This window comes from Cibotium barometz, chromosome 33, assembly GCF_041138505.1.
Source record: "Cibotium barometz isolate CiBa-2024 chromosome 33, ASM4113850v1, whole genome shotgun sequence".
NCBI classification, from domain to species: domain Eukaryota; kingdom Viridiplantae; phylum Streptophyta; class Polypodiopsida; order Cyatheales; family Cibotiaceae; genus Cibotium; species Cibotium barometz.
This window is the reverse complement of record NC_141078.1, coordinates 7,563,465-7,707,643: the sequence shown is the minus strand read 5'-3', so window position 1 is coordinate 7,707,643 and position 144,179 is coordinate 7,563,465. Positions and strand designations below refer to the sequence as shown.

Genomic DNA, 144,179 nt, shown 5'->3' with positions numbered 1-144,179 from the left:
TTGAACCTGTCTCTATAGGCTATTGTTAACATAGCCAAGTTAGCCTTGCCACACCAGGACCACCATAAACATTAGCCCTAGTACTTGCCACAACAAATTAGGCCATTGTTGAGCATCCCACATAGCAACTTATATCCAAGAGCCTGAACAATGCATCCAACGTACGATTACGTGCACTAGTTTTAGGACCTTAGCCACACCACCAAGGATTACACCACTTAATCAAGTAAGCTTTGAAGAGCCTCTTGACAAAAGTATGAGGTTGAAATTGAACCCATCACACACTTCTTTGAGGACCCCACGGAATTTCATCTTGACTATTATGTAGTTGAGGGGGGGAGGAATTAAGCCCCCTCTTTAATGTTGCCAAGGTCCCATCAAGTCTTGGAGTGCCCTATAAGGTTTCCTCAACTTAACCAAGCTGCATGCTCAAAAATGCCACCTGCCACTTGTAATCATTGTGGCATGGATCATTAAATTAAATACTTTACCAACAAACCTATGGTAACAAATTTGCAAATGGGACCCATCATTACACCACTAAACATGATTGGAGTGACTGATCAAACGCAAAGGAAAATCCTCAAAAAACCTAATTGTACACCCTTGAATGCTATCACCCGGCTTCAAGCTCAGAACCAACATGTACTTGAAAAATGATCCATTTCCTTGATAGCAAGGTCTAAAAAGAAGGACCATATGAGAAAAAAGTCTATTAAGAATGGGAAAGTGAGAGAAAGAGAAAAGAAAAACTTGGGAACACCACAAGAACCATAGATGAGGATTCAAATTCCCTGGATACACAAGATGATTCTAAACACAACAATGACATACAAACCAAATCCAAGGAAATAAAAAACGAGACACTCAAGGAAACTAGAGATTTGGAAACTGAATTATGCAAAGTAAAATTAGGTTCTTATCCTAACCCTCAGAAGGAGATTAAGCAAGTCCAAAACCTTAGTGATTTAGTTATTAAGACATGAGAGGAATTAGAGCCAAAACCCAAACATGTGAGATTCTCAGACACTATGCACCCTAGCACATTAATACTTATCGAGACTCATAAACCCCTAAAAGTTCCAAGTGTCATCATAGAAGAGATTGAGGCATCCCCACTAATCATAGTTTAATTCTTGTTTAGTTCAAGAGGGAGTATAATAATCCTGAGCTTATCTTAGAGATGGATATTATGATTTCACCAACACCTTCCTATGGAAAGGGGGTGATGGGTTTGCCTCTAAACATCCCTAAACTGTTAAATTTTATAGTTACAGAGAGAAAAGCACAACTATAACCACCTGGTTGACTGGAGATTCTGAGTCGCAAATATTATTGTCAAGATGGCTGATGGAATACTCACGCCAAACCTATTGGGTTGTTGCAAGATCTTAAGATCCAGGTTCTTAAACATAAGAGCTAAACATACTTTCATTAATATGGACTTTTCCAACAAACAACTTGGATCTTATGAAATGATCTTAGGATGTTCTTTCATGAGAGAAGCGAAGATGGTGCATGATTGGTCTAAGAACCATGTCTAACTCCAATTTAATGATTTAATCATCAGGGTTGATCTTGTCACCTACTGCATACATCCTATGGGTAATGGAGGATTATTTGAAAATCATTTTGACACCCCCATCCATTCAACCCCATTGAAATACTATTATACTTCTAGCGAAGAGAGATTGATGTAGGGAAGGACCCATCCTATAACAAGGATGTTAAAAAACAAGCCATAGAACTTAAAGATGATTTGAATTAGATACGCATGATGGCCATAATTGATAGTTGGGAAAGAAGAGGGTCTATATGGGCTACACCTGATGGTGAAGAATTCCCAAAGGTTGTACCATTATGAATGATTCATGCCACACTCTAATATTAAAGGGATTAGCTTGAATCCACATGAGATGAATCTAACACAAGCAACGGTGGTGATGAGCCTAAAATGGAAACCAAAAATGACACCAACTCTACAAAAACTACAAACAAAACACAACTAACAATATCAAAAGAAACCTTGGGAAGTGAAACTGAAACGGAGATTAGCAGCTATAAAACTAACATTGAGTCCCAATCTTAAGAAAGGAATGAGCATTCTCAAAAAACAAGGGAATATCTCAAAAATGGCAAAGATGTAAGTGTTATGCGGCCAATCTCATCATAAAAGTCTTGCAAGAAAGGATGACTATAGCCCAATGGTTATAGTATGTAGTGCATTTGATGCACATCACAAGTTGATTAAAAATTGGGGAGAGAAATTATAAAAAGTTATGTATTGGCACACTCCTCCCCACTGAGTTAATAGCTAAAATGAAATATCATTGATGAACCAAAGCTTACTCATTCATCTAGGTGAAAGAAAAATTGAGTCTGCTAGCTCAAAAGGAGAAGGAAGTAGAAGCTATAGCTAAAGGTGCGAAAGAAGATCATGAGCCAACACCTGACTTATGCCCTACACCGGAGAACTATAAATATTTTACAATTAGGAACCGTAAGTTAGTGTTTAATAATGCCACATGAAAACCAACAAGTGAGGTAGGAGGAGTCTACAATGGCTTGGCTCTGAAGTAAAAGAAGTAGACTTGGTTGAACCCTAAGTTATTCTTTATAGCAAACAACCTCACTCAAAGTCAGGAAGATGAACTCATTACTCTCCTCAAGGAATATAAGGATTTCTTTTCATGGACTTACCATGACATGAAGGGAGTAACTGCTCTGCTGGTACCAAATGCTACATTGTCCAACAAAAACCCTATCCTATGAATCCCAAGTATGCTAAAATTTTTAAGGAAGAGATCAACAAGCTTACTGAATGTGGATTCATCTATGAGATTGAACACTTAGACTAGTTTGCACCAATTGTGGTTATACCCAAAAATAATGAAAAATTAAGAGTATGGGTTGATATCAAGAAGGTAAATGTTATGATAAGAGACCATTACCCCCTACATATTTAGAACATGTTCTTGAACGCATAGCTGGCAAGAAAGCTTACAACTTCTTAATGGATATCTGGGATATAATCAAATTTCCATTGCTCCTAAGGATCAATCTAAGACTACTTTGTTATAGAACATGGTGTATTTACTTATAGAGTTATGCCATTTGTTCTCAGAAATGGACCAGCTACATTCCAATGCCTAATAAATACTGGTTTTAAGGATTTTCTATTCTTGAAGCTTTCTTAGATGATTTGCACATTCATTTGTCATGGAAGGAGCATTTATCTTGTTTACATAATGTATTTGAATAATGCAAACTTTATCACATATCCTTACTAACCCTTTCAAGTGCCAAATTCGGGTAAAACATAGAATCATCTTAGGGCATATAGTGTCCAAATATGGGATCTTTATGGATGAGAGAGCAAGATAATAATTATCTTAGAATTACCCCTACCTATAAACTACAAGGGAGTCCAAAGGTTTATGGGGAATATTTTATGGATAAGAGCAAGATAAAAAGTATTATCTTAGGGTATATAGTGTCCAAATATGGGTTCTTTATGGATGAGAGCAAGATAATAATTATCTTAGAATAACCCCTACTTATAAACTACAAGGGAGTCCAAAGGTTTATGGGGCATATTTTATGTATGAGAGCAAGATAAAAATTATCTTAAAATTACCTCCACCTATAAACTACAAGGGAGTCCAAAGGTTTATAGGGCATATAGGTTACTGTAGACGATGTATACTCTCCTATGCTGAGATTGCCCATCTGTTGTGCAAACTTCTCATTGTATTTGAGTGAACAAAAGAGTGTCAACATGGCTATGATAGGTTGAAGCAAGCTATAGCTAGCTCTCTAATCTTAGAAGTGCTAAACTAGGATATTATATTCTATGTGCATATGGATACTTCTAACTTTGCTATTGGATGTGTCCTAGCTCAGCCAGGTGGAACACAAACTAGACTGCCCTATAAATTTTGCTAGCCGACAATTGTGTGAGGTTGAGAAGATAAACTTTACCACCACGGAATGTGAAGGATTGGTTATGGTGCATGCAGTGAAGAAATTTTGGCATTACCTATTAGCTAATAATTTTGTCTTCTATGTTGACCAATCAAGTTTGTCTTCTATGTTGATCATCAAGCCTTATTATACCTTGTTAATAAACTATGCCTCATAGGGCAAATCACCAGTAGGTGGTTGTTGATCCTTCTTGAATTTGATTTTATAGAGGTTGTGAGACCTAGCAAAAAAATTATCATTGTTGATCATCTATCTCGCGTACCTAACGGTGAAGCACCAATTGGAGAAGATGATAATATACCTGATGCTACACTAGTCAAGGTTGAAGAATACCAGAGTGGAGTGAGAAAATTGTTACATTCTAGGTAATGGTTTTCTAAAACTGAAGAAGTTAAGGTGAGATCTAGCAAGGAAATTGCTAAAAGAGGCAAAGCCTTACCAATTGATTGCTATAACCCTTTATAGAAGAGGTAAGGATGATGTAATAAGACATTTCCCTAGGGAGGAAAAATCCATATACATCTTGGAGCAAGTGCACCAAGGGGTAGCTGGTGTGGACACTTTGTAGAGCGGATATTACTGTAAAAAAGATTATTTACTCCGGGTATTGGTGGCCCATTCTTTTTAAGGATTGTCCATTATTTGTCAGAGGATGTGAGACGAGTGCCGACGATATGCCAAACCATTAAAAAAAAGACATGACACCTCTCGAGGGCTATATAGAGATCTAGACACTATGTGTTTGATGAATGAACACCTCTAGAGATCTAAACATCATGTGTTTGATGAATGAACACCTCTAGAGGTCTAGACATCATATGTTTGATGAATGAACACCTTTACAGGTCTAGACATTATATGAATGAACTAATTTTTATTGATTTAAAATTATTTCATTCTTTTTAAAGACTTCTTACCCTTTTGATGGAAATTGTTTTATTTTTGGGGAAATCTCAAAAGTTTGTAAAGACCCTCAAAGTACTCTCAAAGTTTGCAAAGAGTACTCAAAGTCTACAAGTTTGTAGAGACCCTCACACTACTAAATGATTAAAAAGTTCTTATATAGGACAATATTTTGAAAGAAAGAATTTTGATCAAATCCTTTTTTATCAAAAGAAATGGCTTTTTTTTAATGTAATGGCTAAAATGTAAAACCCATTAAATATGACATGCCCTTATACAATCCGCTCGTATACAGTTTATTAAAATGTATTATTTGGACATTATTCAGGGGAAGGTCACGGAGTAAGCTTCTTGAAGGGATATTTCCCCCCAATCATTCTCTCTCTAATTGTTGTGCTTGTAAGTAATTGGGTGTTGCCCAATGTCAAACTTGTAGTTCCACTTGAGAGCTTGGGTTTTTACTTCTTCCCCTAAGGTTTTCGGAGTCTCCATGGGTTGTAAAGTTGCTTCGACAACCTCAAAGACTCTGACAACTCTCCTCCTTGGACAATGAAGCACATAGAGTAAGTGTGCCTATCCTAGAGTGCCCAAAACAAAGATTCGAGCTCTACACTCTACTAACTCTCCTCCTTGGACAATGAAGCACATAATGTAGCCTTATAGATCCGACTCCACTTACAAGCAGTAAAATATGGAAAAAAATACAAATTAGTGCCCGCCTATTATTTGACGAAGGCAACCAATATATTGTATTGATGAGTGGAATTAGGGCTAAAATGAGTCAAAAGGTATTAAGCAAAGCCCTTAGTGTATATCTTAACCACCAAATGATTAACACGCCCCTTTTTAAATGTGATCTCGCCCTTGGGTAATCGGCATATGATCTGAAGTTGTTCATAAATCCTTGATAATTGCCAGTCCTTATCATGCCAAAATCCTATTTCTGCCATGTCCTCAAAGGTAACCAATATGTGACCATAAAAGTGTATGACTTTATTATATAAGCACAATTATTGATGAAATGTGGGGCCATTGTTGATTTCAAAGAAGACCCCTTCCTTGTTTGACCGAAATTGACATGGTACCATGTTGAGGGTGAGGATGAGTAAATCAAAGAATCGGTAAAACAATTGGCAAAAGCACTACAAGGTCTAGGACTTTGCCTTCAAACTTGTTGATAAAATCTTTCAAGATTTGTATCATCTCCTTGACAATTATTGGCCATGATCATGGAAAGTATGAAAAATTATATGTATCATCATCTTTCATTTGTAGGTACACTTTCTAAGGACGTCGTCAAATGATTGGATGATTGGCATGTAGAGGGGATCAATCCTCTTTAGCATTGGAGATTGGTAATAAATTTTCCAATACTCTAGATCCTTTAAAACGGGAACTCTCCAAGTTGGTTGAAGCCCCATATTGTGCTCAGTGACCTACAATGTAGAGTCAAGTAGCTAGGAGCCTAGTCTTATAGTATGAGGTAGGTGGTCAGCTTTCCAGGTTGGGAACATTTTCCTAACCTTCTTTTCTAAAGCTTCCAAGGGTACAATATCATCATTTGTGAGGCTCATTGAGAGATTAGTCCCTTGGAGTTTTAATTCTTGCTTAGAAGGCAATTTTATCTCTTTGATCTCTGACTCTATGAATGTTTTAAGCTCAACCACCATTGGTATATCCTAATCTTCCATGGTACCTACATCCATAAGTTCTAGCTCCATCATAGCCTATAGAGATGGTGACTAAACACAAGTAATTTGTAGATCATTACATCATATGGATTCTTCAACACCATTAGGTGGAGAAGAAAGTGGTGAAATAGACAAGTTAGCCAGAGGTGAAGTGTTCATGGGAGATTGGTTAGTAGATGTGGATGGATGTGAATGGTTTTTGAGTTGCCTAAATTCCTGAAGTGAAGTAGAGATATCGTGCATTGAGAGCTCAATAGGGTAGGAAACCTATTTATCCTCTATATTAGATTTACCATAAGGCCATGGCTATGTTGGCGTACTCTGTTTATAAAGTAAAATGATACCCATAGGGTGATATACAACGCTTTGCACACTAGTGAGATATGCACTAGTGTTAATTACTTTTTGCCACACTAATTCAATAAGCCATATAGTGGTGTTAGAGATAATGGCAAAATCTAACCCTTCAATTATACTCATTTCTACAAAGCCTTCTTCACATGATAAGTTTTGTGAATGCTGGAGTAGCCTACACCATCCCAAGTGGTTATTAGCAATGGGGTGCAAAGGCATGAAGTAGATTCTAGAGGACAACAAAATGAGATGGGTGAAGAGAAAAATAGGTTAATACAATTGTGAGTCAATGCATGCAAGCAATGAAGAGAAATGATATGAAGGTAGGTGAGTGAAGCATTGAAGCCTAGTGTAGAGAGTGTTAGTGTTTAGAGAAATGATGTGAAGGCAGTGTATCGGTTGAGTGAGACATTGAAGTCTAGTACAAAGTGTGTTAGTGTTTTAGATAAGAGGGTTAGTATAAGTGGTGGTGTACAAGCTCCCACAGGTAATGAATCAATTGTGAAGTGATATTAGCAAGTATCTCCATCTTGAACTCTGTTCTATCATCTTAAGGTGGTGTGGATTATGTTGTATCCTACTCTTGGAACATCTGAAAGATTTGCATGCTGATGCTCTGCAAGTATCCTTTGATATTCCTTTTCTCTATTTTCTTCACACTACATTGATTGTGTATAATCCATCTTTGCTTTCTCCATCTTTGCCTGTAGTGACATGTTTTCTATTTTCAATTCTAGCCTTTCCTTTTGAGCATGTAACTTCTCCATTTTTTATTGTAATGTTGTGAGTTTTGTTTGAAGAATCACCTTTCCTTGAAGTGTTTTAGGTAGAGAGCTCTTTGAAAGCTCTAATTTGGCTTGAAGGGCTACAATATGTTGATCGTTGTTGGAATAATCTTTCCATTGTTCTTGTAGAAGATCACAAGTTCTAGAGGCAACATGAGTGAGTAGTTTGATCTAATTCTCACGTGGTTCACAGGTTTTTGGTATGTTGGTGCCAAGGTTTTGGATAAGATTTATTCCTCCTTTGATCAATTTACAAAGCATGCTTAAGGGAATACAAGTTATTTGATTTGGGTACTTAAAATTGGACTATGACTAGTGGGAGGGCATGAACACGGAGCTCTAAGTCATTACATGTGATGGCTGACAGTTCACAAGACCTCTATTATCTCTCTTAGAATAATCATAAACATCCTTTAGCTTCTCCTTGAGATTCTTATAAACTGAGAATTTAGAGGTTATTATTGGAATATGTAGTGCTTCTCTAATTAAGGTGTCTGTTAGTGTTACCTCCTTTTTGTGATGTTCCTAAGAATGATGGTACCTTTGTGGGAAACCTTCTCATATGTGTGACATCTGGTGACCAAGGTGGTACTTTGTAAAACTCTTCTAATCCTAGTCGATCAAGATATGGAGTTGTTATGTCTCACCCGAACCCCCTTCAAAAAATATCCAACAAGAAGATTACCTGGTGAACCGCAACTCTCGTGAGGATGTTTCCATTGGCTAAGCTCGTAACCCTTAAGGTCTCCAAGATTTACAACTCCTTGAGAAGCAATTCCACTATGCCTTCCACGAGTGTTGTCACACCGCCACGTTGCACTATGTGTACTCATCCCTCCTCTTACCTCACTTCACTCACACACACTCATTAGCATGGATAAGAGAGAGGCTAGCAAGAGGATTAGCAAGAGCAAGACTCTATTGCACAATGGGAGAGTCCTTTGTATTATGAGAGATATTCACTTATATACATGGCCATAAGTGTTCACACTCACTTAAACTATGCCCGGTCGGGCACTTTAGGCTCATAAGAGGCCTAATGCTATTACAATGACGACTCTCATAATATATCCATTAAGTGCCTCACTTGGAACTTCATCCTAACTTACTACCACATGCTCTCGAAGCGAAAATCGCTATAAGTATTCCCTCGGACCATTACGGGCACCCATCTAAGTTGTAGATTTGGACACACTGCTTCATATCTTGAATGTATAACCTTTTGGTGTATCTACCTTGTTGACTCCTTGTTGTAAGATAATGGTAGTAGCTCTTGTAACCTTAGAAATAGGTTAGCATTCCCCCCTTCTTGATGCCAATCGCGTCCTTGTTGTGATCACGTTGAAGACCTTTGTGTGGGGAGAATTGATAAGCTTGTTGATGGCTCGCGTTCAATGGTCCTTGTTCCTCCAAAAGGAAGAAGAAAGACTAGTTAGTAAATAAAAAGGTTAGAGATTAGCAGGAATTCTTAATGGGGTGGGGGTTAGAGGGACTTCCGAGGAAGAGGCTTGTAACTTTTTGCGTTTAGCATCATAGAAATCCATCAGGGTTGGATCCTCTTCCTTACAATCTGGTATTGTCAACGATGTGTCGTTGACCATCATGATGACCTTATCGCTAGTAAAGCACAGTGGTGCTTGGGCAACAGTAGTCCAATTATTCCCCAAGATCTGCTTCCAACGCATACTCAACCACAAAAAACTTGCAAGTAAGAGGGTTAGATTCTATATACATTGTTTATTCAAAGTACCCCAAACATGGCATGTTCAAGTCTTGTGTGAATGGAATTCTTTCAGAATGAGCCGTGAGTGTTGGTTGGCCTAACAAATCCCATAACTCGAGGGTCATGAGATTGTGCTCTTGTCGTGGATAAATTTGTTCTTGGATTGTGATAATTTTATTGGAAAGTTCCAATCCAACCATAACTCTAGGGATATTTTGAGTAAGATATGTTGGAAGTTCCAGCTCCTCTAAGGTCTCTTCCTCCCATAATAGCAATTTTACAATGCCTGCAGGAGTGTTCAAGGTGATTGTTTGCATGGATTTGTCAATTGAATACCACGAGTTGTTTACCCAAGTGCCACCCAAGATGACATCATACTCAAGGGGATCTGGGATAATATGGAATCTAAATTTCACTTTTCCATCGATTGTTTGAGTAACATAGCTTAAGCAACTTGGAACTTTAATGTTTTGTCCATTGGCACCTCTTGCAAGACCATTGTCTTTAGGGATGATTTTAGGTTGTCCTAATGACACCCAAGTGTCTATTGTCAGGATGTTATGACTAGATCGAGAGAGCTGATCAATGCGTGTTTATGCTTAACATCATTGACCATAGGGAAATCTAACCATACCCTAATAGAATCTTCAAGTGGAACCATGGATGTTCCCGTTAGTTTCAATTTCCATTTCGGTTTCATTTTCCCATTCACTTTCATCCTCTTCTTGGCTCTCAGGTTTTTCAAGAGTGTCCAATGTATACAATGGCACACTTGGTCCTTTAACAACTTTAACTGAGGTTTTTCATCCTTATAGTCCTGTTCTATGTAGTTGTGGAGATCTTGGTACAACTCATGGGGTGAGCCTTTATATAGTTGTAGTTGTGGAGATCTTGGTTCAACTCATGGTGAGCCTTTAAAGGTTCAAGGATTGAAGCTATGCCAGCTTCACCGAGGCTTCACCACACAATAGAAGATCACTCCTCTCCAAAGGATGATTTGAGAGATTGCTTAAATTTCGTAAAGGATTCATCGAATTCCTCATGTGTTGTTTCAATTGCATCCTTCGTACTATCTTCCTTTGATGACCCTCCTTGGTTTGATGAGTTCATGTCTATAGAGAGCACGTCTTCCTCTTGAAAGAGGAAGTGATACTCCTCCGGTTTTTGTATTCTAATTGATTTTTTAGGTTTGGCATTATGAGGTTCAATCATAAATGGTGATCCTATATGACACTCAACAATGCTTAGCATGCTCTCGTAAACTTGCTTTTTGCATTCCGCATATGTCATGTGATCATAGTTTTCAATTTGGGGTGGTTGGTCAGGTTCTAGTTTCTTGATTGGTCTGTGAGGTACACTGAGTGGTGAGTTAGAAATTTTTTTGTCCTCACTTAGTGATGTTCTAATACTTGTTTCATCTTCCGACTTCCCTTGGATCATCGGGTTTTCATTATGTCTGCCCACGTGACGAGAACAAACTTGCTTTCGGGCTTTTTTTTCGTGTGTCGCACATGTTGGCTTTGTGGTTTGAGAGGTAGCCTTTGAGGCGGATGCATTCACGTCATGTGTAGCTTTTGGCTCTTTTGGGGTCAGGTTCTCCACAGACTCCTTTTTCATGTCTTTTATTTCTACCTTTGTTTTGACAGTTTGTTGGCCCTTGTTTTTCTTGGGATTAGAAGGTTTTGCATCCTCTTTTGCTTTTTGTTTTAAAACATGCTCCTCTACCCATTTCGAAGTGTGTTATTTTGCATTCTTTTTTACTGTTTCTCGTGCCTTGTTTTGCAAGCGTATAAGCACATTCTAGGGTACTGTGGACAATTGCCCATTTTGCACACTCAAGATGTTAAGAGTTGTATTCTACAAGATAGGTTGCATTGAAGCAACTCGCCTTGGGCAATCTTGGAATATGTGATCAATGCCACATCATTCGCATATGGGTTGTAAAGTGTTAATGACTGTGGGCATGAAAGTATTCTAAACTGTGAAGTCTACCACTTTGTGCAGTCCGCGATAATAGAAACACTGAAGAGTTTTCTTAACTTCTTCTTGAGCAGTTTCTACCCTTTGGACTGTTTCTGTTTGGGGCACGAGAGAGGTAATTGTAGGTTAATAGGGACATTGTGGTGTGTCGTGACCAAAGACTTTGCAATGTAGACAGTACAAAAAGATAGGCCTAGGGTACGCACATTGGGGATTAGGATGGACGTAGTGATGGCAATGAACACAAGGCATTTCACCCATCACTTTGAGAGGCATTAAGGATGTTTGGTTTTGAGGGAGCTCATCCTCTCTTGGAGATGCCAGTTCAAAGCTTTTAAAGCAAGGCTGCGTAGAATTCAGGAAATGACAATTCCGAGATCAGATTTTCTTTAGCTTTTTCTTAACTTGGTTTAGATGAGGAACATCGCGTATCATTATCATCCTCCATGTTATCATCTAAACGTATTGCTTCTTTACAACATTGATCGAATGTTTCCGGATGATCAAGTTGTGTAAGTTATTTTGCTTGAGTCCCATCATGAAACATCTCTTCAGTTGAGCATCATTTAGTTTTTCCCATGGCTCACATCATGAGTCCAAGTTTTTTATAAAATCTCTAATGATTTCATTTTTTTTTCACTCAATCAAAAAGAGTTTTCGTGCTGCACTTCACTGATCACCTTGTCTTGAAAAGCCGTGGATAACGGTTGTTTTCAAGGTCTTGAAGTTTGTCTTAATTATCGACGTCAATGTGATGAACCATTGACTAGCCTTTCCCACTAAGTAAAGGTTCAAAGCATGTACCTTGGTGGGGCAGTTTGGATTTTCAAAGGCTTCACATCTTTGTTCAAACATTTGCATGAATTGAACAGGATCAGTCGTTCCATTGTATTTGTCCATGATTTTGGAAATAACTACGGCCACATTCTTGGATAAGTCACTGAGGCCGTGTGTGGGTACTAATGTGGTTAGGACCTCATTTAGTCTTTGGGCAATCCCCCTTCCTAGATTAGTTAATATGTCCAAGGTGTAGTCATCTAGGGGTTACAAAGGGTTAGTACCTAGCCTTCCTAAAGGTTTAGGACTTGTGGTAGTAGTAGGCAAGGGACCAAATCTCAAAGGGATTGATGTGAACAGGGGGTGCAATACCCGATGACACGCTTGTTGTCGGCATGGCAAATGGTATTAGGAGGTGCGTTTGGGGCATGGATCTCAATGGCTTGAAGTGTTCAGCTATTGGGTTTAGTCTGGGTGTGGGCCCTCGTAATCCAGTGTTGCCATATCTTGATGTTGCTAATTGCTCATGAATGAGTAAGCACATGTGTCTGTGTTTTTTTTTCTTTTTAGGATTTCTTACAGCCTTAGGAGACCTGGTGCACCCTTTTTTGGGTCAAACGAGTGTCCATTTGCCTTGATTTGCTTAGGCGCTAAGCACACATGAACGGCCTCTTAGAGATATTTTTTCAAAAAAACTGTGTGCCACTAGTATCCCAAATAGAAGTCGACGTCTCAAAAACGCATGTGAATGCCCTTAGGATGAACTTTTTCGAAAAAAGTGCATGCTAGTAGTATCTCAGACGGAAGAGGCGGTCTCAAAGCCTATTTTCTCAAGATGAATTTTTTTTTCTGGAAAGATTTTTCCTGTTTTGTAGCCCGTTTTTGAATGTGTTCCAAAAGGAATTTGGAAAAACATTGTATGAGAGAGTTGTAGTATTTTTGGTATACCAGAACTTTGTCTCTGATTTTTTTTTGTGATTTTGTCGTTTAGACACTCAAAAGGTAGCCTGAATATGGTACACAATCTTTTTCAGGCTATTTTGGGTGATTTTGTCTCGATTTTTAAGTTGAATTTTGAGGTTGCTGGTCGGAGGCCAGAACAAGGAATTTTGTCCTCAGACGCTCATACCAATTTCAAAGAGTCGGATGCAAGCTTTCCAATGAGCACTAGCACATGTTCATCGGATTCACGGTTTAGGAAATATGACCCTGCAAACAAGGCTATTTTCTAGACTCTCTTTTTTTTTTCCCACGGATCTCTTTCACGACTTGAAATAGAGGGTTTCACGAACGTGAAATGGAGCTCATGAACTTAATTAAATTTTTTTTCCCCACGAGCCTATTTCACGCCATGAAATAGGTGTTTCACGAAAACGTGAAATAAGTGTTTCATGTTTTTTATTTTTATTTTTTTGCACGGGGTCTCATGACGTGAACCAGGTGTTTCACAAAATTGTGAAATGGGTGTTTCACGATTACTTGTTTTATGTGCGTGGGGGCCTATTTCATGAAAACGTGAAATGGGTGTCGCGAAAAAAAAATTTGGTGCACGAGGGCCTGTTTCACGGCATGAAATAGGTTTTTCATAAAACTGTGAACCAGGTGTTTCACGGGTTTTTTTTTGAAGTCTAGAGGGAAATTCAAATTTCCTTGTATGGAGGGAATATTTTTTTAATTTGAAATTGGAGAGATATGGGCATTTTCCCAAACAGGTAAGTGGGAATAAGAGAAGTCAACACTTTTATGACACCCCTTACACCCTTCATAAATGACTCCCAAAATGGACAAATGATAACTCATTTGCATCTTTTCATTCAATGCTCAGCCACTAATGATTTATGAAAAAATATGCTTAATAATTAATTAAAGATTTATCCTTCCACTAATCTTTTCCTCTTTTGGACTAATCAAGGGCTCTAATTAACCACTTCACTAATTCACACCATTGAGCACATCATTGGATAGGGCATGAAATTGCTAAGCTACGTGCATCAACTAATGTGTAAATTAGTCCATAATTAGAGCTTAATTAAACTCTTAATTGTAGTCTCTTCTCCTTATGCAAAATTAAGCATGCAAAATTAAGCAAAAGAGAGAAAAATTTCTCCAATTAATGAAGAAATTGATGTAATTAGGTGTTTTGATGCATCTAGATGCTCCCAAAATGCTCATGAACACGAATTTCGACCTCTTACTTGATCAATTTTAACTCTGAAAAACACATCTTCTAGTTTTTTTGCCTCTTGAACTGGATTAATCACCCCTTAATGACAAAAACCAGCCAATTAATAAAGATTAGTCGATATCAAGAGTTTTTTTAAGAGTTTTTGAGAAATTTAAGAATGGATTACGGTACCCCTAATACTTGCTAACACTTTAATGCATACAAATCAAACAAAAAACACACAAATCAAGCAAAAATTAATGATTCTATCTCTATGTTTAACTCTAAAGAGAGCTAAAAATCACAAAATTGCAATGCATTGCATTGTTTGATGCAATGGATGCAAACTGAACCCAACACACACTATGTGTACACTTAACAAATGCGTATGAGAAGAGGCCCAAAAAGTGGCTCTAAAGTTTTGGAAAATTCAAAACAAAGTAGTATTTACCCTATATGACATGGGTGCACCTCAAGTTTTACATTATTAGCTTGCATATGGAAGGAGAAAAATTCATGCTCCACCTGTATAAAAAACGTCATTTCAATATTAGAGAGTCAAAAATTTATCCAATAATTATCGTTTGATGATTCCAGGATTTAGTTTACATCATGGGCTTTCCATCAAGCCAAGTTTCATGATCAAACTATGTCCCTTCTAAAAGTTATGTCCAAATTACTACTATTTTGAAAACAGCAAAAATCATGCGTTTTATCAGCATGTGTCTAAGAAAATTAAAATATTACCTTGCAAAAGCTAAGAAAAGTGCAATTTAAAAAATCTCAAGGATTTTTTGGGTCTTGAGGAACATCTGTGGATGTTAAGCATTTCAAAACTCTTAATAGATTGCCCACAAAAACTCAAGAAAAATGCTAACTTTTCAGGACACTTTAGTGTCCAATTACAGAACTAGTGTTAATTAAGGGTTACAAGCTCAGCCAATGGAAAGATCCTTATGACAGTTGTGCTTCACCAAGTAATCTTCTTGTTGGATATGTGTTTCGAAGGGGTTTGGGTGAGCCATAACATTTTTGGCACCACTGCCGGAGAATCATCTCTTGGTTTTTTCCATTATTTTTCTCTAATCTATGCATTACCCATTGCCCATTGTCTTTATTAGTGGTTTCCCATGAAAAAGATGTGGTTTTGATGGAGACTGGTATGTGATTTTGTGAGAAATAGCTCTCTTTTTTGTCTTTTGAAAGAATGATGTTTTGGCTTAAAGGTCTTGTTGTGTTAGTTTTAATCTAGTTTCTTTTGCGCAACCTGTTTTTAATACATAAAATGTCTAATTATGAGCCTAATTTTGATTTTCATCAAAGGAAAAAGTTGTGTAAGTGCATTATTTGTTGTAACTATAGGTGTAGACTACTTGTGCAAGCATAGTTATGATTAGTTTTTGATAAAAGATGATCAAATTTTGTATTTTTATTTTTTACAGTTTTTTTAGAACTAGGCGATAAGAACCTACTTAAGTGGAGGCTAAGTTAGTGTCATACACATCAAATTATGGCTTATTTATCTCATCTCAAGCATGAAAACCAATAATCAACATTCTCATTGATAGGGCTACATTATTTTTTAATGGCGTGATTGAGTTTTGATAATACGCGTTACTTTTGCTGATTTTATGCAACTTTTTTGGAAAAAATTCTAGGAAAGTAAAATGATTTTTTTGGTGAACTTCTACCTCCTTGGACTGATGTATGCTATCAAAATATCTTGGGAAAAATGCTATTGATATCATTGGATTTTTTTTTTGAGAGAATGATGCTTGCATATTTGGAAAAATCCTGAAAAATGTTCATTTTCAAGACATATGCTACTTTGTTGCTTATGTACTTCCAAATAAAAAGGCATTTTATATGTTTAGCATTTTTTACATAAGCATAGGGTTATGTTCTACATGCCCGATGAAGCATTTTGGTTTTTAAAGCCTACATTAGGAGTTTGATTTTTTTACCGCAACCCCCAAAAAAGGACACTCAAGTGTCCTGTTTTGGTACCAAACTAGTCTTAAGGTCTCCAAGCTCCACAACTCCATGCGAAGCAATTCCACTGTGCCTCCCACGAGCATTGTCACACCATCGCGTTGCACTACGTGTACTCGTCCCTCCTCTCACCTCACTTCACTCACACACACTCACTAGTATGGATTAGAGAGAGGTAAGCAAGAGGATTAACAAGAGCAAAACTCTATTACATTATGGGAGAGTCCTTTGTATCATGAGAGATATTCACTTATATACATGGCCATAAGTGTTCACACTCACTTAAACTTTGGCTGACCGGGCACTTTAGGCTCATAAGAGACCTAATGCTATTACAATGACTACTCTCATAATATATGGCCATAAGTGTTCACACTCACTTAAACTTTGGCTGACCGGGCACTTTAGGCTCATAAGAGGCCTAATGCTATTACAATGACTACTCTCATAATATATCTATGAAGTACCTCACTTGGGATTTCATCCGAACTTACTACCACGTGCTCTTAAAGCGGAAATCACTATAAGTATTCCATTAGACCGTTTACGAGAGCCCGTCTACGTTGTAGATTTGGACACCATTGCTTCATATCTTGAAAGTATGACCTTTTGGTGTATTTACCTTGGCTCTTTGATGTAAAATAATGGTGGTAGGTCTTGTTAACCCTAGAAATTGGTTAACATGAGCTACATATGGGTGTCTAAGGAGCGAATAACATTAGAGGATGTGGAATTGAACTACGTAAATTGTGCCATCCATCACCATGTGTGGGGTTTGGGTAACCTACCCTCGAACTTGATGAAGAATTTTGTATCCAAGAGGAGAGAGTTCCATGAAAGTTTCTTGAGATCCACGGGGTCACTTTATTGTGCAAGATAAATTTGAAGTGGTGTTAAAATGGACAGCCATCTTGTTAATGATACCTATGATTTGACATGAAGTAGATTAAGCTTAGGTTCTTATGCAAGGTACGATGAATGAAAAAGAAGAAGTACCTAGGAATGTACTTTGTAAAACAATCACTCCCCCACTCCTCTTTCATTGACATTTTTTTCATCCATCTCCAATCTTCTTTCTTCAACTCTTTTTTTCTTTTTCTTTTTCTTTTCTCTTCTTAAATTTTTTTTAAAAAAAATCTCTCCCTTAAGTATACATGTACACTTGAGTTCCTAATCTATACTTTGTACATTTGAATGTAGTTTTAACGTGCTAGTTCCAGGTATCATTGGGTTAACTAAGATGAAACACAAAATGAAAGTAGGTTTCCATCCTTTTTCTCTTATGTTTTTGGTAGTGTCCATCGTTGACTAAATGATATTGGTGCGTTATTTATCTCTTATTCATCTTTGTATGCTAGTGTGTCCTCTATTTTGTTGGGTTTTAGGAGTGTAAATTATTTGCAGTTCTAATGCTTCCATTTGAGTTTATACCTCACTTATCATGAGTAGTGTTAAGGGAGTTTCCCAAGATGGGTTGTAAGAGATAGACAGTTAATAATGATTCTAGAAATAGAATTGTTGATGGAAATAGGCTTTGCTTCTAGCTTTCATGGATATTCTTATATTGAGTCCTTGTCTTCATGCTTGTTGTTGGAATTTCTCTCTTAGCTTTTACGCTCCATAACCATTTAGGGAAGTTGTTCCTTTGGTTACTTTTAGGACAAATTGGGACTAGCAAGTGCTTTAGTACCCAAATTTGATTTTTCCCTTGATGGTATCCTTGCACTTTAAGCAAGGATACTTTATTATTCAGATTTCTCACACGGGCCTTCTTGAAGAAATATGCATTGAGGCTTAGGACCATTGGTGGATCCTTTTTGTTGAGAGAACCCTTTGCAATTTGCTCTTTAGGAACCCATTTGAGAGTGACTGTTTTTCGGTTTTGAGTTTTTCTTTGCCTTTTCTTTTGGTGAGACTTAGAATTTTCAGTTAAGGATTGTTGACGATGAGAATCAGGAGCAGTTGAAAAAGAAGTTGTTTTCTCTTCTTGTTGTTGGTGATGCATCTCGTGTAGTAGGAACTATGGTCTCCAGTAGAGGAAGTGTTGTTTTTCCCTTTAGCAACTCAAGAGTTGCAGCACTTTTTGTTTGCCAATTCATGTGGCAGTTGTTTTGCACAATCCATCTCCTCTTGAGGATCAGTGACTCTTTCATTGTTTCCTGCTGGAGTTATGTATAATTAATTTAGTCATGACAATGATTTTAGCATCAAACCCACCCATTGCCATCATGGTTCACTTGGTGACATCACTTATTTGTGCATTTGTTTGGATGTCTAAGGGAGATGTGAGTTTCCCATGACACCAGTATCCACTAGTGCTGGCCATATGGCTATGTGATCTTTTTGTGGGAATTCTAGCTTAATGCGAGTTGGATTGATTATTCTTTCAGTTTCGTCAATTGTTTCAAGAACAACCATGTAGATTAAAATTTAAGTTTGTGGAGCAGGTTGAGGTTTTTGTTGTTTCTTTTGCTGTGCTAAGGCTTCCGGCCTTTGATTTTGCATTTCTTGGCCCCTTTTCCTTTCTTTTTTGCTTCTTGTTTATGGAGTTCATTAAGAGCATTTTGTGTTAGAGAACCATAGTAGCATTTGACCTTGCTACCATTTATATGGGCTTCCATCTCTACTTCGTCAAGGGTAGGAAGTTTACTGCACCTTGAGGTGTGATATTAATAACACGAAAAGGTCCAAGTCCTTTGTACTTTAATTTTTATTTCCCATTTTTCTCACTGTACAAAAAGACTAAATTCCCTACGTTGATATCCTTGTCCTTGAGGTTGTTATCAAACCATTGTTTTCTCCATAATTTCACAACCATCATGCCATAAGTGGCATGGAGTAGTTTCTCTTCTATTAAAAAAATAATCAAATGTCGATCCATACCCTAGTGCTACCATGGGTTCTAATCTATGGCTATATACAAAATTAATGGGTGCTAAAACAAAAATACCTTATGTCCAAAATTCAAAAGCATGGCCCTTCATTCCATCAATGGAAAACAACACATGTCACTCTTCTTCTCTTTCACAATTGTGATCTTGCACTCCTCTTGACACCCAATGCACCCATACCCTAGTGCCGCCAGGGGTTCTAATCTATGGCTATATACAAAATTAGTGGGTGCTAAAAAAAGACACCTTATGTCCAAAATTCAAAAGCATGGCCCTTCATTCCATCAATGGAAAATAGCATGTATTACTCTACTCCTCTTTCAGAATTGTGCTCTTGCTCTCCTCTTGACACCCAATGCACCCAAAAACTTGCATTGGCTCGATCAAAGCAATGAAGCTATTAACAATGCTTGTGGTTTAGCCATGGGCTTTTACACTAATAATAATAATGGCACCAAAATGTTTTTTGCATTTCCATTAAATATGTTTTGTGAGATTTTCAAGAATAAGAGTGTTTTTCTAAGGTATCATTAGTATCTATAATGATCAATCTATGTAAGACCTTAATTAATTAGTAGCTCTTAAACACCACCAAAACATTTTTTTCATTTATTAATTAATTGAACCTCAATATAGTATGAACGTCACATGAAATTATCAAGCTGAGCATCTAATTAAGGTTTTAATTTAGCAAGGATTTGATCCGATTCTATTAGACGTGTGTTCGTGTGTCTGGGCTTTTCTTCATGCTTCTCGACGGAGCATACAGCATACTGGGGCTTAAAGGTTGTTTCCTGCAAGCCGTCCAAGCTTGTGCGACAGATTTTGCTGAGGGTCCCGAAATGCAGAGGGGGAGGGGTGGATGGCCGTGAGGAGATGACGGGGAGAGCGCTCGTCGGGACTAAGGAGGTGAGGGAGGCCACCAAGCAGATGGCGAGGAGGAGATGGACGGGGCGGCTGTGAGGACGAGGACGAGGACGAGGATGGGGGGCAATGGCAAGGACGAGGGAGGAGGTAGACCAGATGGCGAGGAAGGCCTTTGTAAATGTATTAATTTATGGCATGTTAGTGGCATAAATTAATACATTACAAATCTTTTGCGTGAATATACATTACAAATTTGCAGAAGGCTACACTGTTGGGACAAGTGGAAATGGTCAAAGAATCATTAAAAAAGAGAGGAAATGGGCAAAGAAACCAACCAAGTCATGCCAAGTGGAGAGGTGGGAAAGACGCAAAGAATAGACGGTTAAAAAGATGCCATGTGGATATGCATCTCTCTCTCTCTCCCCCCTTTTGTCTTGGATTCTTTTTCCCCATTTTCCATGGAAACAACCGAGGGAGATGAAGCTCAAAGTCAGTGGAGCATCCATGGCCTCGAAATACCGGACGATTTGTGTCAGTGTATCATCGCCCTTCTCTCGGTAAAATGCTTCTATGGTGACAAAGGATTTACCATTTATATGTCTATGGCTATCTTACACTCACCGACTCTGTGTGTATGTGCGCGCGCGTGTTTTTGAAGCAGATGTGGGACGTGTGCTCCTTGGGTTCTTGCTCTCGGCAATGGCGTGCCCTCTGCTCGTCCAACTTTGTTTGGTATGCCCTCTACAAGAGAAGATGGTGCCTGCCAAGCTTTAAGAATTGTAGACCCGAACAAGGAGACCTCCCCCAACTCAAGGACAACCATTCGGCCACTGCAGAAATGACTGCTTCTTGCAAGGTTCACTATGCTTTTAGTCTTTTCTCTTTCAATGGTTCTGCATGCTGCATAGAGCATCACACATAGCAATTGACATTATACACCTTATGTTGCACTCCCCCGGCCCCCCCCCCCCCCCCCCCCCCCCCCCCCAAGGTACCTGCCCAAAGCCGGCCTGCAGTTTGAGTGTTTTAGAGACTCTTTACAGACTTGTGATGCTGGGTTTTGGCCTCCCAATCAGCCAAACCACCATCCTGATTACAGTCTGCATGCAAAAGATCTGCATGGTTTGCCCTTTTATCAGGGTTGTTCATGTTGGTACTGTGTCTGAGCATTTAGTGCAAAGAAGGCATTTTTATGGAGGCTAGCCACATGGTCGTATGGATGGATGTGTGGCAAATGTGGAGATTTGGGTCTTATTCCACCTATCTTGGCCACAGGCTGGGTTTGTGTGGGAGATTGTCCTCATGAGTCGCAGTACCTATATGGCCATTTGCATATGTAACCACCTTGGTGGCTTAAACAAGATAAAATTATCTTCTTTGCGGCACATTTATTGCAAGATCACCACTGCTGAATGATTACCATGATTCATTTTTCACATTGGCCAAGGTAGGAGGTTCACCTTATTTTAGAAGTGTGCAGACCTCGCTAGATCCCCCTGTATAGCTAATGATTATGTGGGACTGAGAGTTTCATAAATTTCAAAGAGAGCCTTGATAATTGCAAAAACTTTTAGCTGTTACAAGGTTGGCCCCACAAGAGATCTAATTATTCACTTTTATGACCTTGATGGATAAAAGCAACCAAATATTACTCTTGACCATATATCTCTAGTTTTTTTTTTTGGGGGGAGGGGGGGGGGAGTAAAGAAATCTATGTTGCTCATGGTGTTTTTTCTTCAGAGTGGGCACAACCTTCAGCATGCTGTCAAGGGATTGACGTAAATGGATAGCATCATGTCTATTTTGTTGCATTTATTGAAAAACACAAATCATTTCCTTACGCTTTCGTATATGCATGAAATTATGATTCCTTCTTCTTAGCTAACATCATTTTGAGGTACCACTTAGTTGGGAGATGAGAAGGAAATGAAGCACTTGCTTATAAGCCGAGTGTGAACATGTTAAAGTGTCTTTATGACATCTTTGTAGGGCTTGCAAAAGGTTGAATATGTTGTGTTAGTTGGACAAGAATTTCCGTAGTACAAGTGGGTTGCCTTCAAATCCCCGTTCAATCGTCAAAGTATCTGTCACCATTCTGGCCTTTTACCAGCTTTGATCAGTGTTTTGGGGGAGCCCACACACAAAATAGAATCAAGGATACACACAATTGCAAAGTGTGTAATAATCGAAAGAGGAAATTTCCAAGGAGGCCAAATCCAAAAACATACATGTAGGAGTTGATGAGGTGAGCTCGCGCTGTTGATTCCTGCCCCTGCCTCTGTCCCTTCTTTTCCAGACTGCCCCTTCCGCCTCTGCCGAAGCTGCTTCCGCCTTGCCCCAGCCGCCTGTTCTGTCCTTTTTGCTCCCGCCTCTGCCCTTGCCTGCTCCACTGCTGCCCTTGTGACCGCTCCCTACAAGAGGCCTATAGATCGGAAGACAATATACACATATTTAGAACACTTAATCTAACTGATATTAATCAATGGAACAACATAAGCAACACAAATACTAGAAATACTGAAAAAAAATACCAATGATACCAGCACTGGGGCCGGAAAGGAACCCCCCCCCCCTCCCTTCCCCTTCAATACTTATTGTATTTCTTGGAGTATTTATATTTGTACAAGTATCATGGGCCTGAAAGTCCAGATTTCTCCACTAGGGAGTGAAAACAACCAAACTGATGTGGTTCAAGTCGATGAAGAAAGTGTTGGTCGGAGTAGCCTCAAATCACAGGCTCATTCCCACCTTCACTGGGTGCACACTTGCCCTTCATTGGTCTTCCGGGACCGTACACAAACGGGCACGCTCGTACTAACGTAGGCAACAGTGTTACACTGCGGTGGGAACGTATCCCGGTTCTCCCAATTAAGCTTTGTACCTGGTTTTTCCTCATACCCTCTTGACCTTCACTGGCTCCTCTATAGGTGAGGGCACGGTCAGGGCAATCACGGGAGAAACCACTTCCCAATGATCTTCTAAAGTGTATGCAAGTGGAGAAGAAACTTGCCTACACAAAGCTTGAAATAACAGCATTTAACTTTAATTGTTATCTGAATTTGAGATAAAATATTGAAATAAATACATGGCATGGATTTTAATTCATATCTCAGCAATGAAGACCATTTCCCTTTATATTATACTCCAAATGGAAGCATTCAGCTGCTGTACAGAGCAACCAGCCTGTACACGGAGCAGGTACAGCAGGTACACGTGGGCAGCCAACAATTTGTAGGTACAGCAGGGCAGTGAGCTCTGTTTGCAGGTACAGCAGCTCCTTGGCAAGTAGAGCAGGTACACGTGGAAAAGGCAGGTACCACAGCCGGTGAAGAGGCGGGTATAACAGCCGGTACAGCAGGGTAGATAGGCGGGTACAATAGCTGGTACAGTAGGGGCAGCAGATAGGCGAGTACAACCAGGCGTGGAGGAGGCGTGAAGGGGTAGGTACAGCCAGGCGTGGAGAGGCGGGTACAATAGTTGATGAAGATGGCAAGTAAATCCACCAACCCCACACGTGGGTATTCCATGCAAGGCTTTAATTTTAAAGGTTATAAAACCTTAATTTAAATTATTACTTTGGGCCCCCCTCTCAAGCAAATGTCCAACCCCTATTCAATTTGGGGGTGAACATAATACCTTATAAATATTAAGGTTCACTCTAGTTTATGGATTTTACCAATTAAAAAAGGCCAAAATGAAAATACTTATCACTCGTTCACATGCCACACCACCAAGTCAGCAATCAACACTCCACAGTACACTGGGGGCGTCCCCGTCCAGTGTACTGGCACAACATAATAGGAAGACACCCGCAAACAAGTCATGTAAAAATAAATTTATGCATGCAGGCATAAATGCATGTACACAAATAATGGATGAAATATCTCTTTCATGAAACTTGTACAAGAGGTTCCTGTCGGGTACAAAACTGGCGCGACAGATATAAATAAATATGTCCTGGTCTTCCTATGGAGTGACAGTCCCATAGGTAAGACACTATCCTGGCCATACACAGGTGGCACCAACAGGCTCCCGTCCATACAGCACAAAGCAGATCACACATCGGTGGCACGAAACTGGTTCCCGTTTATGTGACGCAGCACTGGTCACACATAGGTGGCACTGATCTGGCTTTCGTCCATGTGACACCATAAGACTGGCCCTTTCACATGGGACACTGGCTTGGCCCTTTCACATGGGACACTGGCCTGGCCCCATGTGAACATGGCACAAATCTGGCCGCTCTATGGAGTGACAGTCCCATAGAAGTGGCTCCAGAAATGGAGATGGACCAAATGGTGACATCCCCGTGGGCTTCTAAACAGTTGACCTCAACTGAAAAGCCTCAAGATATGCGTGCAGAAGCTAAGGGTAGTCAACAAAATAATCCTCATCTACCCACTTTGCATCAATCGGCAAATAATTTTTAAATTTCACAAGGTATCTCTTGGAAAGCTTTCCATGTGGTAACTTTCTCTTCTTGTGAAATACAATCTGCTCTGGCTGAAGGATCTCCTCAAGCTCATCAACTTCTGGCGGATCTTCTCTGACAGGCTCCTCTGGATCTGGCCCCACATACTTCTGCAAAAGACTCACATGAAAGGCATTGTGAATCTTCCAATGGCTGGGTAAAGCAAGCCTGAAGGACACTTCATTGATCTTGTCAATCACTTTGAAGGGTCTATTATATCGAGTAGAAAGCTTTGGATATGATCCCTCTCGTCCTGGCCTCTTCCGAAGCCTAGCTTTCTCAAATTTCAGCAATACCCAATCACCTTCCTTGACTTGCATGTTCCTTCTATGCTTGTCTCAGCAGTCCTTTTATGCTTATCTTGTGACCTTGCAATGGCTGTCCGCACTTGATGAGCAAAGGCTACATCCAAGTCACGCACATACTCATCAGTTGCCAAAATCTCATCCTTTGTACGAAGGATGGGTGGCAAGATCACTCTGCCATAAATAATCTCAAAAACGGGGCCTTCCCTGTGGAGGCATGAACTGTGTGTTGTAGGCAAACTCTAAAAGTGGAAGATACTTCTCCCATGAAGTCTTTTGATCTGCCACATAACACTTCAACAAATCCAACACGGCTGAATTTGCAGCTTCACTTTGGCCATCCGTTTGGGGGTGATAAGCTGATGAAAACTCAAGTTTAGTGCCCATGTTATCAAATAAAGCCCTCCAGAAGAGGCTCGTAGTCCTGGGATCTCTATTCCCAACAATGGACTTAGACATACCATGATACTTGAAGATGTTAGCAAGAAAAAGCTTCACCATATGATCAACTTTAATGGTTTTCTTGACGGGCAAGAAGTGAGCTTGCTTGCTAAACCTGTCCACAATGGTCCAAACAGCATCATTCCCATGATGGGATCTAGGCAAATCCATAATAAAGTCCATAGTAATGCTTTCCTATGGCTGCGAGGGAATAGGCAATGGCTGAAGCAAACCTGGAGGCTTTTGCCTATCAAATTTCACCTTTTGGCATGTAAGACATTCTCGTACTGTATATGCCTCAATTCTTTACGCATGCTTGGCCAAAAGAAATATCTCTCAATCATGCATGTAGTAGGCATGATACTCTATGACCAGCATAAGGTGGAACGTGACATTCCTCCAAAACCTTTGGACGCATATCCTTCACCACACATAAGCAGTTATCCTTCATAAGATAACCCTCTTTGATCACATAAGAGGCATGTGAGTGACCAGCCATCAAATCAGTCCATATATGGCAAAAATCAGCATCCAAATGATATAAATCTTGCATGGCAGATAAGTCCCCATGAGAGTCCCTGAAACTGCAGCCACATAAGGCCTCCTCGATAATGCATCTGCCACTACATTTTTCTTTCCCGGAGTATGTAGAATCTGAAAATGAAACATGGAAAGAAAGTTTGCCATTCTCATCTGCTTCTCCGAAAGCTTTGTTCGAGATAGAAAATATCTCAAGCTTTGATGATCTGTCTTGACTACAAATTCAGCCCCAAGAAGATAATGCTTCCATATCTTTAAGGCATGAATTACAGCCAAGAGCTCTTTCTCAGAGATATCCATATGAAGCTCGGCATCATGCAATCGGCGGCTCTCATATGCAACTGCATGACCTTCTTGATTTAGGACAGCCCCTAAACAATTCCCACATGCATCACATTCCACCATGAATGGCTTTTGCAAGTCGGGAACAATCAAGACGGGTCCACATATGATAGCATTCTTGAGTTGCAAGAAGGCATCCTGCTCCTTAGGGGTCCATTTAAAAGTGGCTTTCTTCTTCGTGAGATCATGTAGAGGCGTGGCAATCATAGCAAAATGCTTTATGAAGCGCATGTAATATGAACATAACCCCAAAAAACTACGTACTTGATATACATTTTGCAATTCCGACCAATTCCGAATGGTTTCAATCTTGGCAGGATTCATTCTTACACCATCCTTGGATACAATGTGGCCCAAATAGTGTATCTCTGAAAGAAAGAACTCACTTTTCTTGGCAGTAATGAAGAGTTATGCTTCTGTAACTCTTCAAACACTATGGCCAAATGAGTTTTATGCTCTTGCTCATTCTTGGAGAAAACCAAGATGTCATCAAAGAATAAACCTGTGAATTTTCGATGGGGTCGGAATATCCTATCCATCATACGATTGAATGTGGCTGGGACATTGGTGAGACCAAAAGGCATACCAAGTTCTACACCCACTATTGGGCACTGATGACGTTAGTGGGGGTGTCATAGTATCTAGTCTATACTATGCATGATGGAGCTTCTAGATGCAAAGTTTGCCGATGACACTGCTACATACTTGACCGGTTCGGAGGGTAATCTCCTTCGTTTTGTGGCAATAGTAGGGGAGTTTCGTGTGGCCTTTGGGGCGCGGATCAACTGGCACAAGTCGTGTGGTTTCTGGGTCAGCGGCACACCCAGCCCCACTTGGCGTCCGCTTGACGAGAGTTCCGATGGATTCCACCAAGTGCAATTGTATGCTATTTGGCTGCCAGGTGGGCTTTGATATTTCCGCAGAGCAGCACATTGCCCCTCGCCAAAGACTGATCCGGAACTTCCTGTGGTCAGGCGGTGTAATGTGGCATAAATTCCGGGGGGAGGGGCGGGCCCATTCCGGTCCCAGTGCGGTGTGAAGTTTTAAAGTTGCGCCTGTTGATTAAGTGGATGGTTTAAGTGCATGTTGTTTCAAGTGTTAAATCACATTAATAGTCGTGTGTGAATACCCTACACCCCCCCCCCCCCCCCCCCCCCCCCCCCGAGATTGGTTACACAATGTGTAGAATGGTTTAGAAATCAGCTATTGGAGTAATCTTGAGTTGGGCCTAAGATTGAGTTTTTGTGTCGGCAGTCAGCTGCTTTTCCCATGATCTTATACATGCATGTGTATGCGTGTGCTGTCTGTGGTGCTCACCATGCAGGTTGGTTTGGGTTGTCTGAACAAGGGTTTTACAGTGGCTTCCTTGTTTTGTTGCAACTTCCGTGTTTGCAGTTTATTATATGGTTGATAGGAGTCAAGGACATCATGTTTACTTTTGCAATATAGTAATTGTTTGGTTGCTCAAATAATACACTTAGTGAGTGCGCTTTCCTTTCCACACTTGGGATCTCTGTGAGCAGGGTTGGCGTGCAGAGTATATATATGTGCACAAGCAAATGGCTAGTGGGGCCACATCAGTTATTGAATATGTAAAAGCACGGGCTTGCTACGATTCGGTAGAAGTAGCAGAGTATCAAAAAGCCATGGCCTTGCTCTCTTCAATTGGTCTGGAGTTTCAAGATGTGCAGATCTTTTTGCTGGTGGCAAAGCACAGTGTTCTCGTCAACCTTCTTGGACTACACTATTGCCTCGTGCATCTGAAAATGAAGGTTTGTAATATCCTGTCTTAGAGGCTGTTTGGTTCACCTTCCATGTGCACATTATCTGATACGTTTTTTTTTTCTCTCTCTCTTAGCAGAGTAAGGATGCTAGAGAGGCACTTGCAAAGAACAAAGTGGGTGAAAGGCAGGTCTGCTTGAGATGGTGGAGTCTTGGAGGATGGACCAACGGATTCCGCAGGCATGATGAAATGCACGTGCGGATCGCATCCTTAATCAATCTAACAGAGCTGGAACCACGGTCTTTCCTTGAGGTGATTGATAGAGGTGCACTCCATGAAGTCCTGCGGGTGCAAATATCAGCTGATTTTGAATCGAGTGCCTGGGTTGCTCGGAGCATGCACTCGCAGCGATAGCATGAGATCTCCACTGCTGTATATATATGCCCTTGTACAGATTTTATATATTTATAGGTCACCTGAAATAGGGATATGTACAGTTTGATCCGATTCCTGTCTTGCCCAGCTTCAATGGTGGCATCCTCTTCACGTTTGAGGACTTGTACAGGCCAACTTGACACGTAACTCCCCCATCACATTGTTGTTGCAGTTTATGTTAGGACATCTGCAACAGCTTCATCATCCCCCCATTCATTGTCAGAAAATGAACAAAATACTTGGTTTTACTTGGTTTCACAAATACAGTGATGATTTGCTACAGACTTGTACCGAAAATGTAAAGCATTAAAACAGAAATCAAGTCTCTTTGTTGAAACAATCTCAAATCATGTGTGCGTGTTATCATGTGGTCAGGTGCCATGTGGAGGACAAATGGGGGGGGGGGGGGGGGACTTAAAAAATGCATTTGCCATGGGTGTTTCCTCTTGCAATGCTAGGCCTAGTGAGTCCTATACCTAGTATGTATTGTGTGTGGAACTTAAAAACATGAGTGTTTCCTCTTGCAATGCTAGGCATAGTGAGAGTCCTTTACCTGGTATGTATGTGTGTGCGTGTGTGAGAGAGACACATGCACACATACATTGTGTAGACACACACGTGTACACATACCTAGTATGTACATGTGTATGTGTGCATGTATCTCAAACACACATACACATACACCACTTTGTGTTTGAGACACACGCACACATACCTAGTATGTACATGTGTATATGTGTGTGTGTATCTCAAACACACACATACACACACACACACTTCTCCGAGCTCTTTTTGATATCACATCTTGCTTTCTAGGTAGCTATTGTTTCCATGGGAAACACATCATGCATTTGTCTTATTATCTTCACGACTTTGAGTTTTACCTATTGCTTGCTTTTCATGGGAAAAATTTTGGTATGCCATTGAGAGGTCATAGCAGTAGATTGAAATTCAAAGGCATTTTTAGGTAGTCAAATGGATTTTACGAAACTTTTCATTCTCTCATAGCAATGGCCAAGAGGTTCCACTCATCTGTCTCTCTCTCCACTCCATCCATGCATATCATTCATTGTTGACTCATCATCATTTGTATGCCATCTGTGAATATTATTCAAGTACATTTCTCCACTTAGAGAAAAGAAGACACCCATATTTGTTTGATGCGTGATGTCATTGTCTTTCTAGATATGGGGCTCAAACCTATGTAGAGACCATGGAATAAAACATTAAACCCAAACTTATCTTTGATATGAATATGCATTGGTTTGTCAAATTACTACTAGTGCTTGCAAGATGGGTAGAAGAGTAATGTAACTTGTACAGGTGGATAAATTCAAACTTTAATGATTTTAAAAGGATATGATACTAGCCAATAATATGCAAACTTCAATATAGTAAGTCTATAATACATTTAGGGGAGCTCCATATGGTGATGGTGTAACTGGTCATTTTGCACTCCAAATTACATTGATAAAAAACTATTTATGTAGTAATGTAACTTGTACAGTTGGATAAATTCAAACTTTAATGATTTTAAAAGGATATGATACTAGCCAATAATATGCAAACTTCAATATAGTAAGTCTATAATACATTTAGGGGAGCTCCATATGGTGATGGTGTAACTGGTCATTTTGCACTCCAAATTACATTGATAAAAAACTATTTATGTACTAGATACTTGCAAGATACAAGCGGTGGATGTAAGTGAAGCTAAGGAAAACAAACAAAGGGATTTAGTGGTCCTCAAAATCAAGTCAGAGGATTAACATACATATCGTAGTAGCATAGTAGATGAACACTAGGACATCCTTTTTAGTTTGGTTTGATATTTCTTTTCTTGGGCTAGAGATTTGGTGAAAGACCTTCTTAGTTTGGTTTGATATTTCTTTTTCTTACACTAGAGATTTGGTGTAAGACCTTCATGGTCTTCATTGATGTATTTTGTGTCATAGGCTGTTTTGGCCTTTGGTAAACATAAATAGAACCCTCTTTCTTTATTCTCTCTCTCTCTCTCTCTCTCTCTCTCTCTCTCTCTCTCACGCACGCACACACACACACGCACGCACGCACGCACGCACACACACACACACGCATGCGCGCACACACACGTACACACACACACACACACACATTTATTATGCCAAATTTCTTTTAATTATGCTTAATTCTAAGCCACATTATTTCCTTTGTTTTAAGGATAATTTATAACTACGTCCAAAATTAGCTTTCCCCTCTTTAGTTTTCTTTGCTATTTTCTATTTTTATTGTTTATTTATTTAATGTTTCTTAAAATATTTTCTCTCCACATTACTAGATTGATTTCTCACCACATTACTGAACTAATATGTCCTAAATATTTCCTCTTCATAAAACTAAACTATTTTCCCTCCTAAATCATAGCCACTTAACCTAAATCAAGGGCTTAGCACTATGATTATTAGACCCTTTAAACAAACACACACACACACATATATATTCTTTTTAGTTGTTCCTTCCCAAGGACTATACTTCTTTTACCTACTAAATTTCACACTACCTACCAAACTGTTAACATTCTTTTGTCATCCTTCTTTAGAAATGTACCTTTTTAATAGCAATGAGATTGTAAATTAACTGTTAGTTCTTTTCTTTATCTTGTAAATTAACTGTTAGTTCTTTTCTTTATCTTGTAAGGTGTGTTATGCTACCAAAGGTCATGCCAATTGGGGAAAAACTTAATGAAAACACATTATTGTGTCATTTAGACTTCTTATTATTTGGGCTTCTTTCATTATTTTTGTCTTTATAGCTTGTACTTTTGGTCCCCGAGAAAGTAATGTGGCAAAGTGGATGACGTAAATAACCCTTTGAGGCTTCAACAAATGTACCACAAAAGTTTATGGGACATGTCATATTCATGTATCAATCTCATACTTAAAATTAGGATTTTGAAATACACCTTTAAATCTCCCTTTCCCACTTAAGAGAATTGTTTTAACTAAAAACTCTTTAGCTTCCACTCAAGCTTTTGCAACATCCATCAAGCTCTTCAAGAAGGTTATTTAGTGATATCCTCTCACTAGAAAGTTGTTATGTTTCATATTTTTGTTTTTAACTCATGTATTGTATTAAAAACTAGATATCCATTGTGTGACCTTGGTGTTAAACGCACATTGCTTGAGTTCTTTGCTAGCTTGGTGGTTCAAAAGTGTTACATTCCCGTAACGCCGCTACGGGCATTACCACAAGAGGGGACGACCTCTGGCTCACCACCCAGCCATAGAGGAAGAATGAGGATTGCCCCTCATGCCCCAGGCTATATAGTGTGTGGCCTGCCGTCCACACTAGCCTGGCCGCCCAACATGACTCCGCATGGGCGTCCTCTCCCACTGAACCCCGGATATAGCCATCCGATCTGCCGTCGGTCCACAGGCGTTACAGCCTACATACCAGTGTTACATTCCCGTAACGCCGCTACGGGCATTACCACAAGAGGGGACGACCTCTGGCTCACCACCCAGCCATAGAGGAAGAATGAGGATTGCCCCTCATCCCCCAGGCTATATAGTGTGTGGCCTGCCGTCCACACTAGCCTGGCCGCCCAACATGACTCCGTATGGGCGTCCTCTCCCACTGAACCCCGGATATAGCCATCCGGTCTGCCGTCGGTCACAGGCGTTACAGCCTACGTGACAAAAAGTTTTCCTATCAAACTTTGTTATATCTAGGTAACATTCATATAACTTAATTTTTCTAGTTCTTTGGACCAAAGTCACATTTGAATGCATGAAGAACTAAATATCAAAAAGAGTGCTATGGGCTACAAGAGATGTAAGAAACTATAGGTTAGGTGTTTTCTATTCATTTCTTTGCTAGAAAAAAAGTCCACTTTGAGTTATGATTTGGCCTAGGTGATTTTAGTTCATTTCTTGTAAGAATGGTCCATTTTGAGCTATGAGTTGGCCTAGGTGGCTTTAGTTCATTTATTGCAAGAATAACATTGTCCATTTTGTGCATCTAGTGACATTATGTTAAATGCACATCGTTGAAGTTCTTTGTTGGCTAGGTATTTTGACATTTTCCTAGTAGGCTTGTTGTCTAAGTAGCATACATTCATGTCTTCATGTATTTTTGTGCATGTACAATGCCATATACACTATTTAAAGTTATTGATGGGCTTGAATTTAGTGAGGGATTTGATGCAATGCAATAATTTGGCTTTGAGTCTATGTATTGCCATTAAGCTTTGGTATTAGCATTATTCAGTGTTGATTTGTTTCTTAATAAGCCATGTGTGTGTAGTCATAGTGTTTGATCTTGAGATCCAATTTATTAGCATTATTAGGTGTGAATAAGCCATGTTTGTAGTCATAGTGTTTGACCCTCTTTAGATCCAATTTATACTCCCCATTGGTGGATGGTTGTTATGCTGGAGGCTTAAGGCTTGTGGGGAGCCCTATATTCTTATGCAATATAGGGATGGATATCAACTTTATAGTTTCTTATGTTGAGTAAATTTTCAAATAATCCCTAAGAGTACCACTGGAAGGAACAGATGTTGACATTAAAATGGATGACATCATACACACTTCGAGTAAGACCTTGATTAGCTTATCTGGTTTGAATTGGAAATGTGATTCAAACACTAGTCATCCACACTAATTGGTTACTTCTTCTCTATCAGTTTGCAATGTGTATAATAGATCAACAAAAAGAAGCATACCATGATACTTTCATTTGTAAAGGCAAGCAAGCTACTTTTTTGAGGAGTTCGCTCAAGAATATATAAGATAACATGTGATTTCAACAAATGGGTTTTATTTGCTTATAGAGTTCTATAAAATCAACATGCAATAATATGGGTTTTCTAATTAAAAAAGAAAAAAAATCCATATATAATAAGGGTTACTTTTATCAGCTAAAAAATCACAAAAGAGGTACCAAAATTTTAAAAAAAATATAGGTAGGGAGTTATTTAGTGACCCCTTAAACGTATGTGTTATATAGCTTGTTTACATAGTGAATACCACCACGAGGTCTGCTTTGCATTCTATAAGGAAGTATGATTGAGAACTTTAGGGGACATGGTGTTGCATTACAACAACAACAACCAAAGTTACATGGAAATTACAACGATCGTGCTTACACAAATATGCTTACACAAAGCACATTAAGATCTAGTATCACTTTGTGTGTGAGCTCATTATGAATGGAGAAGTCAAGATGATCTACTAACCAACATTAGAAAATTGTGTACACATCTTTATGAAGTCTCTCAAGAAAGAGACCTTCTTTATGTCATCTTTATCAACTTCGCATTTGATCAAAGTAATAACACACCTATGCATGGACATTGAGTGAGGGAGGAGGCGGTGTTGGAAACCATCCTATACTAATAACTACATGGATACTAGATAGCTCAGAATATGAGATAAAAATTCAATCTCTCAGCAAGAAGCCAAAGCTAGGGAAGAGAAGCTATGTAAGCATCCCATCTCTGTAACATGGCCAGGGTCACTGACTTTGAAGAAGAAGATTGGGAGATAAATCCCACCAACAGACTCTAGTTGGGCAAGGCCACTAAGATCGCATTTGAATATAAGCTAGTGTTGATAAACACATATGCTAGCTACAACCTTGCGTCTCATGTGCAACATGGTGCTCTTTAGCACTACAATGTTTGTAATAGCTAAATTTTTTGGCCATTAAGTATTAAAAGTTATCTTGTACTAAAACTTGCGTCTCATGTGCAACATGGTATTTTTAGCACTACAATGTTTGTAATAGCTAACTTTTTGGCCATTAAGTATTAAAAGTTGGCTTGTAATAAAACTTGGCATGTGGATACTCCTTAAGGTCAAGAGCAGAGCCCTATGTTCAGCTCTCAAAAAAGATTCTTGAGGAGTGCTCATCAACAAGGTAGCTTCTAGCATTGGGTGAAGGGGACTCGTTGCTCTGGGAGACTAACAGAAGTAGGGGGGCAGTCAATTTAGTCTTCAATCTTATTAGATATAGTTGTATTTGGGATATTTGGAACTCTAGAAACTGGTTGGTATTTCAAAAAGGATCAAGGTAGGGTACATGGATCTAGAATCCTTCGATTATCAACTTGATTTGAAACTTTGACCCTTATGAAATTTGTTTGGTCGACATAAGTGGTATTAAGGAGAAGATTGGGATGGATGTATTCTTTGTTTCAATCGTCACCTTATTAATGCAGGAAAGTAAAACTGTTCAACAAGAAATGAAGAAGGTACAAGAATACAAACTTGAAGGTGGATGCCTACGCTACAACAACCGCTTTATATGTCCCAAGTAATCGAAATTTCAAGAATTGGATCTTAGTTGAGGCTCATGATAGACTAATTGCATGACATCTCGGTTATTTGAAGATCTTTGCAATGGTTAAGAAGAGCTTCTCTTTACTAGTAGGAATGAAAAAGGATGTACTGAATTATGTCCACCAATGCCTTATTTGTCAAAATATTAAAGCCAAAAAGTTTAAGTTACCTGGGAAATAGCATTCTTTAGGCATTCCGGTGATGAAATGAAAGTGCATTAGTATGTATTTCATCACCAGATTACCTTCTAGTCCTTGATATGATTCCATATTTGTTGTGGTTTGACAAACTCACAAGGTTGCACATCTTATCCCAGTAAATAAGACCTTTATTACCTCAGATATTACCAGTATATTCTTGCAAGAAATCTTCTATTTGCATGGATTACCTTGTAGAATTATGAGCAATATACATGCAATGGTTACTTCTCAATTTTGGACATCGTTCTTCGAAGATCTACTTGGGACTTCTCTTTATTTTAGCACAACTTATTATCCAAAGATACCGATGGGGCCAAACTAAAAGGGTTAATCAAGTTATCGGATCAAAGCAGACACCCTTAGAGCTTTCTGTTGGATGTGAGACAAAAAGATGGTTGAATTACCTACATCTGGTGGAATTTGTTTATAATGCTTCTTATTATTAAAGTATTGGTATGAGTCCTTTTAAAGCTCTGTATGATTGAGATTACCTTATGCCTTTGAATGGTCCACCCTCTGATTAGGGTAGAATTTTTGAGGCAAATTCTTGATAAAATAAGCAACCAGATACAGTCCATAAGAAGAGATATCAAAGCTGCTTAGGATAGACAGAAGCAATATGTAGATCCAAAGAGGTTGAGTGTAAGTTTAAAGAAGTTGATATGGTTTTTCTTTGTGTATGACCCAAGAGGAGTTCTTTATCCTTGGGAAAGTATAAGAAGTTATCACCAACAAGATATTGTGGGCCTTTTGTTATCATGAGAAAGACTGGAGATTGGGCTTCTGAGTTGCTTCTTCCTCAACATCTTAAGGTTCACAATGTCTTTCATGTCAGCCTACTAAAGAAGTGAGTACATCTTAGAGGATGATCATCATGCGAGTACAAGCACATATGGAGTTGGAATCCGAAGAGTCAGGCTTATGAGTTGCTTCTTCCTCCACATCTTAAGATTCATAATGTCTTTCGTGTTAGCCTACTAAAGAAGTATCAATTTGAACCTTGAGCACATCTTAGAGGATTCTCATATCATCATGCGAGTATAGTGACATATGGATTTGGAACCCGAAGAGATCTTGAATATTAGAGAAAGACCTTTACGAAACAAGATTCTAAGAGAATATTTGGTTAAGTGGAAATCTTTCCCTATTGAAGATGCAACTTGGGAAAAACAGGAGGATCTAACCAAAGATTATCCCCATTTTGTGAGATGAGGATATCTCAATGCTTAAGTGGGAGAGAATTCCCATGCAAAAAGAAATTATTAAATAAAAGGTTTTTTGCTTAAAAATGTCAAAATTATGTACTTTTGAATAAAGGTAAAATGTGTAAAATGAGTGAACACATGGGAAAATATCTCTACCTAGGATGGGTAAAAGTCCTTAAAATTTTAATATATAGGTGGGAACATTGATTTTTACCCTAAATGCTAAGTTTCACATGCCCTAAGAAATTATGGATAGAATATGGGAGCACTTGCGCACATGTGTATAAATATGTGTGTATACCCACGTGTGAAAGAACCTAGATCCCAAGAAAATTTGAAAAATTTGAGCCCATATTTAAATTTAGAGTGTGGGTTTACCCTAGGGTTATGTGCTTGGTCAAAAATTAAGACGTTAACACCATACAAAAATTAATTGGATAAAAAGGACTAATGTGTACATGTGCCATCAAATTAAATGACTAGTCTAAGGTTGAATGGGCTAAGGCCCAAAAACCACCATTATTTAAAACAAGTGGACTTGAGATGAATGGTAGATGAAAAATAGTAAGTGGATTGGTTTTTTTAGGTAAGTGGTAAGTGTACATGGTTTTGGCTAGTGGTTTGGTGCATGGGTGTGGTTAGGATTCTTTAACTTGTGTTATATTAGTGCATGGTGGGCTCATACTTTAATAAGCCTTAGTCTACCCCCTTTCTATGGAGTTAACTTAGTGTATGTGGAGTGCATGATGGCTAGAACTCCTACATATCATATATGGTGGATTTCATGCATGGGGGATGATGAGGTCTATATAGCGGGCTCACATTTCCTCATTTTCTCTCATGCCTAGTAAAATATCTTTGCTATTTATTTCGCCCCCTTTTCACCTTACAATACTTATATGCCACCCCTACATTATCTAGTACCACCTAGACTAGCTATATAGGCCATTTATGTCAAATTTGGGAGTGTGTGGGAATTGAAAGCAAGGCTAGAAGGAGGCGTGGTTTTTTGAAGGTTTGGAGGTTTTTTTCTCACCGTGCAATATACAGATATCAAGCTTTGACCTATTTACAAGTAGGTAGATTCAAATTGTTAAATTTATGTAAGTACATAGTTATTTTTTGAGCTTTGAAGTCTGATTTTCTTTTCACTTTCATTAATTTAGCTCTATGTTAAATTTAATAGTAAATAAAGGTTGTATTCAAATCTATTAGACATGTGATTTATGCCCTAGACCATTAAATAAATGAATTAACCTCTATGTAATTATGCATAGTCAACCTTAGGATAGGAGGTTGATTAAAACATGAGGTATAACCTTAGTAATTGATGCTTCACATTATGTGTGTATCCTAAAATAAATTAATACCCTAAACCATAGGGTAAAAAGCTTATAATCTGGTTTTGGTAACTCTCCTTAATGACTTTAGGGATGGTCTTGTAAATGACCATAAATTACTTTTAGCCCTAGATTATAAATGGAATAAAATTAGGGAGATTAGGATTTAGAAGGCTATGTAGATATTGGCTTATTTTATTAATTATGCACATAAATGTAGTTTTTATTCCCTTTCACCTATAGAACTTTTGGCCTTTTTCCTAGACTGAATGAACAGTAGATATTTTATGTCCATAGGAAATCCTTTTACGAGATAATGAAGGTTAATTTTTAAAATTTTATGATATATTGCCCAAAGTATGCACAAGTTATCTTGATAAAAGCATTGTAGTATTATGACCCTAAAGAATTCTTTTTTATAGAGAGAAAACCTAGTTTTAAATAGCCTAAAGTTTAGGGGATAAAGCCTAATATGGGAAAGTAAAATCCCAATTAGATAGGAGAAATTTAGAAAGACTTTTAGAAAAAAGAAAGAAAAAAGTGTGATTAGAACCCTAGTAAAATTCTAGAGAGAGAGTGCTACCCTTTTTAGTTTCCACATAGGAGTAGGTAGAAGTATGATAAAGAAACAATTAATTAAGTCCTTGATACTAGTTGACTTCATGTGAGTTAGGAGAGAGAAAGTCTATTTTTTGATAGATGAATAAAGGAGCATAAATAAGGACAAAGATTATCTTTAGAAATAGAAAAAACTTTAGAGAGAGAAACATAAGAGAAACCTCCTTAGGAAAAGGAAAAAGGTTCATCAATACGAATTAACTCTTAAAGTTAGAAAAAATTAAATTAGAACACTTAAAATACACTTTTAAGGTGTAACATAAAAGGGAATAAATAGTTGAATTATCCCAAGTAAATAGTAGATATTTTTTACTTTTACCCTAAACTAAGAAATTTATCATCCTCATAGTATAGACTAGGACCTTGAATAAAGACTTTAGGATAAAGTTAAGAATTACGATCCTTTTAATAAAACATAGGACTCAGTTCTAGCACCAAGAATAAAGGATTTGTAATACCTGAGAATATGCTTAAAGAGACTTATAGTAAACAATTGAAGGGTAGAAAGAAAAAGACTCTAGTAGATATGACCCTTAGAGACCTCATGGCTTGAGGGAAGAACGGATTCAAAAATTTGAAATTTTATTCAAAGGTGAACAAATATTTATTAGGTCAAGAAATGATTCGATGGAGGACTGAGACTATCTGGTTTCATGATGCATGGTTGCTTGATCATTTTTTATACTTGTTTAGATATTATTTGATGAAATACTATTTGTTGAAGGGCTTGTGAAGGTACCATACAAGCTAATGTGATGCCAAGTTTATGTCATCCGAGTGGCAAGTCCTATCGCAAATATGGTCGTCTGAGAGCTTGACCCATCTCGATGGATGTGGATTGTATGTCTAGTGTGAGGATAGAGGTGGCTCTTGAGTTTCATTGTGAGGCATGGTCTGGGCTAGACGTACTTGTTGTCAGTCTCTCGAGACTTTGGTGTGATCATGACTTGGAGTGTTTTCTTGGGAATGGGAATGGTATGGCCATCATAGGGGTCTCTTAACAATCTTGGATGCGAGACTTGTGGACTCCACATCGGACAATAGCACAAGTTGGAGTGCTCGGGCTCAATGGTGTATATATCTTTCTTGGTCCGAGGAGAAGAGGTGTGGTGCGAGGAGATATTTTGGATATATGTGACATTGTTTTATCTAATAGCTAGATGGTATTCCAAAGTTTCAGTATGTATGTTTTTTCAGTCCATTTTGATGTATAACATTTTTAAGTTAAATGTTAGTTTTTCAAAAGAAACATATGCCATCGAGTGCATGAATTGTTCTCAGTAGGGTATGTGAGTAATGAACCAAGAATATTGATTATGGGTGTGTGATTTCACGTTGGCTCCATAGACTCAGTGGGGTAGGGTGGCGGGCTAGACCCAAGGAATTGGATGAGGTCTAGGTTGTGCCTAGATGGATTAATTGGTCAAAGTATAAATGGGATACACCACTGGAAAGCGGGTGGTAGGATGGACCTAAATAAATGGGTTCTTTCCAAATTAAACCAAAAATTTATTTGAAAAACGTAGAAGAATGGGTGAACCAACTCTAGGAGACGATGGAGTCAGTCCATAGAGGCAGGCTGCTCTGAGAGTAAGACATTGGTGTGTGCTATATGTAGTTTTGTATTATGTTACCACTCTTACTTGTAAGAATCATGAAGAGACACACACAGGAGGATTCATAGAAATCTCTTGGTGTAAGGATTTTATGGAAAATGTGACACATGTTGTCACTTAGCCAGACACCAAGACATTGTGTATAATTGGGACTCTCTACCCAATACGTGTAGACGTCATTACCATACTTTAGGAAGAAATATTTTTATTGTATATAGGGGGTAGGGGGTCCTCAAAATGAATTTGAGAAACAAAAAACATGATTATGAATAGGGATTACATCTTCATATGATTGCGTTTTCATAAGAGATTATAATGCAAAGAGTAAATTCATTATTTTTCTTGTTGGTTTGCTTTTCATAAATGTCTTGTCCATTCATTAACATTAAATTTATCTCCTTTATTTTCTTGTATGTAAACATATGTCTTCTAGAAACTCCCTAACTCCCCCAACCCCACAAAAGATGCATACGCACGCATGCACACACATGAGAGAGAGAGAAAGAGAAAGAGAGAGAGAGAGAGAGAGAGAGAGAGAGAGAGAGAGAGGTGGTGGGAGGCATGTGCATATGTATCAATCTTATGACTACATTAGACTATGTTCGTGGCTCTTAAGAGAAAATCATCAAAATGGATTCATTTTGTATCACTTTGTGCCCTTTTTTCTTTTCTTTTCTTTTCTTTTGAGAGACAGGTGCATGCATGCACACATATGCAGGTGTGCACCCGAACATGTAGGAGATTTTGATTGGGGGGAGGCATGTGCATACATATCAATCTTATGAGTACATAACACTATGTTGAGCTTCTATGAGGAAAGCATCAAAATAGATTTTTAAGATATGGACCTTCTTAAATCATCGTACACAATTCTTGAGAGAGAGAGAGATAGAGAGATAAGTAAGGTTGATTTATAACATTTTGCGCAAACATCAAGACGATGTTTTCTTCATGGAAAGATCAAAGTACAAAAAGGTCATGTTCACTTGATAATTTGAATGACCCAACTTATTCCTATAGCATTATGTTTGGTGTATGCATAATGCCATTAGATCACTCTCCATGCTTGCCTAATGACATGATGGGCATGTTTGTGTGTTGTTGTATTTAATTAAAGCACCAATTTGGGTACTTAATGCCATAAAATGCAATGCTAAGCACATTGGCATAGCTAGGGGTGTTCACATGCAGCAACGTGACATTGCCTTAATTGTCACTTGACTAACGCATCTAAAAAGCCTAAGCCATGCTAGTACCCATTGCCGACCAACAAATATCCACAATGAAGCTACTCCTTGAAAAGGCTATGTAAAAAACTTTGTGCTTTTGATTTTGACCCAAATAATGTCTTAATTCACATGAACACCTCATGAGTCAATGTGCTATCTTTTCTTTTTTGGTTTTGATATTGACCCAAATAATGTTCCAATTTGTACAATAGAGACAAAATTCCATAATTCATTAAGCACATATTAACCTTTAAACAATTGCATCAATTACATAATAAGAAAATGAAAACATGTTTTAAACAAATAAATTAAGTATCACCATTGTAGAAATCAAGGATAAAGTGGAGAAGAAGATGAATTTGAGAGTCAAAGAGAACATGATCAAGAAAAAGAGTAATGCAAAAAGTTTGATTATTTTTCATTGCTTATTTTTTTTAAAGCATGTTTTCAAGAATATCTAGTCCTCTTAATCCTCTATTTTATTTGCTTTATCACACTACTCAAATGTATCTTCTAGGTAGCTATCCTGACCACTTTAGAAAAGTATTTTAATCAATGTCCTATGCATGACATGCTATCAAACCCTTTCTCACTCCTCTCCCAAATAAGACACATATTTTTTTGGGGGGGGGGGGGGAGGGGGGGGGCGTTCTTGTTGGCATGTGTGGATGGTATGGGAGCATGATAATGCTATGTTCAGCCCCAAAGAGGAAAGCATTTAAACGGATTAAGATTAGTAAAAAAGGTATGGCCTTCTGAAATACCTCATGCACTTTTTTTGAGTGATTGTGAGAGAGTGAGAGAGAGATTGAGATTGTGTGTGACATGTGTGTGTGTGTGAGAGAGAGAGAGAGAGAGAGAGAGATTGAGATTGTGATTAAGAGAGAGAGAGAGAGAGAGAGAGAGAGAGGGGCTGAGGCTGAGCCTGAGCCTGAGCCTCCTGAGAGCTCTCTTTACTTAGTTAGTCGTAAGTACTATAAGGCTTAAACTCATGTACTTAGTAGTAAGTACTATAAGGCTTTTATAAACTCATGTATCATAATGTGCACAAGCGCCAAGACTCAACACAAGGTCTTCATGGAAAGATCGAAGTACAAATATACTTGTCCAATTGAAAGCTCAGTTCGCCTAACTCAGTCCTATCATATTGCGAGAGCATTTCGTGAGGTTTATGCATAATGCCATCCATGCTTTGCCTAAAGACATTGTGGGCGCTTTGGACTAAACACCCAAAGCCACGCTACGCCTTCCAAATGCTGGGGCAAAGCGACGTGTGGAAGCGGCTTTGCCTGGCTTGGTAGCGTTTCCTTCTGCTCACAACGGGAACGCTTGCATTCCAATCTGCAGAGAGGTAAGAAGAGGTCGCGGGGCTGGTGCAGGATTGCTGTAGGATCGACTTCAAGGGGGCGCCATATGGCTGAGGAGGGAGAATCCCTTCTCCATCAAAAAGGGTATTGACACTCTCTTCAAGTGCGCAATCATCCTCATCGCCCTCCCCTTCATCCATGCCTTCTTGCCTCTGAGAGAGGACCGCCCTCCTTTCAAGCTCCAAGAGATGGGCAAGAGAAGAGGACATGCACTCTTCACTACCCATGTTGGAGCTCGTCGCGCAGCACAAAATGAAAGCACACCAGCAACCATGCCTTTGGTGGGCGCCGTTCCTTTTCTTCATGTGCTCATGAGACTGCAGAAGCCGTGTGGTAACATCAAGTGGCTGGTTCCTTTGAGACCTGGAGTGTATGCCAATAAGGGTACCTAGAGTGGTACTCTTCTCAGGGAAGAAGGATCCAGTGGACTGCAAACAAACAGAAAACTATAGTGTAGGTACAAATTGAAGCAACCAACTGCAAAAAGCTGAGGTGAAGGTGTAGATATATGCATTAAATTGAGCATTATTAATGGTGTATGTAAAAATTGAAAGCACCCATCAGCCAAAGTTGAGGTAAAGGTGTGCATTATGCATTGAATTGACCATAATCAATGGTGTGTGTAAAAATTAAAGCACCAAACAGCACAAGCTGAGGTAAAGGTGTTCAAATATGCCTTCAATTGAGCATAATTAATGGTGTGTGTAAAATTTGAAGTACTCAACAGAAAAAGCCTAAAAGAGCTGAAAGCACATAACAGCAAAAAGCCAAGGTAAAGCTATGCATATGTGCAAAGAATTAAGCATAATAATGGGCAAACATTGAAGCACATGCACAAACATATGCATTCAACTAAGCGTACTAAATGGGCACAAGGATTGCACTTAGCATAATGGCCATTGTAGATATGCAGCCAACTAAGCATAATTAGTGGGCACAAGGGTTATACTAAGCATAGTAAACATTGTAGATAACAAAATCAACATTTGGAACAAGAAGAGGTTACCTCTGTGTCCAGATCCGAGGAGGATTGAGAGGAGATGGAAGGTGTGGAGATGAGGAAGGGGGAAGCATCAGCTAAGCGGATATGATGCTCCAAAACCCTTAATCTTACGGTAAGGGGCTGCAAACCAAGGGGCCAGCCGTTGGTCCCCCCTCCTCTGGCTTCCATGCTTGGAAGAATTACAGTATTTGCTCGAGACAGTGTGCGCTAGAGCTTGAAGCAAGAGCACAAGACAGGGAGGCTAGTTGGTTATAGACGTTCCAGAGAGAGAGAGAGAGAGAGAGAGAGCATACTGTAGAGAGATAGAGGGCTTAAAAACACACAAAGGAGATTGAGAGAGAGAGAGAGATCAACATCACACGCTGTAGAGAGAGAAAGAAAGCGCGCCCGAGAGCTCACTGTAGAGAGAGAGAGAGAGAAAGAGCACACTGTAGAGAGAGAGAGAGAGAGAGAGAGAGAGAGAGAGAGAGAGCGCCAAAGCACACTGTAGAGAGAGAGAGAGAGAGAACGAACGCGCCCGAAAGCTCACACTGTAGAGAGAGAGAGAGAGAGAGAGAGAAAGAGCACACTGTAGCGAGAGAGAGAGAGAGAGAGAGAGGACTCTAGCGAGAGAGAGAGAGAGAGAGAGCGCCAAAGCACACACTGTAGAGAGAGAGAGAGAGAGAGAGAGAGAGAGAGAGAACGAACTTTATTGCAACCTAAACCATGGAAGCGTGCTTATCACGCAAGCTCAAATCTTGTAGTAAAACAAATGATTTCTGCATAACATGACGGTCTCGCACTTCGAAAAAACAGGCTGCCATCCCCACGCGCCCATCATTGTCAGTTTGTACTACGCCCAGTGTCTGTTGGTGACCATTACGTGCTTCTCTTCGACGTTGACGTACCCACAGCAGCAGCAGCGACACTAGGAACGGGGTCCCATGCAGGCCCACAAGACTCGCCAACCACCAGCCCTTTGACCTTTCTTCCTCCTGCCTTCCTTGATCCCATGTGAACCCCACCTAAGACCGCGGGCTTTGGATGCGTCCTCCCTGCCGTCAAACCCCCTCTCACCACATGGAGATCACGAGCCTCCCAGTAGCTTTGATTTAATCTGCCCCCGCCAGCGATTTGTTGTGGACATTTGAATCCGTGTATTTTCTGACTTCACACCTTCTCCATTTACCAACCTTTTACTTTTTGGAGCGAATAGAACTTAGAAATGTGTGTGTGAGTGTGAGAGTGTGTGTGAGACAGAAAGACAGTTGATTCCTTTTGACGGCTACACTAGACCTTCCTCAAATTTTTTTGTAACTTTAAAAACATTGTGTGTGTGTGTGAGAGAGAGAGAGAGAGAGTGAGAGAGAGAGAGGGGGTTTCGAGGCATGTGGGGGGAGTGGGAATAGAACTTAGAAATGTGTGTGTGTGTTTGTGTGAGTGTCAATGTGTGTGATGGTTGATTCCTTTTGATGGCTACACCAGACCTTCCTCAAATTTTTGTAAGTTTAAAAACATTGTGCGTGTGTGAGTGAGAGAGAGAGAGAGAGAGAAAGAGGGTTTGGGGACACGTGGGCAGAGGAAGTGCTTATACTTATTCTTATGAAAGAAAAAGAATAGGTGGCACGGATCTTTGAAAAATTAGCGTGCTTTAGCCTACCTACACATTAAATTGAATTGAATGAATATAAGACTAAACCCTTACCTAATTTTTTTGTTTTATTTTTTGAGTTCAGAACAGAAAAATGCTTTTATCATTAACTTCACAAAAAACGGTATCGTTACTCCTTTAAGGCATAGCCCTAGGAGACCTTGATACTACCGAGGCATGACATTACCACCAAGTAGTCCCTTGTGAGGATTCTAGCTAGTGTAGGACTGCAGTCCTCTCTCTCTCTCTCTCTCTCTCTCTCTCTCTCTCTCTCTCTCTCTATTGTTGAGAAATGCAATGTGTGAGGGTACAACATGAATAGAGCAAGGGGAGGAGCATGCAACATTAGAAAGAGGAATAGACTAAGGGTACATTGGCAAAGGTTGATTTGTGTGGTCATTTATAAAAGATGAAGACAAAGGTCAAAAAGGTAGCACATGGAAAGTGCAAGGGAGCACATGTAGTTATGGACACATGGTTGGTACTAGGGTGCACACATCTTGTGAGTTGGGAGCTCCATGAGAGCTATAAAAGGATGTACTTGGATCAACTCTAATGCAATGAGATTATCTTGGTTTATGCTAAATCATTGTCATTAGTGTACCCTAACCTTATCTTGCTCATTATCTTAATTGACATGCATAATGATGATTTAGTCTTTGATCCTCCATGAGCTCAACCATGATTGATTTCTCAACATGGTATCAGAGCCATGCCTCAACTTTCTCCTCTCACTCATCTAGCACAAGATTAAGTCCTTATCACCATTAAAGCTATCTCAAGCTCTCTACATCACTGCATGCTTATCTTCATCTTGCAGGAGCTAAGGGGGGCATCATTTCCCTTGTAAAAGTGATTCCAAAGGAAGGCAACAAATAGGCTCAAGCCGAACATCGGAGCCCAAAAATGACGGCATTTCTGCTGCCCAATAAAAACTATGCCTTTTTCTATATGTTTGGCTGCGTGCACTATCCAACATCACATTGGTTCAATGGATGGTCATTGGTCCTACATCCCAAAGTCCCCTTTGCGCTCCCAAGAGCTCATGGTCATTGATTGCCTCTATGATCCATAAGAAGGTAAACCCTAACTATCGGTCAAGCTGCCATTGAAGCTTCTCAAGGTTTCTTGAGTCTTTAAACTCAATATTAGTCTTATCATTAAGGCTTTAACCCTAGACCTAATCAAGGTCATTAGGAAACCAATTGGGCGTGTCTTCTAAAGTGCATTATTATATTATCACCTATTATGTGGGTTGCCTCAAGAACAAGTGTTTCTAAACACTAAGGCATTACTTGTACCTCAAGCATATTGGAACACCTATGCCACATGCATCAAATTTGAGCACTCATAAGCGCTTGCATTCCTCTAGTAATAAGATTAGACACTGACCTTGAGTAGTGCTCAAGTGTTGAGACCTTCTCAACCTTAAAATGACTACTTCATTTGTGCTTGAAAAGTTTAAAGGGGAGTCCTTCAACACATGGCAAGTTAAAATCAAATTTATGTTAATGAAAGACAATGGGCTATCATTAGGGAAAATATAGACTACAAAAAGAATCCTTTAGGATTAATTTTAATGACATTTTAATTAAGTTTGGACCAATGGGAGGGGGGAGTGCACATTCTATCCACTAGCTTTAGGACCTAAAGTAAGGGTATTCATTGATATACTTTAGGCTTGTCCCCCTAGTAACCCCAATCATCATCACCTTTTTTAGCTAGTAGCCCCACTAGTGTCAATTCATAATTTTTAAATATAACCATATCTATGTTTGGAAGAATAATTATATTTCAATCAATTCGCATTGTTTCTCATTTTTCTCAATGTAGAGCATCATTGCAATCGAATATATGAAAGGTACAACTTTCTTACACTTAAGTTTCATGTTTATTATTCAAGTTTATTTCAACTTCAAATGTAAATTTATATTTCATGTTTATTATTATTCAAGTTTATTTCAACTTCAAATGTAAATTTATATTTCATCACTAGACTTGTTCACTTAATCAAGATTGCTAGAATTTTTACTAGTCATTTATATTTAATCAATTTTATCCACTCTTCACTTATAATCTCACATCCTCTCAAATAACTTTTCAACTCAAGGTTGGTATTCCCTACCTTATATCCATAACCAATTTAACTTTCATTCTTAAGCTTCTCATGAGATTCTGTTTAATAACTTCATATACCCTATCCACCATAGAAGTAATAACAGCTCATGTCTCTTTGAGTGTCAAAATTCTTTTGACAGATAATTTCAATGACACCAACGATGAAGGTATGTATATACTCACTTCCTTTTATACCTTTTCATAAATATTTCGATAATATTTTTCCAACCTAAGTACCTAATTAATAAACCATAGATTCAACATTAAGATTAGTTCAAGTTCAATAACTTAATAAAATTTCTAGATAGAGAAAATTTGTGTTGGAATTTAAGTTTCAAAGGGAACTGGCCACTCCACCTCAAACTTCTATTATGAAGAAAGTGATGTATGGAATTAATCTGGTGGTATCGGACATCAGATTGGTTTCATATACTTACACCAGACACATTTATGCCTTTTATCTTTTACCATCCTATGTGTATACATGTGCAACGCACCTATGTGCTATGGGACACTTAGACTCATCTTACAGATTGAAAAAATTGGGATGTAAATTATAATGCTTCTTATGTAATCTCCCTTTTCTGGTAATAAAAATACACTTCTTTTGAAGTCATCTATGCCAGGGTCAATTTTAATTTTTGTAGTTGAATTTTACATTAAGTGAATTTTTTAACTGTGCAATTGATTGTGAATTTGCAGTTGAATGGAGTGAGTTCAATTTTGTAGTTGAGTTTGTACTAATTTTTTGAATTTTTATAATTACTTTTTAATTCAATTCCAAAAAAGTTAAACAATCCGAAACATTTTTTTCGAGTCTATCTAGGCCTTCCAAGCCCTCCCCCAGGCCTTGCCGAGGGGCGAGGGGCTGGATGGACCCAAAAGGCCCCAAGCTAGCATGGGGCAACCTGGGGCTAGATAAGCCTTGTGCTGGCTTGGGGTCTTTTAGGCCCATCCACCCCCCCTCAAGGCCTAGAGGAGGGCTTAGAAGAAACTTAAAAAAAATGTTTCGGATTCTTTTTAAAAAAAATCTCATTTTTCTCAAAAAATTTGTTACAAATTTAGAATTCAAAATTACAATTCAATTGAACAAAAAAAAATCATAACTCTGTAAACTCTGTAAAAGAATTCACGAAAAATTGCACTTATGTGTTTTATAACTTGTGAGAAAATTGGTGCAATCTAGTTCAATTTTTCACATGATACATTAATAAAATATATTTCAAACCTAGTTCAATTTTTCACATGGTACATTAATAAAATATATTTCAAACCTAGTTCAATTTTTCACATGGTACATTAATAAAATATATTTCAAACCTATATTTCAAAATGTATCCCAAAATAAAAATCCTTGATTATACAAACTTAAAATGATATAAGATAAAAAAAAACTTGAGCTTTCTATTGATAAAGATAAATTTTTACATAGCACTACTACTTACAAGTCTTGACGACGCAAAAGTCTAGCTAATCTAAGACCCTTCATCATTATAGTAACCCTCTTGGCATGGATAGCACACAGGTTTGCATCCTCAAAAAGATCACCAAAAATTCTTCTGCAGCTTCTTGTAAAGCTCCCAAGGTAAGGCTTTGCACATGATAGTCTTGAGAGTAACTATATAGAATTTCTCTTACAAGTCATGTGAAAGGTGCCTTGGGAATAAGGAGATCCATAGATTTTTGAAATTTTCATATCCCTTTGAGTGCCTTGACTCCGTATTTCCTCCTCCTCCTTAGTGCACGTGGAGGCACACTCGGGTTCTGAGGCCTTGGTGGAGGTCGAGGAGCCTTCTTCCAATCAGATGCCTTGGGGCGGCCACGGTGAGGTTGTGGTTGAGGTTCTACTACCTACCTGCTGCTACTCTAGAGGTGCTTGTAAATATAAAACACGTAGCGTGCTCCCCTCACTTATAGAGCCTCCTAGTCCTCTGCCTACTTGTTGGACTTTCTATCATGTTGGAAGGGAGCCTATATTGGTAGGGAGGGTATTCCCAGCACGTTGTCCTCGTGGAGGTTGAATATTTTGTTGTTTCCATGGTGGAGAACTTGCTCGCTGATTTGGTAGTGATGATTTCGTACTATTGGAATCGCGAGGAGGCTTTCTAGTACTAGTAGTAGCATTGGCAGGATGAGAAGGTGCTCTACATACAATATTCTTAGTGGGTGAGAAAGTGAGGAGAGTGAAAGTGAAATGACAAAAATGAGGCCATAGAGTCTTATTATAGGCACTTGAACATTAGGTCAAATTTATAAAAATGACAATTTAGTGTGAAACAAAAAAAATTTAATGTCCATTACAATTTAATGTTGTTTCTTCCAAAACTTACCCTTTCTAACCATTGTAGCACGCCATGCAGCATGGCGTGTTGGCCCACTACTTTGGTTTTATTTAGCCTTATTAGTCTCTTTCATGCAAAGTTGGACCGCTTTTGTAATTTGAGATGCCTTTTCTTTCTTCTTCAATAAGCTTCTACTCAATGTGTATCAGAAAAACCAATCAATCATTTCAATGAGGTAATTTGTTCGTGTCACCCTTCCACCATGACAAGTATTCTTGAAAAAGATTCCCTTTGCCCTATAATGTGACTTCTCCATCCCTTGGGTGCTCCACATGTTGAGGGAACCGTACTTTTCCAATCAATCATTTCAATGAGGTAATTTGTTAGTGTCACCAATCAATCATTTCAATGAGGTAATTTGTTCGTGTCACCCTTCCACCATGACAAGTATTCTTGAAAAAGATTCCTTTTGCCCTATAATGTGACTTCTCCATCCCTTGGGTGCTCCACATGTCGAGGGAACCATACTTTTCCAAGTAATATGATCCATGAGCGTAAACAATATGTTAGAAAGAAGAAATTGCATGAGTGATTATAAATACATATAGATTGTATCAACTTGATAATAACAAAAAATGTATCATGTAATGGGTGATTTATGTTTCCTCCCAACTGCCAATGACCGGTTGAGTAAACTCGATGACTCTTGTCTTGAATATGCTTCGTTGTTCAGGACTGGTAGTACTTAACAACATGATCGACACCATCTTGTCAAAACAAGCCCAAACTTTTTCATGCTTATTACAAAGACTTGCATCCTTGCTCCATCCTTGTCACGGTTAGTAGTACACTTGCATAACTCTTTCCACAACTCCCATCTTGCTTTGGAGTTTTTCCCCGACATGTTGTGCTAAAATCACCTAGCCTTTGCTCCACACATTGATACTTGTTGTGCCACAATGTGATTATCTCCAGACATTTTTGCATCTTTCACTATTTTGACGTTGCCTCCATGCACCCCTAGAGAGTTGAGTAGATCCTCCACTTTGAAAATGGCTTTCATGGATCGAGCGGCTGGCCTCATAGTAGTGAATGCAAAGTTAATGTGCAATTTGAGCAACTTACCATGTAGGATCCTTGGCATCCCTATCTGGCGGTGCTTCCGAGTTGCATGACATGACTCCATTAATCCATTGCAATTCATCTTCTTTCTTGCACTTTTTCTTTGATTTCTTCATGCATAGAGGGCAAGGAAGTAAAGAGGTAGCACGTGTCACAATCAAGCATACATTTGATTGTTTTCAAATCTCCTCCTAAATGCCAATCCACTACAAAGGTACCCACACTTAGAACTTCAAGTTGTTCACCGTTTATTTGTTGCTTTATGACTTTAACAATATAGGGATATCTTTGAAGCATCCAATCTAGCATTTCATGGTTCTCCTTTGGCACCTCAAAAGATCCGAACCACCAATTGTCTTTTTCAGATTCAACACTAAAAGAATGCACCTTATCCTATGTGCCATTGCCTCATTCATGAGTGTAAGTCCCATTCTTCCCAATTTTTTCCCTTTGACAATTTGGTACTCATCTAGCTTCAATATGAAAGAGACCACTCCCATAGACTCAACAATCATGAAGCAACACATGATTAGATATACGTATTATTTGATTTTTCACACCATGAATAAGAAAGTTCAAATATTACTAACCTTCATGAGAGACTTTATAAAATTTGATCATTGCTTGTTGAAGCCTCTTTAAATCCACAAAAAATATTGTTGAAGACATCGTTATCTACTTTGATATCACCCTTTTGATTTGTCCTTCAATACTTTTGTTCCCTCTACATGGAAATACTCACCCCGACAAGTGATCTTACATGTGCATTGTTTGTCTTCTTTGCCAATGCAACTTTGTATGGAGGTGAAGAAAGTGGCTTTTGATCTCTCGCTTGAGGGCCTCCTTTGTGATGGCATGGATAGACGCATATACCTTGCAACTTATATCTGCTTTATCACAAGCACTTTGAATATCATTTACACTCAAAATTCCCTCAATGTCCTTCATAATTCCTCTCGTCATCGTCGAGACATCACGAAATTCCTTGTAATTGGGGTCACAAACAATAGCCAACATGTCTTGCTTCTTCCTAATGCAAGCTTCTAAAAGACTCTGGGTATAAGTTTGTGTATTCCTCGTTGTCGATGCATCAATGAAAAAAATTATAAAATGTAAATGTTGAAGAAAAGTATTAATTATAGAACTCTTATTTAAATTATTCAACACTCAATTATTCTTATTCAACACTCAATTATTCTTATTCACCTTGTTGCTTTGATTTGCCTTTTCATAGCACCACCGGCTATTGCAAGCTTATCAACTTCTGATAGCTCTCTTTGATGTTCCCTTGTACCAACTGGGATTTTTTTCAAATGATCTAATTTGACTCCAAGCTTATTTAATTCTTTCTCTTGTACCTTGATTTGCATCTCCTTTTCTTTATTCTTATTCTCTAAATTTTACACTTTGTTTGTTAAATCTTTAATATTTGATTGAAGATGTAAATTTGATGTGTATATATGTTGCATGTAAACCGCCCATAAACTATTAGACATTTACAATATCCAAGAAGCCCATTTTTTCCATCACCAATGTGACGTACTAAACTAGTCAAATCACTGAATGGTGGGTTATCTAAGTTTAATGGGTCATGTGGATAGAGCACACCATCAACCCATAAGTTTACATGTTTCTTTCCCTAAGCCCTAAGTAAAGTAATGGATGCATTATCCAATGGTTGTCTTACGTAAGAATGTTTGATTGATGTATATTCCTCTTCTACACAAATATGAAGATTTGATTGTCTTACATAAGAACGTTTGATTGATGTATATTCCTCTTCTACACGAATATGAAGATTTATCCTATGTTTTCTTATGTTAGTAATATCTTCTAAAGAAGGCATGGTTTAGACTAAGGTGAGCAATGAAAGAAGGATTATAGTAAGAAGAAAGTTGAGATATATTGATGGAAATAAAAGAAGGTAGTTGTAGGCTAAAACTAGTAATATAATTTTACTTTTTGAGGTTGGGGAGTCACTTTTGAAAATGAGGTAGTTATGGTTGAAAATGACCTTGAAAAGGTACTTTTGGGGGTTACATATGATTGAGGAACCCTTTTTTTATTTAAAAATTTTAAAAAAACCCTAATTTTAGAGTCCCTTATACCCACGTTTTTCAAATTTGGGGAAGAGAGAGGTGTATGCATGAGATATGATGGAAAAGATATGGGACTTAAAAGAGATAGTTATTGACTGAAAAATGACTTTGAAAAAGTACCTTTGGGGGTTACATATGATTGAGAGGCCCTTTTTTATTTTAAAAAAATGTTAAATTCTAAAAACTAAAAAAACCCTAGTTTTAGGATCCCTTATATTCTTGTTTTTCAAATTTGGGGAAGAGAGAGATGTGGGACCACATTTAAAAAAATTTGGGGAAGAGAGAGATGTGGGACCACATTTAAAAAAATTCAAAAATACAAATAGACTCTAAAATAGTGGTAACTTTTTCAAAAAGTGAATGGATGCTAGAGTAAAAATAGGAGAGGATCTAGGAGTTCCTAGTCTAAAAAGGGACCCAAAAGTAGGGTATTCATTAGCTTGTCACCCACTATGGAGCCAAGTTTAGCATTCTAAACCCAAAAAATTAGTAACTTAAGCTAATCCTTATAGGACCCTTTTTGTAGTCCATATTTTTCTTAATGGGGGCATTGTAAATGGAAGGGAAAAATGTCTTAATGATAAAGGGGATAAAAAGAACAAATGGTTAAGTCGAAATGAAAAAAGATTAGCTATCATTGCATAAGGATTGAGAGATGGATTTATTCATCCTATTGCATCACAAGATACATCTAAGGGTGCTTGGGATGAGGTAGAGAATTTTTTTGGAGAATAGCAAAAGAATTCAAAAATAAGCTTAAAAATACAATTCTTTGGCTTGGACATTAAAGATAGTGAATCACTTTTAGCAAACCTTAACAAAATGAAGAGTATAACTAAACAATTGGTTGGCATTAGAGCACAAATAGAAGAAGAGGAAGCCATAGCCATATTGTTAAAAATCATGACACTTGAAGTTGACGTTGGCCCTACAAAATATCCTTAAGCCATGAGAAGGTCCTTAGGAACCCACACACTTGGTGTATGCGTTGGTCAAGTTTGGTGCATAAGGTCCCATTGGGTTCTTTTTGCTAGAAACATAGATTTTTTTTGTTTTGGGTTTTCTTCTTTTGTGGGAAATTTCCTAAGGTCATTGGTCTAGGTTCATTGGCTTTGAGTACCCAAATTAAATTATTCAGAAGATAATTTTGGGCTTTAAGAAGTTTGGGTAGCCAACATTGTAATTTTTGACCGTGGGGTTACCTTATGACTTTTTATTTATGTTAAGGGTTTGGTGATGATGATTTGTTTGTGTGAAGTGTACAATGTGGCAAGTCTAAGACATTCTCAGGATCCTTTAGTGGTAGTGTAGTCAAGGTGAAAAGTTTTTCACACTCAAAGGGTGCAAGTAATGCATTTTATGGCACAACCAAAAGAGTTTCTTCATCAAGCAGCTTTATAATTTTGTCCTCTGATATAGGAGAATATTGACTTGTTGATGATTGGAAACTTTCATTGAAGAAGTTCTAAAATCCTAATCCACCATGCATTTGTAGTGGCTCATCCAATTTCTCCCCAACAAGAGCTCTTCTGATATAGCACCAGTGTTAAGAATCCACTATGGGATTGATCATGGTGGATAAACATATATTAAGCATAAAGATTAAAGTGGATTAAACCACACAAGAAACTCTATGACTAGAGAGAGAGAGTGCACACTCAACAATAGCTCTATTGCAATATGTTGTGAACCATACAATGATATAGGCCTTCTAGCTTTATCCCACTTTACACATCATCATGCCATCTCGGGGGGTTCACTCATAAATATGTAAGCGTAGCATGTGGGCTCAACAGAAGGGGTTTTTTTAATCCCTTTTTTACACATTTTTTACGTATAGAAGGGTACAATTTAAAGGGGATATTTATAGATTTAATAGAAAAAGGGTGTGTTTTATTCATGAAAAATTTACAAATAAGGGGTTTTTTTATTAGGACTTGAACGCACGTGATATAGAGGGTTTACATATAGTGACCCTCCCAGCATGCCATGTGGCACTCCCTTTTCTACATTCTTTTATGTGGCTCTCAACATTCACACACCATACAATATCATATATGGAATTCTTATCTTTCCACAATATCTTGCACCTCTAGGGTGCTTTCCCATACTCAAGCAAATAACACATCATTTCACATTACACATTTCAACGCCTCTCCTCAATGTAAACTTGGGTGTGTGCATACAATCTCTCCAATCAATTTGACCAACTCACCTCCCACCCCCAACAATTTGGCATTGCCAATATCAACACTCCTCCTTAATGCAAATTGGAGTGCTCAACAAGTGTGTGCACGTGTGTCAATATCAACACTCCTCCTTAATGCAAATTGGAGTGCTCAACAAGTGTGTGCACGTGTGTCTACCATCCTAGACACGAAGTCCATTTTGAGCCCACTTGCTCACAGCGAAACCACTGAGTCTAATTTGAACATAAGTGTTTGAGTGAGAACCAACCCATGTAGTGCGATGCCTATGCGTGCACAACTCAACGCACACCACAATTACATTCCTTTTGAGCTTCCCAAGCTCGAGAAGAGGACCCTCATAATTTTGGGTGAGAAAAAAAATACAATCCTTTTTATGCATGCAAGCAAGGGTAGGGCACCCGTCTCAAAAAAGAATGATTAACATCCACGGCTTTTGCCACCAAAGTTGATATTTGCCAGTTATTTCAAGGCACTGGAGAGAGAAAAATAATAAAATTACAACTCATTTTGGCCGTAGCCCGCGCAGCGAACTTAAGTATGTGTGAACATATTCTTTAAAAAATTTGAAAATTTGGTCGTGTGAATAGACCCTTAAACTTTATTAAAAGAAAATTCTTCAAAAATTAACACATCCTACTAGCCTGCAACTCTGACATGTGCACATGGCTTGATTTTGCATTGAATTCTCTTTCACTTGCCACATGCTGGCCAGTCTTCCTTCCTTGTTGAAGTGCATCAAGCTGACTTCCCTACTTTCTCCTACACGCCAAGACTTGCAAGCACATGCGGACTTGCTGCACGTTGAGATTCACTTTTTTCATCTATAGCAATTCTGTACAATAATCCTTGCTTACCCTGCACTCCTTGCTCTTTACTTGTTGTGTCAGTGGCTAACTGTGATGTGATGTTGATGCTTTCAGAACTCTCTCTTGAGCTCCTTACTTGCTGCCTAGTTACACCTCTCTCTCGGGTTGCACTTTGCACCTCAAGCCTTCTCTTCTTACTATATAAACTCCTTTGGCTGTGTCCATCAACGTCCTCATTTTGCAGCACTCGTGTTTGCCACTGTCCCTTTGCACCATGCAACGGCACCAGCTCTTACAGAGCCTTCTTTCTTGATTCTCCTCTTCATGTCATCTGAATATGTAGCCCCTTGTACCTACAACATTCTGTCTCAAAAACCTCCATTTTTTTTGTGTTACTAATTCTTGTAGCTACTTGCCTCCACAATGAACCTTCTTCCAAGGTTCCATAGCCATTAGTACTGCCAGCACAAGCTCACCATTGAGCTCCTCCACAATGAACCTTCTTCTCCAAGATTCCATAGCCATTAGTATGGCCATTCACAAGCTCACCATTGAGCTCATAAAAGCAAACACGGGTTTCCCCCATTGAGAAACCACAAGGTGCCAACTATATGAAATCTTTGAATGCTTCCACCAATGTTACCCATTATTTGTGAGTAACTCCGTGAGCCATGCCCATATGACATGCTCTAATATGAGCTGCAAATTAGCCCATAACCACCTATCCACCACTTGAACAAGTATAAGCACCTTCACATGCTCTTTGTCTATTTGCAAATAACCATGGGATCTTCTCATCCCATAAATCAGCAACCCTTCTTTACATTGAGCATTCTCTCATGCTAAAACTAAAAAATTAATGAGGCAAATAATCACAAAATACCTTCTTTGGTAATCTTCTTGGCAGCTTCCTTGTTTGACACTGAAGACTCCATAGCCTTCATAATCATTACTGAAAATCCTTATTTCAACTTCTTTGACGATGAGCAGGCTCTCCATGTTGCAAAAATCCTATTTTCAACTCTCTTGGGTGGCTTCTTTGATGTTGATGTGAAGACTTAATAGTCTTCATATTGCTAAAATCGCTATTTTCAGCTTCCTTGGCAGCACCATAATCTCCAAATCTCCATCCAAGACTCGAAATGCAATCCATAATGATGATTGTGCTTGATTTTTTCATAATGGAAATTCTAAAATAGAAAATATGCTTAATCAAATGAACACATAAACTAATACATATACATAAGCACCATGATTAAAAGCCCACCCTAGCTTTGATACCATGTTAAGAATCCACTATGGGATTGATCATGGTGGATAAACATATTTTAAGCATAAAGATTAAGGTGGATTAAACCACACAAGAAACTCCATGACGAGAGAGAGAGAGAGAGAGAGAGAGAGAGAGAGAGAGAGAGAGAGAGAGAGAGAGAGAGCACACTCACAACAATATCTCTATTGCAATATGTTGTAAACCATACAATGATATAGGCCTTCTAGCCTTATCCCACCTTATACATCATCATGCCATGTGGCACTCCCTTTTTCACATTCTTTTATGTGCCTCTCAACGTTCACACACCATAAAATATCATATGTGGCATTCTTATCTTTCCACAAGATCTTGCACCTCTAGGGTGCTTTCCCATACTCAAGAAAATAACCTATTCATTTTACATTGCACATTTCAACAACCAGGAGGCATTACAAAGAATTTTCCTTCTTTTGGGTGAACAACTAGCTATGTAGTGAGAGCAGCTATGTCAAAAATTATTTTGCACACACCCAAATAATCCATCATTTGGTTGCACTTATATACCTATGGAAGACAATGTTTGTTTCCCAAGAGAAGTCCAAGTCTCATAAGACATTAAGTTACGGCTTGCACCATAACCTAGAAGACCTATTTTGTATACAAAGTTGTTACCCTCTAGCATATACAAACACAATCGGGTGGGCTTAGCTTCCCATTCCTCTTCTTCCATCAATTCATACAAGTTTATCCATATTCGTGTACAATGTCTGGCATCTTTGTCTAATTTTTTCTTATCTTTCCTTGCCTCTTTTTGGGCTTCCCTTTGAAGCTCCTTCCTTTTCTTAACCTTCTTTTGGGTCTCATGTATTTCCATGAGTTGTTCTTAAGTTAAGGGCCCATAGTGGTGGTGGAGCTTGCTACCATTAATGAAAGTCTCCATTTGGACACCTTCCAGAGTTTCTCAACACACTACACCACTCTTAGAGAATTCACCTCTTTTGTAGGGTCCTAGTCCACAAAGTTTTAATCTCATTATCTCACTAGAATCAATGGCAAGGTATATGGGAGAGAAGAAATGTCATACACACTCTCACATCTACACACATAAGCATATAACTACCAAGAGGCAAGAGAGTATAGAGCTAGAGAGAGCAAGAGCACAAGAGGAAATAACTAAGTTCTCAATCTAACCTAAGGGAATTTCCATTTCTTATAGAAAAGTTCACTTATGTAAAAGTCACTTATTATTAGCTTCCACACTTCACTGACTTTTAGTAGCTGCCCAGGTAACTTATACTCGAGGGGTTCACCTAAAAATATGTAAGTATACCATGTGAGTTCAAATGAAGGAGTTTTTAATTCAAAATTTAAAGGTAAATTTACAAAAATACATTTACAAAGAAGGGTTTTTTTAATCAATTTTTTAAAAAAATTCGTAAGTCCATAAAGAAAAAGGGGACGTTTTATTCATAAAAAATTCACAGGTAAGGGGTTTTTTTAATGCCCCCAGAATGCACGTGATACACATGGTTTCTTAGTAGTGCACCCCCCCTCCCCCCCCCCCCCCCCCCCCCGGTCGGTGTAGATACAATAATGTGAGTGCATAAATAATATAGGATGCTAGCTTCACATAAGCCCTAGCCATCCCTCGGGTTTTTATAACATGAAGTGCAATTTATGCAAGATTATAACACAATATAGAGTTAATCATATGTTACTTAGCCAAGCATGTACACATGGGGTATGCTGCTTTGAGGAGTCCACGACTACTTTGTAGCCTGCATGACCTTGCTTTCTTAGACCTGTTTGGCTTCACATTCTTTTTTATTTCTATATGATGGCTTCTTCCACTCCCTTCACTTAGTGTTGTTGTGGCCCATGAGTGTGGAAGTGGTGTTGGGTGCTTATACACATGGGGTATGTCACCTTAAGTAACTTAATTCTTAGTCTCTACTTCTTGGTAAGTTGGCAAGTTAAGAAATCTTAATTTAGGTCAGCTATTTATCAATTTCAATGGTTGTTAAATGCATTAGGAGAAAAGAAACAAGTGAAGGATATGAATTTATACTTAGCCCCATTAAGATTGATGTGATAAAGGAACTTTGTAATGGTTTTGAAGTTCATGATGCATTTAGGGATGTGGAAACTTTATTTTACGAGGCATACTCACTTGGAATTTCCATGATTGCCCAAGATTGTCACTATATTTAGGTTTGTTTTGATGATATTCTCAAAGTCTAGTACAATGCAATAATAACTTTAATGTCTCATATATAGTTTTATCTATTTTGTATAATGACATGTCTAGCTACAAAAGCAAGCAATGGTTATATTTCATAATATTTATTCCGTATTTGAGCTATATTACTTAATTAATTATATTGTGTCCTAATCATCTCTCTTCCTTACCTCACCAAGTTGCTATTATAGTCCACATTAGCTATCGACATGCAGAGGCACAAATAGATGGGATAGCGAGTACCCCCAAGGCCCGTGTCATTATTCGAGAGTATCATTTCTATATCAGTGATGATCGTTCACATGATGCACATTTTGTGCAACACTATTTTTGTCTCCATGATGATTTTTTACGAGATTGTTGTTATGGCTCACCCTAACCTCCCTTAAAACACATTCAACAAGTTATAGCTTTGGACACCATTGCTTTATATCTTGAATGTATGACCTTTTGGTGTATCTACCTTGACTCCTTGATATAAGATAATGGCGGTAGCTCTTGTTAAACCTAGTAATGGGTTAATATTGGTGATCGCATTGGAGACCTTTGTGTGGGGAGAATTAACAAGCTTTGTCGATGGCTTGATGTTGATTGATATTCAATGGTATTTGTTCCTCTCCGAAAAGGAATAAGAAAATCTTTTTAGTGAATGAAAAGATTAGTGGTTTATTGGGAATTCCTAACAGGATGGAGGGGTGGGGTTTTTTGCAAATGATTGCAGTTTTATATTTGTGTGAGCATGTTTTTTTTTTGTTTTTTGCTCACTTTGTTTTTGGCAATAATAAGCAAGGTTACATGTGATTTATATTATTAGAGGGGATGCTAAGAGATGTTAATAATGGGAGAGAAGAGAGGGAAGGATCCGGAGGAATGTAGACATTATCATTAGAATGAGATGGTGATTCTCAGTTCCTCATTTGATTCATTGAAGTGACATTCATCATTTGAAGAAATTGGCCTTCGATGATGTCCCTTTGTGTGGCAGGATTCTTGTCAAATGTTGTTGAGTAGGACCTGTTCTTGCATGCTTCTTCCCATGTGATTTTTTATGTTTTTATGTATATTTAAGTGCTCTTATGAAGCAGATATATATGAAATACAAGAATTGATCTCCGCCAATTGTTTGAATAGCATAGCTAAAATAATCGAAAACTTCAATTTTTCGTCTATTGGCTCCTCTTGTAAGACCATTGTCTATAGGGATCAGTTTAGGTTGTCCCAATGACATCCAAGTGTCTATTGTCATGATGTTATGACTAGCTCGAGGGCTAATCAACGCGCATTTGCACTTAACATCATTGCCTGTAGGGAAATCTAACCATACCATGATAGAATCTTCAAGAGGAAGAAGTTTGTGTTTAGCTTCAGATCCCGTTTGTGTTTCATCGAGGGCTAATCAAAGCGCGTTTGCACTTAACATCATTACCTGTAGGGAACTCTAACCATACCATGATAGAATCTTCAAGAGGAACCATGGATTTTTCAGTTTGTGTTTAGCTTCAGATCCCGTTTTTGTTTCATATTCCCATTCACTTTCGTCCTCTTTTTGGCTCTCCGCTTTTTCAAGAGTACCCAATGTGTACAATGGCACACTTGGTCCTCTGAGAATTCTAACTGAGTTCTGTTTGGAAACTTGTGAATCCTCACAGTCTCTTTCTATGAAGTTCTTTATGTCTTGGTATAACTCATATTAAGCCCATAAAGATGCAAGTGCTGATGCTATGTTGGCTTCACCATGAGAGGAGCGTTCCTCCAAATGAGGTTTTGTAAGGGATTCATCGAATTCCTCACGTGCTTTCTCAACCGCATAATTCGTGCAGTCTGTCTGTAATGACTCTTCTGTAGTATGTCTTCCTCTTGAAAGGGAAAGCGGTACTTCTCCGAGTTTTGTATTTTGGTTGCTTTTTTAGAATTAGCATTATAAGGTTTAATCACAACCGGTGAATCTGTAAGATACTCAACCATTCTAAGCATACTCTTGTGAACTTGCTTTTTACGTTCTGCATATGTCATGTGATCATGATTTTCAATTTTGGGTGGTTGGGCAGGTTCTAGTTTCTTGATTGGTCTATTAAGTGCACTGAGTGACAAATCAAAACTTGTTTCATCTCCTCACTAAGTGACGTACTAGAACATGTTTCATTTTCTAACTTTCTTTGGATCATCAAGTTTTCATTATGTTTGCCCATGCGACGAGATCGAATTTTCTTTTGGGCTTGTGTATCATCATGTGTCGCACATATAGGTCTTGTGGTTTGTGTGGTAGTCCTTGAGGTGGATGCTTCTTCATCATGTGTAGCTTTTGGATCTTTTGGATTTATGTCATCTTTTGGGTTTATGTCCTCCTCCATAGGCTCCTTTTCCATGTCCTTTAATTCAACTTTAGTTTTGATAGTTTGTTGTCTCTTGTTTCTCTTGGGTTTAGAAGGTGTTGGTTTGTCTTTTGGTTCCTACTTTAAGGCATGTTCTTCTACCCATTTCGAAGTGTTATCTTTTGCATTCTTTTTTACTGTTTCTCATGCCTTGGCTTGCAATCGTGTAAGCACATTCAAGGGTACCATGGACAATTGCCCGTTTTGTACACTTAAGATGTTTAAAGTTGTATTTTGTGAGACAAGTTGCATTGAAGCAACATATCTTGGGAAATCTTGGAACATGTGGTCAATGCCACATCGTTCACACATGGGTTGCAAAGTGTTAATGATTATGGACATGGAAGTATTCCAAACTGTTCAGTCTACCACTTTGTGAGGTCCACGACAATAGAAACATTGAAGTGTTTGATTAACTGCTTCTTGAGCGGTTTCTACCCTTTGGATTGTCTCTGCTTGGTGCACGCAAAATGGAGGTTTTGAGTCAATTGTTGATGAATTGGGACACTTTGTAGTATCATAACCAAATATTTACAATATATGCAGTACACAAAAATAGGTTCCTTGTATGCACAATGGGGATTGGGATGGTCGTAATAGTGATTACACTGAACACAAGGCATTTAGCTCCTCTTATAGAGGCATTAAGGATGTTTGGTTTGGAAGGATCTCATCCTCTCTTAGAGATGTCGATTGAAATCTTTTAAGTAATGCATTTGCACGACGACGATGCACCCTTGACTTTGATAGTTCATTCCTATCCACACTATGGGCGCCCAAAGGAGGGGGGTGGGTTCTTGTGGAAAAGAAGGGGGCTCAGGAAGGGCTAGTTCATATGGATTATCTAAACTAAGGGATAGTGGGGGGGAAGAGGCGAAGGGAGAGGAAGTGGAAGAGGAGGGACAAGGCTTGGATCATCGCCAATTGAAGGTGTTGCTCGTTGACGTGCTCTCCACTCTCTCTTTCTCTCACGAGCTACCCTTTTCCTCTCCTCCTTTTGAGCTTGGTGGGCAGGGAAAGGCTAGTCCTATCATGTTTCTAACTCCTACAACTTTGAGAACCCATTCTCAAGGAAGCTAAGAGAGAAAAAATTATGAAGGCTCAATGACGGGATAGTACTAGAGACGTGTGTTTATATAGGAAAAATAGGTTATCCACTTCAAATCTCATTGGATTTCCTATCTATGATTGATTGGATAATTAATAAACATAAAGACAGAAAGAAAACTATTATCCACTTAAAAATTGATATTATTAATTAAAAAAATAAATCTAAATATTTATCATTACTAAATATAAAAATATATCTTTTATTCTATAATTATATAATTTTATTTTTTATAATGTTTTTTTTAAATTATTTAAAGAATTTTCTTACACATAAAATATTTTCAAGAAATATTAAATTTTAAAAATTAAAATTTTTAAATTAAATAACATGGATTTTAAAAATAATATTATTTATCTAATTTTAAAAATATAATCCTTTAAAATTAGTGATTTTAAATTCTTTTCTATTAATAAGTTATATATATTTTATTCTTTAAAATTATAATTTTTTTTCTCTTTTTTGAAAAATACTCGAAATATACTAAATTAAAATTTTTAAAAATATATTTTTGAAAAAAAATGGGAAGGTGGGAAGGAGGTGCCACGTGGCATTTTCTTAACATGTGGCACTATTATTCCATGATGTGGCATGCCATGTCATTAAGTGCAAGGTCGCATGCAAAGGTGACAAGAAGATGCGGCATTAATGATGATTAGGATAATGAGGTGGGAAGTCAACTAGGTTGACCATGTTGACATGGAGGGTGTGTTGAGATATCGAGCTCATCTAGTGAGGCGGTGGACACTGATGACCCGCCTGGGGGATAGGCCCCACACTTACACCACTGGCATGGTTGGTGAGATCATGGGAGATATGCAGCCAGTGGGATGGCAGGCTGTGTGACAGCCATTCTAGAGACTGGCATAGTTATAGCGCCAGCTCATTTAGTCGGGTTCACACTATAGAGAACCCGTGTATGTATTGGTTGAGTACCTTTCATATTGTGTGTACGCTTATTCTTGTATATGGTGTGTTGAGTGTTGAGTAGAGAAGAAGAAGATTTCAGTCTCTCACCTTGTGTGTTCTCTATTAGGGTTTTGTGAGTGTGTGTGTGTGCTTGCAAGAGCTCAAGCTCTCTTCCCCCCTGCATCTTTTCATGGTATCAGAGCCTGGTTCTCGTGCTAAGGGCTGAGGTACGAGCGAGAGAACCACAGGAAGCGGTACGAGGGTAAGAGCTTCAACTACTCTTCCCTATTGTGTTGGTGACTACACCCTTGTCAGGAGCTCTACGGGAGGCACCGGCAAACGGTCTCTGATTGAGGAGCTTTCTTCGCGGGAGTAAAGCTATAGAACAACTATACAGTCCTTCGAACTACAATTTTCGGGCCGAAAACGCGTTTCGGGCGCGTCTGGACCTCCGTTTTTCAGAAAGCAGGCGATTTCGAGCACTGCGGGTAAGTCATCAATTCTCTGCAGAACTCTGTTTTAAGAACTGTAGGAAGACAGATTGACTGTGCAGACTTTGTGGGTGCTGCAAAGAGGTCTACAGTTGCCATTGGGTGTATGTATGCACATTGAGGTCACTGGTTGTGACATTTGAGTGGACTGCAGTACCGCTGTGCAGAAAATACAGCAGTTGTGCAGGAAAAACCAGAGTGCAGTTTCTAGTAAAATTGTGTGTTTGGCAAGATGTCTAATGACGGCATAACACAGATTGTGGCTGAGAAGCTGGATAAGAATAACTTCCATGCTTGGAGGTTCAGGTTGACTAATATCCTGATGGGAAAAGGCTATTAGGACTACATAGAAGGTGAACACGAAGAGGCACCGGAGATACCGGACATAAATCCTACTGCTGCAGATGTGAAAGAGTTTAAAGACTGGAACCAAGGAGCCAGGAAGGTTATGTATTGGCTATCCATTAGTATACAGGACACCATGATTGGGCACATTCAGGATGCCAAGTCCCCCAAGGAGGCGTGGGACACCTTGGTAAAGCTTTATGAAACAAATACTAAGGCACGTAAGATACAGTTGAAGAATGAACTTCATACTGTAGAGAAAAAGAGCATGTCTGTGAATGACTATGCGTTGAAGATAAAAGGTATTGTGGAATCCCTTGCATCTATTGGTGTGTCAGTAGATGATGATGACAAGGTGGAAGTCTGTCTACGTGGTCTCGGGCCACAATACAAGGCGTTCAAGACGTCTATTCAGACGCGGAAAAACATTCCCAACTTTACAGATTTGGTGTCTATGCTGATTATCAAAGAGAAGAACATTCCCAACTTTACAGATTTGGTGTCTATGCTGATTATCGAAGAGAAGAACTTGGGTGAAGACCAACAGTCTTCACAAAGCAAAAACAGTTCGGAGCAACAGGCCTTCTACACGAGTTCAGGAAGAGGACGAGGTAGAGGAGGCCGTGGACGCGGTCAAGGAGGTGGCCGAACAGGTAATCAAAATTATGGCCAGCAGCAGCAGCAGCAACAACAACAATAGTCCCAGAATCAACAACAACAACAACACGCAGGTGGAAGAGGCAAATTCAGAGGCAGGGGGAGTCAAAGAGGCCATGGAAATTGGCAAAGGCAATATAATGATGCACGTGAATGCTATTATTGTGGTAAGCCTGGACATGTGCAGTCAGAATGTTATAAGAAGCAGGCTGACATGCAAAATGGGAAAGTGCAGCAAAACAACTATGTATCCTCAAGCAGAAATAATGAGGATAATGAAAGGTTGTTTGTTATGCAGCATGTCGTGAATGCCATGTCTGAAAATGTTGATGCAGCACAAAAAGATAATGTATGGTATGTGGATTCAGGCGCTTCGAACCACATGACGCGTCATGGGGAGTGGTTCAAGGAGATGAAAAACCCGGAAAGACCAGGTTTTGTGGAAATAGGGGATGACACTGCTCATCCAATTGCCCACATTGGAGATGTGCCATTGTCTATGCAGGATGGCAAAGTGAAGTACCTTGCAGATATACTTCATGTACCGAACATAACAAAGAATCTGGTTTCAGTTGGCCAGATGATTGAGCAGGGTTTGCAGGTTCGGTTTAACCTTGATGGATGTTACGTTGAAGATTTTAAAGACAAGTACAGGTTGGTTGCAAAAGGCAACAGAGTGGGCAGAATGTTTACATTGAAGGTAGACATGCCTGAAATGAGTGCTGCGATGTTTGCAAATGGTTCAGGAGTTGTTGCAGACACAGACATATGGCATAAAAGAATTGGACATGTAAATGTGCAGAGATTGAAGTCTATGCAGACAAAAGGAATTGTGACAGGGCTGCCAAAATTTAAAGTGGAAGGTATGCAGAAAATATGTGAAGCATGCCAATTTGGGAAGCAAACAAAGCATGTGTTTCCACGTAACAGATATGTGAGCAGAAATGCACTAGATGTTGTGCATTCAGATGTATGGGGTCCTACGAAGACCATATCTATGAGAGGCTACAGGTACTATGTGACTTTCATTGATGACCACACAAGGAAAGTGTGGGTATATTTCATGAAAGAGAAGAGTGAGGTGTTCACTCACTTTCACAATTTCAAAGTTTTGGTTGAAAAGCAAACAGGGAAATATGTCAAGTGCCTAAGGTCAGATGGAGGGGGAGAATACTTCTCCAATGAGTTCTCTGAATTTTTGAAGAAGAATGGTATTCGGAGACAGTTTACATGCAGATACACTCCGCAGCAAAATGGAGTTGCTGAGCGGAAAAATAGGCACATTGCTGAGATTGCGCGAGCATTGATGGAAGAGAAGAATATGCCGCATTGCTATTGGGCTGAGGCTATTTCTACAGCAGTATACATCATGAACAGGACTCCAACTGCAGCCATACATGATGTAACTCCAGAGGAGAGGTTTACTGGCAGAAAACCAGATTTGTCTCATCTGAAAGTTTTTGGATGCATTGCATATGTGCATGTGCCAGATGAGCTTAGAACTAAGCTGGATCCGAAAGCTGAAAAATGTGTGTTTATTGGATATTCCCTTGAGCAAAAGGGATACAGGTGTTATAACCCTGCTACACGTGAGTTGAGGGTAAGCAGGGATGTTGTTTTTGATGAGATGAGCAGCTGGTATGCTGCTGAAAAAGAAGCTGTTGGGGCTGATGTGAGTGGAAGTGTGGTTGCACAGAATGTAGGTCAGCAATCACAGTCTTTGAGTGGACCAGGAGAGTCCTCATCTAGTGGGTCTGTTGATAGACCATGGAGTGGCAAGCTGCGTCATAATACCAGCCCTGCAAACGTGATTACTACATCACGTAAAGGAAAAGAGAAAGTGGTTGAGCCCCTTGGTATGCCCGACATTTCTGCAGGGCATTCTCATGTTGATGGAGAGTCTAGTGGCTCAGATATGAGCCTTGATGAGGAGCTTGGGATCCCAGTTATGAGAACACCTGCTGGTGTAAAGAAGGCTATGGAAGCCATGAATGAAAAGCTACGAACTGGGAGAGTGAGAAATCCTGTGCAGAGATTTACCTATGATGGTTATGTGGCACATCACTATGCATATATGGCAAAGGTTGTGCAGGTTGTAGAGCCCACATGCATTGATGAGGCTGTTGGAAATGTGTGTTGGGAGAAAGCTATGGATGAGGAGATGGATGCACTATATGGAAATGAGACTTGGGATTTAGTGCAATTGCCTGAAGGCAAGAAAGCCATTGGATGCAAGTGGGTGTACAAAGTTAAACATAACAGTGGTGGAAGCATAAACAGGTACAAGGCTAGATTGGTAGCCAAAGGATATGCGCAGACATATGGGATTGATTATGAGGAAACTTTCAGCCCAATTGCCAAGATGGCAACGGTGAGAGTTGTGATAGCAGTGGCTGCATCAAAGCAATGGTCTTTACATCAGATGGATGTAAAGAATGCATTCTTGCATGGGGATTTGCAAGAAGAGGTGTATATGTTGCAGCCACCTGGTTATGAGAATGAGGGTCACCCCGAACATGTTTGCAGGTTGAAGAAAGCCTTGTATGGCTTAAAGCAAGCACCAAGAGCATGGTCTGACAAGATTTCTGAATATCTTGTCACTATTGGCTTTCATGTAGCCAATGCAAATTTCTCATTGTATGTGAGACATGGTGATAGAGGAGTTGTGCTTGTTGTCATCTATGTAGATGACTTGATCATTATGGGGGACCATGATGCAGAGATCTTTGATGTAAAGATCTTGCTTAGACAGAAGTTTGAGATGAAGGATCTGGGGGAGCTCAGATATTTCTTGGGCATTGAGGTGATTAGGTCACCACATGGCATTGGATTACTGCAGAGACAGTATGGCTTGGACATGTTGTCCAAGTATGGTATGACAGGCTGTAAGCCTATTTCTGTGCCATTAGATCAGAATGGCAAGTTGAGTGCAGATTCAGGAGAGATCTTGGAGGATCCTACTATGTATAGGCGCATAGTAGGAAGCTTGATCTATATGACGATCACCAGACCAGATTTGAGCTATGCTGTTGGGTTGGTGAGTCAGTTTATGCAGGTTCCACGGAAACCGCATTTGGATGCAGTGAGACGCATACTGAGGTATGTGAAGTCTACTTTGCATTGTGGACTATTCTATGAGACTGGGATAGAGATATGTGTACATGGGTACACAGATGCTGATTGGGCTGGTAGTATCTCAGATAGACGATCTACCAGTGGATTCATGTTTTCTTTGGGGAGTGCTGCTGTGACTTGGAGCAGCAAGAAGCAGCCTACGGTTGCTCTATCGAGTACAGAGGCCGAGTACAGAGGAGCTGCTATGGCAGCATGTGAGGTAGCTTGGTTGAGAAAGCTACTTGCAGATTTGGATCTATCAGTGGATAGACAAGTTGTCATTTTCTGTGACAACATTAGCAGTATACAGTTGGCCAGGAACCCAGTCTTTCATGCTCGTACGAAGCACATAGAGGTTCACTACCACTTCGTCAGAGAGAAGGTCTTGGCAGGAGACCTTGACCTTGTTTATGTCAGCGCGGAGGATCAGGTAGCTGACATCTTCACCAAAGTATTGGGTACAGAGAAGCTTCGCAGATTCAGGGCTTCGCTTGGTGTACATGAGATGGAGTTGAGCTCGAGGGGGAGTGTTGAGATATCGAGCTCATCTAGCGAGGCGGTGGACACTGATGACCCGCCTGGGGGATAGGCCCCACACTTACACCACTGGCATGGTTGGTGAGATCATGGGAGATATGCGGCCAGTGGGATGACAGGCTATGTGACAGCCATTCTAGAGACTGGCATAGTTATAGCGCCAGCTCATTTAGTCGGGTTCACACTATAGAGAACCCGTGTATGTATTGGTTGAGTACCTTTCATATTGTGTGTACTCTTATTCTTGTATATGGTGTGTTGAGTGTTGAGTAGAGAAGAAGAAGATTTCAGCCTCTCACCTTGTGTGTTCTCTATTAGGGTTTTGTGAGTGTGTGTGTGTGCTTGCAAGAGCTCAAGCTCTCTTCCCCCCTGCATCTTTTCAGGGTGGAGGTGGCAAGGTGCTTATGTGGATCCTCTCCAAGCTAATGTGGACATAAAGTGGCATGCACATGTAAGATTTTTGCCTACCCAAGCCTCACACATGGCATGATATCTAGGCTTTGAAGATTACCAAGCCTAGATTTTCAAACCTAACTAGGATTGGTTTTAGACTTGCAAAGGGGAGAGTGGACACAATATGGGAATTTTCACTTGGGAGGATTTAAATGGACCTTCCCATGCACATAAAGTGGCATGCACATATAAGATTTTTGCCTACCCAAGCCTCACACATGGCATGATATCTAGGCTTTGAAGATTACCAAGCCTATATTTCCAAACCTAACTAGGATTGGTTTTAGACTTACAAAGGGGAGAGTGGAGACAATATGGAAATTTTCACTTGGGAGGATTGAAATGGACCTTTCCATACTCAAATTAAGCCAAATTGTTTTTAATAAATTCATGGTAACAAGTATATTCATCCCTAGAGTTTTTAGATTGAAATATTCAATATTTAATTTTCTAGAATTAAATTTAATGGGTCTCTAATAGTCATAACAAATTTTCTAAATTAAATCTATAAAAATCCAACCGTTAGATTTATAATTTTACCTTAGATCCACATTCTACTAATATTTTCCAATCTAATCATCACCAGATCCATACAAATTGAGCATTTTAATTGGTAGTTGTGGTGGGAGGATAAAATAGTTTGTTAATGGGTCTTATAGTCATAACAAATTTTCCAAATTAAACCTATAAAAATCCAACCGTTAGATTTATAATTTTACCTTAGATCCACATTCTACTAATATTTTCCAATCTAATCATCACCAGATCGATACAAATTGAGCATTTTAATTGGTAGTTGTGGTGGGAGGATAAAATAGTATGTTTTTTAATAATTCTAATGTCTTTTAAATAATATAGAAAATAGTAGAACAAATAAAAAATTACTCGATAAATCAAGTTAATCTCTATGTTATGTGAATTTATGATATGCAAAGTGGGAACATTATATGAGTAATAATGTAAAAGTTACATACAATTTATTCACATTTAGTGTACCTGTCCAAACCTCCGACAAGGCCTATATACAATTTTGGTTCCCAAAGAAAAGAGGCTTTGCAATTATTGGATATTAGGCCATATTACAGTTTTAGTTGCCCAACTAGGAGAATTCAAGGAATGACAATTCCGAGATCAATCGTTCTTTTGCCATTGTTTCACTTAGTTTAGATGAGGAACATCTCGTAGCATGATCATCTTCCATCATGTTGTCATGTAAATGTACTGCTTCTTTACAACATTTATCAAATGTTTCTGGATTGGATACAATGATCAAGTTGTGTAAGCTGTTAATCTTTAAGTCTATCATGAAACATCTCTTCAATTGAGAATCGTGTAATTTTTCCCATGACTCACATCGTGAGTCTAAGAGTTTTATCCGAAGGATAAAGTCTCTAATGGTTTCATTTAGTTTACGCTCAATTGAATATAGTTCGCTTGCTTGCACTCCACTAATCACCTTGTCTTGAAAAGCCATGGATAAAGGCTGACTTCAAGGTTTTGAAGTTGGTCTTGATCATCGGCATCAATGGATGAACCATCAACTAGCTTTTCCCACTAAGTATAGGTTTAACACATGTAGCTTAGTGGAGTAATTGGGATTTCCAAAGGCTTCACATCTCTGTTCAAACATTTGAATGAATTGAATAGGATCAATCATTCCATCATATTTGTCCATAATTTTGGAAATCTGTACGGCCTTATTTTTGTATAAGTCACAGAAGCCGTATGTGAGTGCTCTTGTTGGTAGGGACTCACTAAGTCATTGGGCAACCTCCCTTCCTAGACTAGTCAACATGTTCAAGGTGTGGGTATCCAAGGGTTGGTACCCATAGGATTTGTGAAAATGTTAGGTAAAGGACCAAAGCCCAGTGGGATTGAAGTGACAGGGTCTATGCAAGATGGAAAAATGAAGTACTTGGCTAATGTACTTCATATTTCGAATATTACAAAGAACCAAGTTTCTGTTGGGTGGACAGATGGCTGAGCAAGGCCTACAAGTGTGAGGTTTAATCCTCAAGGATGTTTTGTGGAAGACTTCAAAAATAAGTGTCACTTGGTTGCAAGGGTAACAGAAATGGCAAGATGTTTACTTTGGATGTGAACATGCCTGAGATAAAGGCAACCAACAGGTGTCATTGCAGATATTGACATATGGCACAAGCGCATTGGTCATGTGAATGTACAGCGACTAAAGTCTATGCAGGCCCAAAATATTGTTACAAGTTTGCCAAATTTTAAGGTTGACGGTATGCATGAGGTATGTGAAGCATGCCAACTTGATAAGCAGGCCAAACATGCTTTCCCACATGAAAAGCATGTTAGTACAAGGTCATTGGATGTCATACATCCAGATGTATGGGGACTGACCACCAAGACTACAACAATTGCAGGTTGTAGGTACTATGTTACATTCATTTGATGACCACACTAGGAAAGTGTGGGTTCATTTCATGAAGGAGAAAAGTGAGGTGTTTGCTCAAATTCAGAGATTTAAAGCCTTGGTTGAGAAGGAAAAAGGCATGCAAATAAAATACCTAAGATCAAATGGTGGGGGAGAATATTTCTCCAATGAGTTTAGTGATTTCCTGAGAAAGTAGAGAATCAAGAGGCAGTTTATGTGCAAGTACACTCCGCAGCAGAATGGTGTTGCAGAAAGGAAAACAAGCACATTGCAGAAGTGACACGTGCCTCGACGAGGCTGAAAATAATATGCCACATTCCTTTTGGGTAGAAGCAGTGGCAACTACTGTGTACATTATGAACATGACACCCACTGCAGTTGTTCATGGTATGACTCCTGAACAGAAGTTTATAGGCATAAGACCGGATGTGTCTCACTTGAAAGTGTTTGGGTGTATTGCATAGGTACATGTTCCTGAAGTGAGAACAAAGTTGGATCCAAAGGTAGAGAAATGCATCTTCATTGGGGGAGAGGGAGAGGGAGAGCTTCAAACCCTAGCAAGAAAACACACACACAAGATACAAGAGAGATATACATGGCTGAAAAGAATATGCCCACATTACTTTTGGGCAGAAGCAGTAGCAACTGCTGTGTACATTATGAACAGGACAGCCACTGCAGCTGTTCATGGTATGACTCCTGAACAGTAGTTTACAGGCATAAGACCAGATATGTCTCACTTGAAAGTGTTTGGGTGTGAAGGCAAGCACCCAGAGCATGGTCAAACAAGATCAGGGAGTATCTTGTTACCATTGGATTTCAGATATCCAATGTAGATTTTTCACTATATGTGAAAAAGACAAACAGAGGGATCATTCTATTAGTCATCTATGTGGATGACTTGATTATCACACTGGTGATAGTGATGCAGACATACATGATGTCAAGATGCTTTTGAAGCAGAAGTTTGAGATGAAGGATTTGGGTGAGCTGCGATATTTCTTGGGCATAGAGGTGGTGAGATCACCTCATAGCATTTTGCTATTGCAGAGGAAGTATGGCTTGGACATGTTGTCCAAGTATGGTATGACAAGTTGTAAGCCTATTTCAGTGCCATTGGAGCAAAACACAAAGCTTTCCGTAGATACAGGTGAGCTTTTTGGAGGACCCCACTACATATAGACCCATAGTGGGTAGTTTGATCTACATGACCATTACGAGGCCAGACTTGAGCTATGCTGTTGGACTTCTGAGTTAGTTTATGTAGGCCCCTAGGAAGCCACACTTGGATGCAACTAGACGGATTCTCAGGTACATAAAGTCCACAGTTGACTATGGACTTTTCTATGAGACTGGTACAAAGATACAGCTGCATGGGTACACAGATGCTGATTGGGCTGGTAGTATTGCAGACAGGAGATCTGTTGAAAATACAAGTGAATAGGGTGTGTGTGGGAACAAGCTCTTGGATAGAAGCTGTAAAAGAGGAGATGTAATTGTGAAAGAACCTGTGAAAAGGTTAGAAGAATCTACTAGGAGAGAATAATGGGTAGCATGAGGGAATTTAGGAGTGTGGAGATATTCTGGGAGATATTCAGGGAAAAGAGAAGAGGTGGAGAGAATCAGGCAAAAGGTGGAGATATTCAGGGAGTAAATCATGGAGAAATCAATGGGATTTGATGCTTGATGTAAACTCTATAAATTGAGGCATAGCCCTAATGAGAATTTGCTGGTTTTTGAGTATCCATGCCTACATTAATCTATCTGCTAATTATTCACTAATTACATGTTAATCATTTGCTAATCACTTTCTTAATCATGTTGATTGTAGTGTTTGATCCACCATAGCTCATCATTCGTGGATCAAGAAGAGGCTACTTTCTTCCACTTCATAGTAGAACAAATCTTGTTAAAGAAATAGATGAGAATAATGTCTAGGAAATAGATAAGCATGATGTCTAATAAATTTCTTTGACAACTCTAGAGTTAATATCAAGACACAACATCAAACTAAATTTGTAGCAATGCTTTACATGACAAAAGAAGAAATCTGTGCAGGGGGTAGAAAAAGGACAATTCATAAGGATGCTTCTACCTACATAGGTGATAGTACCTTACAAGTACTCTCACATTCTTGAGCTAATGACATTAGAAACATCAATGCTCAAGTAGATCTAGGAAGTCTCACTCAGAGTAGGCATGATAAGTTTGAACACCGTTGCAAAAAATCTAGCAAAATCCATATCCTAGAGTATTTTTGATAAGCTACAAAGGGAAAAGTTGATATATCAGAGATGAACAAAAAATTAAAGATATGATGTAAGAAGCTATAAACCAACAACAAAGAGAAGAAATCAAGTAGGTCAAAACTCTCAGAGGAAGAAATGAAGATTTTAATCTAGAAGAGGATGAACATTAATAAACATTTGAGCAAAGAGAATGAAGTTTTGAAGGTTTGGTACAAGAAAATTCAAAAGAAACATGTGCATGTGGTCTCCGATATAGTAACATTCAAAAGAAATATGCACAAGCATACCCACAGATTGGGTTTAATAGTATTGTCAAAAAGAGAGAGTAAGGAGAGAAAAGGAGACTCTACACAGATAGACTTCCTATAAAGGAGAATATAAAGGAGGATATTCTAAACACTCATATTACCCTCGACAAGATTTGACCCGTGATCCAAAGCACTTGAAGAAAAGGGCAAGGAAGATAAACCAAAAAGAGATCAAAGGCCAAAGATACAAAGATGTAAGTATCTACGACAAATAGCAAGATAAATACATTACCAAGATGAAGAGATCTTAAATGATGAGGAGAAGAAAAAGGGCAATGAACGTGATGGTAACGAGGAGGAGGAGAAAAATGGCATTGCATCAAAAGAGATCCAACACCCCTAGCAAGATTTATCTCATGCTTGATATTGTGTGGTGTGAGTTGTGGCCACTCATGTGGAAAAGAGAGTGCCACATGTAAAGTTGTATGGGTCATTGGCTATCTATATTAGAAGCCTTTCATTTTATGGTTGAGAACATATATGTAATAGAGTATTGTTGAGTGTGCTACTCTCTCTCTCTCTCTCTCTCTCTCTCTCTCTCTCTCTCTCTCTCTCTCTAGCCATGGAGTTCTTGGTGTGGTTCAACTCACCTTAGTTATCATGCTTAATCTATACACTCCACCATGATTAATCCCATATTAGGATTCTTAACATGGTAGTAGATCCTAATTCAAGCTAAGGAGCTAAGAGAAAAGAAAAGGAAGCTACGAAGGCAAAGGAAGCGGTACCACAGGTAAGAGAATCATCATCTCTTTCCCTTCTTTTTTAGGTACAACACCCCCTATGGGAGCTACACATCTCTGATTGAGGAAGTGTCTTCACAGGCGTGGAAGTGCTTGTGTGGTGCGCGAAAACTTTGTACTAAATTTTTACGAGTCAGATTTGTGTTTCGGACACACTTAGAACTCCGTTCAATCAATGTAAGGTGTTTTCAGGAAATTTCAAAACGTTCTGGTTGAGAATTGAATCTGCTCAAAACCTAGTTATTGCAGTGCAACAGTGCATTTTGGAAGTGTAGATAGTGTTTGCACATGTATTGTTGATCTTGGGTATATGTACATGTACTATGGTCACATCTGGTGACATACAAGTTGTGTTGAAGTACCACTGGGAAGTCAGAGAAGATATTTTTATATTACAGGTTGCCTACAGAAATTATGTGTTTGCAAGCAAACATGTCTAATAGACTCAATCAAATTATTATAGTGAGAAGCTAGACAAAAACAACTTCCATGCTTGGAAGTTCAAAATGACCAATTTCCTGATGGGTAAAGCATTTTGGGACTATATTGAAGGAGACAATGTGAGAAGCCACCAGAGTTGCCTTGAAGGAGAATATCACTCCAACAGATGTTAAGGCATTCAAGAACTAGAACCAAGATAAGGTTGGTTTACAGTTTTGCCTTAAAGATTTTTGGTTTGAGCATGAGAGAATTCTCAATGTAAAGAAGGGTTGCTGATTTATGGGATGAGAGGATCCCATGGTTCTTTACAAATGGACAAAGAGCATGTGAAGGTACACATACTTATTCAAGTGTTGGATAGGTGGTTATGGACTGAGAATACAATCCATAGAGCTCACCGGAAGAGGTGGAGCTTGGTCCTTTACTACTGGTAGAGGGTGAAGGTTTTTTTTTTTGGCTTCACAGACCTTTTCACACCGTGAAAAGGAGGGACCTTTTCACGCTGTGAAGTTTTTTTTTTTGCTTCACAGACCTTTTCATGCCATGAAGTTTTTTTTTTCTTTACGAACCTTTTCATGCTGTAAAATGGAGGGAGGAACCTTTTCATGCCGTAAAATGGAGGGAGGAACCTTTTCATGCCGTGATTATTGTTTCTTGCTTCATGGACCTTTTCACACCGTTAAAAGGAGGAACCTTTTCATGCCGTCAAGTTTTTTTTTTTGCTTCACGGACCTTTTCATGCTGTGAAATGGAAGGACCTTTTCACGCCGTGAAGTTTTTTTTTTGCTTCACGGACCTTTTCACGTCATGAAATGGAGAGACATTTTCATACCATGAATTTTTATTTTTATTTTTTGCTTCACGGACCTAATTACATCAATTAATGAAGAAATTGATGTAATTAGGTATTTTGATGCCTCTAGATGCTCTCAAAACACTCAAGAACACTGGCATGATTAAAATGGACTCCAAACAACATATTTATGAATTTTTTAACTCTTGGAATGGATTAATAACTCCAAAATGAGAAAAAATAGTCTATTAGTGAAGATTAGTCAATTCCAAGAGTTTTTTTAAATGTTTTTGAGAAATTTTTTGTGAGATTAAGCTACCCTAATTGATTGCTAACACACTTACGTAAACAAATCTAATAAGAAACATGAAAATTAGGCAAGGATTAACAATTTTCGCTCTATGTTAAATTAAAAGAGAGAGCTAAAAAACACTTAAAAAAGAGCTAAAAATTAACCATTTTCGCTCTATGTTAAACTAAAAAAGAGAGCTAAAAATCACTCAAAATGCATTCTATTGCATTTTTAATGCAATGTAAACAAAACAAAGCCTAATACACTCTATGTGCAAGCCCTAGGAACATTAAAAACCAAATTAACAACAACAAAAACAATGATTTAAGCTAAAAATTAAGCAAAAAAAACATTCTTTACAAAACAAAAAAAGAGAGCTATTCCTCACCAAATCACCCACAAATCACCATCAAAACCACATCTTTTTCATGGTAAACCATTACTAAAGACAATGGGCAATGGCTGATGCATAGATTAGAGAAATACGACGGAAAAGGCCAAGGGCTCTGGCACCCCGGCAGCAGTGCCAAAAACGTTATAGCTCACCCAAACCATGGCCATAAGTGTTCACTCACTTAAACTGTGGCCGGTGCACTTTAGGCTCATAAGAGGCCTAATGCTATTATAATGACTACTCTCATAATATATCCATGAAGTACATCATTTGGGACTTCATCATCCTAACTTGCTACCACACGCTCTTAAAGCGAATGTCGCCATAAGTATTCCATCGAACCATTATGGGCACCCATCCAAGTTGTAGATTTGGACACCGTTGCTTCATATCTTGAATGTATGACTTTTTGGTGTGTCTACCTTCACTCCTTGATGTAAGATAATGGTAGTATCTCTCTTGTTACCCCTGAAAATGGGTTAACACAAGGAGGAGAGAAAAATCTTTGATGTTACTTAGGAGGGATAAAATGATAGCAAGCTTCAAAGAACTTGAAGAAAAGGGCAAGGAAGATAAACCAAAAAGAGATCAAAGGCCAAAGATACGAAGATGTAAGTATCTAAGACAAATAGCAATATAGGGTGATGAAAGTGACGATTATGAGGAGGAGAAGGAGAAAAAGGGCGATCAAAGTGATGATGAGGAGGAGGAAGAGGAAGAATTTTCTTGACTAGAGAGTGAGGTAATGCTATAGCTAAGCAATAGGAGAAAACTTCTTAAGAAATCAAGAGGAAGTGGCCTTACTATCTACAAGCTCGCTTACACTTCTTAAGAAATCAAGAGGAAGTGACCTTACTACAAGCTTGCTTACATTATTTGAGAGACATCTAGCTTGCATATACTGGTACATGTAATATTGGACGTGACACCATTTTTTCAACTACATGATGAAGATGGTTCAAAGAATTGTTGCATTGGAAATAATTGACCAACTTAATTAAACAACAATGGAACTTTTTCTTGAAAGCAAAGATATGCCACAACTCTACTAAGTGACCCCATTTATATGAGGTGGGTATGTCTTGGCTTTGTTAGCTTATGTGGGATAATTCCTACTTGCTTATGTGGCAACTTACTAGACTTACACTTAATCCCGACCTTCCTTATGCTCCATGACACCATATTTCTCAACACCCTCCTTTGGTGCCATATTCTTGGGCTACTGCAAGGTAGTTGGATGTGAGGGTTACAACTCCAATACCCCCTTGGGTGCTTGATTTTCTACTCTCACGTAGTAAGGTTTGGTTACAACATGACATCATCTCCCCCTTAGTGCCAATATAGCTACTTAAGGTGGTAAGGTGTAGTGGAAACAACATAAATGAGATGAGATGTGGTAACCCCTTTTTATAACATGTAGGCTAAAAGATAGGCTTAGGTAGTGAGGTTTGTTGATGCAACTCTTAGAAGAGTCTATTATTGGGAATCTCCTCTTTGCTTGATGAAGACTCCATGTGGTTGGCTTCTTGGTTCTTGAATGTGCATTCTTCTTCTTTGTGTCCCAGGCTTTTTGCAATGGTCACACTTTGGCTTGTGCTTGAGCCTGCATGTTTTTTGGTAATGTCCCATCCTTCCATAGTGAAAGAATTTCTCGGTGATTTTGTTGAAGAGTGTGTGATCCACAATTGTGCTTTTTTACTTTATCTCATTTTCTTCTTCAAGAAGAGAGGATACACATCCTTCAAAAGGGGTTCTGCCAATTTTTTTAATGTAGTCACCAATGCATTATACTCTTTTGGCATGCATTTTAAGAGAATGGCTAACGCATATTTATCTCCTATCTTGGTATTTATGCCATCTAGTTGTGTCATTATAGTTTCATCTTGCAAACAAATTGTGCTAGTGACTTAATGAAGTTCATTTCTAGCCTATAGAATTCAATTTTGAGATAACTTTCTTGCTTTTTGGCTTTGGCCCTAAACACTTGTCTACTCTTCCCATGCATCGCTCATGTATCTGTAGCATATTCCGTAGAGTCTATGTGATGGATAAGGTGAGGCCCTAGGTACAACCTGATGAGTGAAAGTGATTACTCATCCTTTTCTACTCGATCATCATTAGGATTAGTAGGTGCATTGTCTTTTATGAGTTTTCATAGTTTTTAATGCATTAAGAGATACTTCATTTGTGTAGCCCAGGTATAGAACCCTTCCTGTTAAATTTTTCAACTTGATTTATTGTGGTTGATGCCATTTGTGAAGATCTTAGGCAGTGTCTAGTCACTTATAATCTAGCGATGAAACAAGCGATAAAATATGCTCAAATGCTTCTTGTCAATAACCCAAATTAGATTTGATGTTTATACAAGGCTAATTCAACCCAAAGATTCCAATTTTGACCTTTAATTAGCTCAATTTCTACTTATCACTCACTAATGATAGTGATTAAGAGCTATAAATAGAGATTAGTAATCTACAAATTTGGAGGCTTAATTGAGCAAATCAAAGATGATTTTGATGGGGGCTTTTGCATAGCATTTTTGCCCTTAATGAGAGGAACTGACCCAAGCAAGAATTTCCAGCTCAAAACCTTCTAATCAACATAGATTTACCAGACTATAAGTGAGTGGTTTTTTCATTACTTCTCATTGATTTGAGGATGAAATGCCGGGAGTTTCAAACGGTAGATTGTTTGACCTATGATCTATGAACCTCTAAAATAAATTTGCCCAATGTTCACCATAGAGAGAGAATGGTAATTTTTTTATTGTGCTGGATTTTTGCAACTTGCCAGGATTCCATGCGAATTGGGTTGAGAGCCTTGTCGCCTACAGATGAGAAAGCTTACCCTAAAGTTGCTTGACTAATGGTGAAGAGGGTGAGGAGAATGGAGCTCAACAATTTTGAGCCACAAGGAGAGTGAATAGGTAAGATTGTGATTAGTAAGATTAACGATAGAATTAGAGATGAGAAAGCTTACCCTAAATTGGCTTGACTAATGGTGAAGAGGGTGAGAAGAATGGAGCTCAACAATTTTGGGCCACAAGGGGAGTGAATGGGTACGATTGTGATTAGTGAGATTAATGATAGAATTAGTGATAATGAAGTGCTAATGAGCTTTAAAAAGAAGAACTAAGCTAAAGTTGAGAGACACGAGGAGAGGGGAGGATTTGATACTGTGTTAAAAAATGTAGAACATCAAGCTATGGCTATGGAAGCTTGTGGGATAAAGAGATGACGTAAAGCCCTAAGCGAAGGTGAATGCTGCCTAAGTACACATAATGATGAAAAATTAAACTAAGTAAGCTTTAGACTCAAGTTTGGTTAGGTCACAAGACTGATACATACTCGTACTCATAGAAAGACTTGAGAGCTTGCTTGATTTGATTGCTTGAAAGTGACCACTTTTATGTGCAATGGGTACATCTTGGCTTTGTTAGCTCATGTGGGATAATTCCTGCTTTCTTATGTGGTAGCTTTCTAAACTTACGCACTCCCTACCTTCCTTGTGCACCATATTTCTCAACAACCAAATGGTAGCCTTAGAGAGAGAGGCCAAACTTAAGAAGATTGAATCAGACCAAGGAAATTGCATTGTAGAAGTTCTCAAAATGCAACACAAATGATGAGTGGACTCAACAACTTGTGTGAGGTGGAAATCTCAAAACAACTTGTGTGAAGTGGCAATCTCAAAACAATTGAAGTTCCTTCACATAACAACTCAAAATGTAGCACAGATGATGAGTGGGCTCAATAACTTATGCGAAGTGCCCACTCAAGAACTTATGTGAAGTGCCCACTCAAAAACTTATATGAAGTGGTAGTCTCCAAAAAAATGAAGTGCCTTCATAAATGTGATCAATAAGTATTACTTGTATGCATTTCTAGATTTATTTTTAGTGATGCTTGAAAAAGATTTCAACTTCGTAGAGCTTCATGTGAATGCCACCTTTGTGTGCCAATGCTATCATGTGTGTGCTACTACCAATCAATACACCAACATGTGCACCATATAAGTCGTTTTTCTGCATATACTTTCTCCATCTCCATCATCTCGTCTGGGAGAAAACTTCTTCATTGTGAACCTTCATGTTACAATGGAGCTTGGTCACTTTTTATAGTCTGAGGAGAAAATTGAAGCAGTCTCGTGGTGCTGCCCATGCTGCAAAGAGCTTTTCAAATCCACACAAAGTTGATGGGGGCATTATTTCATGTGCATGTGTGTGATAGCTCTGTTGTTGTAACCTACAAACAAAAGGCCTCAAGTGCACCCCTCATATTTTCATGAGATTTTTCAATGGTCTTGAATAAAAACTCTCTCCCCTATTGCCTCTCTCGCTTCTTTGTCTACATTAATATATGGAAAGCTTTTACTGTGTTCAAGTCGGCCACCTATCCTTTCATTGGCATTACGGCTGCTGTCAATTCGACGAAGAAAACCTCATAGACTCTTGAGAGCAACCCAATGTCGATTCGGGGAGGTAACTTCACAGACTCTTGATAGCAACCCATTTCCTCTCAGCCTGAGGAGACTATTTGAAAGCGAGTAGATTAGCCTCACTAGCCTAAGATTGCTTAGAAAACATGGATTAATAAAGATTAACAAGGATTAGTCTACGTTTAAGAAAGAAAACATTCAATTCTCATTATCAAGTGATTATCATGGGGTTAATAAGAGATTAGGACCCATATTGCCTTATATACTAGGCCACCCTTTCACACTACACTTAAAGATGTCCATGGGCAAGCCCAACCCTGTTCTTAACCCTTAGTCCCTTTCACATTCCCTTCATCCCTTGGCCTTGTGCCCAAAATAATCTCCTTTTTATTTTGTTACAAACCATCCCCACACCCAAGAGGTTTCATCATCCGAAACCTTAAGTATGCATGTACAATCTTGCATGAATGGAGAATACCATCAAGGACTCATGTCAAAGTAGCATGCTCATCACAATAAGCCATGTATGTTGGAGCCGAAAACACATGAATATGGCTGTAAACTGCACCTAATGCCCTCAAATCACGTCATATCACGTACTTCATAATGGTATATGAAACTTGTGAAGCTTCCATGCATTATGCATCCAAAACCAAAAGGTATAGGGCTATCTGAACAATGATTTTCAGAAATTCCAATAAAACATAATCATTGTTTTTATACAAAAATTGACTACTCAAAGGTAGCGAAAGGATAACTATCAAAATCTTTGACCTCCCGGATCAAAAGGCAAACCGAGAGACCAACGATCAAACCTCCTCAAGCACAAGTAGCCACCCAAATCAAAAGGGTAGCTACTATAATCTCCAACCCATGCAGTTTAGTTGCGACATATACCAAGTTCGAAGGAAAGAATATCAGTACATCCATCAATCCGAAGTATACATCCAATACCCCATCTGCAAGAAGACCTCCATCATCCAAGGGAAATACACCAAATTCACCTATCTCATTAGAAACCTAACTGACACCCATACTATACTGGGGTGCACCATGGCATGCCACATAGTCATGTACCATGCATCTCACATGACAAGTAATGCATCCAAAAGTAAATGCCCCAATCTCATAAACCATAAAATCACTTTGTCATCCAAAAAATCTAAAGGTACACACCTCAAAATCAACATCCATATGAACATAAGTGTTTTCCTCAAAATCCACTTGAAGATCTCTACTACAAAGCATAGAACATGCATCCTTATAATGAATATCTTCATCATCAAGGCTACCATCATCCGCGTCTTCATAGACATCCTCGTCCTTGTGATGAACGGTAGTACCATGATCATCAACATCAACCACACCAACATATTGTCCCAATGAGTCACCAATGCACCATATGGAACATCCAGATCACAATCATAAATTTTCCAATCCTTTGTGAAGGATTACTTAAACAATGCATTGCCAATACATCTTCCATGTACATGGGTCGGTATCTAAGATTGCATCCTCCACACATAATACTTCCATCAATGTGTCATCCAACACTTTATCAATGTAATCCTCATGATTGTGGCAGCATATCATAAGCTGAAAATATATCCATAGAAGTACTTATAATGGTTGTCCAAACATTCCCATTTTCAACATTCTTTTCTCCTTTGACCCACGGATGCATAGGATGTGTGCGATGTTCTTAAGCTTGACCTCAATGGTACCCAAGTATAGGCTTTTGTTGCAATTCTCTCACCATTTTTAACCATAGAAACATTGCAAATTCGCATCCCCTTTTTTCCCACAATGGCCATTTCAACATTTGTTGTATGCAACCCTTCTTTAGCATTCCTTCCCCTCTTCGATCTTCGAGAAAGAACCAGCACAAAATACCATCATCTTCTTCTTGAAGGATCTCGGGTTACTCATACACATAAACCACCTCATTTTGTATGCCACCTTCCTTGCATCTCTTCAAAGACTTGCAAGAATGAATGATCTCAATTGAGCCACTTGGTCCAACACAAGCACGATCATCACTCTAACGTCTCGCTTCAAGATAATCAACAACCCTTTGTACATGATTTGTTGCATAGGCCCATTCCGTACATGTGTGACCCATCGATATGATCTACTTAGCTATCCTCTTTGTGGGAAATAGATCCATCAACCCCTGAATCATTGTCTATGCCCTCACTCCCCACAAGAGAGACTTCCACTTGCTCCTCTTCAACTTCATCTTCATTTAAAGATTCATGGCTATCCACAAGTTCATTTTCAACAACAATGGCATGAATAAAATCTCTTTTTCATGCCTCATTGGTATCACTATCTTCTTTTGAAACCTCCTCATAATAATGACGATAATTCCTTACAATACCAAGATTTCGCCAAGAGCAATGAGATTCTCCTTCTCCATAATGAAACAAACCAATTGCTTGAATCCTTCACCTAATCTAGGAATCATCATGTAGAAATAGCATGCATCCCTTTCTAAAGCTCATTTACTCCCGAGCATCCACAAAGTCTTACATAACATCATAGGCTAAACTTTCCCAACAACAATCAAAATCTTGCCTCGCTTTTAACCACCACTTCTTAGCTTTGCTATAAAAATAAGAAGTCCCCATTTCAACTTGCTCTCACGGGAAAGCAAAGAAATAGGATTCCCAACTCCACATCCATTCTATGAGATATGAACAAGTGGCTTCTTCTCCATCAAATGCAAACTTGGCATATTCAAATAACACTCAAACCAAAAAGCTTATCAGTTGAGTGTAACCATATATGCCACGAAGTCTTCAGTGTCAAAAGTAGGGTGCACAACTTCATACATAAAAACCATTCTTGTTTTCATGCACTTGCTTGCATCCTCAATAGTCATAATAGCTTGTGAAACACTGGCTTAAGGTGAGTGTGTTGCATTAACATTTGGAGCACCAATGGAATGCCCAATAGGTTGTGGTCCCAAAGCTTAAGACACCATTGGTCCATTGTGAACTTCCTTATCTTTACCCATATCTTGCCTTAGACCACTCAACCCTTCTGTCTTTAATGCCATCATGCCATGTATTTTCATAGCTTCCAATCATTGATCCATAGCATTGGATCGTTGATCCAAGCAATCAAAGAATAGATCCTCACGAGCACTAGCTTGGGATCTTTGATTTAAGAGTTCCGTGATCTTTTCAAACTTCAGCTAGTTGTTTTACTCATTACGTTGCATTTCTCAAGCAAATGTTGTAAGAAAAGTGATATTTGATCTCCCCCACTACTAGACTCTTATGGCATAGGCATCACTTGATGCCTTTCCACATTTGCTTATGCATTGATCTCTCCTTGAGCATCTTTCCTCGCATTGATCTCCCCTTAAGCATCTTTCCTCGCATTGCTCTGCCTCCGATGTACCACCATCATTCTCAACAACCTCTTTGTAAGTGCCTTTGGACTTCGACTTTGATGCCATCATGATAAAAACGATCAATTTCTAGTTGGATATCATCCCAAACTCCAGTTTGCATGCTCCTTCGGTCTGTAGAGAGGTAATGGAGTGTCGCACCCACATATGTGATCACTTTGACCGTCGTCAATGTACTCTCTGCTTTGACTTTTATAGAAATTCAACCAATGAGAATTTTTTCCTTTTCACCATCAAAATGAAGTTTGAATTTGGTCTTCTCAAGCTCTATGGAGACCCTTAAAAGAACTCTATCCAACTTTGGTTTCAATTTCACTTCAGTTCGGACGGCTCAAAATCTACAGAAATATGACAACCAATCGATATAAATTTTGGTGTAGCCAATTGCCCGGTTGTCTGAATGGAGAGCTTAAGGGCTTGGTACGGAGCTTGAGGAGTGGGGAACACAACCCTATGCTCAAATTTAAATCAGCCTGACCCCTTTTTGATTGAATTAGGGTTTTGTGTGTACTGTTGAAAAAACTGTCAAAACTACCAAAATCCTCAATTCACCCCACCAAAGCCATGTGCATAGACATCCTTTGATCAACAGGACAAAAAGCAATTGCTCAAGCATACATCAATCCAATGTTTCCATGAGATTCTGATAAAATTTCACTATAACCTCCTTTGTTTTTGCAACCAAATCTCAATGGAAAATCAAGTCAAAATCCCATGCAAAGCTTACATATTCATTTGTCCCATTGTACCAATGCAATACCACTTGATTTGTGTCAATGGAGCGCATTGAAGCTTGCCAATCTCCCGGTCCAAGCTCTTTTAACCCTCTTACCCAAGTTTGATGTCCACGGACAAGAGATTGGACCAAGTCTTCACCATCAATGTACATAATCCCTATCCGTACCATTGTTGCATAGCACTACTCCTTGGCCTCTTTTCCTTATTGCCAAGATACCCTCACTACATATCTAGCCTTCTACTTATGTACGAATCAAATAAAAGCTTAGAAATGGATGAGAGTGTAGATCACTTACAAATATAGCACTCACGACATGGAAAGTTCAAGACACACTCCTTGGCCTCTTTTCCTTATTGCCAAGGTACCCTCACCACATATCTAGCCTTCTACTTAAGCAATAATCGAATAAAATCTTAGAAATGGATGAGAGTGTAGATCACTTACAAATGGCACTTATAGATGCATGCTAAATCATCACAACTCATAAGCATAAGCTTTACACTGTATCTGATACCAAATCTTTCACCAAAGGCTCAAGGAAACACATGAAAGCCATCCATATGAGTAATACCATATCCCCATACACCATTATGCATGTAATGTGCCATAATCATAATTCACCAAAATGGAATCAATCTTACCCATGTGAAGCCATTATTGCCAAAAGAGTCACCAATTTGATGTAGGCTCAATTGCAAATCATCATAGGCATGTATGGCTATGGCAAAAAGCCCTTAATGCATCAAGAAACACCATGGAAGCTTCATTATGGCGATTGTTTGATCAAAAGGGGAAGGGGACAAGAATGTGTCCAATGTTGCTAACATGGTGAAGAGGCAAGCTTATTGCCAATAGAAATGCCAATTTCTTGCAAGACTTGTACAACACTATTATGGACAAATTTAGCCATAATTCTTACAAAAGCCCTCGTGATTAGGCAATACATGAAATACATTTTCCTGTTTTTTCCTTTGTATCAACCATGGAGATATGAAGCATTGTATCATAACAATGGTACAATGCATCAACCATGGAGATTTTCTTGTTTTTTCCTTTGCATAAACCATGGAGATATGAAGCATTGTATCATAACAATGGTAGAAAATCTTGAACTAATTATGCATACCATGGTAATTCCCCAAAACTTGCACAACTTGAGAAAGTATCATTCAATTGCACTAAGTGTTGGAAAATTGCAGTCATGAGAATTAGAGCATAGAGTACTTACTCAAGATGATCTTTTAGGGTTAGATGAGGAAGGGTTTTGGCTTCTTGCACTCCAACATCAACTCACCTTTGATAACCAGCCATGGTGAAGACGCCATGAATTAACAAGCCATGGTTCTTTACGCACAGCAGCCCGGCAACCTTTGATAACCAGCACAGCACCATCGCACAACTCGGACGGTGAGCTCATGTCCCGACCTTGAAGAGACGCTCCAGGATGACAATGTCGCCTGTAAACCCTAGATCGGGGGCAGGAAGATATCCATCTCTGCCAACTGGGGAGGGTAAGAAAGTAGCCAGTGGGGATAACAAGCATAGCTAACTGTCGCTGACCTTTGATTCGTTTTCGACCCTGCTTTTCCTGAACTGAATTCAGCTCTGTTCAACGGAGACGAAAACGCCTGTCGAGGTGTGCAAAAGGGGACAAAAACGGAGAAGAAGCCCCAAATTGCTAAAAATGTACAAATTTGATAAGTCTTACCCAAATTCGATGAATCTTGGCTTGAAATCACCTAAATAAAGCATTGGGAAAGATGATTCAAACTTTAATTGCAACAAACTCTTCCTGCAAACCCTAATTTTGAGATACCCATGAAGAGTGATGGCTATGAAAACCTTCACCAAATAGGGCATGGAGGGGATCAAAACAAGGCTTGGATACCATTGAAAGAGAGTTAACTCACTAGCCTAGATTAGCAAATATTAACAAGGATTAGTCTAAGTTTAGGGAAGAAAAGAGTAAATTCTTATTATCATAGAGATTAGAGTCCATATTGATTTATATACTAGGCCACCCTTTCACACTGCACTAGTGTCCATGGGCATGCCCAACCCTTGGCCCCTTTCACATACCCTTCATCCCTTCCGAATTGACTCAAGTTCCTTTTTACTTTGTTACACTATTCTCCTTGCAACACCACTAGAATTTCGACCTAATGCTAGACAATTGTAACTTTTGTCCAATGTTCCTCGGGTTTCCTGGGCTCCCACATATCTATTTGAAAGTTTTTGGCTTCCATAGGGTCAACCTCTGGACAGATTCTGGAACTCCATGCCCTTCCCGAGATGCCATTCATAGTAGCTATCACACGGCCACTGTTAAAGGGGTACCACGAGTCATGATACTCATCAGTGACCCTCGTTTTATAGATGATCATGTGATGCTACCAAAGCCAAATGGCTCTTTATTTAGACAATGTGGATGGAGATTGCCAATAGACTGGACCATAGTGCCGTGACTATCGACAAGAAAGCCACATTGTGAGGCACTGTTTTGAGAGCGAAGGATTGCCTTAGGAGATAAAAACAAACATGTCCCCCAAGCAACATAGCCCAAGGCCCCTCTAGCCCCCCTGTCGCCCTGTTGCCCCCAAACCTTAGCTTGTTTCGGTTTATAGAGATAGGTTGTCAGACATACACCCACTCCCAATCCATCTAATGATCATGAGAGATTCCTTTATAATGGGTAAGGTGCGGATGTTGATACTTCACCTTTGCTATAGGATGTGCTATATAGGGATTTATTGCATGAGGATGTACTACATTGTGATGTACACAATAGAGTGTGCAGGAAGATGAGCTAGATGTACATAGGAAAGTGTGCATGTTGATGAGTCAGATGTACACGCCTTACAACATCTTAGTGATGATGTTCATGTTAACAATGATGTATGGCCTCGATTACCATTACACCTGGTAACTTTCCATCCCTTAAAGGGGTAATGTAGACCTATAAAAGGCACGAGACTAGATCCAGTGCCATGTTTTATGCCCCTTTGCCATGAGAGTTCGCTCATGGAATGTGAAGGGCCTTGGTAGAGTCTTTCCTCACCCCGCGCTAGAAGCAAGTCATTAGAAACTAGCTTTACCATGTAGTCTCACGGATGGTCCCATGGATAATTTTCTCATGTAGCAGCATAATCTTGATGTCGTCGAGTGCACAGATCTGGTAAGCTTTTATCTATGCATACCTTTTGGTCCACTGCAAATAGAACTAAAGGTGGAGTATATGTACTTCCTTATATAATTGGTCATGGAGTTATTATCCAATTATATAATGGCCAGAGCACAATGGATTATGATTATGCAGGATGGATTCAAAATTGGTGTGTTGAATATGTATACCTCTAACCTGATAAAAGAAAGATTTCTTTTTTGGAATGTGTATGCCCCCAACCTCAAAGAAGAAAGAATTATTTTTTGTAATACGCATGCCACTAACATTTGAGGAGAAAGAATTCTTTTTTGGATGCCATCACACACTCTCTCCTTAGGAAGACCATTGGAATCGCAGGAGTGGTGTGCACAGTGCATTTATTCCCGCTTGAAATGCTATTATGTTGATGATTGGGTACTTGATAGAGGTGACGCTATCTTTATTTCCCGAAGCACCTCAAAGTTAGTTCATTGTCCCATGGTTTTGTGCATCAAAGATCTCGGGATCCATAACTCTTCTCCCCAAGTACGCATACCAAAGTCTCTTTACTCATATGCAAAGTTATCTCGGCAGGTGATGGAAGTTTGGAGATATTGTGATGCTTGTAAGCCTAGGCAAAGAGTTTCTCTTGCCTTAGAGAGTGTTAGTGATCTTTATCATAGTGTGGCCCTAGCTAGGAGGCAAGAGATCTTGGATAGAGAGAAATCATCAGGCATGGATTGTGTGCTTTGCAGTGGGAACTTAAGAAATACCCTAATGCCCACTTCAACAGATGAGCTTAGACATTGTGATTCTGGTATTACCACATGGTAAATATCTTGGGAGTGATGGCTTCCCTCCCACAATTTTCATGAGTTTTTGGGATGACATTAGGAATGAGATCATTGTGGCATTACAGGATATATGGAACATCATGGGCTTTATACCTCCTTTTTTTACTAAGGGTCTTTTCCACCTCATTCCTAAGGGTGGTGATAAGACTAATATTGTGGGATTACAGGATATGTGGAACACGGGCTCTAATTTCTTACTAAGGGTCTTATCCACCTCATTCCTAAGGGTGCTGATAAGACAAATATTACCCAATCGAGGCCTATCACATTGCTTGGGACTATATACAAAATTCTTTCCAAGGCAATGATCATGAGATTGCAACCATTGTTATAGATAGTCATCCAAGGAAGCAATGGGACTACATACAAAATTGTTGCCAAGGCAATGAGCATGAGACTGCAACCAGTGTTGACACACACAATGGATTCCTCCAAGGAAGAAGCATCTTTGATAACATCTACTCCTTTTGGGGAGGTGATAGAGTGGTCCAAGGTAAGCGATCAGCCTTTCGCAATCTTGCTACTTGATTTTGAGAAAGCCCATGATAGAGTGGATTGGGACTTCTTAGAGGGTACTCTCGCATGCATAGTATTTTCTCAAGATTTAATTAGAGGTGTCTCTTGCCTTTATCGAGAGGCTCACAGCATTGTGCTTACGTGTGGGGGTCAAGGTGAATGCTTCCAGATAACTCACTCCATACAATGCGATTGCCCCTTAGCTCTACTATTGTATCTCATTGTTGTAGAAACTTTGAGCATTTTCCTTCGCTCCAGTGCCAAAGTATCTAGATTGAGATTGCCAGTGTGCATAGAGGAGAAGCTTTTGGACTCTAAGTTGGTTGATTATACAACGATGTTTCTTGACACATCTTACTCATTTCGCAATGCCTTGGAATAGTTTTGTCTAGGAGCAATAGATGCCTTTATAAATTGGCATAAGTCTATCAAATGTTGGATTAGTGACCTTGAGAGAATTTATTGGGGCACAGATGTTGACTTCCCATGGATTGAGAGAGGACACTTTGCCAAATGTCTTGGATCCTAGGTCAGGATAGACATTACACCCACCCAATAGTTTTCCCCTGTACTCATGAGCATAAAGAAAAATCTCCTTCATTGGAATTCTAATTTGGCATCTAGAGACCTAGTGGTAAACAAGGCACATCTTGGTATGTCTTTACTTGTTGGTGGGTGATCCACTTCTTCTTATAATCACAACTTGATGGCCCTTTCGATACCACAGTGACCCAAAGTTGCTTGAAAACTATTATCCTTCCCAAGCATAAAGGGGGATTGAACATCATTGATCCCCAGAGATCTAGTGCAAATCTTACAAGCTGGTCGATATAGAATTCCTTCATGGCACTGAGCCCTGGAAGGATTTTTTTATGTACCATATTGTTAGATGTGTCCCTAAGAGCGGTGGTTTGACTGGAGGCATAGCACAAGTTTTATTTTCTCTAAGGCAGATTACTACACCCCATCCTCCCCACCACTGGTTTCCTCCATTATCCAAGCTTGGAGTAGTACATGGATATTTTTATGTCATGGACCCCCATGCTCAGTAGATGAGGTTGACAAGCAACCCATTATGTGGAATAACCTTATCAAATATGACCTTGGCATATCTCTTGGTGCAGCAAGGTATATGTGGTGGCCACGCTGGGAGAGATGCATAGCAAGACAGTACATGACTAGAAGAAAATTAAGTGTCTTCCAGATGATGAGAGAGAGACAATGACCCAACATCTCAGAGAGGGAGTCACCAACGCATTGCACAGATTGATGTAGCTATACCTAACCACTAGATCATTGGTACATTTTTAGTATCATCGCTTGTGGTTGGGAGTTTTTTCTAGGATAGGCATGCCCCTTTTAGGTCTTAGGATTCCCAAAGCCAAAGAAGAGGGTGTTGCCTTCTATTCCATTATTCAGTTTGGATGGCATGGTGTGATGTATAGGTGATCATACCTGGCTCTGTGATTCGTCCAGTGAGAGTAGTGGGTTGCTCTAGGAAGCGTTGATATACTTACCCTTCCCTAATGATGGTTACTCATGCCTTGTGGTGCCTATGGCTATATGGTGGATGCCTTGTCAGATATCTACATTGAGACCCTGGTGAGTCAGAATGAGCCGATGTGACTAACCCTATGAGCTTGTATTTTGCAGTTGATTAGAAGCATCTCACACAAGGTACATTGGTGAAACACCAAGTGGCTTAGGTTGAATAAGGCAGAACCTACACGGCAACGACCTTATTACATGAACTCCAACTTCTCACACAAGTGGTAAAGAAAGAAACTGATAAGCTTTCAAGCGGATTTTAGGTTTTTCTTGGAAGAGTCTGATTGGGTTTCTCCTTGTATTATCAACTCGCAAAAAGAATCCTTACTATTATCTTTCTATCAAGAAGTTTTACCATCATCATCTTGGGGGGGGGGGAATTCATTGCTATGATTAATCATAGCGCTTTAAGGTTTATTTTCAATAAGCCTAGCCCTACTAGCTGTAAAGATAGGTGGATTTTTCTTTTGCAAGTATGAGTTTAAGGTTATGCATAGGCTAGGATCCAAATATATAAATGCCAATGCTTTATCTCGAGCTTATGATGATGTAGAGGATAAGCTAAAGGATTATTATTTATCATGCTAAGCTCATGACTGTAAATGTTGTGAAGGGTTTTAGAAAACTTAAGCTCATGATTGTAAATGTTCTGAAGGGTTTTAGAAAACTTTGGGATTTTCTTACAAAGTGTGAGTTTTGTAGTGGTGCAAAAAAGAAGAAGCTCACACGTAGAAGTTGACCTTGTAGAGTAATTAGAAATAATTTTATTTCAACACACGTCACAATGGACCATCACTAGCTTCTTCTAGATATAGAATGGCAACACTAGATAACTCAAAGAGGCACTTGAGCCCACAAACCCCCCAAGAAAAGATGCCATACCAAGCTAAAACACACACACAACCCCCCCAAGTCACAAAGGACACCCACTAGTCACACTGCACCCCATGGAGTGTGACTGGTGGGCACTGTAGAAGATAAGCCATATGATTATTATTTATCATGCTAAGCTCATGATTGTAGATGTTTTGAAGGGTTTTAAAAAAATTTGGGATTATCTTACAAAGTGCGAGTTTTGTAGTCATGCAAATAAGCAACAGCAAAGTATCACACACATAAGTCGAAGTCAACCTTGTACAGTAGTTAGAAATAAAATTATTTCAAGTCCTCGACCTACACACCCACACCATTTGGCTAACACCTTTGGTGCTACCTCCAAAGATGCAACAATACAAAGATCATTTTTTGTAGGTCACAACAGTTGGATTCATCCTAGGGCCAAGATATTTGCACACACATATCCCATTCCATGTGGATTGTGATCGAGCAGATCCAAGTCTCATCTCACCACCTCAAAGTGGAGACAAAGAGCACATTGCCAAGGAGGATAGGTGATACGTAAACTCTACAAAGGTTGAGATGCAGGAGCACTACATTTGCAGATGCCCGTTATACTATGAGATTCCATTACCTCTTTAGAGATGGATTTGGTCCACTATTATGAAACATTGATCTCCCTATCTAGAGATGCCAGGGATTTTACCTCGTGTAAATCTGCAAGAATAGAGACTCACTCCTCACAAAGCGTAAGAGCCTAACCGCACGATACCTCACAGTGGACCAGAGGCACTTAAGCCCGCAAAACCCCCAAGACAAGATGCCATACCAAGCTGAAACACACACACACACAACCCCCCAAGTCACTAAGGACACCCACTAGTCACACTACGCCCGGCGCTCAACGGGTCCTACTCTATGGCACAGCCCTCCACACATTAGCTCCATATCAAGGAGATTTTCAGCAACACACCCACACTAGCCGAGCCTCAACAATCATAGACGCCCCTGTATTAGATAATCTGGATAGATAATATGGATGGTGGAAGAGGGCAACTTGTCAACTATACATGGGCTCTCCCCTGTACTTGCATTTGGTATCTGTACTTGAACTTCTCATCACGTGTACCCACACTCACTTTGATGATGGTGGTGATAAAATACACTTACCTAGTCTACTTTTTCATTTGAGTCTTTTTAGTCTTATCCAAGGTTCAATACCTCATGGAACTACTATACCACTTTTCGTCTCAAAGATCCAGTAGGTCTTTCAAACACGATAATCTCTCTCTCTCTCTCTCTCTCTCTCTCTCTCTACTTATTTTCTAGCCGCCCTTGCAAGATTACTTCATCATAATATTCATCAATTTTGACTTCATCAGAATCGTGTGTGGATTAAGACAAAAAGCTTTTCTACTCATTTTTTAAAATTCAGTCTTTGTATGGTCATGATTATAGTACTCAAGTCTTAAAAAATGTATTGGTGCCTTTCCCCATTTCCGAGCATAGACCCGTTCATTTATCGCTCTTGGCTTTTGTTTAAGATATATTATCACTTTCTCAAGAAGTCGAGTGTTGTTTATATAGCTGATCAAGCAGTGGAACAAGCCACCTAAAGAACAAGAGAAAAGCACATTAATTTGTAAGAGACATTTAAGAGCAGAGAAGATTATGTGCAACAAAAGGAGAACTGCATTCATGATATTACAAAGATTAAGAATGATGTTGCCAGGAGAGGCAGAAGAAAAAAAAAAAACATTATCTCACATGTCTACTTCAATTTGGGGACATAAGGCCCACTACAAGGAACCGGAGTGTTGCTTGGCAGTTGCTGAATAATCTCTCTAACAACAGCCAGGCAGTTGTGCAACATCTCTTTCTCTATTTTGACAAGTTGTGTTGCCACACGCCTCTTTGGTACAGTTGTAGGATCCGCTAGCTGCACAACAAAGCATGTGTGTTATGTAAATTGACAGCTATCCAACCCTGTATTCTTCATTTGGAGATATCTTTGACCTGAAAAAACCAGCACTCTCTCCTTATGAGCAGAAAATACATACCGTGGTGATGTCTTCAGACAGAGAGGTGGGATAACGGGCTAACCGGTTGCTGAAATATGAGTCTAGTTGATCCAATACAGCCCTCTCTCTACAAGGGCTAACCTGCATACCAATCTAGGCTTGAGCTAACAGGAATCTCTCTCTCTCTCTCTCTCTCTCTCTCTCTCTCTCAGAGGGGTCTTACTTTGTTTCCTTGTTATAGTCTGCGGGAGGTCAAAATAGCCAATAAGATCAACAAGGTACAACAAGTACACAATCTGTAATAAGAGAAGCTCTAAGAGCTATAACAACAAAGAAATAGAAGGTGAACTAGGTAGATTAATGTTACAAAACATATGTATGACTAGTCCTAGGAAGAAAGAAAACAATAAAAACTTCTTAACATCTTACAAAACACTACCAAGGATCTATAAGACCACGCATATCATCCAAATATAAAGCTGTCATGCACAATGGTATAAATTTTAAAAAAAACTAGGTCCTTCAAGACTTAGTACATAAGAGCCAATGTTGCTCTAAGGAAACAACAAGGCAGGCCCCAATAATCTACTCATGGGAGGCGGCAAGTAGGGTCTATGGATGTCAGTGTAGTGTTATTGTCAAATTATGACCGCCTCACGAAGGTCTTCCCATTTGTGAGGAAAGAAATGTATAAAGGTTCATATCCCGAACTGAGTGAGTTAAGCGTGGACGAAAGTAGCAAAACATGCTAAACTTCTTTGTGCGCGTAGATTAGCAAAAGCAGGGCATTATTTAAGAAAATCCTTCCACACTAGACGAAAAAGAATCTGCTCGTTACGAGCTTCTTGGGATTCCTAAACTTCAGACTCGGTATGATTTCATCTTATGGATACTGTGGATGTACTACACCAACTCAAGTGCAAGGCCCTAAGGCTGGACAACACCAGGCATGTTGTAAGGGCGAGTTCCCAGTGTATTGCCAAGGGGTAGCTAGGGTTGGACCCACGAAAAAACTGGACCCACGAAAAAACTAACTGTATTCTCCGGCTGGATCCTGAATCCTAATGAACAAAGATCCCTAGAAGCGTCAAACACCTGATCTAAGGTCTCATAAGCACCAGTGCCCACACACATGCTAGTCCCGCACACCAGTGAAACCCTCTTGTAGCATGTAATATGTCAAGGTATTGCAGGCACCTATTACGACCACAAGCCCACTCATCCACACAGAATCTATCAAGTCTGAAAAGATTGGGGCTGATGCTCCTCCTATCATACCTCAAGAAGCACAGATTCCCGAGACTGCATCCGAACTCTGGTAAATGCCAAGGGTCCTGCCCCTAAGAGCTAGGATCAGCTCTTCCCAAGCAGAGTACTCTGAGCCAAGAACTATAGCCATGCCTCCTCCAAGTCGATCCTCTCCTGACTCTATCATGTTAAAGTCCCCACCCATACACCAAAAGTCGACCTATGGAAGGGACTGGCACACTGCACTCCAGAAGGTGGCTCTGCTTGCAACCGCATCTGGCACATATACATTTAAAAATCCCACACAATCCTCCCAATCATGATGGTCACCCACTAAGCCCGACCAGTGTCAATGGTGCCTGAGCCGACTACTATCGGCAATAGCTGCTCTTCTCGCTGACAGAAATACAAACTCCCCCCTCCATCATGGAGGGACCACAAGAGGGAGACCAAAAAGTGTGACTCCTGCCAGTAGAATCTTCCAACAACGGGTGGGTACGCCCCTCTGAGACATGGTGCTCCTGGAGGAAGAGGATATCAATGGGTCCCCCAACTGTTGCTCTATAAAGCTCTCCTCTAAGGGTGCCACACCTCTGAAAGCATCGAGGCCCCCCCCAAACCTTGGATGATCCATGAGGCAATCCGCATATCTAATCTCTGTGGGAAGCGGAACTATTAGAACTGCCCTCCACTTGAAGAGTCTTGGGTGTGGGTTTCGAGGAGGAGTAATTACAGTCAATCCTGGGACGAAAGTGGACGCGGATCCTTCCCTCCATGTGATGCCACTCTATCCGAGCCCAATAATGAGCATAATCTGGGCTCCACCTATCGCAATGCAAGTATCTGTAATGATGAGATTCTTGGAACCTCCATCATGAGCTCCACTCACCCTCCCGAGGAGTCAAAATTCTATTTTTTACTAACAAATCCTCATTTTTTTACTATTAAGTGCGTGTACGTCAACTCTTCATCTTATGTGAGAATTTACTCATTTTTGGTGGATTTTCTTTTATTCTTACATTTTTCTTATTTCAACACTTGGATTAACCCCATTGGCCCTTAGAATACTCTTTGGATCTTAATCCATAATTTTCTGAAAATGGGGACCCTAAGGCTAAGGTGTCTAATGCACATATTCAATTAGTTTTCTAATGCATGGGGGAAGAGGTACTGCTACCTAGATATGAAGGAACACAAAAAGCAGCACCTCTAAGCTGGAGGATACCACCTCTCCATCCTGATCTCTGTGTGGACGGAGCCTCCAACTCCATCCGAGCCAAGGGCCAAAGATGGGTAAGCACATCAATGATACGTAGATCGTGCAAATGATGAGAGAGCTCGACTGCCTGTCCCTGGATGGCGGTAAACACCGACTCCATATCCCATTCCATCCCCGATGCTGCACTCAAGGGGAAGGAGAAGATCATCACACCACTCTCTAGCATGAAGAGCTTGGAGTGATGAAACACCATACAAATCTGAATGGGAGCCACCGTCCCCTCGAAAATACCAGTTCCTTCGGCAGGGAGACATTAGAAGAAACTGTAATCCACTGGTTGCCCCAGAACCTTGGGAGGGGCCACCTCATGACTCTAGCAGGGGAGCTCTCACCACATAGGCAGCAATGGTCATCTCAACCAGCTCTGAGAAATGATGAATCAAGCGGCGGATTGAACTCGCACACTGCCTCCGCTCCAGGTTTGGCGCGACCGGAGGGCGGCAAGAATGCTCCGGAAGGAGGGGGGAGAGGGGCCTTCGAAGGAGTCGGATCAAAAGAAGCTGCTCAAGGGAGAACTGAAGATGAAGGTGGGGGAGGAGGCGGGGCAAGGGGGGAGGTGGAGAAGGAAGAGGAGGGGAGGAATCCTCCTAGGAGGGAGGAGGTAGGGGATGTGAAGAAGAGTCCGCCGAAGGCTCGGTAGAGCCGAGTTAACTGAGGGGGGGAGGCCCAATCATTGTCAGGGGGCTGCTAAGATAAATACTTAAAAAGGTTCTCTGATGAAACCATATCCTCACATGCACTGCCAACTCAGCGCACTCCGCGGCACCGCTCAGCTTTGGAAATCGACTAGTGGCTCCGTCTCCGGCAATAGGTAAAATACCATAAAAAAGGGTGCACAACCCACATCAAAGGCCCCTGTTGTAACATGCGGAAGCTCGGTGGAAGAATCAGTAACTTCAAGGCTCAGAATTCAGCATTTGTGGGCTGATTTGCATATTCTTCCTCCTATAAATCCCCATTTAAGAATGCAGTTTTGATGTCCAACTAATGCACTTTCCATCCTTTATGTGCAGCCAATGCAATCACTGATCGAATTGTAGTCATCCTCTAAGTAGGAGCAATAGTTTCCTTATAATCTATTCCCTTTTTCAGAGAATAGCCTTTAGCCACAAGTCTTGCTTTGTACCTGTCAACTGTAACATCAAACTTCCTTTTGACTTTGTACACCCACTTTGTTCCAATGACATTGTTGCTTTTCGGCGAGTCCACAAGATCCCGAGTATTGTTCTTCAGAATAGAAGAGATTCATCTTGCATGGCTTGCACCTAGTGCTCATTCTCCTATGCTTCTTCATAAGAAGAAGGCTGTTTTGAATCAAAGAGACCACCCATGGCTAATGCAGACTCCCCATGATGCATATTCAATGCATGGCTGGAACTTGCCCTTGTTCTACCTGTCAGTGGAGCTATAGGTTTGCTATCTTGCAAAGTTTTCAGCAACCATCTTGGTACCGCCTTGGTTGTGTCTATGGTTGTTTGCTCTTCTTGTTGGGTTAGGGTTTCAGAGAAACAGAGACACTAACAAGTACACAGCAGCAAGCGAGAGAGAGAGAGAGAGAGAGAGAGAGAGAGAGAGAGAGATGGCGATTGATACTCAAACAAGGTAGAATACAAAAGATGTGTAGCAAGTGAGTTGACTCCACAATATCAAAATACACATAATAGGTGTGGTGTCCTTTCACACCTAATATCCAAGGGGAAAAACCCAAAGGGAGACAAGTGCCCTTAGTTAGCCCATGTTCACATGTGGCACTACTCATATCATAAGTGGCATAAGTCATAGCATATATGCCAATAAATTCCCCCTGTAGTGGCAATGTGAACCTGTACAAGATCTGAACAAATCACTCTCTGTAGGAGAGTAAGCCTAAAGCTTTGCAGAAAGCTTCAAAGTTCTCTCAAAGCAACGCCTTTGTGAACAGATCTGCAACATTGTCCTGTGTAGAGCAGTAAGATAATGAGATCTCCCCTCCATGAATCCTCTCCTTGACATAGTGATAATGAATCTCTATGTGCTTAGTACGTGCATGAAACACTGGGTTTCGTACCACGGCTATAGCACTCTGATTGTCAGTGAGTATGGTAGTAGGTGTCTACTGACACTCACAAAGATCGGTCATCAATCTTCTCAGCCATACACAATCTACTGTGGCTGTAAAGGCTGCCCTATACTCAGCCTCACAAGTAGAGGTGACAACAGTGGGCTGCTTTTTGGTCAGCCATGATATGCACGAATGCCCCAAAAAGAAACAATTCCCACTAGTGGATTGCCGTGTATCATAGTCACCAGTCCAATCGGATCACTGTAAGCATGTAACTGCAAGCTGCCCCCCCCCGGCGGGATATACCAACACAAGATCCAAGCCGCTTCACTGCTTGCCAATGCTTTGTACCTAGACTGTGCATAAATTTACTACACTGGGAAACCCCAAACTGAATATCTCTGGGTGCGTGTTGCATAAATATATGAAGGAGCCCACTGCTTGGCTGTAAACACTCATATCAAAAGTAGAGATGGGCTTACAATCTTGAAACCCGAATTTGTGCAACAGCTTTTGAATGTAGTTTGATTGGTGTACATAAATCCCAACATCTGTCTGCACAAATTGTATGCCCAAATAATAATACAACAATCCCAAATCTCTCATCTCAAATGGCGATTGCAATTCAGCTTTGAATGCTGAAATTTTATCCATTTCATTCCCAGTTAGCAACATGTCATCCACATAAAGAATGAGCATAATCAAAGTGCCATGATCCTCCTTCACATAGAGAGTGCTCTCCGTTGGACTATTGCAAAATCCCTCGACTACTGCATAATCCCTACGTGGTCAAATAAGTATGTATCTTCTCATACCAAGCTCGAGGAGCTTGTTTGAGACCATAAAGTGCTTTTCGAAGCTTGCATACTTTGATTTCATGACTGTGCATCACAAAACCAATGGGCTGATTTACATACACCTTTTCTTGCAAATCTCCATTGAGGAAAGCTGATTTTACGCCAATTGATGCTCTTTCCATCCATGATTGGCAACCAATGGAACAACACATCTAACTGTGGCCATATGAGAAGTAGGTGCGAAAGTCTCATCATAATCAATGCCTTTTTGTTGGGCATATCATTTGGCCACTAGCCTGGCCTTGTACCTATCAATGGTACCATCAGACTTTCTTTTTAACTTGTAAACCCACTTTGTGCCAATGGGCTTCTTGCCAACAGGCAAGTCTACCAAATCCCAAGTGCTGTTTTTATGGATAGAATCCATCTCATTTTGCATGGCTTTCATCCAATGCTCATCCTCATGAGCCTCTCCAAATGAATCTGGCTCATCTGCATCACAATGTGTACTCATGCAAGCAACATCTCTGTGTTCTCTTGCATTACGTGAACCAGCCAGAGTCCTGCTACCAAGTGGAGCTGAAAGTTTGCGTTCCTGTAAAGTACGGAGCAGCCAACGAGGCACAACTCTAGCCTCTTCCATTGTTGTTCGCTCTTGCTCCACTGTTTCCTCCACATTTTGAGGTGTAATGAGCTTGTTCATGGGCTGATTTTTAGTATCCAAATGCTGTCCATTAGGCAAAGTTGATGGCTGATTTGTTGAGCCATCAATTCCCAGTGGGAGAAGTCCTTCAAACATGCTATGTGGGCTGTCCAAAAAATTCAGCCAATGGCTGGTCTGAATTTTCAACAAATACAACATCTCTGCTATCCAAAATCCTGTGTGTGGAAGGATTAAAGAGACGGTAGCCTTTACTGCCACTGTTATAACCCACAAATATGCACTTAGCTGCTTTGTCATCAAGCTTTTACCTCTCAACTGCTGAGGTACATGTGCATATGCTATACATCCAAAAACTTTAAAGTGATCAACTTTAGGTTTCCTTTCGTGCCAAGGCTCATACGGCGTGATGGTTTCAATGCTTTGGTAGGGCATCTATTCAACACACGTGTAGCACACATTATTGCCTCCATCTAAAATTTGTGAGGCAATCCTTTGCCTTTAACCATGCATCTAGTCATTTCCATCAAAGACATGATCTTTCTCTCCGCAACCATAGTTGTCAGGTACGATACCGTACGGTTCGTACAACACGATACCGTACGGGAAAATACGGTATGATATTTTAAAAAAATCTGATCGTATGGTATCATAAGGTCTTTTAAAAAAATACTTACAAACTTTAGTATTTTCAATTTCAAAGAGAAGACAAGTTGTCACGTGACGCAAACACCAAAATTCCATTAAAACCAAGTTAAAAACATATATAGATGTTAGGCTAAAGCCTAAGTCATACAATGCGAGGAGCTCTAGGCGCATGTACCCATGGCCGGGTGGCCCGGCCCCATAGTAGTAAGTACAAAAAGTGGTGCACAAAAAAGAGAGGCTAGAGGGTTGGGGCTAGAATCTAGGTGGAGAACTGATCACTATCAAAATCAAAGCTCTCGCTAGGATCATCTCCATCAGAAGAGTGCCCATCAAAGCGCTCGCAGAAGTCACCCTCACTAAGAACGTTGCCCTCGTCATCAAACTCGGGCTCTCTAAGCTCCTGTGACAAGTCAATCGGAGCGTCCTCATTTGCAGGAGCGGAGGAAGAACTACCAGAACCTATCGTGTGTAGGTTTGCACTAGGACGAAAGGTGCATCCGCTGCGAGTGCCTACTCGCACTCCTCTGCTACTAGGTCGAGTTGTTGCACGTCCACGACAAGTACAAATCTCCTCGAGCTCTCCATAGAGCTCCACATACAGTCTCTCCTCCTCCTCCTCATCTACCTCCTTGTGGACACTCTTGAGAGAGTCGCTTGTGAGCTTGAACTCGTCCACATTGACCTACAAGCGATAATGCGCATTGACACATAGTTATTATCAAATAAAACTCAAAAAGCAAAAAGCTAGAAGTTTACAACTTAAGTTTTAACTTTTAATTGGTCATTAGTTGTAAGTTGTAACTTAAAAGCTATACCTATCTAGCCAAGTCCATCTTGTGCATGGCACGCAACATGCGCAAGTTAGTGCGGCAATACACTAGCCACTGTAACTGTCGTGTGCTCAAGCGATTGCAGAGCTTCATGTGTATGAGAGAGTAGGTGCTCCAATTTCTCTCACATGCACCTGAAGCACAATCTTGAGCCAAGAGTCTCAAAGCCACCTTTTGGAGATGACTAAGCGTGTAGCCAAATGTCTCCCACCAAAAAAGGGGGTTTAACAAGATACTCAATACAATAATCTTGCACCTCTTTGGGCAGCCCACAACAATACTTCTCTACCTGCTCCGACAATGGCACTGCACGGTAAGAAGTCACTGAGAGTAAAGCTTCCCAAAACTTCTTGTTATAATCTTCCAAATTTTCACATTTTGAAGCATCCAACTTGTGCCATGCAGTCATAACATCCACCTCAAATGTAGATGTGAGCCATACGGAAGAGAACACCTGTTTAAATTGTACCCAAGTAGTGGGTGCTATGCCCTGCAGAAGAAGAGTAGACCACCACTGCAAAGCATTGCCTTTGAGAAAAGTGGCAGCTTTCCTCACTTTAGAGGACTCTGTGTAATTCCCACCAGAAAAAGCAGCATCAAACTGCTGTAAAAAGGTAAGTGCTTTTAATTTATCTTTGGCTCCACTGAATGTATCAAATTTCACAGCAGCTCCCCCTTCCTTATAATCCTTCGCCTTTCCCATAGGCGTTAGATTATCATATGGAAGTGGCTTCGCAAGATTGCTGCCCCCAACATTCATGCCCATCATAGGGTCAACATTACCCATTCCCACACCTGGCATGCCATACATTCCAGCCATGTTTCCAAACATACCATTATGCATACCTGGCGGCATACCACCATACATATTTGCTTGCATTCCAGGTTGCATGCCCCCAAACATATTTCCTTGCATACCGGACTGCATACCACCATACATATTCCCCTGCATACCAAGCTGAAAATTAGCTCCAAAAGTCCCTGGCATACCCATGCCTCCCTGAGGATAACCCCCAGTCATGGATTGGAACACCGAGCCACCACCAAAATAACCTGGATGCATAGTCTACTGAGGAATAGATGGCTGTCCAAAGAAGGAACTCTGAGAGTTAGCACCATAAGCATGCTGCATGTTCGGAAACTGTCCAAAAGATGGATCCTGTGGGATGGCACCACTATGACCCTAAGGAAGGTTCTTAGAACGCACCTTCTTCTTCTTCTTTTCGGGCTCTGTACAGGATCTCATAAATTCAACAAACTTCTCACTTTGTGTGAGCTGCATAAACACATCCATAACACTAGCCAAACGATCTTTAAACCGAGCATCATCATCCTCTTTACCAAGTACATCTTCTGGCTGTGTTACATCCTCATAATGCTCATCATCTGCAGCATGTTCTCCTGCAAGAATATCCTCAGATACATTTCTCTCAGGAGAGGTCTCTTGCTCTTCCTCTTCATGATAAAAGTACTCATCTTCTGTATCAGACATGTTGCTGAATTTTTCAGCGATGACTTTCCTCGAGGCAACCACGAGCTCACCCCCTTAAGAAAGTTGATGATAGGTCCCGGCAACGGAACCTTGAAACCGGCCTCTGGTAGAAACCAAAGTGCGGTAGACTAGCAGTCACCCTTCCACTTGTAGTCCAGATATGAAAACAAATTTAATTGGAGCTAGAGTGCCCCAAATCTGAAATAAAACCGACACCTATTGGCCCCAAAGCTTGGCGCCCCTTGCGGTATTTCTTCATTCAATTTCAAAAATATGTAAGGCTGAGTACAACAAAACCAGCCAAGAGAATACACCTGTATGTCCAATCTGGCAGCCCACAATACCTCTTAGCACAGAGGATTCACACACACAGATCTGTGTCTCAAAGCAACACTCTGTCCTACCCTCTGATCAGCCAAGACCATTTAGCAGGACAGCCTTGAGCATACATCTGGCATATCTCATGCACATGATTCAACAACTCAGCACAAACATACATTCACTGTCCAATCTCTGTTTCCACCCTTTTCAATCTGCCATACCCCTCCTCTCACAAGGGGCCAGATAGCACAAATCTGCAGCAGACATAAGCCAATGGAAAGGAAGGTAGATGAACAAATTCAGAGCTTACCAAGTCAGCACGTGGTTTTGCACCCGTGGAACAGTTCGTACCAGTCTGCACTTGACAACGACTGTCTGTATTGTTTACCCTGCAACCACTTGACTATCGCACCAACCAAGCTCTAGAAAAGCTCTGCCTGCAACGGGAAGTGTTGTACCTGTCTGTACAGACTAGAAAATCAGCACTGTACCTGTCCGTACAGCCTGTACCAGTAGTCCACGTGGCACTGTACCTGCCTACGCTGCCTGAAACCAATCTCTGTACCCGACTGTACCAGCTCAGCCAATCAGCGCCGCCTGTACCAGTTCTATCCAGCACCGCCAGCACTTGCCCTGTCCGTATAGCTGTCCGTACAACTGTACCAGCAGCAGAACCTGCAACAACAGCTCTGTACCCGTCTTCAGCTACTGTCAGCGCAGCCTGTACCTGCAGCAGCAATTCTGTATGGGCAGATTCCTTCTGGACTGTATGGCCTGCAGCACGTGGACTGTACGGCCTGCTTTGCACAGAAATCAGCAACAAAAAACCAATCGACTTGCTTCTCCTACTCTCCACGCTTGTTCTTTCACGTAGGTTACACGCCTCTCCAAAAGCTAGAGAGAGAGAAGTGAGAGAGGCATGCAACTCCAAAAGTGGAGTGGCCTCTCTCCAAACTTATCCTAGGGCCCCAACTTTAATAATCATTAAAGTTCCCTAGGGGCCACTAAGGCCTAGGGCCAACCATCAATAAAACATTAAAAACATTAATGTCTTGGTCCCCCCTTTCACATCTGAAGTGTCCACACATCATTTCATTTGTCCGGGCACCCCATATGTGAATCTTTTAATATTTTTGCTCAGCAACCACCATGCCCACACTTGTGCTGTTCCATTTTCACAGGGCCATGACAGGTGTTGCCCCTCTGTCTTAGCCTGCTCAATGAGGCTCCGTAAAGTGAAGATATGATCCAGAGTACAGTGATTCCGGTGGAAGCCGGCCTGTCCAGGGGATCGAAGGCCCTCCATCTCTGCTAGGGTGATGAGCTCAGCCTTGGGCACTGATCCATAGAGTTTGGCCAATACATGGACAACCATAATAGTCCTTAGAAGCCTTAGAATATTATTCAGCATTATTCCACATTTTTACTATATTTATTAGCATTATTTTAGCATTTTACCACAATATTTCAGCAGTTATCACATGATAACAAGTCGTGTAGCATTATTGATGCAGTCAGCCAGCTTTGTAGCCAGCCAACTAGCCTCTTATTCATATAAATAGCATCGATTGCTTCATTCCATTCCATCTCATCGCAAAAGCAATTCAGCCCTCAGCCTTGGGAGCATCATCAGCATTCAGCCAAGGAGAAAGCGCTTCAGTCCCTTGCATTTTTCAGCCTTCAGCAGTTTTCAGCCTACATCCACCTCATCATTTGCTCCATACATCAAGGTGAAGGTAAGCGCAGCATGTTCATTCATTCATATTGCATATTCACAACCTAGAACAGTCCCAAAACAGTCCATCTCTCAACCACAGTTTGCAGCCTTCCTACAACCCCTTGGAAGAGTGCATTGGCCTTGAGATTGGACATCATTGGTGCTTCTACAGCCGTGTACAGTTCAGCCCGACTCTTGGTCTTCCGAAGGCCTTGTGTTTGGCTTATCTGTAGTCCCAAGTCAGTCATACAGTCATTCTCTTCAAAGTAATAAAAGCAAACACTCCTAGCAATAGGAGGGACTGTTCAGTGGGTAATTTGGAACCCAATAAGGTGTACAGATCTCTCTCTCTCTCTCTCTCATCTCTTAAAGTGTGAAGTGATAAAGTGGATTGCTAAAGACTCGCGAAACTCAGGATAAAGAAGGCGGTGTGAGACTTTGTGTGACAGGAATCTACATCTACACATAATTCCGCTGCATGTTACATATATTCTGACTAAGAGAGGATTTCCACTCGACTCCCAAGCCGTGTGAGTTACTTCCCGGAAATAAGCAAAGGTTCAACCACAACAAGGAATAATGGCTCGTGGAGGACGTGCAAAACGCGGAGGATGTGGACGTCCAAGGGTGGCTAACCATGATCACGATACAACCAAACCTCAAATAGCAGTAGTTGCAAGTGTCTCCCAAAGATGGAGGACCGGCTCACCTCCACCGCAAATATTGGGCCCCCACCTCGTCGTGTAAGTCGAACCAACCCTAGAAGTTTTTGATTAAGAAAAGGGATTGTCTAATGTATTTAACTGGGAGATTTTCCTTAAAGAAAATAGAAAAGGTTATATCTCTCATGTGAGAACGTTTGTTGCATGGATTGCTACGTGAAATGTGGATGCAAGATTACGACAAGGCCGGTAATATATTCTAAAGTTGTAAAATAAACCAAGGGACGTATTTCTCTTGGAGATAACCATTCCTAAGTGATCGGTCTGGGGCAACTGGGTATTTCCCCACCCAAGGCAACCAACTCTTGAGTATTTACAAAGTTGGGACAATTACTTGTGATGGTTAACCCACCACAAAGTAAGGTAAGGGTTCCTCCCAGGATTACAAACCCGATCTTGATAGGTTTCATGTTAGTGTAGATACGTGAGGGAACATTTCACCTTACTAATATGTGATAATTTATCGCCACAACAGTTGCAATGCCTAGATTGTATGTAACTCGGTGCGCCGAGCGATGTTTTTCAGATTGTATTGTAATTCAAGTTCATGATTATATATGTATTGTTTTTTAAATAAATTGCTGGCATTAATAATAAAGGAACCCATGAAGGGAATTAAAGTAAGGAATTTTCAATTTTGTTATGTGATGCATCTGGACAAACAATGTGCTTAGTAATTAAAAACATCATAGTTGACCAAATCCCAAATCTGGAAAGTGGGCGGTAGGGTGGACCCAATTAGTCCGATACTTTCCAAAGCAAAAAACATAGATAAATATTAGGTAAGACCCCCAAGACCATGAATGTATTCGTATATAGAATTGGCTCCCGATTAGGCGATATTCATAGAAAGTGTGGGGTGTCACTTACTAGTGAGATCCCTCTCTACCTCAAGGAAGGAAGGGTACGGGAGGTATCTTGAGCATGCTCAACTTGATCGTTCTTGTCACCTCAGGTGCATTGATGACATGACAACCACAACAATTATTGCTTCTCGAGCAACACATGATTTCCTTAAAGATCAGCCTCAGCACTAAGTTTGTTTCTCAAGCACAACACCTTTTCAAACTGCAAAACATCCAATTTTGAGCTGAAAAGTGCTCCTAAATTTTTGCTAATACGGTGACCGATATACAAATCTAGGTCTCACCAAGTTTTAAATATAGACTCAGAATGCCCACATGTACCATGATACATGCAGCATAGCTCATGAAGTTCCTTATTTCAGATGAACAGCAAGTTAAAATCCAAATGGTTCAAGCCTTGATTGCGCAATTAAATAATTGTCCCATAACTTCGTCTGCGCACCAATTCTATTATTTCACAAATTTTATAAATCCTATTTCATTCTAATAATACCATAACCTTAAACTTACCCCACAAACAGGTCCTTCTGAGGATAGAACTGACTGCATATCTTCATCTTCTGAGACGTGGCCAAGTCGTAGGAATGGTAGCATATCAAGCACAGTTTCCCGCTCCTTCCCCTTGTAAATCTGTTGAAAAGACTAGAGTGAATACAAAGCAATTTCAAGCCACAATCACTTAACAGGCAAAGCAAGGCAAGGTTCCAAACATAGAGGGCCATATTTTGTATGTTTTAAAAAAATGTCAGAAGTGCAGCTTTCTATCAAAGTGAGTTCTTTGCAGAAATAAATAAAATGTACGCCCTTTGAAAGGGTAAAAATTACCTGAAAGCTTTGTATTGCTAATCGATTATTTCTTTGAGCTATCAACCTTTTGGCTTGATATAAGGGATCACTTGTATCCAAGGCCACCTTACATAGAAAAACCAGTGACAAAATGGTCAACTCAACATGTTCGGGTACAGAAGAAAAACAGGAAGCCAACAAATGATAGAGGGTTGCTCAATACGATGATGGGAATCACCTCTACTGAAATTCGATCATAAGGGTTCTCCTCATCAACAAAACCATAGTTTAACAACAACCTGGCATTTGCTTGAGGACCACACCTGCAAGCAATAGAAACAGAATGCCTGTGACTTTGGGAGCAGTAAGAAAAAATACATTTCCTCTACAAAGATGATCATAGCTTAGGTGACTAGAAGAGTTAGGAGCAGCAGCTGCATTACCGTTGCATTCATGCTATCGTATATGCACTTACATGTCTACATAAATTAGATAATGCATAAACAATTTAGGTAATGATATGTGCATTCATACCATACATAGATGCATGCATACATATTTGAGTATAATTGTACAAATTAAATATGGTGGTCCCTAAAAAAGACATTTTAAAAAAAACATGCTTCATTGTTGGCAGCAAATTAAGCACATATGAACCATGTGATTTTCACAGCGAACGATGTTGAAATACCTAAAGCAGTCCAAAGAGTGCATCTCAATAGGGGGGCCTAAACAAGGAAATGCCTCGTCAGCAAGCGAACTACAAGATAAAGTGAAGAAAGAAAGAACACGAGAGGAAAATTAAGAGTGAAGGGAGGGAGAGGAGAAGAAAAAAGGCAGGCAAGAAGAGAAAATAAGAAATGTAATATACCATCATAAGGCCAGATGATTTAAAAGAAAGAAGAGAAACACCAAAAACAAACAAAATTCTTAAAAAAATAAAAATTAAAAAAGCTTAATAGAGACACCCGAGAAAAAATATTAATATTAATAGTAATAAAAACTTGCAAAAATAAGACATGTAAGTCAGTTGACCTATACATGGCATGAAATGAGGTCAGCCGAGGGGAAACACCAACCGTTGTCCAGGAAATGGCTTTGGCAATGGGAAACAAGTGACACAGCCACAATACGTTTCAGGCAGCAAAGCCTGCAAGTGGATGGTCTCAGCTTGGAGACTGTATTTTGGCTCTTGCCCATAACTATGGTGCACCCAAACTAGGAAGGGAGAGGAGAAGAAAGAAGGCAGGCAATAAGAGATAATAAGAAATGTAGGGCATTCCACCTACACATGACATGAAATGGGGGTGCAAAGGGGAAACATCGAAACGTTTCTAGGAAACTACCCTAGTCCCCGAAACACACCATTTCAGCTAATGCCACAGCCAAAGCGTATTTTCAGGCCGGTGACACAGCCAAAGCGTATTTCAGGCATTGGAACCCCAAAACGAATGTTTCAGCCTGGAGAGAGACTAATTTGACACTTTGCTTACCTTAGCCTTGCCGAATCAATTGTCATTTGGTACTTTGCCGTCATAGTTGTTTCTCGTACGCGTACGAACCTGTTCGTATGTACGAGTAGTACGGTACGGTACCGTACGAATTCGTGCGATATCGTACGGTACGAGTTAGGTTTTTTTCCCCCCCCCCAAAAAAAAATTCCTTGAAAAAAAAATTCCAAATGCTAAAAAAAAATAGAAACCCTGCTTTACGAAGATCCCAAATGCTCACAATACTTCGCAACTTTCGTGTCCACTCCGTATTCCATATGGGGTTGTGGAGAGACCTAAAAAATCTAGCGAGGTAGACTGGTAGTGTACACTTGATTGGTAGGATGAGAGAATCTTGCTACATCACTTGGGGATCCCTGGTATAGGTAGGCTAGACAATTAGATTCTCAAGTTATGCACAAGGGAGAACATTTGGACATGGCCATTTTGATCTAGAGAGGAGTCCCTAAACTTATCACCCTAGATGCACTCCTCGTATTTGTGCAAGGACGGTCCCTTAGTCATAAACGCTACACTGGGAGACCTTTGGTATTGCATTACCCATCCAGGTTCTTTTTTGGAGACAATCGGGAGATCCAACCGGGAGAGACACATATCCAGTACTGGTTTCTCAAGCACTGTAGACTCCTCCCCTCCCAACCTTCCCTCAAATTCAAGCTTGAAGCTCCATAGCTTGTAAGTGTAAAAAATAAAAACCGTATTTTATCGTACCGTATCCCAAAATTTCATATCGTACCGAATATTCCCGTACGGTATCGTACCGTACGATATCGTATTTTCGTACCGTGACAACTATGTTTGCCGTAGAGCACTAGCTCTACCGCACTAGCTCGTCCATCGCGTCCTCACTGTTCTGCGACACCGGAATGCTCCTTTGCTAAGGGGGGTGAAAGTAGAGCTTCCTTTGCCTAGATGGAAGCAAGAAGGAGATAGACTTCACGGTGATTCTCTCTCACAAAAGGCCGAAAGGGAAGAAGTTAATGAAAGGAGAAAAGCCTACAATCAAAGCTATCTGGCAAGCAAGATTCAATAGAACAAGCAAGAGGGTAGGGAGAAGAAGAAGGAGAGCTCACAAGCATTCTATTGCAAAGGAATGAATGTGTATTGCTCAATGTCAAAGATGAAATAAATACAAATGACTAGCTTTCACTAGGGCGAACGGCTTCTTCCTTCATTTGGTGCCCACAAACCCAATTTTTCTTTCTTGTGAAGCAAGGGGATGGGAGAGGGCAAGCCATTGATGGTTCTTCTTGCAAGTTCTACTCTTGACTCATGATCTACATGTGACCTCTAAGACCCAAACAATTCACTACGTCATCACCCAAACTATCCACGAGAGCATCTCTTTCTTCGAATGATTTACCCAAAACAGCCACATACTCAAAGCAAGCATCACCGGGGCAGAACGATTACCCATGGCTGCATCCTTCCAAAGAATTATCATAGGATCTTCGACGGCGAACAGGTCACATTTTTATTGGTGACAAATCCACTGTCTCGATTCACAATGAGGGCAGAGATTATTCCCGATGGCAGAGGGGGAGCCTGGCTTCTTTATGTTCCATCCCTTGGCTTTCATCTCGTCAGTCATCTCGTCAGTGCATAAGGTTTGCAAGACTGGCATGTGAGTGAAGTTTGATGAGCATTTTGTTGCTCTCCGGGACAAAGCAACAAGCCATGTTGTTTGGGAAGGCAGAGTGGAGAATGGGATCTACAAACTCTCAGCACTCTCTTCTTTGACAGATACTCAGCTCGGTGATTTGTGGCATTTTTGTTTTGGCCACTTGAATGTGCATGTGCTGTGGCGGGCTTTCCGAGACCAGATGGTGGATGGCTTACCAGATGTTGGCAGCAAGCAAGGACACTGTAGTTCTTGCATTCATGGTAAGCAACACAGGGAATCTTTTCCGAAGCAAACTACTAGGCGGGCTTCGAAACCTTTAGAGTTGGTAGAGTTGGTACACACTGACTTGTGTGGACCTAATAGGCACACCCCATCTTTGGAAGGTTCCTTGTATTTCATGCTGCTTGTGGATGATTGTAGCAGGTTCACATGGGTTTATTTTCTTTCCCAGAAGGACCAAGCCTTTGCTTGGTTCAAGGAGTGGCATGTTACGGTGAAAAAGGAGTTTGGATTGCAGGTGCAGACTATTTGCACTGACAAAGAACGGGAGTTTTCTTCTAATGCTTTTGTGTGGTTTTGTGTGGAACATGGCATCAAGCGGAAGCTGGCTAATACAAGGTCGCCTTTAGAGAATGTAGTTGAGCGTAATAACCGGACTGTGGTGGAGATGGCGAGGACGATGTTGGACCATCGTAATCTTCCTCGTCCACTTTGGGGAGAGGCTGTGGCTATGGCTGTCCATACCCTCAACCGATCTCCGACAACTTCAGTACCTAAGATGACTCCATATGAGGCTTATTTTGGCAGGAAACCAGATATCTCCCATTTCCATGTTTTTGGGAGTGATGCCTATGTTCACATTCCAAAGAAGCAAAGGGGGAAGCTTGATTCAAAGTCCCAGAAGCTTATATTTGTGGAATATAACTCTCTTTCCAAAGGCTACAGGTAGGCTTAGTTAGTACGAAAGGTACGGTACGGTACGGTACGATAAAATACGGTACTAATTGGTACCTTAAAATTTTTGAGGTACGGTACGGTATTAGTACGTTTTTTTTTAATACTTCCTAAACTTAAAAATTGTAGACAAGAAGTTACAAAATAGTAGAACCATGAACATAATGTCATCATGCCATTAGAGTACAAAATTGCTACAAAAGGATAGGCCAAAAACTCATGGCATGGGCGACCGCCAACCTGCGTACATACATGATACTACATGCTACAATACATCATCAATGGGCTAGGAGGAGATAGATGCCCAATGCCTAGAGAGCTATAACATATCAAAAGTCTACATCATCACCAACATCTGCATGATCATCAACATGATCACTACTAGAGTGTCCATCAAGAGAGTTCTCTGAAGAGGACTCTTCGAAGGTGGACGAGACACTCTGGGGATCATTCTCGCTAAGTAGGTTGCCGTCATCATCAAACAAGGGCTCTCTAGGCAGTGGGGTATCATCATGAGGGGGCAATGGAATATCATCATGAAGGCGGGGATTGGAGCTCGAGGATCCCCGCCTCACATATGTGCGAAGGCCACCCTCTGCCGATGTCGAAGGCGGAGGCCTATGAACTCCAACTGCTCGGTCCCGTCCATGCTGACTCCTGGTGCTGCGAGTATCTGCTGCCACAAGCTCACTATAGAGCTCCATGAAGATTGCCGCCTCCTCCTCATCAGGTTGTTGATTGACACTTGCAAAGTTTTCACTCGTCAACGTGAAAGTGTCAACATTGACCTACACATTAAGGCACAAAAGTTAGAGTCTGTACAGTGTACACAAAACTTAAAAGTTATGAGTCATGACAAGTTAAGAGTCTAGACTTGTCACTTACCTGCTTGGGACTACCCATACTAAGAATGCCCTGCATCGCAAGTTAGTGCGGCAGTAGACCAACCGCTCCAACTGTCGTGTGCTCAGTCGATTGCGTATCCTCGTGTGTATGAGAGAATAGGAACTCCAGTTCCTCTCACATGCACCCGTAGAACAATCCTGGGCTAGGACCCTTAAGGCTATGGGTTGGAGATGCTCTAGTCCATACCCAAAATTGTCCCACCAAAAAAGGGGCTTCACAAGTGACTCCCTCCTCCAACAAGTGGGAGACGAAAAGGAGGTTTGACCTCTCTGATCAACATAGCAGCCCAACTCCTCTAGAAAGGCATTGTGCTCATCAACTGGCACAGCTCGAAGCATATATGCATCCCAATCTTGTCGAAGCTCCCTATCGGTGCAAACTACCGGAGACTTGTAGGCTGGATGTGCCAATGCTGCAAACCCGTGGATTGGTTTGTGCATCCACCTCCATCTCTTCTGTGCAATCTCCATGATTTGTGCTCGCTCGTCAAATGTAATGTCTGTGCAAGCCTCCAACTCCACAAGGGCAGCTCTAAAGAAGTGGACAAGAAGGCCCATGGTGGACCCCTCGCAATCTGTCATCCGCAAGAGCCTATAGAATGGAGTCATAGCAATGACAATTGCTCGGACTCTAGTCCAAAATCTCTCCTCTAGGCAAAAGCGTTGCATGGCTTTGGCCTCTTCAGTGACGTGCTCATCCCATTCGTTCCACATGGTGGAAACAACTGTCTGGCGAAGGGTGGGCCTCACATCGTATAGACGCTCCAAAACCAGCCACATGTCGGCAAAGCAGGTGGCCGATGGCTTCTTCAAGTCAAGCCTGCTATGCTCACGAAACATAGCAAGCACCTTCACCTTTAGCATGAAGAAGTTGACAATAGATGTAGCTTGTTGCACAATCCTCTTCACCCACCCGAGCTTCGCCACATCCTCCATGAGTAAGTCAATGCAATGACTCACACATGGAGTCCACACAATGGTGGAAATTCCGCCTCAAGCAAGCGGCCCATGCGTCGACAATTTGATGCATTGTCGGTGATGACTTGCACCACGTTTTGAGCCCCGACCTACATGGTAGATAAATCATGTGAGTTGAGGGCTTTGCACAAATGACAAAATCAGCCACACTTAAGTAAAATAATGCTTACGTCTATGATCGCTTGCCTAGTATGGCGGTAGATGAAACTCCCGGTAGTCTTTCTCCCCCTTCTCCCGGTGTCAACCGCACGCAAGAAGTATGTGCCAAGCAGGCAAGACACAAGGATGTTGATAATGCCACGCTTCCTTTGATCACTCCATCCATCTGTGAGAATAGAACATCCATACTTCGTCCATGCGGCTCGAATTGGGTCAAGGGCTCGATCAATTCTCTCCTTCTCTTCATCAATCTTCCTCGTGCGCATAGCCGTGTAAGAGACCCCCGTCCACCCCTCACATGGGCCCACATTTGCAATCGTCGTCACCATCTTCTTCCATTGCTCCTTTTGGAGTACATTGAAGGCAAGATTGCATTCAATAATGGTGCGAGCAATCTCTATCTCCGCAAGGCGTTGCCGCTCCTTAAGGAATGCAACCGAACCTCTCACACTACCCGTGACTTGGTGGAGAGAGGGTTGCACCCCTTCACGCTCCACCACCCTTTGCCTTTTGCCCGGTGCGGAGGCGGACCGTGAATCCGTGGAAGTGGCAGTGGAGGATACACCAATGAAAGAGCCAGTGGCCACTTCATCATGTGCCGATGATGGTGCTAGTGGTGGTGTCGGTGCGTGTGTTGATGATGCTCCTCTACTTGAATTTGAGCCGCCGCTCATCTTCCACGAAATGTCATCGGCAATGCTTTGCGGAATCTCCTTGCATGGGGCAACTTGTCCCCCAATCTTTGAAAGGTGCTGGAGAAGCCTTGTTGCACCACTGGTGTATGACTTGCCGCAATATCGGCATGTCCAACGATGGGAGTTGGACTTCTTGGTGTCCTTCTCCACATTGAGGCAGTGCAAATCAAAAGCCTCATGCTTCTCCCGAGGCATAATGGATAAAAGAAGGGCTAAAGCGTGGAGTAGAGGAGAGAGCGTAGAGAAGATGAACTATGGGAAGAGCTTGGAGGAAGAGAACTTGGAGTAGAGGCTCAAGTGGGATGGAAGGAGCTTGGAGGAGGGTGGAGGAGAGGCTTGGAGTAGAGGCTTGGAGTAGATGGAGGGTGGTGGAGGAGAGGCTTGGAGTAGATGGAGGAGAGGCTTGGTCCTTGAGGCTTTTATAGAAGGACTCAGGAGAAATGAAAGGAAAACATCCAAAAAAAGGGGCAGAAAACGGTCAGAAAAATGGCTATTTCCAACGGGCAAAATCAGGGCGAAATCGTACCTGATCGTACGGATACATGCGGTACCGTACGGAACGAATCATACGTACAATCTGATCCGTACGACGTATGAAACTAAGCCTCGCTACAGGTTATATGACCCAGTGCAGAACGAGGTTGTTGTCAACAGAGATGTTGTCTTTGATGAGCATGCTCCAGCTTCCACTGATGAGGAACCACCACTTCTTGAAGAACCAGATGAGTATGAGGATGATTCCAAGGCTATTGTTCCAACTAGCCAACCTCAATCAGTTGTAGAGGTTGAGCCCGAGGTTGGAGATGAGCCCCAATAGCAGCAAAAGGCTCCGCATTTTGTTGGTGTACCAAAGTGGTTGTTGGACACCATTCGGGAGTCAGGTGTTACGGAGTATCCCTCCAAGTCGACCATAGAGGATGGACCTCGAAGATCTCACAGAGTTCATGATAAAAGTCAATCAGAGGAGCTGTTACATGTGAACTATGCATTGATGTCTCGTATCATTCGAGACAAAGAGCCCACTTCTGTTAAGGAAGCTCTTTCCCACGAGACTTGGAGGAAATCCATGGGAGTGGAACTTGAAACCATAGAGAAGAAGAACACTTGGGAGTTGGTTCCAAGACTATCAAAACGGTCAATCATTGGTGTCAAGAGGGTCTACAAGACCAAGTATACGTCTGATGGGTCAGTGGACAAGCAAAAGGCTAGACTTGTGACTAAGGGCTATGCTCAGCGGCCTAGCATCGACTATGAGGACACTTTTGCACCGACAACTAGGATGACCACGATTCGGATAGTTCTTGCCCTTCCCTCTTCTCAGAAGTGACCGGTGTATCAGATGGATGTAAAATCTGCGTTCCTCAATGGTGACTTGCAAGAGGAGGTGTATGTTGAGCAGCCTCCAAGCTTTGAGGTTCTGGGATCAAAGGGTATGGTTTACAGGTTGTGGAAGGCCTTGTATGGTCTTCAAAAAGGCTCCTAGGGCTTGGAATTAGAAGATTGATTCTTTCTTACTTGCAGATCCAAACTTGTATCTCTTTCGGGAACGCGGTATGGTCACCTTGATTATCCTCTATGTGGATGATCTTATTCTCAGTGTGGCGGGCATGTGGAGCACATAGTTGTGACGAAGGTTGCCTTGTCAAAGGAGTTTGAGATGACAGATTTAGGATTACTCCATTTCTTTTTGGGATTGGAGATTTGGCAAACCCAGAGGGGGTTCTTTGTTTCTCAGCAACGGTATGTTCATGAGTTGTTGGAGGCCTTTGGAATGGAGAACTGCAAGCCTATTTCATCTCCGATGGACCCGAATACCAAACTTACACTACATGATTCCTTGTGAGCAAGTTGATGCCTCCTTGTATCGGAAGCTTGTTGGTTCATTGATTTGGTTGTTGAACACCAGATTGGACTTGAGTTTTCCAGTGGGACTGTTGAGCTCATTTATGCAGACACCTTTGAAGACTCATTGGGACGTAGGATTGCGGATCTTGCGGTATCTGCAGGGTACGAAGAATCTTGGACTCTTCTATGACACTGCAGGGGAAACAAAGGACCGAGTCAGTCTCCGGTTGAAGTGACTCTGATTGGGAAGGAGATCCAGACACAAGGAGATCTACATCAGGCTATGGATTCACTCACATCACATCTCATTCATTTTACCTCACATCTCATTCATTCACATCTATCCCCTTGGCTCATGAGCTATTTCTTGGAACAGCAAGAGACAGCCAACTATTGCCTTGTCTTCTACTGAGGCAAAGTATCGGGCTGCTTGTGGTACTGCTTGCGTGGTGGTGTGGTTGCAGAGGTTACTTGGCGAGATTGGGTTTCCACAGAAGGAACCCACGATCATCCAATGTGATAACCAGAGTTGTATAGCTATTGCTCGGAACCCGGTCTTCCATGCCCAGACCAAGCATGTAGAGATACAATACCACTTTGTTCGTGAGAAGATTTTGGCTGGTGACATCTTGCTTATCTTTTGTTCAACGGCGGACAATGTGGCGGACCTCTTCACGAAGCCTCTGCCTCAGCAAATGCTCCGTCGGCACTCCAGCTCACTGGAGTTGGTTCCACATCTAGGAGCTGAGAGGGGGTGATAGCAGTCATCTCTTGTCTGTACCATATTACTCAGTAGGGAGTGAGGGCCTCTATTGTGGGTGTGCCTACCCGGATAGGAGATTTCTCCATTTTTCCTCATTGTCCATTTTTTTCCTGTTTTTCTGGTCATGGGGAACTGTTTTTCTTCTGGCCGACCTGATCTGACACTGGCCGACTAATGTTGCACTGGTCCACTTGATTTAGGTGTTGGTCGACTGGTATTTTCCAATCGTGGAGATGTTGTGCTCCTGTCGTCTTGTTTTGTTGTGGCCGACTAGCAGCCCAGGGTGGTATTTGCCTCCCACACCATTGTTGTACCAGATCTCGTGTATATAGTAGAGTTTATACAGCTTCTCTCTCCTGCAATTCTGTGTTTTCTTTCTCACAGCAGTTTGTCTCATTTCCACTGCCCATTCTTGCACGTGGAACCCGATCGGACACTCGCTTTTGATAAAGGATCTCAAAATCAAACTCCTGCACGAGTTCAACCCATCTTGCCTTCAATCCCTCAAGTCAAGCTCATCACAAACATTCTTCAGCAAATGGTCATCTGGCACCATATAAATAGTGTCTCAAGATTTTTAACACACGAACAACTACCAGAAGCTCCTTTTCTTGGGTAGAATACCCCATCTATGCATTTGAAAACTTCTTGCTTTCAAATGCTATGGATCTCCCATCCTGAAACAAAGCTGCAGCTACTGCAAATCGCCCACATCAGGCCAATGAGGTGGTAGCTCAAGTGGTGAAGTGTTTGTCTTGGGACCGAGAGGTCCTAGGTTCAAACCCCCACTAGGTGCTCCCTCGACTGCATCGCCCACAAGAGGATAAAAAAGCCTATGGGGGGGAAAAAAATGGTAACTATGGGAAGATCTTGGGCCCAAGGCTAGTCGTTTTAAAAAAAGAGAAAAAAATCTCCCACATCTATCTCAACCACAAGGTTTACTTGGATCCACGATTAGCAACAGAGGCACTGAGAAGTACCAATCCAACTTATCATTCCAAACCACCAAAGGAATTATCTTGCCTTTCTTGCTTCTCACCCTCTTTAAAAGCTAAGTCAACCAGGCTGTAATCTTGGCATAAGCCTCCTTTCGGAAAAAGCAAGTGAAATGCAAAAACAGTTTCACTTGCCTAATCGTCCGTGGAATAGAACATTCTAGGACCTACTAACCTTAACCAAGTTAATCCTCACACCATCAACAGTGATGATGTGATCCTGATAGAAAAGTTTATATTTGAAGAAGTCACACTTTGACTTCTTCGCAAACATCTTCTCTCGTGCCAAAATATCCAGGACAATCTAGGCTCAAGACACCCAGCATCCCTACAGCTATCCTCTGACCCTTTGTTGATGCAGTCAGACACCTAAACTCCCTAAATTCGAATCAACTAACCCACCAAAATGTCCACCAAAATGTCCACTGGCTCAGACCTAACTCTCAACAACCCTGATCTTCAATCCTAACACCTCAGCTCACCTCCACTAACTTGCTGCTGACCTTATCTGACTCCAGCTGATTGTTGCTGACTCCTGTCTGATTCAGCCCACCTTATCAGACTTTTTAGTAACTTCTTGTCCTCTAGACTCCTAGAGTTTCCTCCAAAACCAACAACCCTCAAATCGCTTGCTCCAGAACCCTGCTAATCATGTCAACTGACCCCAACTGACTGCCTACTGACTACTATCTCATTCATCCCTGACTCAACTGACTTCATACCTTCCCACTTATGTGTCCTCTGACACTTACAAACCCTCAAACACCTTAGATCCCAAAATGATTCAACACTACAGCTCTTTATCTAACATTAACTAACATCCAGCTCACAAAACTCTGTATGACTCTGACAGACTTCTAGCTGTGAGATTTGACCCTAACAGGCTTCCTCTCAGCCCAAAAAGATTATTTCTACCCTTCTACACCTTCAGCTGACTTATCCTGACAGACAACTAACACTAACTAACCACTACTGACCCTCAACTCACCCTGTCTCCAATCAGCCAACTCACAACACTAACTTAGACATCACTCATAATTAATCTTCTCAGCAATCTCAATCATAACCACCACAACCAAAACACCATATCACAAAACTCAACCATCCACTCACAACAGGTTCAAACCCAAGCACTCTGTATTCTTTATATTTGCAAAATCAAAACCAGTCTCAACAACCTTGAGACTCCATGATCAAACAAGAAAAAAACATAAAAACAGAGGGAACCTATACAAATGACTCCTTGCAAAACAGTAGCTCTCCAAGTCTTCATTTTCATCTCCACAGCTTCACATCTTTTTGTTGGATTCTATAGCCATCTTCTGCAGATTTCTCTCTCTTTCACTCACTCTCTTAGTCTTCTTCTTCAAACACAAACTGCAGTTGAGCATGTCCTAGGTAGCACCAAGTTCTAACAGCGATTCAGACAGAGATCTTGGGCCTGCCTCCTGCAACCTTCGGATTATCCTCTGACTCTCTCACTCTCTCTACTCTGGCCCAGCCCACACCTACCCACACTGCTCTCACAGACTTCTCACTCTCGGCTCTTCAACCCTCTTTGCTCCTCCTTCCCTCTGGGTCTCTCGCTCTACTCTGTCGTGTCCTCCTCCCAAAACCTACTTTATAGAACCCCAAAAAAAAAAAGATTTTTTCTTCCTTTCTTCCTAAAAGAAACCGCCACCCGATACCTTCAAATTTCCTCCTCTTTCCTTTTTCATCATCTTCGTTTTTCTAGATCCCCCTGCATTTTCACGAACACCTTCCCTTTTTAGCAAGTGTGTGGCCTACCCACATGCCCCAGCTGTTTAGATTGATTTCAAACTACGTCGACCATCTTGGGCAACAAAAGCATTCTAAACCAACATATGTACATGGCAACTTCCTATCTAACACAATTGTGCTAGCTCCTAGACACATCCTAAAGGAAAAAGAGAGTTTCCAAAAAAACTGCATCACAACCACAATTACTTTTGCATCTACTTGTCCCTGCCATTGTTCAATCTGCCTTTTCCTCCTTTAAGTTTGTCCATGTCCTGGTTTCACAGGGCACAAAAATCCTATCAGATATTTGCCCCAACCCCATTGTGAAACATTTTCAAGTGTTTCACTATGTCTTCTTTGCTCTACATGACTCTAATGTAGTATGGCTTCAGCCGCAGGCCATTGACCTAGTTTGGATGCATCCTACCATCAAGATCCTTCAATTGGTAGCTTCCATTAGAAAAAGCTTCATGCACAACATAAAGACCTTCCCACTTCACTCTAAACTTGGCCTGGAAAGTGGTATCAAGGGCACTGTTATATCTCAACACAAGCATGCCTTTTTCCAAATCCTTGCTCATTGAATGCTTTAATTATGTTCTGACTAGTCTTCTAATACCACTTGATGGCTTCATCCCTATCTAAAAGAAGAGAGTGCAGGCTCGTCCACCTCTTCTTCTCTTATTCCTCCTGTGCTAAATCATGCTGCAAGATAAAATCAAGTGAAGGGAGCATGATATTAATAGGTAACACACCTCATTACCATGGACCAAATGATAGGGAGTGAATCATGTAGCATTCTTTTCTGACACCTTGTATGTCACAAGTCGGAAGGAGACCCGGAACAATAATAGATAGACCAACACTTTAGATACCAAACGCAAAGCATGAAGACACAACGGAAGAAACCATATACCATACAAAAAACACTGCACTGAGCCGGAATAGCCAGCCCCCCGTAGGAAACTTCTTTATTCACATAGAAGCTTTTAACAAGATACCAAGGTGCGGGTGCATTCAACACCAGATTTTCCCACAAAGCATCAGCACAAAGCTTGCCCAGTGCCAAGATACAAACATCTCTAGGAGCTATCCAAAACTGTCCCAAAACAGTTCCCAAAACTCAGCTCATAAACCATCCATAAATCAGCCCAGTACGGAGCCAAAACCTGCCCCGAACTCCGTGGCAAATCAGCCCCAAAACTAGGCCTCAAAATCAGCCCTGAAAACAGTCCATAAAAAAACAACAAAAAATAGCCCTTTGTTGTGGAAAATTGTACCGCCTTCTGTACGGCTGCAGCACCACTGTATGGCTGTTGTACCATCCATACAGTCAGTGTAGAGAGAAGAGGAGGTGCTGTACAGCCTGCGCAAAAGGGAAGACGGCTGTATGCTGTACGGCAAGCGCAACAGAGAAGAGAGAGAAAATCTGCAGTCAGCCAGCCCTGTCAGCATCTATGGAGGAAGTCGACCAGCCCTATAGCATCTTTGGAACAAGTTGGCCAGCAAAGAGGAGAGAAAAACTCTAGGAGGGATTCGCATGACAAAAAGAGAGGCCCCCAGGTCCTTTTAATGAAGTCGACTATAGCTATATTTGCATTGCTTTTCAATTTATGCCCAAAATAGGTCAACTAGCCCAAAATTATCAACTTTTATGCTTTTCCTGGCTTGTTGCCCAAGTTTAATCTAGGCGTCTCCTTTCCACCTTTCCATGCCCAAAATAATAATATGTACAGCCCGTCTTTAACGGTATGTGAACACACCAACTTATAAACATTATAAGTCGCTTTGATGAATAAAATCCCATGCTGCTCATGGTGTGTGGGCATCTTTCAGGCCAAGTCCATGCCAGTGAATGCTTTAGCTTTCTTCTATGGAAAATCCCTGTTCACATCTTGGTTCCGCTCAGTGTGTGAAACTCTGGTCAAGATTGGTGGAGGGACCAAATGGTGACATCCCCTCCGTCTTATAAAGACGTTGTCCGCAAGCGTATAAACCTGATACCACTGAGATATTCTTCAAGAATAGCAGATGTACTGCCAATCCATAATATTTTAGCCATAAATCCCGATCCAAGATCCAAAGTCAAATATGGACACAAGAGCCAACCATATCAAGAAACAAAATGTATCCATATCCTTAGTCAACAACTCTGATAATAACCAAACACGAGCACATCAACCAACTCTGTCCCAAATATCCATAATTCCATAAACCGAGTCAACAACTCTGATATTAACTAGACACAGACACAAGAGCCACCTCTGTCCCAAATATCCATAAATCCATAAGCCAGATAATAACTAGACACAACACAAGAGCCCACTGTGTCTCAAATATCCATAATTTCATAAATCGAGTCAACAACAATTTCATAAATCGAGTCAACAACTGTGATATTAACCAGACACGGGCACAAGAGTCAACTATGTCCCAAATATCCATAAATCCATAAGTAGCTTTAAGTACCTGCGAAAATAAAGAAGCAGCATACATAGCCACAAAACCTCTTACCATGCCATTGGACTCCATAAGAGCACCACCCCTATGATCCATACGCATGCCCAAGCCAAACATGCTTCACATGTCGATATGGTTCACCATGGCAACATCCCTTCCATGAAACCATACATGCTCGCCAAGGTTTCCCCTTCCACAAAGCCTCACTCACCAGGGCCACCAACCCTTCCATGAGTCTAGATATGAACTCACTAGAGTCACCGACTCTTGCATGAGTTCACCGGGTCACCAACCCGAAATTACTCACTAGGGTCGCAAACCCTTCCATGAGTCCATGAAACACTCACTGGACAGAGCCACCAACTCTTCCATGATCCCATGATCCCATGAGTTCCGATAGTGAGAGATCAGAGTCACCAACTCCTCTCACTAGATGAAGTCACCAACTCCTCTCACTGGACAAAGTCACCAACTCTTCCATGAATTCATACTCACTCACTAGAGTCACTAACTCTACCATGAGTGCAGTATATCATAAGATAACAATAATTCACAGGCATAGAGATCCTAGTTCTCCATAAATATGTCTGCAAAAATCGATAGTTTTACAGGCATTTCGGCCGCTAAAAGGAATCCATAGAAAAATTCTCGATACATGAGATATCAAATAAATCCACTGTAACCACAGTATACTCATAGTCTAGAATCAACAATTCATAGTTTTGTAACCACATATGCGACATGTTCTAGCATCCCATACAACTAGAATACTCTCCATATGAGATCCTTGTGTAGGTAACAATTCTAGCATCCCAATATGCCAGAAGCCTCCAGTACACAAAACCAAAACCATAAACTATTCATCAAAACCATAGAGAAGCCTTTTCCAGATTCAGAATGGTTTCCAAGGAAAACACCTTTCAAAAAAAATAACTTTCCTAAAACACACCTCAAGATCAAGGTCACCGCGAAACGTTTCACTATCAAAACGAAACGATACTGAAACGATTTATTTTGGAACAAAAAGTTTCAACACCACGTAGGTGGACAATGAAACGTTGGACCAAAACGATCATATACATACAATGTGAAGGTATTGGCCAATAGTAATAAGATGATATTAGCATATTTATCATCAGTAAACAAAGAAGATGTACAAAAGAGAGAAGAAAAGAACAAATAGGATGAATGCAAGAAAGAGAAAGAATTATAAAAGCTAAAAAGCACACAAAATCACAACCTTTTTCCCCACATGAAACGATATGGTTTCAATGTGCACATGAAACATTTCAACACTGAAACATGAAACGAGTTTCAAAGCCACCGAAACGAGTTTCATGGTGACCATGCTCAAGATTGTAACATGCAGAAGCTTCGGGGGAGATCGGTAACTTCAATGCTCAGAAATCAGCACACTTGTCACGACGAAATCAACGCACAAAACTGAATGTAGACGTACAAAAAAATAGAGAGAGAAATGAAATGAAATGAAATGTTATATTAACGTCCTCAAAAGGCAAAAGTGACCTATGAGACCAAAGTTACAACCATGTGACATCTGATACACTATCTGGAAAAGAAAAGAAAGGACTGAAGGTAAGTATCTAGCCCTACAATACATCAATAAGAGAGAGAGAGAGAGAGAGAGAGAGAAAGAGAGAGAGAAGAAAGAAAGATAGATATATTAACGTCTGCGAAAGGCCAAAGTGGCCTATGAGACCAAAACATAGTACACAGTTGATGGTGTCTCATCAAAAGTAAGACAAAAAGGACTAAAAAAGTCCTAAAACAGTCCTAAACAGCTATGAAAGGAAAATACTCCTGCTGAGGTACAACAAAAGTGTAGAATATCTATAACTAGCATAAGACTGGTGTAATCTGCTCATCTCAGGATCTCTCTCATGGGGTGCTGTAAGATAGAGAAACTAAAGTGGCGGGGCAGTTGTCTCCTGTGGCGGGTGATGATGACTCCAATCCACCGGTGATGAAGCGGCCGTGGACGAGGTCCTAGGAAGCCTGGGCGTCTCGCTCGACAAAGTGCTATGGCTCTGTCAAGGGTGACTCCGTCTGAAAGACGTCTGGCTTGTCGAGGGGGTAGTGGAAGTCATGGTCGTATCTGCCAGGGTGGTCCTGGCCCTGAAAAAATCTGTCATGGCTCGCTGGCGGGGTGGATCCTGGTGTGCGGTTCTGGCTCGTAGGAGAGCCTCTCGATGGTGTCTAAACTCCAATAAGAACAGCCCCAAACACCTCTGATCCTCAAACTCCATCACACGTCGTAATGATCCAAAACCCTCTCGGAAGGGACACCAATATCTCCCTCGTATCTCATAGTATACAGTACATCACCATATGTAGTACTCCTCTGACTCCACTTCCTGGTGACATAGCTGACAAATGCGATCTTCTGGCTTCATCCCCTCGTATCTGCCAGTCTCTACCCTTAGCTGATGTGATGAAGTGCGGATCTGTCCAATGGCACTGCAAATGCCATGTGAGATATGGGTGTCCATGTATGTAGACCGTGTCGCAAAGCCATCTGGGGAGAGATGTAGAAAATGGTCCCGATAGTGGGCCATCTTCGTGCCTAGTGGTAGACCATGTCCTTTCTACATCTAGCCTCATGATGTCCATCCTGATCACCCTATTCTGCTCAGAGCGACTAAGGTCCAAGAAGGGGCAGTCCAGGCTGTAATCAAATGGAGGGAGTGCATCAATCGTCATGCCATGTAATCTCAGCCAGGTACACATCTGGGTGTACCAACATCGTTATCAGATAAGTGCTAGGTGTGGGTATCTCTATCTGGGGAGCTCCCATATCCTCTCCAAAAATGTCACTGACTAGAACAGGGCTTCAGTAACCACTGGTGCAGCGCCTATCTCTGCTCTGACAATCTCATGAGGTACCGATGGTTTGCTCCGAATCATGCATGCAATCATAGTCACCAGTGGTTTCTCTAGTACTTGCCATCCATCATAGAAATCTCTCTCTGGTCCAACTTGGTCGACAAGCGGCTCCCTCCTCGTGTGGTAGAGGCTGGGTCCCCATATGGGTGAGCCATATAAGAGTGTAGGTGCGACCAATGTGTCAAACAACCAGAGTTTGGTGCGCAACTCCTGAAACTGAATGTAGGCACATTGTCTCTCTAGTGTCCCTAGGGCTGCATATCCACGTGCCAATCTAGCCTTTGCTGCCTGCCTCATAGAGAACTGTGGTCCGCTAAATGTGACTCCTAGGTACACATGTGATCTGGTGTACTCCATTGATTCACCTCTAAAAGTGAACTGATGGTCGGATCTAGTCACCCAGGCCTGTGCGGTATTGAAGACCATAATCTTAGTCTTCCCAAGGTTCACTGTGAGGTCCCTATCTATACAAAACGATTGCAAAGCATCCAAATGCTGTTGCAAACCCTCAAGGAGTCTGCAATAAGTACAATGTCATCGGCATATAGCAGTATGGGTATCCAAACCCCTGCCAGACTGGCCCCCTGCCCCCCCATCCTGTCAATGTAGTCGGATATCTCATCAATGTAAAGTCCAAAAAGGGTGGGTGACAGTGGGCATCCCTGCTTCACCCCGATGGTGCTAGTCACTATATCCAACATGCCTCCGGGAGCCCGTACTCTGCCTATCACCGCCTCATATAATGCATAAATGTCCCACTGCATCTCCTCGGGAACACCAATGTCATGCAATCTCCTCATGAGTCTGGCACGTGGCATTGTGTCAAAGGCTTTGCGGAAGTCCACAAAGCAGCAATATATCCTCTTCCCCCATGCTCGTCCCTCCTCAATGAGAGCCCTGAGGGTAAATATGTGATCCAAAGTCGTGAAACCTCATCTAAAACCTGCCTGCCCAAGTGCTCTGAGTCCATGTGTCTCAGCCCATCTACTCAGCTCTCGATCCAAAATAGATCCGAATATCTTGGCCAAACAATGGCCAATCATGATGGTCCTGTAGTTCCCTGGTATCATGGGGTCACCACTCTTAAATAGAGGTACAATAGTATGTCCCGACCAACTGTCTGAAAAGCTTAAACTAAAGGCAAATACGATTCCCACTTACCTTGCTCATCGTGGACATAACACTTCACCACATCAAAGGCTAACTCGTTGTAGATTTCCGTCTGGCCGTCCGTCTGTAGGTGAAATGCACTGGAAAAATTCAATTTAGTACCAAAGTTATCAAACAATGCCCTCAAAAAATGACTGGTAAACTTGGCATCTCGGTCTGACACTATGGTCCTAGGAATCCCGCCAATTAGGTACCAATGCCGAATGAACAAATGGGCAACATCCTCGGCGGTCACATTGGCCCTGCATGGAATAAGCATAACAAATTTGTTAAATCTATCAACTATAGTTAAGCACCGAGTATTACGCTTACCCGGACTGGGAGGCAAATTCGTGACAAAATCCATCGAAATATCTTGAAAAGATCTCTCAGGAATTGGCAAGGGCTGTAACAACCCTATCATCTTCCCACGAGGAGCTTTCACCTTTTGACAAATATCACAGTGTTGTACATATGAAAACACATCTCGCCTCATCTTTGGCCAATAATATTGCCGTTCCAACTTCTCCAAAGTCGAATTCATGCCCCTATGACCACCAGTAATGGCGTCATGGACGTCATGGAGAAGAGCTGCCCTGAACGACTTCATGACACATAGTCGGCCTTTGTAGAAAAGCCAACCATCGCGTATCAAAAAGTGACATGGTCCTGTGGCATCCAATGCATGTTCCCAACCACTGTGTACCGAATTCCTCACATGTGCTTCATGTCGTCTAGTCCCATACCAACAAGGTCGAGTCTAGTGGTTTGAATCAAAGTCACTTGTCCCTTCCTGCTCAAAGCATTAGCCACTGGATTGGCCTTTCCTAGAAGGTACTCAATTATACCACCAAATTGCTGGAATATCTGGCTCCAGCGGTGCTGTCGGTCACTCCACTGTGCACTTAGCATTGTCTGAATCCAGCGTAATGCCTGATAGTCACGAGCCTCAAAGTCACGGCCATAAAGAAAATGTTTCCAATGTTTCAAGGCCTATATAACTGCAAGGAGTTCCCGATCGTAGACTGAGTAATTCTTTTCTGCGGACAGTAACTTACAAGACATGTAAGCTACTGGATGACCATTCTGTTGTAATACACCTCCAATTGCAATGTTACTCGCATCCATGATCACCTGAAATGGCTCGTCCCACGAGGCAAGTGCTAAACAAGGCGCTTCTAATAAAGCCACCTTGAGGTTCTTGAATGCCTCCAAAAAGTCATGCTGCTCAAATGTAGCTGAAAATACTAGTATGTCGTCCAAAAATATGAACACACACTTTCCAATCAATTCTCGGAGCACACGCATCATCATGCGGTTGAATGTGGCTGGGGCGTTCGTCAAGCCAAAAGGCATGACCACAAATTCATAGTGGGCCCGTTTCGTACGGAAGGCTGGCCGCTGTCTTGGGGATGTCCCCCTCCACAATCCTCACCTGGTGGTAGCCACTCTTTAAATCGAGTTTCGAGAACACCTTAGTCCCATTCAGCCTCTCAAAAATATAATCTATTCGAGGCATCAGGAATCTACTCTTAATAGTCAGCTTATTGAGTGCACGATAATCAACACACAAACGAGAAGACCCATCTTTCTTTTTGACAAACAGGACTGGTGCCGCAAATGGCGACATGCTGGGGTGGATGAAGCCAGATTGCAACAATTCTTGGAGTTGACGGTCCAACTCCGATTCCATTGCCTTGGAGAGGCGATATGGAAACTTGCCCGGGGTTCCGAGCCTGGGAGGAGATCAATCTTGTGGTCCTCCGGTCTAGACGGGGGGAGCTGGGGAGGGAGATTGTCCCAAAGAAAAATCTTCTAGAACTTTTCATGGAGAGCCAAATACTTCTCGGAAGCACTAGCCACCGTCTGGGCAGTCTAGATGTAGATCATCGCACAATGTGCGCCTTTCCTGATTGCTCGTTTAGCCTGCAAGAGGCTTATGAGCGAAAAGTTTGGAATTCCTGGCTTACACTTAATGGTCACTGGGGCGTTTGACACATTCCGACTAATCTGGAAAAAGTGCTTGTCCCACTTGACATCAGGAAGGAACTTGTGAAACCACTGAATGCCCATGCCTGTGCTAAAACCCTCACCTTGCTTGTCCACCGAAGTCAGGACGAAACGGGCACACAGGGTAGCCTATTCCGTGACCACGTCCTCCGTGCTGCCGCTGTCAAACAAGACAACGACTCTCTGGCCACCTATGTAGCCAAAGGTCTTGAGCAATTTGTTGCGCTCATACTCCTGGTCATGGGTGCGCTTCTGCTGATCTTCGAGCTCCCGGCTAATGATTGCTCCAATTGAAGCATTGGGATTTGAAGAACTAGGGACAGCCACTGGGGTCTGTGTGGGAGTTGGGCTCACCACTGAAGCCGTGGAGGCTGAGGTGGCCGTCTTTGGAGAGGTAATCTTCCTAGGAGACTCCCGAGAAGTGTGTCCTTTAGTATGACAAAAGAAACACCTATCCTCCTTCTTGTACTAAGTAATCTCCTCAACACTCAACTTGCCACCGGTCTTACTTGCCTCCGCTTTCTGGTCTGGAGTAAGCTTGCGCGCATTGGCTGAGTTCTTGGAGCCAGAGGCTCCTGTGCTCTGTCCTGGGGAAGACCCCGTTTGGTTCTGGCCTTTTCCCCCCGAGGTGGTAGCCTTGGGAGTAGTTGGTTGGAAAGTCTTGGGCTTTCCGCCATTGTGCTTCATTTCAGCACTATGCGCAAGCGAGAGTGCGCCTTCGAAGGTGGCTGGCCTAAACATATGCACCTCCCATTGGATTTGCGTGTCCAGGCCATACGGGAATTGCCCTTTCTTATCCGTATCAGATAAGCCTAATTGCAAACATAAGCTCGAAATTTTATTGGCAAACTAAAGGACTGGTTCCGCGTTCTGACGCGCTCTCCTAAACTCGTCTTCGAGTCGCTCAAGGCAATGGGGCAGTAGAAACCGCTGCTTAAGGTTGCGGACAAACTCGTCCCAAACATAAGCCGCCATACCTAATCTGGTGTGGGTATGAGCCCACTGGGTCCGCTAAGGAATGGCCTAGCTAAGATCACCCTGTCAATATCATTCTTTCTAACTGCGGCAAAGTAAGCTTCAAATTGATGCAACCATGAATAAAGAGTTGTGGGGTCAAGTTTACCATTATACTTACTGAAATTCATTTTCTCGAGAAAATGATTTGAGAAAGCCGCTCATGTCAGTCTTGCATCCAAAGCCACAAGGTATCGCTCATGTTCCACGCGTCGCATGGCTTCGTCTTCACGTTGTCGGATCTCCAATGCACGCATCTGCAACTCAAGCATCGAACTTGGCTGCGGTCGTGACCCTTCAAGAGGGTCCCTATGTAGAGGTTCTGGAATCTGGGAAATAGAAGGAGAGGGAGGAGGAGACGAAAAACGCGGAGCTGGAGAACGGGTGCACTCTTCCAGAGCCTGTATCTGTGCCTTCTGCTCTTCAAACTTGGTACTCTGGTCTGCGATTGCTCGCATCATCTGTTGGAACACCTCTTTAACACTCATGCTTGATGCCCTAGCTGGGCTGCCTGGTGCACTTAGGTCCCAAGGTTCTTGGTCTCTCTCGTCATCGCAGCTCGCCATAGTAGGAAAATGCACCTCCTTTCCAAACCGCAATCTGACCATCCACTATGTGTGCGGGAGACTTCCAAAGGCTTCCGAAGGCTGAAAACCAACCGTCCTTCGAGGGACAGGAGTCACTCCGAAAGGGGTGGTCCACCGGAGTCTGAAAACCAACTACATGTATGTGGTATCTCTGAGTATCAGATGGTGCTCAGTGCACAATACAACAACTAGAAGAAAACTGAAAGGAAGAAAGAAAACTGCTACTGTGAGGTCGGGATGTATGTAAGGATGGAGCACTACTGGGGTAAATGCACAACTATATGCCAGGGTGATACAACGATGCTCAATGCACGCATGCTCCTAGTCAGCTCCATCCTGTGGTGAGGGGGGGGGGGTGTAATATGTCATACATGTCAGCGCCAGTTGTAATGATATGCAAGATGGCCGCCAGTTCAATGGGTCCCGGCTGTCCTCTCTCCTGTAGTCGCTCTAGTCAGCTCCATCCTGTGGTGAGGGGGGGGGGGGTGTAATATGTCATACATGTCAGCGCCAGTTGTAATGATATGCAAGATGGCCGCCAGTTCAATGGGTCCCGGCTGTCCTCTCTCCTGTAGTCGCCTCTGGTGTCGTGCCCGAATGTCCTTGATCATATATCGATGTCTGTGGGAGGTCGGTATCCGGGCGCTCGTGGACGCCGCAATGCTCGAATCTCCTCAGCTCTCCTCAAAGTGACCCCTCGGCCCATCACTGTAGGATCTGGCATGGCTATCCTCTGGAAGAAATCGATCAGCTGAGTCTGTCGGATCTGGGCTCTCCTCACTCTTGACTGGAGTAACTGCTCTCTGTGTCGGTATATCTCTAGTAAGAAGCACCCAAGTACTCGTTGGTCTAATATCTGCAGGATGGACTGAAAAGATGTGTCTACTCCTCTGAAGAGAGTAGGGTAGGTGGCTCTGATCCCATCATAATATGGACATCTGCATACAAAGTGTGACTCGCTCTCCACATCCTCTCTGCATAATCTGCTTAATCTCTCCTCCAGCGGGATGCAGGCTGCTCATCCAGCCTCAATCTCCAGGGGGTGTGATGAAACTCGGAGCTGTTCAATCACTACGCTCAGAGCATGTGGAAGATATAGATCCATGTAGTGCGGTCTCTGAATGAAACCATCATAAGTCAGCATCAAGAAATGATCTCTGACGTATGCCATCTTTGTACGGAGAGGCTATGACGGTGTCACCCATGTGCGCATCATATGTCTCTGAATCAGCTCCTGCCTGATGACTCTATTCCTCTCAATGTTGTGTGAGAGGGAGAGGTGTGGGGCATGTAGATCATACTGGGTAGGTGGTAATCGGTCCATATCATACCCAAAACTCTGGAGCCACTGGACTACCTGTGTATACCATGAGCGACTGTCCCCTGACTCTGCAAGCTGCCTAGATGCCTCAAAAGCAATGCGCGGGAGTCGGTCCACCGACATGTCACTGAGTCTATGCAAGAAACATACGGTCTGAAAGAGTGCCTCCACTAGCATCGGTGGTGCAACAAACTTTGCTCTCACAATGTCATGGGGAACGGATGGCTTGCTACGAACCATCCGGGATAGCAGTATGACCTGTGGGCGCTCTATCTGGCTCCATGTGGAGGCTGCCAAGCCTGGTGTGCAAACTAGGGCTGCGTACATCAGGGCTGGGGTGACTTAAGTGTCAAAAAGCCACCCTTTTGTACAGGGCTCCTGGAAATGTGCCTGATGGCTCTGTCTCTCTAGGATAGCCAAGGCTGCATAGGCTCGGGTGAGTCGATCATGGGCTGCCTGCATCATAGAGAATCGCCCGGCTCTGCTGGTGAATGTAATCCCCAAATATACATAAGATGTAGAGACCTCTACTTGGCTGCCCTCAAACATAAAAACAGATCTCCTCCTTATTGCTGGCGATGTATGGAAGATCATAACCTTGGTTTTCCCAAGGTTCACTGTGAGGCCTCTGTCTCTGCAGAAAAACTCTAGAGCCCCTAGATGCTGCTGTAGTCCCTCCTGTGTCTCTGATAATGTCATCAGCATATAGCATAATATGTACCTGTGTGTCCGAGATCTGCCCGCCAAACTCACCTCCTCGCTGAATATAGTCTGCTACCTCGTCGATGTATAGCCCGAAGAGGGTGGGAGATAGTGGGCATCCTTGCTTCACACCAATGGTGCTAGCAAAGTCTACAGACATACCTCCTGGGCAACTAACCCTGGCTGCCACACGCTCATAAAGAGCATAAATTCCCCGCATCATCTCTGTAGGTACTCCCAGTGTCATGAGTCTCTAAAAGAGCCGCTCTCGCGGAACCGTATAGAACGCTTTGCGGAAATCCACAAAGCAGCAATGTAAGCGCCTGCCCCAGCTCCTGGCCTGCTCAATCAGTATCCTGAGGGTGAAGACATGGTCAATGGTGGAGAAGCCTCGCCGAAAACCTACCAGTCCAGGGGCTCGAAGACTGAGGGCCTCTGCATAGTGACTAAGCTCTGCCTCCAATACTGCCCCATATAATTTGGCCAATGTATGACCAACCATGATAGTCCTGTAGTTGGTTGGGTCCATACGGTCCCCAGCCTTATGTATGCTTAGTCCATGTCTCAGGCAAACCCTCTGCTAGAGCTCTATTAAAGAGCCAGGCAATGAAATGTGAGAGTCTCTGCTGCATATATAAGGTGCTCTCCCTGGAGGCTGGTATGATCCGCGGCTCTCCCATGCTGTAATCTCCGTATAGCTCTAGTGACCATCTCGCTGTGGTGAAGAAAGTAGGGGTTGTGGGGCGCTGCTCTGATGGCTGAGGCCCGAGGGAAAGGTGGCTGGGCTGGGATCTGGTATAGTCTCTCCGCGTAAGCATGCCATGTAGCAAGGTCCTCCATCGGTGTGGGTGGGGAAGGCTCCCTGAGCTGGCACCAGGCCACATCTGCATCCCGGCTCATCAGCAGTGGTGGATGTCCCAATACTGTGCCTCATCATATGCCCGTCTCTTACGTCTAGTAAGGGCAGACATCTCTCGTCCAGCCTGGCGTAGTGTAATCTGGCCCAGCTCTCTCTGTACTCTCAGCTGTCTGCGTAACTGGCGGCACTCATCATCATACCAGCTGTTCCAAGGCATAGTCCTAGAACAGGTGCTCTCCATGCCATGTGTAGTGTGGGGGAAGCTCTCCATGGCTGAGCTGAATGCAATACTGACGTAAGTCCATCCATGAGTGCCGATAGAGGTGCTGATGGATCTAGATGTAGTATCCCCTCATAGACATGGTTTGTGTATATATGCTCTAACTCTTTAGTTAAATGGATGATGGTGCGAGGTGGTCATGAGGGTGGTTCTAATGGTGTGTGGCTAGTTGCTAGTGATAGCACAAGATATGAGTGGTCCACTCCAATAGGGCATGGGGGGATAGTAAAGTCCTGAACAAGATCCATGCCTCCTATGGACCCCATGACATAATCGACTATGCTGCCTCCACCCGCTCCTCCCTTCTGGAAGCATGTAAGCCCTCCAGAGTCCGACCAACGCATCATACCATTATAGATAAGGAGCTGGTGTGCTGCACCTAAGGCCAGTAGGTGTGATCCATAACTTGTGTTGTCAGCACCTCGGTCAGATGATACTCTCCCCGACCCGATTGCATCCAGATCAAGAGCATCTAGTAGTATAGGATCTGCAAAGTCAAAAATCTCACACTACCGGCTCTGGGTTCGGGCATTGAAGTCCCCCACAAGGAAGACTTCACCCTGGTGTGAGAAATGAATGATGTCCTCATATAAGATCGAATAGGGTGACTGCTCCGTCAAAGAACTCTCCTCCACCGCCACCTCATATCTGTTGTCCAACTCCTCCCGCATCTCACCAGCATCATCTGTGTCCTCCTCAGCTTGTCTCTGAGTCCTCCTATTACGACCCTGTGTTTTTCCCTCTCGACAACAAGCAGGTGGGCACGGGCACGGACACGCAGTGTGAACAAGCATCAAGTTGGATATAAAAAGGAAACCCATATATGGTGGCCAGCCCAAGTGTGAAAGGGGACAAAAGGGAGTTTTTAAGTTTATAAGGTTTAATAACCTTTGAAGGTTTGAAAGTTTTTTTTTTTTGAAGGCATGCGTTTTTGCTAATCGCTTTTGGCGTTTTTGAGAAAGCGCATCGCCTCTTTATAAATCGAAGGGTGGCGGAGCTGAAGGATGGCAGGGTCGCCGTGTGGAGTCGAGGTGTGGTCATCATGTGGTACAAGCGGGCGCGGCTGTGCGTATGGCTATAGACAGGCGGGCTATGTGTGGCTACAGCCAGGCAGGTTGTGAACAGATGTGGGCACCAGACGAGCTGCAGCCAGCGAAAGGACACCAAACGTGCTATGTGTACAAGCTGCAAGCAACCTGCGACCAGACAGGTAGGCAGCCAGGCAAGCGTCAGCCAGTCGGGCAGCCAGGCGGATGCTAGGTGTGGGAAGGCGGTGCAGGGGATGGGCGCGCAGCAGTGAATCTAGCCAGGTGCTGGTGGTCGTGGAGCAGGTCACGTGCATGTGACAGCCAGGCAGGCGGTTTTCTGCAGCATGGAGCATACCGCATCGCTGAGGCATCTCCTCAGCCAGACCGGACAGGCTTAGACCAGCATGATGGACGCAGGTCCATGGGTAAGCTCACTGGATACCCTTCGCCCCCTTGCATACAGCACCTATTTGTTACAAGGCAACAAACCGCTTCTGAGGACACTACATTTTGGGGCCAATCGGTGTCCTTGTACTATTTGCACGGAGTGGGCTCCCACCATGGAGATCATTGGCCCCGAGCATGTAGTGGGCTTTGTTGCGGATGGGGAGCCTTCGGATAGGGTGGCAGGAGCTATCCTCCAAGCTATGTATGGACATGTCACGGTATCCTTTTGTATAGCTCATTGCCTAAACAACCTCCTCAAGGACATAGGGACATTGCCATGGATCAGCCCGCTCATTGAGGAGGCCAACACCATGGTCTCCTTTGTCCTCAACCACCAACGACTTCGGCATTAGGTCCTCTCTCTCTCTCTCCTCAAATATTCCAACACCCAGTTTGCCTACAACTTCCTCATGTTGGGCTGGTTGAAGGATTGTAATGGTGCTTTGAGGGGGCTTTTCCTTAGCGACGAGTTTGTCGACATGTAAGAGTCCCGTACAAACACCGCCCGAGAGTGTAGGTTACGGGTGGATGATGCCTCTTGGTGGGAGAGTGAAAAGACCACGAATGCTATGGTCAGGCCCATAGTCCACCTATTGAGAATTATAGATGCTATGCATCCATACATAGGCAAGGTCTACGAGGCCATGGATCACATAATAGAGAAGTTGAAAGACTTCATGCCTGACGAAGACATATACGAGGAGATCCATGCCTTGTGTCTAGGAAGGTGGAATTCCTACTACTCTCCATTGCATGCAACAACTTATGTGGTGGACCCAGAATTCCAAGGAACAAGCAGGGGAGCAACCGGGAGGTGAGCGCTTGGTGGAGGATCATCTTGGACCATCTTGTGCCTGATGCATCGGTTAGGCGCAAGATTAGGAACTAGCTTTCCATGTACAGGTCATTTCATGGCTCCTATGGTTGTCATAATGCACAGATTGACCACTCCAAAGTTGGTGCCGCTCTATGGTGGGAGGACTTTGGTTCGGATGGACCGGAGCTATAGCAGCTGGCCATTCCCATACTTAGCCAGGCCGTCAGCTCCTCTTCCTTGGAGCAACTTTGGAGCACCTACAGCCACATTGCCTCTAGGAAGAGGAACCGACTCGGGATAGAATGTGCCAATGACCTTGTCTTCGTCAAGCGCAAACTTGCAAATGCTTTGCAAGAGCGTGACCAAGAAGACAGATCCCTTCACCAAGTGGGAGATGAGTCAACATGAAGAGCAACAAGAGAATGAGGTGCAGCAGCAGCATGCTAGTGAGGATGAGAGTGAGGATGAGCTTGATGTTCCTTTGGCACAATCTACCCATGACCATGAGGTGAGCACTTCACGTGGATGATCATTCATGGATCATGATTCATGGACCTTACTACTTAGCTCTAGGCTTTAGTACTTTTGAGTCTTTCCATGCTTTAGCCTTTTTTGTCCTTCCATGTATTGTGCTTCCTTAAGGCTTAGTCCTAACTCTTGAGTCATGACTCGTTTTGTATCTACTTAATACAATCAACCGTCAACGCCTTCACTCTTTGATCAACGTATTTTGTTAATATGACTCAAAAGCTTACCATTTTAGTGTAAATTTGTGCTCATTTTGATGTACTTCCAGAGTAGAATAAGTGTAGAGTAGAAAAACTTTTTTTTTTAAGTATTTTTTAAGTGTCTCCGTTCCCTACTCATGGCCGTCCCCCGTCCCTTGTGACTATGGCGTAGACATAGGTCCCCTGCCAACAAGGCGTCATGTCCACTCTACCACATGCACTTCATGTCAGTACTCAAAACATACACTTTGGAGGAGAGGTGGGCTCAAGTTCACTCTACCACATACACTCCGTGTTGGTACTCTGACCACACACCTTGGAGGAGAGGTGGGCTCAAGCTCACTCTACCATGTGCACTCCGCGGTGGTATTATGATCACAGACCTACAAGGAGAGGTGGGCTCAAGTGTAGAACATAAGATGAGAATGAGTCACAGGCTTAAATATCCTAGTGCTCCATAAACATTTCTTCTGCATATAGTTTTACAGCCATTTAGGCCACCAATAGTTTTACAGGCATTTCAGCCGATGATAAAAATCTATAGAAAAATCCTCGATCCATGGGATATCCATGAGTTCCATAAGTCCATTGTCCAATGCATCCCAAAGAAAGATACTCCATCCTAATAAAGGGAGTGATAAAGTTGTATATAAAGCCCAACAATCACTTAGCCAATGATAACCATATAGATGCACCAAACCATCGTATATGTATAAATCCTCGAGCAAAGATATGCCATAAATTTAGTCCATAGTCCTTGGACGTATCCATATGAAAAAACATATAAACCAGGCTTTTCAACCATTATGTTTACCTGAAACAGTTCAAGGCAAACAACACACAATTCTCCTTGTACGGGCATACAAAGGTTAAGTGTCCAAAAACACAAAAACACTTACAATAAAATTACCAAAAAGCATCAACTTTGCAAAACTCAAAGTATACTTAGCTTTTCTTGCCAGGTTCGTCATGAAGCCAAAGGAAATATCTCCTTTGCATAAACTAAAGATATCTTGAGATACAGCTCCATATAGCTAGCTTGTAAAACTCGATTCATGACCCACAATAATCCATATGGAAAGACTGTTGAATACGGACACATAAATCCAATTCCATACTTCAAGAATAAAATATGTGAATCCATAAATCATTAAACCAAGCTGTGTATTACTCATGTTTCGGACACATTACTACTTCTGTAAGTGAATAAGTCGGCCATGCTCAATAGCAAAGCTCTTGGTCAGTGTAGTCCCCACTTCTGATCTTTTCTTTTTCTCCCTGTTGGAAGGAAGGCTTCCGAAAAAGCCTACGCTCTAATACCACTGTAACCAAATCCGGCCCAGGGGACTAAGGTCTTCAACACACTTTTGCATGGCCATCAATCAACTTGAATACTTAAACATAAACCATAGAATATTGGCAATAAAACATGTGAATAGGACACCACACTCGGACCGGAACGGCCAGCCCCCCTTCAACGGAAGTCTCTATTCCTTAGGAGAAGATGTATAACAAAGGATGCGGGTGCTCCAACACCGGAATTTTCCAAGTACAAAAGATAAATAATTGTGTCCACGCACACTGCTTTCCACCCCAAAAAAAAAACAATTTTCAGCTTCATATCCAAGTTATGTCGGCATCTGTAGGCTCACTCCATGGACACTCTTGGTCTTCTCATGAACCCTACTAGCTGCCCACACTGTTTACATGCTGAAAACAGTCCTAAAACAGTTAAAAAACAGCCTTCAATTGTCTTCCAGCTATCTGTAGAATATTTCCCTTTGCGTGCAAGCACTGTATGCAATTAGGGTTTGCTGTCCACACAGCCCAAGCACTGAAAATCAGTCCCAAAACATAAAATACTGCCCTCAACAAGCTTCCAAGCACTGCCGTCTTTCCATACATGTGTCTAGGCATCTCTATAGCAACCCTACCAGCCTCGGGATGCTGTAAAAGCCACTTGACGAAGTAGTCTCACGAGCCTCAAGTCCAAGGAGCTCTCCCTCAAATCAACTCCAAAAGTCACTTAGATATGCCCCCTATAAACTAGGAGCCATAAATAGCCCATGCCTCATAAATACCATTAACCTCCCCATAAGATGCCTAGCCCACAATCCTTGGTTAACCTAACCTGATGTTAGACTAGTTGACCCTGCTAGGAACTAGGGACGTAACATCGGCCCCACCTATGATTATATACTTATTGACCCAAAACGATCGTACCACCTACCCTAGCAATTTACTAGCTTGTACAACACCGCACAACTTCCAAGCTCATCCAAACAAGTCTAGACACCCATATGGGACACACAACCCAAGCACATGATATCTTGGAAATATTTCCTTCAGCCCTTTATGTGTCTTGATATGGGAATATCCATCCACACATGCACATAGCAAGTTTGGGAGAAAGTCAAACCTACCTAAGCCGCCTACAAACCATCTTGCCTCCTAAAAGCAACCATGCAGTGTTCAAACCTCATCTTTCAGGATCCAACTGCTAAAACATTGCTAAGCCTCATGGAGGTAGCCTCACAAACATGAGATAGCCGGTACCCACGCAATACGCAAAGGGTGAACACAGAGGTGCCCTCCTTTGCCATATGATAAAAACGTAGTATGGCACATGCATCAAATATGGCCTCCATCATGGTTTGCATTTAGGGATCTTCTAGCTTTCTTGGTCAAAACACCTGTAAATCATTCCCACCCAATTAAAGCCATAAAAAATATGCAGTGGAACCCATGACAAGAGCTAAAAACCACTATATATACCGTCATAGGCCAAATGGATCTGAACTTACGAATAATTTTGAAAGAGAAAAGAGAATCACCAAAAACGAACAAAATTTTAAAAAAAATTAAAAAAAAGCTAAATAGAGACACCCAAGAAAAAATAATAATAATAGTAGTAATAATAACTTGCAAAAATAGACAAATACGTAACTAAATCACACATGCCCACATACACACAAACAAATTTTTTATTGAACCACAACAAAAGAATTTCTAACAAACAAGCTAAATAAATTTTGAATAACTAATTAGCAAAAACAAAATTTAAATGACTAATTCACTAAAATAAAACAAGTAAAGACAAGAATACAAAAAGTGCAAACTTTACCTCAAAGATTGTCCAATCATGAAGTATAAGATCATCAACTTCAACATGCATAGCATGGACTAGGTGCTACGACATACCAACTCACATCATCACCACCCTAGAGTAAGTGCAGGTTTACATATATAAAAAATTGTCCTGACCAAGAGGACACAACTTTTATACAAAGACCAACGAGCTGAGTTTCTATCACTTCTCCAGTAGTGAAGGGCACACTCAGCCATGATGAAGGCTAGCACTTACAACTAGACTAGCAAAAACAAATCACTTCCCTATTAAAGCAATGATCAAAAGCAAGACTAGAAGCAATGATAAATAACAACTAAGAGCTCAAAATCACTACTGAATATAAAGGTTAACGCTTTCATACAAAAACTTTGCCTTTGAAAACCATGGAGGACAATGAAGGACCTCTCACCATACAACAATGGCATCTCCAGCTTTGTATGCCCGATCCACCTGAAGTTGAACAGCATCACCAACAGCCTTCAACATTGCTTTGCAAGTGCTCTTGTATGCCAATAAAGGGGGTCCTAATGGCACTAAAGCAAAGCGTCTTGCAAGAGGAACCTCCTGAAAAGACCAAGGCATGTACCTAAGATAGTCGAGATGACTAAAAACAGAAACACCTGGTGGCCTATGGAGTGCAATTGGCTTTGAAGAGATATATACCTGCAAATGCACTACACATGACTGCACAGCTACAAAAGCTTGCTTGAAAATATCAAAAGAAAAGGCCTCTGTTGGTATATCAAATGGATATTGCTGTAAATCACATCATCCGACCACACCAAATCAGGTATACAGAAAGCTACCTCATAGCCAAGATAAATTATAAACATGGCACAGCCTCCTGCATACTAAAAAATTGCCTTGTAGTGGGCCCATAAGATACACGTTTAAAACCAGAAAAATGACCTGAAAGAGTGACCCAGCCATAAACCAGACAGTGTCCAGCTCTTTATACTCCCGACGTATGCCTTCTAACCTAGCAGAAACAACTTCCTAATCACCCAAACCATCTTGAATCAGCCAGAAGAACACACATTATGCATTCAAAATAAATCCTAAGCATGTATCAAAGCTCATATGATCCCCCTGACATTTGTGTGCTACCTTCATGGGGCTCCCTTGAAGATACTCCAACTCCTTGGAGGTCCACAGTAGTGGAGACTCCACTGCAAGCTGACCCCTTCCCCTTTGCCTGTCCAGCTCGCGTATGAAAGGGTACCAAAAGGAGTCTTTTCCACGCTTCTTCTCGTACATCAGGTATAGTGCAAGGCAGGCCAGCTCGGACAGTTTGTTTGTGGTCAGAAGTTCAGCTGCAAAGTCACATCAAACATGGGACCTTGTTCTCATGTACAGGTCAGGCTATGGTTTCCCTGGACCCCAAGACATATCAAAAAGCATAAAAATCGAGAAGAATGATTTGCCCACCAATAGTCTCATTCCCAAGAATCCTTTCCAGGGTGACCACCAACGAATTAGGAACTGCAAAGGCAACATCTCCAGGCTGCACAAAACATGGGCACCAAACAAAACTGCCGACAAAGTCAGCTCTACATTCGAAAAAGTGTGCCACATAGAAGGATGCAACCAGACAATTAGCAACAAAAGAGAGAGAAAAAAAAGGTTAAATACACCCCACCTCCGGCCATTATCATCCCCCTTATTCTCAAAACCCAGAGGATATGGACATCAATAAAACCTCATAAAGGGTAGATGTACCCTCATTTTCCTCTCCTTTCTAGTGAAGTCTGGCTGTACGTACTTGATTGAGGGAAAATGAGGGTTACAATACCTGTGTTACTCTCCTTAGTGGAGTGAAGAATCCTCTTTAGTGGCCATGGGTGTGCATGATGATCTTGATGGAGGAGATGGGCATACAGGACGGATGGAGAAGGCAATTGGATAACCCAAATAGTAATGATACATTATATACTGATAGTATCAATGTTTTTCTGACAGCTAGGTAATAATGTTTTCCTGGGAGCTACCTTGGCCCTTCGTACATTTACCTTAGCTTGATGTTGTGGATCGTAATTTCCTGAAAACTGTACCTATGGCATTCACATGATACCTTGGCATGGTGTTTGACAAGATGATAGCAACAACGATCTCTTTAAAGACCCACTACAAGATGAAGAGATGAAGAGAAGGTAAGATGAGACCTGTAGGTCCTGCTGGGCGACAACATAGTGAATTGGGCGGCTGTCAAAGCCATGGAAGGAGCGCTCTTTGAGCTCCACCTTGCAAGGTGGCAGCCCCTGCTCATGCATCCACTTCATGAGGTCCAGCTGCTCCTCTTCTCTCAATGCCTGCGGTTTCCCACCATTGTTGGCCGTGAGGGTGCCCACGCAAACAACGCTGCTCCGACAGCCGGACGGAATTCTCCTCTTTTGGGCGCCCTGCTGAAACCCTAGAGCTGCGCACACGTGAGGGTCTCTCCCGAAGCTTATGTTGCAATGAAGGGCCCAAGCACTGCTAGCTCCCAATGCGTGGGGCATAGCTGCTTCACGCTGAGAAGCAACCCGATCCCTGTATACGAATGAATGCCCTCCTGTTACAGCAATATCGCCTATTACGATCAAGTGCTGTGAGCTCTCTATCTCTCCCTCTCTGCGCTTTTATCTTCCATGAGCAGTCCTACATGCAAATATGATATGTGAAGCCAATATATTATTCCCTCTTGATTTTTTGCACCATGCCAAGGTGGTCCCACCTTTAACCAAGAACGATAAGACAAGTCCTTGATTGGCTAGGTAGTTCCTTTGGGGGCCTGCCTTCAGGTGTAAATTCATTACACTTCTACTACTAGGCAATGGGCTTGAAGACTCTATAGCTGGTTTTGAAGACTCCGAGGACCGAGACCCTTCTTTAGACTTTTAAGCCTTCAGAGAAAGGTGCCCAAAATTTTAACCTTCAATTTAAAAAATCCGCCTACAAATTTTACCTTCTCACCTGGAAAGGTACCGACCCTCCAACTTTAAAAACAAAAACAAAATCCGCCTACAACTTTAACCTTCTCACCTGGAGGAAAGGTACTGACCCTCCAACTTTAAAAACAAAAACAAAAAAATATAATGATGTTAAATTTTAATTATCAATTTTACCTATGTAAAAGAAAGAGGCATTGGGGGACCACTCAAATCTGAGGTAGGAAGTCGGGAACCTTATGCACCAACGACAAAATTTTATAGCCATGCTCCCCTTGTTCAAACATCAACGCTGCTGAAGGTTGAAGCCCTCTCATTGTCCCAGCAGCCACTCTCTCCAAAAATCATTGATCGTATATTTAAAGTTTCGAAAGTCTTCCTGATATTAAAGGATGCATTCTTTAAATCCACACTCTTTATTGTATTGAATGGCAACCTATGTAGCAAAAGACTAGGGAGCTTTTTTTATTCTTTTTGGTTTCTTATGTTTAAGTGGTCTTCTGGATAGATGTATCGACATCACGTGTGAAATACGACGCTCGAACTTAAACCCTAAACTAATAAGCTTGGTCATTTGTGCCAACTTTTCTCATAATATTTACAATGTTTATAGTGCCTTTTCTCATAATAGTTACAATGTTTATAGTGCCATTTCATGTTATTATGCTACTCTCATCTGTAGTACAGAGTGCCTTTGTTAAGCCAAAATGGGGTTAACATCCCCCCACTTGATGTAAGTTCTATTCTCAGAACTTTTTCATAGCGGGAAGGCCCTATAATGATTCCTTCATAATTGAAGCTTGTGCAATGTTCTCCTTAAATAAGGGTGGGGTGATGTGTCTATCATGTTCTCAAATGTTCTCCTTCAATAAGGATGGGGTGTCTAAAAGCATGTGTCTATGTTCTCAGTAATGTGCATGTATCCATGTAATCACCTAAGATGATGATAACAATATAAAATTTTCTGCTCTTGTGGACCTCTATTCATGTCAAAGCATAATATTTCCTTATCATAGTTCTCAATGGCCTCCTTCTTTTGGTCAAGAACTACCATGATCAATGAATCTACACGGTGCGATGACTGGGGATTGAGTATTCTATGCCATGCTCGTATCCATAGGAGAAGAGATTACCTTTGGCTCTCAATGTTGTCGAAGTAAGATGGATCAAACAATGGAAAAGATAATCTTTTCTTTGCTTGGCAGTAGTCTACTAGTGTAAACCTCCTTTTTTGATCGGCATGAATAGAGGATCCATCCTTTGTGTTGGTAATGCCCATATGTAATTTTGTCCATATTCTTGAATGGTAAGAAAGTCCTTTCTCCACTCGAGCTAGATGCCAAATTCTTTAATCTTTGGGTTTCCATCCTTTGTCTCTATCTTCAAGTACTAGTTTTTCTTTCTTCGATCTCCTCTCTATAAGTTAGCATGTATGTGACCATCCTCATCTCTAGCAAATCTTGTAATTGTGGATTTTCAAGCTTAGTACTTACTATCGCATTCTCCCACAGTGTCCCTTCCTCTGCCATGGGCATGAGCTCCTCTCATTCTGGCATTGGTGCTCTAATTAGATATGGTATATATGAAAATTTATAGGAGGCTATTCTGTATGCTTTGGAAAACAACCTTGTTGTTGGGTTGAATGGTGTAACCTACATCAACACCTCAAAAAAGAGCTTTGGCTAGGACATTGGATTTCCAATTTTGATCGTCTTGAATATCATATGCTTCTAGCCACCCTTGGGTCTAGAACCATGTAAAAATTATTAGAAAGAGTTTCAAGAGAAGGTAAGGTGGCATAAATAACTCTAGCATCTCTTCTCATTCATCCAAAATGGTGGAGTTCCTATTGACTTTACACGACGATCTAAAGTTGAGCACTATGGGATGCAAGGCATAAGTGTACATGGTGGTATAGTCAATCAGATAGATGCCATTATGAAAAATTTCCATGATTATTATCGTTGGGTCTGCATCCTTATAGATGAGTGCTATATCCCCCTAGTTAGGTCCTCACTAAAATCTATGTCAAATTTGAAAAATGAGAGGGTTACTTTGATGATAAAAAA

At 41.1% G+C, this 144,179-nt stretch overlaps 3 protein-coding genes and 1 long non-coding RNA gene across 5 annotated transcripts; 1 reads left to right on the top strand and 3 right to left on the bottom strand.

Annotated features, from left to right (window-relative positions):
* Positions 1-20,511: 20,511 nt before the first annotated feature.
* LOC147619256 (F-box-like protein) lies at positions 20,512-28,647 on the top strand. Of its 2 annotated transcripts, none has more exons than XM_086772920.1 (4): positions 20,512-20,668; positions 20,773-20,967; positions 27,734-27,982; positions 28,072-28,647. In XM_086772920.1, exons 1-4 carry the CDS (start codon positions 20,570-20,572, stop codon positions 28,345-28,347), a joined length of 819 nt encoding a protein of 272 aa, XP_086629046.1. In that variant the 5' UTR covers positions 20,512-20,569; the 3' UTR covers positions 28,348-28,647. The 2 variants fall into 2 exon arrangements, with proteins under 2 accessions (XP_086629046.1, XP_086629045.1); XM_086772919.1 differs by having other exon boundaries at positions 28,069-28,647.
* Positions 28,648-41,907: 13,260 nt separating this feature from the next.
* Positions 41,908-43,581, bottom strand: LOC147619255 (uncharacterized). The gene is made up of 2 exons (XM_086772918.1): positions 43,273-43,581; positions 41,908-42,694 (listed from the first exon to the last, which is right to left on the bottom strand). The coding sequence occupies exons 1-2, from the start codon at positions 43,435-43,437 to the stop codon at positions 42,140-42,142; spliced, it is 720 nt and encodes a 239-aa protein (XP_086629044.1). The 5' UTR covers positions 43,438-43,581; the 3' UTR covers positions 41,908-42,139.
* A 42,491-nt stretch (positions 43,582-86,072) lies between these two features.
* On the bottom strand, positions 86,073-87,174 carry LOC147619254 (uncharacterized). The gene is made up of 2 exons (XR_015261899.1): positions 86,940-87,174; positions 86,073-86,836 (listed from the first exon to the last, which is right to left on the bottom strand). It is a non-coding gene; the product is annotated as an uncharacterized LOC147619254 (long non-coding RNA).
* Positions 87,175-93,798: 6,624 nt separating this feature from the next.
* LOC147619253 (uncharacterized) lies at positions 93,799-141,826 on the bottom strand. The gene is made up of 11 exons (XM_086772917.1): positions 141,346-141,826; positions 140,612-140,687; positions 140,291-140,496; positions 140,093-140,179; positions 139,847-139,939; positions 139,593-139,747; positions 107,796-107,880; positions 107,597-107,683; positions 107,282-107,401; positions 94,189-94,290; positions 93,799-94,067 (listed from the first exon to the last, which is right to left on the bottom strand). The coding sequence occupies exons 1-11, from the start codon at positions 141,679-141,681 to the stop codon at positions 93,900-93,902; spliced, it is 1,515 nt and encodes a 504-aa protein (XP_086629043.1). The 5' UTR covers positions 141,682-141,826; the 3' UTR covers positions 93,799-93,899.
* Between the last annotated feature and the right edge of the window lie 2,353 nt (positions 141,827-144,179).

Coding starts and splice junctions, on each gene's coding strand:
- LOC147619255 (XM_086772918.1), bottom strand. CDS start 43,437: ATGGAAGCCAGAGGAGGGGGGACCAACGGCTGGCCCCTTGGTTTGCAG. Junction 42,695..43,272: donor CCTCGGATCTGGACACAGAG/GTAACCTCTTCT, acceptor GTTTGTTTGCAG/TCCACTGGATCCTTCTTCCC.
- LOC147619256 (XM_086772919.1), top strand. CDS start 20,570: ATGGAAACAACCGAGGGAGATGAAGCTCAAAGTCAGTGGAGCATCCAT. Junction 20,669..20,772: donor GTATCATCGCCCTTCTCTCG/GTAAAATGCTTC, acceptor TTTTTGAAGCAG/ATGTGGGACGTGTGCTCCTT. Junction 20,968..27,733: donor AAATGACTGCTTCTTGCAAG/GTTCACTATGCT, acceptor CTCTGTGAGCAG/GGTTGGCGTGCAGAGTATAT.
- LOC147619253 (XM_086772917.1), bottom strand. CDS start 141,681: ATGCCCCACGCATTGGGAGCTAGCAGTGCTTGGGCCCTTCATTGCAAC. Junction 139,940..140,092: donor TGGCTGGGTCACTCTTTCAG/GTCATTTTTCTG, acceptor TGTGATTTACAG/CAATATCCATTTGATATACC. Junction 139,748..139,846: donor CATGTGTAGTGCATTTGCAG/GTATATATCTCT, acceptor TGGTCTTTTCAG/GAGGTTCCTCTTGCAAGACG.